This window comes from Miniopterus natalensis, chromosome 5 (assembly GCF_054644295.1).
Source record: "Miniopterus natalensis isolate mMinNat1 chromosome 5, mMinNat1.hap1, whole genome shotgun sequence".
Classification (NCBI taxonomy): Eukaryota; Metazoa; Chordata; class Mammalia; order Chiroptera; family Miniopteridae; genus Miniopterus; species Miniopterus natalensis.
In genome coordinates this window covers 87,536,794-87,680,972 of record NC_142085.1, presented here as the reverse complement: position 1 = coordinate 87,680,972, position 144,179 = coordinate 87,536,794, and the positions used below count along the sequence as shown (strand labels likewise).

The 144,179-nt window shown below is 49.0% G+C and overlaps 1 protein-coding gene across 1 annotated transcript; it reads right to left on the bottom strand.

The window, feature by feature from the left end:
• Nucleotides 1-61,987: 61,987 nt before the first annotated feature.
• Nucleotides 61,988-134,447, bottom strand: FNDC1 (fibronectin type III domain containing 1). The gene is given in 27 exon segments (XM_087817786.1): nt 61,988-62,726; nt 63,999-64,121; nt 65,705-65,866; nt 66,600-66,629; nt 68,490-68,569; nt 72,923-73,031; nt 74,264-74,494; nt 76,496-76,639; nt 77,927-78,001; nt 82,281-82,715; nt 83,623-83,734; nt 85,655-85,755; nt 87,484-89,823; nt 91,147-91,335; nt 93,953-94,060; nt 94,772-94,959; nt 97,014-97,131; nt 98,673-98,771; nt 100,771-100,977; nt 105,010-105,078; nt 105,511-105,597; nt 107,863-108,057; nt 129,762-129,876; nt 129,878-129,939; nt 129,942-129,982; nt 129,984-130,171; nt 134,349-134,447. Coding segments are annotated over 27 exon segments (5,823 nt in total). The 3' UTR covers nt 61,988-62,610.
• Between the last annotated feature and the right edge of the window lie 9,732 nt (nt 134,448-144,179).

The following is a 144,179-nucleotide window of genomic DNA, read 5'->3' as shown; positions in this document are numbered from 1 at the left end:
GACAGCACGCAGGAGAGCCCTGGGCCCGCGCTCAGGCCTGTGCGTTTCCCCATCCTTTGCAGGCAGGGCACAAGCTGGTCAAGTACTGCTCATAGGCAAAGAAATTACACGTTAAAGAATCCAGCAAGAAATTAAAAACGGCGAGTAGGTTTTTGTGATCCAAAATATTCTAATAATGTTAATAGGCCAATTTAGTCAATATAATATGGTTTAAAAAAAGAGAAGGAATGAGGCAAGCCTCCGTTGGAATTCATACAGACCAAACAATGGGCCATTGTTTGAACACTGAACTTTCGAGCTGGTTCCTTTATCGGGTTGTTGGCACAACTTGCATCTGAGTGAAGAAAGCTGCTCAGAAATCTCACAGAGCCATCGCCAGGGAGTGGAGCCGGGGAGCAGATTCTTCAGATGGTTGAGCATGGTGGTGAAAAGTGGCTGTGGGGTTTGGGGGTGGAGGCTGGGACGTGTGCTGAGCATCCTTTGGGTACTTAGCCCCCACTGCCAGTCCTGCCCCCCTCTCCGGCCTGGCAGGCTGCAGATTTACAGGAGAAACACAGATTCACAATCTGTAGCCATCAGCAGGTGATTGTCTGAAGTTGGCTTTCCCTGGGGGTGAGAGGGTGGAGGGCTTCTTATTTCAATAAGCTTTCCATTTATTTAGAAAGAGAAGAAAGGTTCACAGCAGGACTGCTCTAATTAAGCTCGCAGTCAACCTGGGTGGAAGGAAGGGAAATCTTTATAACAACAACCTTGCATGCACACAGTAGATTTTTGCCTCTCAATGGGGAATTTATGATAATGAATTTCCTATTTCTTTTGGTAGACATTTCCCCCAATTAGAAAACAGCATAACGCCTGACCCTAACTAGGAGAGGGGCAATGTCATTACGGCAAAAGCATGAGACCACGGAGTTACTGATGATTTTTAAAGAAATAAAGCTTTTTCTCTACACATTTTGCCTGTAGTTGCTAAATTCTTACTTGAGTTTAAGAATGTTATAATAGGATGAGCATAGGAAAGAACTGTCGTGACCTCAAAAGTGCTTAATGATAAAATTCTCAGAAATATTTGTAATTAGCACCTTGTTTTTCAACATTAGTGCTGTTTGTCCATGTCCCTAAAAATAGTTTATTCACTTTTGCCTTTGTTTATGTCGTTAATGTATTTATAACCAGCACAAAGAAAACTCAGACTAATGTGTTAGATTTTTTTCTCCCTTGGTAAATCCAAGTTAATGGGATGTAACTTAATAACGTCTTCTTTTTAAAATTAAACTTTTGTGTTTAGTTTTGGCTAAAAATGTAAGTTTTCTACAAAGTTAAATCCTATGATAAAGTCATTAAAGAAACATATATTAAAAAATCAAAGAAGGCCCGGGCGGGCGTGGCTCAGCGGTTGAGCATCCACCTAGGATCCAGGCAGTCGGGGTTTGATTCCCGGTCAGGGCACATGCCCGGGTTGCGGGCTCGATCAATGACTCTCTCATCATCGATGTTTCTACCTCTCTCTCTCTCTCTCCCTCTCCTTTCCTTTCTCCGAAATCAATAAAGATATATTTAAAAACAAACAAACAAACAAAAGATAGAGTTTAGCCCTGCAGGGCGTGGCTCAGCGGTTGAGCGTCGACCCAGGATCCAGGAGTATGCCCTCCTCTGAATCTGGGTGGGTTTTTGTATTTGTGTTAACCAAGAGCATAGAGCAAAGTGAAACTATGCAATTTCTGAGTGTAGGCCATAAAAATACCAAACACTCATGTCTCCTGCCATGCAAACAATCTGACAGCCATGAGACCTCCATGCTGTGGGGGAGGCCCAAATGGAAAGACCACGTGGAGACGCTCCAAGACTGCATGAGAGAGGTGTGCCAGTCAGCTCCCAGCACCATGACCCCTCCCCAGTTTCAGCTCCCAGCACCACCTGACTGCAGATCCATGAGGGGCCCCAAGCCAGAGTCACCCACTTGAGTTTACCCAAATTCCAAACCCACAGAAACCATGAGAGATAATGAGATGATTGTTGTTTCAGTTCCTAAGTTCTGGAGGGATTTGCTATTCAGCAACAGATAACCAGAACAGCGTGTCTCATCTCTTTGGCCACAGCGATTGCTGCAGGATGGACACATGACCCACTTAGTCTAATCAGTTCAAGTTTTCAGCTGTTTGCTCTGAGTGCTGGAGCACAGATATTCTCTTCTCTGGACTTGTTGGCATGAGTCCACAGGCTCAGTAAGATGCTGTAACCGTCAGACTGCAGCACGAAGGGGAGACAGGCTGGGGGCAAAGTCAACACAAAAGGAAGCAGAGCAGAGATAGAGCGTGATGACGTCATTGAGCTCTGAGTCAAGCCCCACCTGAAGCTACCATTAGACTTATTCATTACCCACTAAGCCATCTACATTCAAAAAGTTTTGGAATTGCAAATCACCATATAGACAGCAGAATTTAATTTCTTGTATGATACCTGGAGTTCTCCCATTTTACTCCTGATCCATGACCAGCCAGATATTAGAAAACCTGCAGACAGGGAGCTCACTACCATCTGGAGCATCTGTTCCATTCCCAAGCAGCTTTAATTGTTGAGCCAAAATCTATCTTTCTGCAATAGTTTTCATAAGGCAAACTAAAATGTCTAAGAATTCCATATGTAAGAGGAGTGACTAAGTTTTAGCAAGTTCCCTAAGAAAGAATTTTATGATATTCGAATTGCCAAGATGGAGAAATGTGAGCTGGATGCTGTAATAGTCAGCTAGATTGACAACTGTTTGATCACTTTCTGCCTAAAGAGCACTGATTCATCTATTGACTGGAATCAGCATCAGACAGGAGGAGCTGCTTGTCCTTGGTCTCCTTGGCCTTGTCAGTATTGAAACTAGTGGCTTGGACAGGCTGTTGGGGTTATGATGGAGTGGCATGAAGCTGTGAGGAACATCTGTTACACTGGGTGAGAAATCAGGATCCTGAAATATATTGATCTGCGAAAGAGCTACTGAATCCAACAAGATAAAATTTGAAAGAGAAACACGTAACATTCTGCCCTCTAGTCTTCTCAAAATCACTGTGTGGTATGAGATAAATGAAAAGTGACTGAGTTCAGAGGTAACGTATATGGATTTAGATATATACTTGTCAAAAGGACTTGATGTAAGACAAAGGGGTTATGTAGCTATCAAAAAAACCCATGTGATCTTAGGTTATATCAGCAGAAGCACAGTATCTAGAATTAGGCAGACAGTCCTTTTTCCTCTATGCTGGTGAGACTTATGCTGGAATACAGCGCTCACTTTGTGGATGCCATGTGTTAGAGAAATCGACAGGCCAGTACAGACATGGGAGCTTCTGAGCTATGGTGAGAAAATTTGAAACCTTGTCTTAAGGGAAATGCTTAAAGAATATGGATGTTCGCTTGGAAAGGACTCTACAAAATCTGAGCTTCTGGAAAGTCTGATAAAGTCACTGTTTTATCCTTTTGGGGAAATTATCCTGGGGAAAATTCACAAATGCCTGCCAAGTGAGAACTTGACAAGTAGAGCTGCTAAAATATCTCAGTCTACACTGCAGATTGGGAAAGCTCTTGAGAAACTGACGGGTGCTCCAGAACCATTTCCCAGAAAAATCACAGAAATATAATCATTCACACTTTTTCTTTAGGTTTGTGGGTCCCTACATGATCTGTACATTCCATCTCGAGAATTCCTGTTGGTAATAATAGGAGACTACATTAATTAATTTTGCAAATCACCCTATCATCAGAAAGCACACAAGCCCTCATTATATCATGACTTTCTATAACATTCCTTGTAATATCCATTTGTTTCCTTCTGCCTGTTCCCTCTTCTTCATAGAAGTGAATATTATAAAGCCATTGCTCCACATTGCTAAGAGGGAAGGAGTTTCTTCTAGTGATTTTCCCTTTCTCACCTTCAGAGTGAAGCAAAGACCACTTAGAGCTTTCTCTTTTCCTGGCAGTTTTCTTTTGCCCCTTCCTTAACACTCTTCATTTCCTTCTGTCTTCCTAGTCTCTTCTCTTCCACCTCTCCCTCCTCAACAAAGAAAACAAGCAGGGATGTGGTGGCCGTGGCCTTCAAGGGCCGGCAGCATGACTGACTGGAGGGAAGCTGGGACAGGCCAGGGCTCTTCATGCTTCTTCCCTGACCCTCGACCCCTCCTTCCCGTCTCATGTCCTCTGTTCACCTTCACTCCAGAACTCTGAAGATCCTGCGACTCTCAGCAGCTTCTGGGCAATAGCCACGCCGACTTCCTCACGTGGGGGGTTTGGGGGTTGCAAGGTAGTGGTTACTCATGTTTTTTTATGACAACATTCTGAGCTTTGATAAAATATGCTATGATTTCAATGAAGGTTATACATTAACTTGAACTGTAACTCAATTTAATTCATTGCTAGTCTTCTCTTTACAAATGGATTATAAATTCCTGACAGACAGAGGCCTCATGCTACCTTTGTGTCTTTCCCAGGAAATTGTAGCATGGCTGATTTTACTGCCTCTGCTCGGTGTAAACCGTTGGTGTGTGGTCCTCATATAATGAAGGATAATATCAGGTATATGTCCAAAGGAAGTGAAAACAAGACCTTGAATAGACATCTACCCCCGCTCACTGCAGCATTACTCACAATAACCAAGATATGACCTAACACAACCTCGGTGTCCATTAGCAGACGAATGGGCGAAGAGGACACTTCTTGTGCGTATGCAGTGAGTGTTACTCAGCCGTGCACACGGCAACAACAGGGATGGGCCTTGAGGCCATTGTGCTCCGAGAAATCAGACAGAGAAAGACAAATCCTGCATGATCTTACCTACAAGTGGGGTCTAAAAATGCTGAACTCTTAGAAACAGAGAGTAGAGTGGTGGTTACCGGGAGCTGGGGAATGGGGGACATGGGGGTGTCGGTCAAAGGGCATAAACTCCCAATTACAAGATGAATAAGTTCTGCGGATCTAATGTACAGCATGGCGATTATAGTTAGTAGTCTGTATTATATACAGGTGGGGTAACAGCAGGTTTACAGTTGCTTGTATGGAAAATAATACAATAATAACATAAGAGTAAATTTGGTGTTTTACATACTCACAACTGTAAACCTACTTTTGCCGCCCGACCCTGTACTTGAAAGTTAAGGGAGTAGATCTTAAGCATTCTCACCACACAGTGTGACATGATGGAGATGCTAGCTAATGCTGTGGTGATAATCATTTTGCAACATGTAAGTGTACCAAACCAGCACGTTGTACCCCTTAAACTTACATGATGTTATGTGTCAGATATATCTCAAGACAGCTGGAACAACAACATAGCGCCACACTGTCAGCTCCTGGATAACTGAGTGTTAGATGCTAATCTTAGGAAAAAAGAGCCATGGAGTCAGCTGCCAGGCTGGAGCTGAAGTCCTATGTCACCAACGTGGATAGCCTTGGGCAAGTTCCTGGGCCTCTCTGGGTCTGCTTCCCCACATATAGAGTGGAAATCATAATATAAAGTGAGGTTAGGTGAGTGTTAAATGAGACAATTTATGTAAAGTACTTCGCCCATACTAAAAAAATCCTAGTCATTGTTATTTTAACAAATGTGGTCTTTACATACATTTTTGAGACTCTTCAGAACTTTTTAGCAGGAAGCGAAATTTGCATTAGAGCAGGTTGTGTCTGACAGGCCAGTCCCTTCTTGTGATCCATGCTCCAAGGGAACTTTCTGTTAAAATGCACAGGGAACACAAGTTTAACACAAGAACTAAAACCCGTGGAGAGCTTCCAAAAATCCGATTCCCATGGATATCTTACAAAAAGATAACAGAAATGACCAACTGAGTTCATTCAGTTTATTTGCTGACTTCTGGATTTTCTTCATGTTTTATTGACTAGATGAGCATGTTTCCATTTGTGTGATTGCTTTAAATACTGTTCAGCCTTCATTTCATTTATTAATATCAGGTGCAGCTAAACTGCCTGAAGCAAAGAAAGTGCTTATTCCTTCAAGTCTCCCATTTTCAGCTTAATACATTCCACATTCCCAGTTTGCTCTCTTGCCAACACGAGCATGCCCAGTTCTCTGGGCAAGAACGTAGGGTGAGAGGAGTCAGTGGACAGCGTCCGGTATGTGGCGGCTGTGCCCACAGGGTCGAGGGCTGTGTCTGATGATAATGCATGGTGTGCACAGAGGCTTCCAGATGTTCAGCAGAGAATCCAAGGCAGACTTTCTCATGAGGGGGAACCTGCAAAAACATCATTTGTCTAAAAGAGGAGGGCGCTCTGGCAAGGGGTCAGGTGGGAACGTGCTTTCTCTCTGTGTGTGTAACCTGCAGAAACAGCCCTGGCCTCTCGGGTGGGCTCAGAAAGGGCCCCGTCTGGCCTGTGGCAACACTGGCTCCGCTTGGGATAAAACCCACATGGAGAAACGTACAGAGGAAACTATTCAAGAGGGAACTGGGTGTGCTTCAGACGTTAAGTCTGCAGAGAAAAATCTGTAGACTTTTTTTTTTTAAAGAAAAACAAGCCCCTGGAAATGAACTTTGAGAGAGATCATTTATGCAGGAAATCTTCCCAGAAGGGGAAAAAGAAACGGTTTAAAAGCAATTGAAATTTTAATACCCTCTCCCCCCATACTAGGAACAAAAACTAAGACAGAGGTTGGAAAACGGAACAGTTCCCCAGAGCCCAGAGAGAGGCCACGGGTGTGCTGAGCAGAAGCCGGACGGCAGTGTTCTCGCGCTGATGCGTGATTTCAGTTTTTCTCTCTCTGTGTTAATAGCTGCTCTGCATCTTCGTATCTCCTGGTGACTGAGGAAACGACATAAGTAACAACAGTGACCACTGTCCTGTTTACAATCCTGCTCTCGGCTCTCTCTTCTTTCCTTTCACTTTTCCCCAGTGCATAGACACTCTCATCCTCTAAGTGGAGGGGTGGAGGACAGGAGGCAGAACAGGAGGGTGAGCTGTGGGAACATTCCAGAACCTCAGTCCTGGAGGGGCACTCGAGCGTTACCACTGTCTGCTGGCCCCTGCACGCTGGCCCCCACGGCCACCGGGAGCAGAGGCCCAGAGGCTGAGCACCCGGGCCAGCTGGTCAGAGCTGGTGTTCGCTCACCAGACCCCGGACCTTGGGTGAGTTTTTTAACTCCTTTGTGCTGATGTTTTCCCAGTTATCAAATGAAAGTTCAAGTGGTACTGTCTTTACCGTGATGGTATGAGAATCAACTAAATTCATAGAATCAGAATTTTCAACCTGATTTTTATTCTCACCCCTGTTTCTCACCCAAGGAAATATTTTAGGTCTGTTTTTTCTGCTCACTCCCCACATGGAAGTTGGGTCCCACAGATGTGCTGTGCAGGGCAGGCCCTGTTTATATACCTGCTACTGCTCCTCCCACCCCACCCATCCCCCCCAAAATTCACTCACATTCAGGGTTTACTGCAGAGAGGAGAGAAGGCTCTTGAATACTTTTTTACCCCAGGTGACACATGCCATGCAGAGCTCACTGAGCAGAGCCAGTCCTGAGGCCTGGTTGTGGGAGGAAACTAGGGAATGAGGGAACATGTGGGTCTTCAATGCCATTCACATGGCCTGTGGTAGGAATTGTGCCTCCTGTAGTAGTGGGCGTGGCGAGCCAGCGGATCCTGCCGGGTGACGGTGCTGCATTGTGTGCTCCTCTTGATCCAGCTCTGGGTATAGGGCAAACACACCCGGTGGTGTCCCCATGTCCCCACCTGTCTCCAGACTCCATGTATAGGAGGCTGGGCTCTCCCTAGGGACATATCCCCAGGTGGTCATCCTCCCAGCTCTATTTCCTCTGTGTCCTGGTGTAATCTCCTTGCTGCCTTGGGCAAAACTAACTGAAGAGGGGTGTGTGTGTGTGTGCGTGGTGTATGTGTATGTAGCATTTGTATATGTGTGTGTATATGTGTGATTGTGTATGTGTGTGCTTGGTGTGTGTAAGTATGTGGTATATTGTGGTGTGTATAAGGATGTGTGTATGTGTGTGCGTGGTGTGTGTGTGTGTGGTTGGTGTGTGTGTGTAAAGTCATAGATTCAAAATACACTCGCTCTCACCTGAGGCTATGCTGACATCACTGCCTCTCAGAGCATCTGGGAGACCCCACATCAGGGGAAGGACTTGTTGAAAGGCAATTTCCTGGGCTCCCTCTCCCTGCTGCACCAGAATCTTTGAAGTGGGACCCAGAAATCTGAAGTTTAATGAACATCCTGAGGGAATCCTTTTGCAAATTGAAGTTTAGAACTATTGGCTCTAAAATACTCAAATAGTTGGGTCAATTTAGTGACAGCATCAAATCAAAGTATTGATATTTCACAGAGAACAATTCATTTGTCTATATAAATACTTCAGAATCTACATATATCCTTGTGCACCTTTTGCAAGTTTACAAAACATCAAAGCATTTTGTACCCTTAATGTACTTAAAGTTTCAGAGGCAAGATAAGAGACAAAATTGCTGAGCCAGTGACAGCTCTTTTCATTTCCAGGGGAGGAGTCCCCTCCACCAAGAGCAGCTGTTCCAAGTGTCAGCACCCTCCATAGGGTCACCAAGAAAGACACATAGGCACTGGGTGGACAGCACTTTGCGCACAGAGAGATGACAGAGCAAGATTAGCCTTAGTGGCAGCCTGGGTCCCCATGGCCTACAGATCTTGTTCTGCAGCTGATGCAGCCCTGAGAGTTCCAGAATCCTTCCTGGGGAAGGTGGAAACTTAGAGGGGCCTTGAAGGCTGCTAGATAGAGCCTGGAATGGATCGATGCTCACAAGAAAGAGCCTGTGACCATGGGCACTAACTGGCTAAGCCCAGAGTGTGCAGGGAGCTAGGAAAACCACACCCTGAAGGTTAATGAGGCTAGAACAGGAGGGCACTGGGCTCCCACTAAGAGTTGGGGGGCAAGGCATGGAGAAGATGAGGGCTGTTTGGACATTGTTATGAGTTGAATTCTGTCCCCCCAAAAGATATACCAAAGTCCTAATTCCCTGTGCCTGTGAAGTGACCTGATTTCAAAATAGGGTCTTTGTAGGTTAAATCAAGTTGCGATGAGGGCGAGTGGGCTCTTATCCAATGAGATTGATGTCCTTATAGAAGAGGAGAGACATAGGCAGGCATGCATGGAGGGAAGACACACAGGTGACGACACGGGGGACAGCATGTGACTTTGGAGGCTGGAGCAACGTGTCTACAACAAGCCAACGACACAAGGATTTCCAGGAACACTGGGAGCTAAGAGGAGGGCATGGAATAGATCTTCCTCTGAGCCTTTAAGAGAGTGGGGTGCGGCTCTGCCGACACCTTGATTCTAGACTCTGGCCTCCAGAACTGAGAAGACGTTTCTGTTGTTTCCAGCACCCAGCGCTTTGTAAAGGCAGCCGTGGGAGACTACAGAGATGGTGGTTGAGTTCATCCCTTTGAAATGGGACTACTGTCCTGCCACTGTGTGCGTGCCAAGTGCCTTGGGGGACACTGTGTTCTGCACCTGCGCGGGCAGATGTTGTCATTCACATTGGCACCTTTCATAGCGCCAGCAAATGTGTTCCTGAGGCCATTATGGTCATGACACCCACTGCTCTTTTCTCTAAATATGTGTGAGGAATCACAGGTGTGCGCACATGCAGTGAAACCTGTTGAGCAAACTTCCTGCAGGAGCACGTGGCCTTCTAAAGGCCTGGCTGACCCTCAGCACGCAGGGTTTCTCTTCCCCAGTGTTTTCCTGTTTCGGGTCTCGTCCTCAATGCTAGGAGGTGTAATTAACAGCTCACCTCCACCTGAAAACAACAGGACTCACAGCAACGGGTCGAACATAACCTGAAATGCCTTTAGAGTGCATCGCAGATGGTTGCCCTGCTCTCAAGGAGCTCAGCATAGCGGCGGGGGTGGGGCTAAGCCCCAAACCCACTGTAAATCCAGATCCACTGAGCAACCCTGCGAAGTTCAGGACGAGGCAGCCACCAATACGGGCTCCTCAAGTGAAAAGGGGAATTCATTATAAATACGTAGACAAGCAGTGCTAGGCTGCCCAAAGGGTGGACTGAGAGGGTGCTTATGTCATTGGTGGGGAGCTGTGTCCCCACTGGTTGCTGCAGGAAGTGTGCTTCTTGCGATATCATGACAAAAAGAATTTTCTGAGACTGGCACAGGAGGATGATGTATTGTAGAAAGCTGTATTTTGGTGGAATCAAACCCCTGAGTTTCCAAGGTCCCATTTCCCTTCGTCTGGCCAAGAAAAACGTCCCATTTTGCTTCCAGCAGAGCCAGGATTAAAACTGTTGCCTAGAGTTTCTGCTCCATATTTACACAGTCCAGGCCAGCATCAGGCTGGCCTAATTGTGTCCCCGCTGGAGTCCATGGCCACACTGCTCTGGACGGAACAGGGACCAAAGCAAGGAAGCAGGAGGGAAACAGAAACAAAAGAAAAGCTGCGTAAATTCCTTTGTCTCGGCATTTTAACCTTTCAAGATTTTCTGTGCTTGCAGTGCCCCCTTGTTCCCCTGGCCAATGACCTCTATTCCAGGTTAGAATGACAGACACCTTCCCTGTCACCCAGATGGCACTGCGCATATGCCCATCCCTGCTTTGTTCAGTCCCTTCCCACCCACCCCCACCCCCCCCACCCCACCCCTAACCTGCAGAGAATGGGCAGGTGGTTCCCTGGGGAGCGTGAAGTTGCAGCTTCCTGGGAAAGCTGCCCGCCCCATGACCATGCTTATAATGTCTGGCCTCCCTTTTGTTCCTTCCTATTATTAATAACTAGCTAGTTACAACGGTATCACTTACAGCACCTGCAAAGAATTTTTTAAAAGAAAGAATCTGATACGTGGTGTTTAAAGAGTAAAGTAGTCAGCAGGTGCAAACCATAACTGTGACTGTGCAGGACTTACTTCCTCATACCTGAGCAGGGTTTTTACTTTTAATGACTTATGTGGGGTAGGGAAGGCTCAGTCTTCTCTGGTTTGGGCCTCTCAGGGTGTTAATGTGGCCCAGATTCCGGGATGTCCCCTGGGATCCAGGCTGGCAGTGCAGCTGGGCCCAGCTGGCAGCTGGCACAAAGGCCCTCTGAGGAGGGCTCTCAGCCCTTGGGTGTGGTGTCTGCACAGCTGTCCTGGTAGCTGGCTACCTGGCTGCTCCAGGCAGGGGTGAGGGAGATGGTCACCCCATTCACACAGCACAGCTCTACCACGTGCCTCTCCCCCCCTCTCACACACACTTTCAGTCTTAGTTCTAAATATGCACAAGGGACTCTGTCTCTGCTGGGCCAGGACCCGCTAGTTACCGAAGCTCAGCTAGGGGCAGGTGGGGCTGTGCGGTCCTGTCTGGAGAGGGAAAGACAACGTGGCCGAGAAGGGTACAGATTCAGGAGTTGGATTAATCTCTTGCCATCCCGAGTCCACCTCGTCCTGATGACATGTGAGCCACATTTAAAAACCCCTCCTGCCTCAGTTTCTTCATCTGCCAGACGGGGCAAGGAACAGTACCTGCCTCTTAGAGTTTCTGTGAGGAGTGAATGAGCCCCTAAACTCTGTGCTTGGTGCATAGGAAGTACTCAAGAAATGTTAGCTAAAATTGTTATTAAAACTCCTAGGAGACCCTGTTACCATCTGGATCAAGGAGGGAGGGCAGTTTCCAGAAAAAGGGTGTTAATGGCTTAAGAGCCAGACAGCTGGCCAAGGACTGGGCAATAGTGTGAACCATATGGGGGGATTGGAGCCATGGTCAAGAGGGAGGGCAACGTGCAGGACGTGGCTGAGAAATATTCCGTGTGGATGAGGGCCGCCTCCTGCCCATAGGCAGCTGCTCCGTCCCAGAGAATTGAGACGAAGGTTGTGAGAAGGTTGCTGTAATCGGGGCTGCCGGTCACTGGGAGATAAGACTGAGTCGATCGATCGTGTGGGAAATGGTTGAGGAAACATTTACATCAAAAACAAACAAGTCCAGAGAGTTGCAGAAACCCTCCTCGCTGTTGACATCTGCTGCTGCTCTGTTTTTGAGAAAGTGACTCATGAGCAAGAGGCAGCCCTGGTGACCTACAGCTGTGTCACTGTGACCCTCGGTGTGACCTCCTTCCTTTGCCAGCTGCTTCAAAGCCTCCTGACAGGAGCAGAAAGCAGAGCTTCCCCGTCTCGGAGGTGGAGGGACTGGGCTTGGGCGGATGGGAGGAGAAAGGAAACTGGAGGTTCAGGCTCATTCTAAGCACTAAGTGCATTTTCTCATTAACATTTAAATCCATTTGCAGATAAGGAAATGCCACTGATTGAAAAATTCACAGCTGGAGCTATCAATTCTCCCCCTAGAATTCCTGACTTTCCTCTCCAACCTCTATGCTCTGCCTCCACCTGAGTGTCAAAGGCATCTCCAAATCGACCCTTCCCAGTCTGATTTCACCACCTCCCCCCCCCCCACTTCTGCTGCTCTGCCCACCAGGATGTCCAGACCAGAAACCAGGGCATCACCTCTGACTCCTCCCCCCACCTCACCTCACCCCTCACATGCAAGCCATTCATCACTCGGTTTGCCCTTCCTCCTACCAGGGCACCATCTCCACAGTTTCCATTCTCCACAGTGCACCAGGACCTTTGTATAACATTCAAATAGGCCATCTGTATTTGTTGTCTATTGATATGTAAGAAAGTATCCCCCAAATCTAGCCACTGAAAACAACAAGCATTCATTATCTGACAGCTTCTGAGGGTCAGAAATCCAGGAGCGGTGTGCCGGGTGGTTCTGGGTCTGGTCTCTCTTGGGCTGCAGTCATCAGAGAGCTTGTTCACTCACATGGCTGTGGGCTGAAGACATCAGTCCCTTGCCAGGTGGGTCTCTCCATAGTTGCTTAGGGCATGGCAGCTCTCTTCCCCTAGTACCAAGATGGAAGACAGCCTTTTTATAACCTAACCTCATAAATGACATCCTATATCTCCTGCTGTGTTCTGTTCATCAGAAGTAACTCACTAAATCCAGCCCACACTTTGAGGGGATCACACCAGGGTGTAAGTACCATGGAAGGTGGAGCCACTGGGGGCCACCTTGGAGCCTGCCTGCTACATCACACGTTTGCTCAAAACACTTCAGGGAGCACACATTGATTTTAAGACAGAGTCCAATATGGGTTACAAGGCCCTGAGATGGGAACCTTGCTCACTCTTCCAGCCTCACATGCCATCGCCTGTCCACACGCACTCTGCCCTTTCCTGCGTATGCACCGGCCATGCAGACTCACCGAGCTCTGTACAGGGATGCTCCCCTGGACTCAGTGCCATGCAAACCACCAAAACATCAGCCAAACAAGAGCATCCTTCCCCCTCCTTAGAGTCAAGTGACCATTTATGTGACTATCAACTTTTTTCCTTACAAAAATAAATGTAATGAATTTTAATATACTAAGAAATGTATGAAATTTCATTTGTAACATCTTTTACACTAAATGTTGCTAAAGAGCCATGTTTAGAAAAAAACCATTGATAGAAACTTTATGAGTTGTTCTTTACAGCATTATTTACAATAGGCAAGCTATGGTGGCAACCGAAGTGCCCATCAGTATACAAGTGGATAAAGAAGCTGTGGTACATGTATACAATGGAATATTACTCGGCCATAAAAAAGAATGAAATTTTACCATTTGCCAAAGCATGGGTGGACCTAGAGGGTTTTATTCGAAGTGAAATAAGTCAGTTAGAGAAAGACAGGTATCGTATGATTTCACTTGTATGTGGAATCTAAAGAACAGTATAAACAAACAAACAAAACTGAAACAGACTCATAGACACAGAGAACAGACTGATGGTTGCCAGAGGGGAGGGCGTTTGGGGGACTTGGTAAAAAAGGTGAAGGGATTGAGAAATACAGATTGATAGTCACAGGGGTGTAAAGTATAGCATAGGGAATATAGTCAATAATATTGTAATAACTATGTATGGTGGCAGATGGGTACTGGAAATATCAGGGGGGATACTCTGTGGAGTATATGATTGTCTAACCATGATGCTATGTATCTGAAACTAATACAAAATAATAGTGAGTGTAAACTGTAATTGAAAGAAAAAGAAAATGTGTGTTTATATGTATAGAATCAACATTGGAATGGTAGTTATTTTCTCAGTGTCTAAAATGCTTGACCAAAGATCCAGGGAGTATTAACTTACGTCTCTGTCCTTTATGACTTTTTTTGGTCACAAAGGTAAAGAGCCTCACAGGAGTTCAGTGTCTTGTTCCAGGGACCCTGCACTGCCCTCCTGCCACAGATGGGAAAGCAGGGCGAGTGGGCAATATCAAACAAAGTGAGTACAAAATAAAGTGAGGGAAGGAGCAGAAATGGTCTTTTTTTCTTGTTGGAATCTACCTAAGTTGCCCAGGCAACAAGACTCAGACACTCTGAATGCAAAGGTGACAGCGAGGTGGGAGCTAAGGGACAACCTGTGTCCAGGGCGTTTGCTGGCCCCTAAACGACACACATAGGCTCTCAAGTGCAATCTCCAAGGCCATCTCTTCCCCCATCTTAAAGCTCTAGAGCTTCCATTGCTTCTCCAACCCTCAGTGAGTCCTTAAAACGGTGGCTTGTGGCTTCTGCCATTCCTTCCATCCCCAGCTTCCAAAACCTCAGAGCCAGCCTATCAGGGTGCGTCTGCTTTGGCTTAAACAGAGCATTACAAATCTTTCCCCTAATCTCTCTTGGCTTCTTGCCTTCTTTCCCTGGTATACTGTTTGTTCCAGCATTCAGAAAACGGCTTTCCCCTTTATCAAATATCATGGTTGTAATTTCCCAGGTCTTCATTTCTAGAGCAGTCGGATGCCTTGGTCTCTTGAACAAGCCTCTTAGAATAATCGAGCCCTCACAGCACATGCTCTGTTTTGTGGGGTCCCTCCAGGGCTTTTTTGTTTTGTTTTTTGGCTCTTGGAACAGAGTCCTAAAATTGATTGTTCCTGATCTGAAGCAAAACTGGGCACCTCTTTCACACTCCCCCAACCCTGCCCAGTTCAGTCTTAGGTTAACATAGATCTAAGTGCAGCTCAATGGGGGGGAAAAGGCTTTATAGTGAAATCACCGCTAGGAGACCCGGGGGGACTCAGATACGGAAGGCATCACCTCCACCTGCCCCAGACCTGGCTGCGAGCTAAACTGAAACAGGTGGTTCCCGTGAGCTTGGCTGGAGACCCCTACCCAGCAGGTTAGTGCAGCCGCTGAGACTTAGCTTTGGCGTCATAAGGACCTGGGTTTAGATTCTGCCTCTGCCACTTGTAAGCTGAGAGGCCCTGAGTGAGCTGTTCGTTTCGGACGCGTTGTCTTCGTCTGTAATGGGAGTGCTGGGTCTGGCCGTGAGCCGTGGGGGTTAATCGAGGAAACGCAGAGCCTTGGACCAGCGCCCGCTCCTGAGTGCTCAGGAGGGGTGGGGCGCACTTTGGGCCTCCGTCTTTCCTGGCTCTCATCAGGATGCTTGTTTCCTCAGCGTCCAGCTCAACGGACTGGCAAGGAGACGAAGCTCATCAAAACCAAAGGTGTGAATTGCAAGGAGCTGGACTCAGCGACGGCTCCCCAAGGACATTGTATGCTGCAGAGCACGCTCTGAACGAAAGCGGGAAGGTCTCTCAGTGGAAACTCGAGCGATGAGGCAAGGACAGGTGGGGACCCAGTGTCTTCTCTGTAGATACCAGCTGTTGACTGAGGGCAAGTTGCTGAGCTGGGCTCTCCTCTTTGGGAACGTGTCCTTTGTCGGGTTCTGGTGAGAATTAATGCAGATAAGAGGGCCTGACGGCTAGGAGGTGCCGTCAAGTTCTTATGGCGTAAATGGGGGGTGTGCTGCGGTGCTGGGGCAGCGGGCGGGTGTGTGCAGTTTACTTTGAAATGCATCAGAAAGTCAGGTGGATAGGTGGGTAAAGGGCTCAACAGCTCGCTGTATCTTGATAAAACAAGTACAATAAAATGCTAATGGTAGACTCTAGAAGGTGAGTCACGTGTTCACCATAAAATTCTGTCAACTTTGCCATGTTTGGAAATTTTCATAGTAAAAAAAAAAAAAGACAATTCCACAAAAAACAGAGTGTGACTGTCTTTCCCTAAAAGAATGACTAAAAGAGGTAATTCAGGAAGAAAGGAAGTGACCACAGAAGGAACAATGATAACTGAAATACAGGAAAATAGTCTAGAATTTGGGGGAATGATCAGAGTTAGTGTTTTAGGTCCTGATTATTATTTAGAGGGAACTGAGATATTAACCGTAACCTTTATCAGTACCTCCTGTCTCATAGGCTGGCTGTGGGGATTAAAAACATGGAAGGAGGTAGAATACAGTCTGCCACATGGCATGTGTTTGCCATATATGCAAGGGTTGGCAAAAGTAGGTTTATAGTTGTAATACAATTAAATAATACAATAACTAATAAATAATAATACAAGAATAAACTGTGTTTCATATACTCACAACTGTAAACCTACTTTCCCCACCTCTGTGCAGTAAAGTTGGAAGGGGTGGAGACTTCCTTAATGATTGACAAATTGAGAGCCAATGGTGAAATCCTAGAGGAATTAATTTTAAATTCAGGAACAAGGAAGATACCACAACAGCCATTTCTATGATAATAGAAATCTTAGCTCATTAAGAAAATAAAAGTACAAGTAACAAGGACAGGAAAGGAAAAGAAACACTATCATTATGGTCAGGTGATGCAGTTCAATCTACATTCAACACCTCAAAAATTAAGTGCTTTAGCAAGGTGACTGCATTTAAGGTCAATATAAAAATCAGTAGCATTTATATTATAAAAATGTTATGAAGGAACAAAGTGTAGCAACTGGGTGAATCTTGGGGAAAAAATTGAGTGCAAAGGCAAGTCGAAGAAGGCTGGATGTTCATCATGGAGCCACCATTTTTAAGAAGCTCAAAATCAAGGACAGCCAGCCAACGTGTTGCTTAAAGACACACACGTGAACCATTTTAAAAAGTAGCAACAAGAAACCCAAGCTTTGAGAGTTTGCTCTCATAGGCCAGCCAGTCAGGAGGAGACATCTAGGCCGTTTTAAAGGTACTGATCTGGTTCTTAAGTGGAGCAATGATCCTCAGACATTCCTTTCATAATTATGTCTCACAGCTGGTGAAGGCACAGAGTATTCTGCGTTAATGAAGTATTACATTCAATATTTCTGGCACAAGCTAAAGCATCAAGTGACTTGTTGGTCATACTGCAAGTTTTGGACTTTGTTTTTCCACTGGATTCTTATTTCCTGTGGGACTTTCAGCCTCCCGAGCCAGGCCATCATGACATTGTGAACATTTCTGCCCCCCAAATAGCCCCTTCTTCCTTGTAGTCACACACCCTTCTCTCTGCCCAGCTCCCTACGAATCGAAGACCTAAAGCTGCCGTTGACTGGAGAACTTTCTCCCAGCAGACCTCTTGTTAAGACGTGTCACCCCTCCCCTGTCAGCAGATTGACTGACTGTCCAAGGCTCAGGGCATGGAGCTGTCCTTGAAGCCCTTTTATGGGAGAATGGGCTTCTCAAGGCTTGACTGAGTTTGTGGGACCAATGGATTATGAACATGATTCAGTTAAAAGCGTCCTCTGTCCAGAGAGCCATGGAAAAACTTGAACCGGGAAAGTTGAGTTTGAGGCCCTGGCCAAGCAGGTTTGTGGGGCCTGCCTGTCCCCTTGCCTCTGCCCTGGTCAGCTTTGTGGACTTGCTTTCTCTCTGCCTTCGTTTTTCTTTCCTTAAATGAGTTGTGACCAGATTAGCAGACTCTGTGGAGCCATCGGGATTCCTAGTTAATAAAACCAGCTGGAAATGTAAACAAACGTGCACCGAAGCATGTGGAAGATTTCGCTGTCAGCGCCGCCCGACCCCCACCTGGGACTAGGTCAGTTTTGCACCTGATGCCCAGAGCGCTGGGGCCATGACCCGCCCGTCACCTGCAGAGCTGGGATGGGCATCGCGCCGAGCTGCTGGCCGGGCAGAGTGAAGACTGGTGTGCGCACCTCACCGACAAAGCGAGGGGGACCCGCGCTCCCTCCAGGGCTGCCGTTGTGCGTGTGTGCAGCCAACTTTCAGCTGAGTAACTCCACAATTGGCAAGTGCCGAAACCATGACTGAGTTCATGGGCCGAGGAGTTAGGAACATGATTTAATTAAAAGCACCCTCTCCGTCCAAAGAGGCATAAAAAAGCTTGAATCGGGAAACTTGAGTTCAATGCACTAAGAGGCCAGTGTGGGTTCAATGATACAGGTGGAGCAAGGGGGCCGGCAAGGGGCCATGGCCAAGTCCAGGCCAGAGGTGGGACGGAGCAGGGCAGCCGGGGCATGGTGGTGGGAGCGCCCTCGCCAGGGCTGGCACTGGGTCTTCCTCTCTGCTTCTCACGCTAAAGTCTGGGTCCGCCCCTCGTCTCACTCCGATTAGTGGCCTTTGTGTATTGGGTGATGTGGTTGGGAGCATGAGCAGGGCAGTCAGCACATCACTCTGGGTTCCCAGCAGAAGCTGACTTTGGTAGAATTCCTTAACCTTTCTCAACAATAGACTGCTGCTTATCAGTTTTTTATGATGTTTACTTTATAAATATTTATTATCATTAAATTCCAGCCTTCCGGATCTTCATGGGTGTTGGGGTGATGCTGTGATGCTCTTTGACTTTACTCCCTAAAACTAAAACTACTCTTCAGTCACCAGGTGTCCACTGAGTCACTCTCACTGTCCTCCATGTTCCTCACTCAGCTCGAGGTCCTCTATCCGTCACCATTTCCACTCTGAACTTTCCCCACAAGGTGAGAAAATCGTACACCATCAGGTGGGGTCATATGTACAAAACCATACTTTTCATAGAGCCCTTTAGAAACTAGAAAAAAGGAAATTTCAAGACTGCTTTTTTCTTCCTCCCCATGCACCTGGGGATTGGGGCAAGGGGAGCTTAGAGGCAGCAACACCTACAACTCCGGAGGTAAACTACAGCTCCATGTGTGACAGGTTCAGAATGATTGATTGTTTCACTTCTTAGAGTGAAAGGTACTTGAGCAATCAAGCTATGATGAGAGGCTGTCCGCTTGTTGAAGAAAAACTTGAAGTTGAGATCAGAGGGAAAGCAGTGCCGACCCCGACGTCCCCTCCCTGCTCACCTCCACGGCTTATGTATCTGAGTCCCTGAACCAGGGCAGCTTAGTGCAAATACCCCGGCGCATTTTAATTGTTTTTAAGAGGACCCGCCATAAATGTCTTTGTGATGGCTCAAATTCCCAAAGTGAAGGAGCTCTCTGAAGTGTCTTGACCAGAAGGTGTTTGTGTTGGGGCCAGAAAAACAAAGGAGAAAGCACACCCATCCCCACCCAGGCTGTGTGCAGGGCTCATGGCCAGCCCTGGTCCACACGCAGGAGCCAGAGGCCAACAGTGACCTCAGCTCCACTCCCCCACTTCCAGGGCCAGGCACGGGGCCTCAGGGCCTTGACCTGGACAAGACTCTGAGCCCTGCAAACCAGGCCGCAAACCACAAGGCTCTCCTGCTCCAGCCTCTGAGGAGAGCCGAGGTGGGCAGTTTACTGACTGACCCACTGTGGGACTTTCCACCCTGGAAGCCAGGCTCCTCTTCCTGTTACAACAATAAAAATAAGTACTGCCGCTGTTGCAGTTTTGCACTAACCACCAGGTCCAGACATCCGCATCACACTAAGCTGCAGGCCCTTTAGTGGAGATTTCCCCACAGCTGCAAAGCTCTGCAAAACGAGAACAGCTGCTGCCGCCTCTGCAAAAGCACGGCAGGAACGAGGACGGTCCAGTAAGAGAACTGGCCAACGGTGCGTGTCCTCACGGCCGACGTGGACAGTGGTTGCTTTCGGCTAAAGCTACGGAAATGAGAAACGAGCCATCAGTCAGAACCATGAAGATAGGACCTTCATTCATCGTACAGGAAATTGGTGGAAAGGGGAGAAAGGGTGGTCTTGAGTTGGATTTAGATTATATTCAAATTGAGAGGCAGCCTGAAAAGCCTGGGACAGATTAGCAACCTTGTTTTGGTCAAAGAGGAAGAATCAGCTGCAGGAATTTTGGAAGGGACCTATTTCCATGCTGTTCTTGAGTATCCAGTTTAGTATTATGCAAGCTAAGCTTTATCATTACCTAATACTTGTTGCAGTAAATAGACGAGGTGGTCATAGCTTAGAGGAGAATAGTTAATTCAATAGGAAATCAGTGACCCTTTTTAAGAAGAGCACAGATCTGTAGTGTTTGTAGCAGTGTCTCTGCCTGTCTTGCTCTGTGCACTGAGACATCACCAGGCCTGCGTGGCCTGAGCAGGAGAGGTCCCTTAGCTGACTTGGCCGCTCTTCCCCGATCTTAGACTTTTTCATCTTTCCAGTTGTCCTTTTCCTTGGTCCTGTGAGATTACTTAGGGGGCCAAAGCCAGGGTTCTCTGGAGAAACAGAACCAAGAGAACAGCTGTATATATATATATATGAGAGAGAAATGTTGAGGAATGGACTCACACGATTATGGGGCTGGCAAGTCCAGCATATGCAGGGTAGACCGGCAGGCTGGAAATCCAGGTGGAGTGTTTATGCTGCAGTCTTTAGGGAGAATTCTGTCATTTTAAGGAAACCTCAGTTTTGGCCCCTAAGGCCTTCAGCTGATTAAATGAATCCCACCTACATTATGCAGGGCAATCTTTACTTAAATAAAGTCAACCAATCAAAACTGTCCACCACATCCACAAAGTACCTTCACAGCAACATCTAGACTAGTGTTTGACCAAACAGCAGGACACCACAGACCAGCCAAGTTGGCACGTAAAAGTAGCCATCACACCTCATGTCTGCTTCACACATCCCAGAACTGTTGAATTCCCAAAGGAACCAGGTCCCTAATGCTGAGCTTTGAGGAGAGCAGGTGGGGCCCAGGAAAGTGTGAATGTGAGGGGGAATGTTCTGAGCACTCTCTCCCGGGGGTGGGATAAATGTCATCTTCCCGTGCTCAGTGTTAACATTTCCAAATTCTAGGGCACTGAAAGGATGCAATAAAGGTGACTGAGGGCTAGAAGGAGAATACCTCTTAAAATCCCGCCGCGGGTGGCTGCCACTGTGAGGCCAGACTGTGGAAGCGTGAAGGTCGGCCTCCCGTTTGCTCCCTCCCTCTCCAGGGGTGGCCCAGGAGCTGGTGGAAATCGCAGGGCTCTCCTGCTGGCGCCCTTGAAACAGTCCCAACCCATTCCTAAGAGACACACATTTTTAACTAGAATGGATTCAAAATTTGATTGTGTAATTTCTCAGATGAAATTATGAGCCTAAAGGTTTTCTGAAGTTGCTCTTTTTAGTCTTAAAAATCTTCTATTGTTTACATCCTTTGATATTTGTAAACTAAATTCCCAGAAAGTCAGAGGAGCATTTTTTTTTAAATGGGGGTGAGGCCTCAGTGGTTATGTCTGTCCAGCTAAAACCCATGTTTCCTAAACCTCACATGGTATTTCTCAAATCACTCACTCCGCCCTGTGCTCCTAAGATCTCACAGCTGAGGCTGTCACGGAAGAAGGCGGGACTCTGAGCTCTGCCCTCTCCCCTCTTCTCTGTGCGAAATCTAGATGTTCATGGCACTAAGGACAAGAACGTGTCCACCGCCCAGTTTCATTGCGGTTCAGCTGCTGGTGGGCATGTTTCTGCACCGTTTCTCCAGTTCACAGAGAAAGGGAAGAGGAACGGGGTGCCCAGGTGAAGGCCGAGGCGGCCAGGACAGGTCAGGGGGCCTGACTCTGGCCTTCAGCCCGTCAAGGCAGACTCGGCACGGAGCAGCCGGGGGCCGCGAGTGACGAGTCCGGCCCTGCGGACGGGCAGTTTCCCGAGCGCCCCGCACGAGGCGGCCGTGGGGAGTGCGGGCTGACCGCCGCTCGGTATTATTCTGCTTTGGATGCTCCTCTAATTTGCTCTTGATGAAAATGAGTCCTCTCCATAAGTGACAGTTGCAGAGTCAAACAATTCACAGCTTCACTTTGCCAGGGTGAGGTTAAATCCATCAAGTGGCGAGTGTCTGCCTGGAATATAATCACCTAGTCCCTGGAGCTGAGTGGGAGAGAGGGTTTCCCTTACCTGTGAGATTGGACCCGCTCTGTCTTTGTCATCAAGCTTCTTTGACCTCAGTCATGTTTTCTTCTCTGTTTGTGTTGTATCTGTGTGTGTGTATGTGTATCTGATATATACATGTGTATACATAAATTACATTAAAATATATTTTGGGGACAGGAGAGGTCTCAAAGTTTGCTGGATTCGAATTTATATTTTGATTAATCAGAAATGCATGTCTGCATTAACACTGTTCTTTGAAAAGTCCAGAGAAGAACTTAGCCACCTGTGTCCTGGTTTCCCAATCTGACCTTGCCTTTTGTGGGTCCACTGAACTGGTACCAGTCTCGTCCCTTGGCAGTGGTTTTGTGGAATTACATTTTCTGAGTAGTGGGGAAAGGCTTTTGGCTCTAAAACCAGTGATCAGATTAAACTGAGGTGAAATGCAATTTTAGGATATCAGAATTATGTTTTCTACTTTGCTGTCTATAATACCCATTTTTAGCTAAATCACAAGGATTCTTACAATAAAGGCTATTCCTCTAACCAAATAGAGATAGAGTGATTTTTAAAAAAATACAAAACCTACAACTTCCTCATAGAGAAAGGAGTCTAGTGCGCACATCTCAGTAAGTTAGTCATTTAAATAAACAACAGGCTCTCCAGCCCTAAACTTAGCCCCATTCCCTTTTTACAGCTCTGAACCAACCTGTCCTCTTCATCCTCAGGCCTTGAGAGCGGGTCACAGATTTTCAGGAACAATGGCAAGTTTTCAAACACTCCCTAGAAAGGGTGTGGCCACGCATTTCTCATTACTCTCCTCCCTGTACGTCAGTGACACACACAAGCCCAGGTTTTTTTTTTTTTCTTTTTTCCCCCCTTTACCTCAGTTCATTCAAGGGTGAACCAGAGATAACAGCCCTTCTGGGCGATGGAGGGGGAGCTGTGAGAACCAAGGAAGAGGCACAGTGTCCTCAGGGAAGAAGGCTTGGCTATATTTCTGTCCCTTCTCCAAAGCTGTTAAGTTTCTAATCCGTTTTCTTATACATTTTGATTCCTTTGAAAACGTCTTGCTACTTTCCTAAGAGAAGCCTCCAGGGGAGCAAGCTTTCCAGGCCCCCTGCTGAGTGTGTGCCAGCCCAGCACTGGAAGGCCGCTGGCCTGCAGAAACGGGTCAGCTCACCGATTGATCTTCACCGGCCCTGTACCCCCGCTGATACTTAACCAGCACTGAGACTTGCAGGCGTCTAAGGAACATTCTTTTTGGAAGCCATTTCTTCTCTGGGCTTCTTGACTGCTATTATGATGTCATTCACGCTCCCCTGGTTTTATTCCAGATGCATAACATTAACACAAAGCGCTGGAAGTCACGATAGTGTTGGGCTCCAAAACCTCATTGCTTGTCTTTTCATAGCCAGTTCCTCAAATGGCTTGGATTTCTAAACCTGAAGCTGGCACCTCTTAGCGTTTATACAGTTGGAAGTCCAGTGTGTGGGGGAGGGAGTGGGGATGGGGTAGGTCCACTTCTATTCATTGGGGACCCCAATAATATTATAGACCCAAGATTATGTCGTTCTCAAGGCAGTAGCTTACTGTTATTATAGATAAATCTAAAGAGCTTTCGATTGCCTTCACCAAGTTATGGAAGGGCTAGTAAATACACTGGTAGGATTATTTACCTGCAGGCATGTCTGCATAGGCACAGTGACACCGAGTTCCACCTCCAGCCCCCCAAGTGAAAATAGTGTGCCTGGAATGAACGCATAGCTCCAGTGCAAAGCTCCCACACCCTTCTTCAAACCAGATGGCCAACCCCTGGCCCCATGATTTCTTATATTGAGAATCCTATATCCTGGGAGTGAAATCAGGGTAGTCTCCAGAAGTCTGTGTGTTAGTTACCTGTTGCTGCATAACAAACGACCCCAAAGTTCAGTGGCTGAAACAACCATCCTCCTTTATCGTTTCTCACAGTTTCTGTGCATCAGGATTTCAGCTGGGGCATAGCAGGGATGGTCTGTCTCTGTAGGGTGACCTCTGGGGCCTCAGAGGAGAGACTAACAGGCTGGGGGTTAAAGTCATCTGAAGGCTCATCACTGTCATATCTGGCAGCTGATGGTTGCTGTTAGCTGGGGGCTCAGCTGTGACTGGGGGCCAGACACCCTCATGTAGCCTGGGCTCTTTACCACATGGTGACTGGCTTCTAAGTGTGGCCGTCTTGGGACAGAGAGGGCCAGGCAGAGCTGTGCCTTCTGTGACCTTTGGCATGCAGTCACTTCCACTGTGCTCTACTGTTTGAGGGGGTCACAGAGGCCTTGGTTCAAGGGAGGGAGCACAGACCCCACCTCTCCTTGCAGATGTGTCGAATCACACTGTGAGAGCACGGGGGATGGGAAGTACATTGGTTCAACCACCTCTGAACAGTACAGTCTGCTGTGGGTACCCCTCCGTGTACATTGGATGTCCTGTGGAAGTGGTGGATTCCTTGACATTACATGGCAAAGGCACATCCTGAGTAAACACTAAAGGAGTTCTGGGAGACCTGCAGGGACTCCAGTCTCCTGTGGGGTCCAACAGTGGTTTAGCAGTTCGGTGAGAGCCCAGAAGAACTTGCCGACTGGACAAAGAAGCCAGCTAATTGCTGGGCTCTTCTCCCCACTAGGCTTTGGATAAACGTCTGGAGAGCACAGGGTTCAGCAAGTCAAGCGCCAGCTAAAGCAGCACCACCCTACACTTTGCTGAGCTCGATGTTTTTATAAGCCTGCTCCCGTCTGACTCACCAGACTGCAAGTGATGGAGGTGTGGATGGCCTTTCACAGGGATTCAGTGGTAAACAAGAAAGACACTCCTCTGTCCAAGGATTTTACATTCTAGTTGGAGGAGATGCACAATAAACAGAACAGAATAGACAAAGTGACCAATGAATAAGAAAATATGAGCTGGTTGGGCATTTTGGAAACACGCACAGCATCATCCCTAGCACAGCCGTGCATTCAGAGTATTCACTAATCGCCTCTCTGGACTCCTGGGATATGTGTCAGACACGGGACCATCTTGTGGATGGAGGAACTAAAGTCACTGGGCCTTCATGACACCAATGCCCAGCAGAAACCCCACAGGGTGGCTTAGCAGCACAGCCAAGGTGAGAACTCCGGATTCGGGGCTGAAGCCCCCCCCCCCCCCCCAGGCTGCATGGCCCTGGGCTGTGGTGGCCCGTCCAGTGCCTCAGGTCACTGCGCAGAGGGATTGAGGCTGCCATGTGCTCTCTCCATCTGGGTCCTCAGGGGCCCTTTGAGAACTGGAGAATCATTGAGTAGCCCACTGAGAAGTACAGTCTTCCCCATCCATTCTGATCAGAAAGTGAGCTAACACTTATATTTCTTTACATAGCACATTTGCTCATGAAAAGTTGGATGTAAATATAATTTTTGTGGATTAAATTGCATTTTAAAAGCTCTCTGACATCAGGATTGACAAAATGTTGATAATCATTGGAGGTGAGTGAGGGGTGCATGGGGGCTCATTATACTATTCTCTGTATTTTGTTGAATGCTTGAAAATTCCTTAAATAAAAACTAAGTACTGTACATAAGTAAATAAATAGCTGTCCTTCTGGCAGTGGCTCTCATTCCCCCCCTTCATATGAGAACAATTAATTCTACTCTTTTATGCACAATCAAATTTTGCAAAATAAATTTATAGCTGTCCCTGCACCCTGGGTTTTTCTGAAGCCAACATTAGAATATTGAAATGATTTGCAGGATTAGCTCCACCTTTCATTTCTTTGATAGTTAAATAATGTGAATAGTTTTTGCCTATTGGGAATTTGTTTATGAAGCATCACAAGGAGACACAAAGTTGTTAGATAAGAGACGAACCTGGAAGTTACCAGAAGGGTCGGCCCCGTCTCTCCCCAGCCAGGTCTGTGGTCCTGGGCATGTGTCCCTATAGCTCGGGCTTTCAGTTTTCTCATAAGCAGAGGAAGAGCCTGCTCTGGGCCATTTCAGACAGCTCTTTCCCACAATGGAGAGTTCTGGGCGTCAAAGCCTGTCGTAACCAAGGTCACTTGACACAGAAGACAAGGAAGAGAGATTAGAATTCCCACTTCTTTGGACTAGAAACCAGCACAGCCCCTCGAGGCCTGTAAGAATTTCTGCATCACCCATAGGCTTCTCGCCTCCGCCTCCGTGGAGTCTCCTCTCCCTCCCTGAGGCTGAGCTTTAGTCTTCACGAAAAGGAAGCCAGTAACAAGGCGAGGAACAGCTTCTGGCTGTTGATAATATTTTCACAATAGTTTCGAATTTCTCAGACAACACTGCACACAATGTCATTTGCTTCACATGGGAGAGGTAAACGAGCCTTCAGCCACTCCCGCACCCCCACTCCTGGCACCCGCACCCAACTCTTGCACCCCACCCCTGGCACCCTCACACCACTCCCTGTATCTTCACCCCACTCCCATCACCCTCACCTCACTCCCTGTACCCTCACCCCACTCCCGCACCCCACTCCCTGCACCCTTACCACTCCGACACCCACACCCGCACCCCACTCCCTGCATCTTTTCATGCTTGTGGAGGGAGTGAGTCCCACACTCGGGTAGTCCACGTGCCATGAATGGGGGGTGAAATGATGGAAGCAGAGGGGCCGCGCAGAGTTTTGAGTTTATTTCCTGCACTGGGCACCTCACAGGGTAAGTGGGCTTCACACCCACGCCAGCTCCTCCAGCCCCATGGCTCGTGCCCCGTACCTCGTGCCCTGTGCCCCGTGCCCCATGCCTTGTGCCCTGTGTCTCGTGCTCTGTGCCCCGTACCCCGTGCCCGGTACCTCGTGTCCCTTGCCTTGTGCCCCTTGCCTCATGCCCCATGCCCCATGCCCCTTGCCTCGTGTCCAGTGCCCCGTGCCCCGTGCCTCGTGCCTTGTGCCCCGTGCCTCATGACCCGCGCCCCTTGCCTCGTGCCCCTTGCCCCTTGCCCCTTGCCCCTTGCCTCGTGATCCGTGCCTCGTGCCCCCGTGCCTCGTGCCCCGTGCCTCGTGCCCCCGTGCCTCGTGACCCGTGCCTCGTGCCTCGTGACCCACGCCCCTTGCCCCGTGCCCAGTGCCCCGTGCCCCGTGCCTCGTGCCCCGTGCCTCGTGCCCCGTGCCTCATGCCCCGTGCCTCGTGCCCCCGTGCCTCGTGCCCCGTGCCTCGTGCCCCCGTGCCTCGTGCCCCCGTGCCCCGTGCCCCCGTGCCCCCGTGCCTCGTGCCCCGTGCCTCGTGCCCCCGTGCCTCGTGCCCCGTGCCTCGTGCCCCCGTGCCTCGTGCCTCGTGCCCCGTGCCTCGTGCCCCCGTGCCTCGTGCCCCGTGCCTCGTGCCTCGTGCCCCCGTGCCTCATGCCCCGTGCCTCGTGACCCACGCCCCTTGCCTCGTGCCCAGTGCCCCGTGCCCTGTGCCTCGTGCCCCGTGCCTCGTGCCCCGTGCCCTGTGCCTCATGCCGGGCTGCGCCTGGAGCCAGGGGCGGGGGGATTCCCTCCGCCGCCTCGGGGGCTAACGGACAGGCGAGTGGTTAACGGGGCCGCCAGTCTCCCCACCGAGCTCGATTCCCCTGGGTCCCGAATCCTCTGCCCTTTCTCCAGGGTTTGGCCAGCCCTGGCCCTGGGCACAGTGTCACCCCTCAGGAATGCAAGATGGTCTTGTCCCCACGCAGCTTCGCCTAATCATACGCTGCAAATTCAGGGAGCCCGTCTGGGTGAAGCACAGCTTTTCTTCCCACGAGCTTGCTGCTTTCTCCAAACGTTCGAGGAAAGCGCAGTGTCAGCCGTTTGGCCACTTGGGGCTGGAGCTCGAGCCCAGCGTCTGGAATTTCACGTCTCCTCTGGTTGGGAAAATGAAAGCCTCTGAGGCGTTGGATCTGAGCTCGGCAGGGCTTTCGTGGGGCATCGGCTCAGTTTTCACGGACCAGCTGACGCGGGGACATCAACCCCCCACCCTTCACCGCCGAGACTGCCCGCTAACCCTTCACACCCCACAAGGGTCCTCCTGAGGAGGGGGTGCTGCCCTTCCACCTGGCCAATGACAGACAGGAGCCCCCCTACTGTCCCCTCCATCTTCCCAGCCGTCCTCTCCCCACCCAAAGTGACACACACAAACTCGAGGGCCAACGCCAGGCAGCGGGTGAAATGCCTTCTGCAGTAGCGGAGGCTGGAGAATGGGGCAGCACCCATCAGGCAGTGTCCCCTCTCTTCCCCCGTGGCGCAGGCACGGAGCCGCAGGCGTTTGCCGGGCGACAGTACAGGAGTTTCAGGTGCGTGGCATGGCGATTAGACATTTATAGAACCTAGGCGGCGGCCACCCCGATCTGACACTGTACATAGTTATTACAACGTTATTGACCAAGTTCCCTGCGCTGCGCTTTACATCCCCGTGATCGTTCTTATAACTGGCAGTTTGTACTTAATCCCTTCTCGTTTCCACCCGTCCCCTCACCGCCTCCCACCTGGCAACTGTCAGTTTGTTTATTCGCCTATTTTGGTTTTTAGATTCTACATACAAGTGAAATAATCTGGCATTTGTCTTTCTCTGCCTGCCTATTTCACTCAGTATAATACCCCCCAGGTCCATCCATCTTGTTGCAAATGGGAAGATTTCATCTTGCTTATGACGGAGTCGTAGTCCATCGATGCACCGTGTCTTCTTTATCCACTCATCTGTTGACGGACACTTAGGTTGCTTCCATATCTTCCTTATTGTAATAATGCTGCAGTGAACATATGAATGTTACGTGTCTTTTCAGTTTAGTGCTTTGGGTTTCTTAGGATAAATACCTAGAAGTGGAATTTCTGATTCCTTCTTGTCTCTTATTATAGCCTTTGTTTTAAAGTATTTTGTGAGATATTAGTATTGCTACCCCAGGTGTTTTTTTTTATTTCTATTCTCATGAAATATCTTTTTTTGTCCCTTCACTTTCAGTCTGTGTGTATCTTTGGATCTGAAGTGAGCCTCATGTAGGCAGCATATGTAAGGGCCCTGTTTTGTTATCCATTCAGCCACCAAATGTCTTTTGATTGGAGCATGTAATCCACTTCTATTTAAAGTAATTATTGATAGGTATGTAGTTATTGCCATTTTATTGTTCCTATTTTTGGACTTTTTTCCTTCTTCTTAAATCCCTTTAACAGTTCTTGTAATACTGGCTTGGTGGTAAGGAACTCTAGCTTTTTCTTGTCTGGGATCTATTGCTTTCTTAACTAGCCCCCAAGAAGCCATGTTGGAGAAGCCCATGCGGCAAGGAGCTGAGGGTGGCTTGGCCCACAGCCAGTAGGGAACTGAATCCTGCCTGCAGCTACTTGAACTTGGGTAGGGCTCTTTCCCCAGGGGAGCCTTCAAATGAGACCTCAGCCCTGGCTGACAATTTCATTGCAGCCTAAGGCAGAGTACTCAGCTGAGCCACGGCTGGGGTCCTGGCTCACAGAAACTGTGAAAGATAAATGTTGTTTTAAATCTTTAATTTGCAATTATTTGTTACGCAATAACTGATATAAGTAGTACCTTAAAAACATGTTAAAAATATCTGGGGATACATGATTGGGAGGTGCTGTTACTGATAATTAGGGCACCAGGGAACTATTACTGTAAAAATATGATATTTAAAACAAGAGCAATTAATTATGTAGTCACAGGTTGGTGAGGTTAGAAGAGCCTGGTTACTTGAGAGTTGCTTGTGAATTCTTTATTTCTCAGAATGATTTCTTACCCTTTGCTCAGTGCCCCCCCTTCTCTAGTCATTCTACTACTGCCCTCCTGGATGCTCCTTTCCTGCCTTCCTGTGGACCAGTGACTCAGTTGGACCCTGTGCCTGTCTTTGATTTTAGTTTATTCAAAAGGACTTGGTCCCATTGGCTCCTTTCATGGCATCTAATGATCAAGGGCAGCGTCCCCGCCCCCCACCAGCCCACGCTCAGGCCTGGGTCTGGGGACTTCACATCCCAAGGGGAACCAGACCCTCCGAGCCCTCGTCTGTGCAGAGAGGGGGTAGGCGCGGTACGCATCTGTTCAAGAAAGACTTGGAGCAGTAAGTGCACAGCCAATCAAAGTGGGTTCGCACAGGAGGCATTTAAGGGGATAGCATCCAACTTTAAAATCTGCAGCCTCTGGAGGCCAGCCAGCCCCCCACAGCCTGCTGTTGGGGTCAGTGCTGCAAACGGAATTCGGATGGAACACAGGCCAGCCCACTTCAGCCTGTGGTCCTCTCACCACATGTGATCTTTGGTATCCGTTCCCGACAATTCCAAGCGGCAATTCCAAGCAGGGCCCCTCACCGCAAGAGTCTGGAGCAAGTCCCGGGGACCTTTGTTGTCCAGGAAGTTGCTACCTCCCCCCACTCCATACGCCCCAGCGTTACTCTGATCAAGACCAAGACCTGCTTCCTCAGTGTTTTCTCTCGGTTGAGATGCAGTTGGGGTGGAGAATCTGCGTATTTCAAAGTCTGCAGTGGGATTTCAAGCATTCTTAATTCCTCCTTGGCCTTTCAGCTTTATCTCTCAGATGTGGTGCCTGATGGGCACCCTTTCTAGGTGCCTTCATGATGCTGTAAGTTCTGCTGACACTTCAGGGTTTGATGAAACACTAGAAAGATGTCCACAGTGAACAAAATGCAGTGTTAGGAAATTACCCACACTGTGTTGTCAAAAATAGGCTGTTCTTCTTAATTTCTTTATATAAAAGTATTTGGATTAACATTATTTTAAACATAAACTTTTGGGGAGGTTTTCTTTAATACATCGGCCACTTGTATCTCCTTATTATGAAGCCCCCTCCCCAATACATCTCCACCTAGACATGAAGAAAGATAAAAGGATCCATGTGCGTGACCAGTTTCTCATGCCTGACCTCCACACAGAGCTGGGTGCCACAGGGTGCTGGGGATGCTGCCGCCTCAGGCTGGGTGCTGGGCTAGGTAACTCTCAACTCTTCTATCCTGATAAACTTATTTGCCAAACGCTGTCCTCACACCACCACGGGAGCAGGTGGGCTGGGGGGTTCTGTAGAGTGGAGGGTAGAGTGGCTGTGCTCAGCTGGGCAACGTGAACTCTCAGACCAAGGGGAACAGCAAAACCGAACCGTGTATCCAGATTTCTTTCTTCCCTTGCAGTGGGTCTCCAGGGGCCTGGCCTTGCACGGAGCTGTCCTTGCATGGAGGAGGGTTGGGGCTGCAGACCCGGAGGAGAAAATCAGCGTTCAGAATGGAACAGGCAGAGCAGGAAGAACAGGAAGGGACGGCAGAAAGGAGGAAAAGTCCCGCAGTAACGGCTGCACGCGGGGACAGCAGCATGAGTGGGGACCGGGCGGGAAGGTGGAGACTCGGGAGCTCTGGGAGGTGCAGGCCCTCAGCAGGGCCCACTGGCCTTGCCTCTGGCGGAGAGGGAGCGGGAGGCCAACTCAGCACAACAAATCCAGGGTTCCCGCGCCAGGCACGGAGCTTAGAGAGCTGCCAAGACAGAAGGGCAGCCAGAAGCTGGTGTCGGGGTCATGATCTAGAGTGAGCAAGACGAGACCACGCTCAGATGAGGCCCAGTAGCGAGTGCAAGTGCAGGGTGGAGGGAGAGCCTTGCCTGCGTGGTCTCGGCTTGCGTTACTAAGTCAGCCGGCGCAAGACCAGTGGGTGGGTCAGGTGGGTGACCGAGAGGGCCGGGGCTGCAAGCGGTGCTGTTAGCTCAGTGTGGAGTCATGGCCAGAGAGCGGCAGAGGCTCCGGAGAATCTCATCCCCCTCGTGGGAAGAAGAAACACAAACCACGGGGCCTGCAGCCCTCGCATCTGTTGCTCCCCAGTGGTTCATGGGGTGCAGTATCTGCCTGTGGGGAATGAGCCATCTTTAAGGACCACAAGGCAAAGGCAGGATTTCATTCTCTTGCCTGGAGCTCTAGGGGCCAGACTGAGGTCCTGCAGGGGGAGAATTCGGACGTTTAGTTGACATTTTCTGGAAGCCTGTTTAGTCCCTGTGATCCAGGCTAAGCCCTGGGGATGCTACTGATGCTGTAAGAAAAATGGCTGAGGACTGAGGATGCAAGCCTGGCGGCTAGAGCATTCGTTTCCGTAGCTGAATTGAGCATTTTCAGATTTTCCTGCTTCGGTTATTTTGCTGTTAGGATTTTTTTTAACCTTATTTTTTCTCCTTTGTCAGTAGGAAAATGTGTGTTTCACATTTTTCTTGAATGTCTTCTTCTCTTTCCCCCAAGGGCAGGGGTGGATCTGGTTTTGTGGGGCCCAAAGCTTAACAAGTTGGGAGGGTCCTCTTTACAAAAAAGAATATAAAAATTTGAACATAAAATTAGCTACAGAAGTGATGATATTCATTTGGAGAAAAGAAGCCGCAATATATTACAAATTTTTAAAAGCTGTCAAATGTAAAACATCACAAGACCTAGAGAAACATCATATTGTTTTTATTAATTAGCCGTCTGACTCTAATAGCTATTTTCCTACATGTTTGACTGCATGCTCTGATCACCTCTTCCTATAGCAACAATTTTTAAATTTTATTTTTAGAGGGAGGGGGAGGGCGAGAGAGAAACATTGATCGGTTGCGCCCCAACCGGGACTGAGGATCAAACCCACAACCTAGGTATGTGCCCTGATGGGCATCGAGCCCGCAGCCTTTGGGCGGACAGGCTGCGCTCCCGCCAGCTGAGCCACGCAGGCGGGGCGGGCGGGCTGCTTTTAACTTGCAGCACAAGCACAGAAGAGAAGCCTCCGAGGCTCCTTTGCCAGCAGGAAACGAACATTTTGCAGAAACGTTTGTTCCAGTGAGAATGAACTAAAGCAGCTGGCTCCTCATTCCTGTTCCGCAGGACCCCAGCTCGGACCCTGAAAGGGGGAAAGCATTTTCCATTTAAGAACCTCCAGACGGAAGAATCCAGAACCCCTTCAGTCAGTCAGTCAGTCGCGCAGGGACTGTCTGTTTAGCACTGACAGGTGCCCTGGTGCGGGGCTGGGCTGGGCAGATAGGAGGCAGCCTGTCTGGGCGAAAGCACGGAAACAGTCCCAGCTGGTGGCGAGAACCGAGGGGTCACACGCGCTGGTGTCCTCGGCCAGCTCTGGCTCCCCACACGTTTTGTTTGGCTTGAACAGTGTTGTGCTCCATTCATTTTTAAAATTGTGAAATAGTTGCCAACATATAAAGATTTGGAAAATGTATGCACACCCACGAACACTCCCTCCCTACACATTTACAACCCAGTTTCCAAAGTCTCTAAAAACTCAGGCGAGCTAGGGACACTGGGCCCTTGGTCCCCCCGAGCTGTGGGCACATGCCTAGGCGTTCTGTGGTCCCCACCACTGACGGGGGAAGTCTCAGGGCAGTCACGGTCGCCTGGTCACCAGCCAGCCCATGTGCTCCTTTGACTTGACGACTATGGTAACTTTATAGCCACGTTAATAGAAATACAGTGCCGGCCTCAGATGCGAGCAACACATGCAACATAGTTTCCAGCAGCCATTTTTACAAAGGAGAAATAAACAGATAAATTTAATGTATTTTATTTAACCCAATATGTCAAAAATATGATGCAACCAATATAAACATTATTAGTGAGCTATTTACATCATCCATACTAAGTCTTCAGGGCCCAGTTTTATTCTGACAGCACGTGTCAAGTCAGATTTCCCGTTTCAGGTGGGCGCAGGCCCCAACGGCGCAGGGTTATGCCTGGTACATGGTGGAGGGATGCATGGTGGGAGGTGAGGTTGGAGGCGAGGGGACGGATCTTGGGTGACCCTATAAAGCAGGTGCTTCTGGTACCTCCTTCTGTTGACAGCTGGAAGGCACTGGAATCCTGTTTGGGAGCTTCAGCCCAGAGTTATACAACTCCTCCATCCTATCTCACCCTCCTCCTGCCGCATTTTAAATCCATTTACTCTTGGACTGTCTCAAATGTATACGAGCAGGAGCTTCTAGAGGTTTCCGAACTGTTTCCTTTTGAGTGTGGGGCTCCAAGCAGGGAGCTCAGAGGAATGGTGGGTGGGAGCTGGACCTGGGCTCCGTCCCAGCAGCAGCAGGGGCAGCTCCACCAGCTTTCCATGTGAGGTGTGTGCGAGACTATATTTATAGAAAGAGCTCTACTGTTATGTTAGCTTTTTACTGTTCAAAAAACACTCTTTTATGGTATAATTCTCCAAAATATATAAAATAGTCTCTTCCATGTTGGCTGTTTAAATACTTGGTGTGTTTCCATCGCCTTCATACATCTTTTATGGACCCTTTATTCCCTTTAATGCCTTTATTCTGGGTGGCCCAATATAAATTGGGTACCAAGTGTGGTCATATTATGCTAAGAGAGGCCTTTAAAGTCCTGTCACATGTAATGCTTCAGACCTAGAAGGCTATTTGTTACCAAGTATCTTCACAAAGCTGACATCAATGAGGAACTATGGATCCGATTGTATAAATATAAGCTTTTAAAATAACTGTTAAGCCCCATTTTTTATTAAATAAATGTGAACAGTAGTCTTTTGTAGAAACAGATTTTCTACGAGGAGGAAATGGACTGTGAAGAAAGAATTGGCTCTAAACCTTCTAACCAAACTGACCAAGTTTACCCACTCCCTCCCCAAAACCACAGTAAGCTGATCCCCTAGCAAAAGGAAAGAAGGCTCTCCATTTTTGTGGCTTGTATGGAATAAGAACGTCCCCGCCTCTAGACTGACCATCTCTGCCTTTACTGGGCTCTGTGGCGAGAGGGGGGCTGCAGAGGAATCGCCCCTGCACTGCCGCAGGTGGGCTTTGGGAGAATTGATCTGCCTACGATGCTGAGTTGTCTGGTCTCCTTTCTTCCTCTGCTCCTCACAGCCTTTCTTTTTATTTTAGTTGGTAATTGATTATTACTTACCTGTCAATCAACTGGAACATTTTATGATGTTTGTAAACATAGCTTTATAGCACCAGGTGGCTTAACAGATTCTTTCAATATGAACCTGATGTGTCCAGGCAGAGCCGGGGCAGAAACCCAGCCGAACCCAGAAGTACTTGCAAAGGAATTCCCAGGGCATGTTCTGTCCACTTTCTCAGTATCCCTCACACTCTTCTAAAGGGCCAAAGGGAAGCCAGATGTGTCCATGAAGTAGCAATGGCTAATGTAACAAGGCTGGGGTGGGAGAGCATGCTTGGGGACTCTGGGTGGGACAGCGCTGTGCCCCCACACGGTATTGGGTCATGCATTCCCTGCAGTGTACTGAGTGAGGAGCTCATTCATTCAGGGGCGGGCACACAGGGCATCCTCCAGAAAGGGGAGCTGAGGCCAGGAAATCTATTCTAGGGAGAAACATGGGAGACCACAGGGTGGTGTCACACCCCATCACACCCACGGGCAAGTCCAACTCTGACTCCACCCCTCGCTCTTGTACAAGGACGTGCAGAGGGATGCAGGGAAGGATGATGCTGTTATAGACATGTATTTACATCAGTTCTGACAGAATTAAAAAAGTAAATCATTTGCAAACTTTGGTACCCGAATATCAACCTATCACATTCCTCAGAAATGATCCCAGCAAGGAATAAATACAAGGGCCAAACCGACTCCAAGCATCCCAGCAGGAAAAGATGGCACATTAACTGGGGACAGTTAAGGAAAGTTTAATACTGTGAAGTACAGTTTCTACGAAATGCCTATCACTTGCCCAAGTCATAAAATTGTTAAGTCAAACCATGGTAAGTCGGTGACTGCCTGTATTACAAATTACAGAGGAACCAATATCTTATGGTACTGGCATAAAAATGGACATACAGACCAATAGAACAGAACTGAAAACCCAGGGATAAACCCATGCATATATGGTCAAGTGGTATTTTATAAGGGAGCCAATGGGAAAGGGTAGTCTTGTCAATGAATGTTAGGAAAACTGGATATGTTCATGCAAAAGAATGAAGTTGGATCCCTATTTTACACCATGCACAAAAATTAACTTGCAGTGGATTAAGGACTTGAACATAAGACGCAGATGGTGAAACTCCTAGAAGACAACACAGAAAAAGCTCCCTCACATAAGTCTTGGCAATGATTTTTTAGATATGGCACCGAAAGCACAGGCAGCAAGAGCAAAAATCAACAAGTGGGACCACAGCAAACGAAGAAGCTCGACACAGCAAAACAGTCAACAAAATGAAAAGGCCACGTACGGAAGGAGAAAGCATTTGCAAGCCCCGTGTCTGATAAGGGATTAACATCCAAACATACCGGAAACTCATACACTCAATAGCAAAAACCAAATAATCTAATTAAAAAATGAGCAAAGAACCTGAATAGACATGTTTCCAAAGCAGACATGCCAGTGGTCAGCAAGTACATGAAAAGCTGTTCAGCATCACTAGTCATAGGGAAATGCCAATGAAAACCATAGTGAGACGTCCCCTCACATCTGCTAGAATGGCTGTCATAAAAACACAAGATGACAAATGCTAGCGAGGGTGTGGAGAAAGGGGACCCTCGTGCACCGTTGGTGGGAATGGAAATTGGTACAGTCATTACTGAAAACAGCATGGAGTTTCTTAAAAAAACCCAATAAACCAATTAACAGAACTACCACGGGATCCAGCAATCCCACTCTGGGCATTATATATGAAGAAAACAAAATCCGTCTCTGGAGGGGATACCTGCACCCACATACTCCTGGCAGCACTGTTCACATCAGCCCAGGTACAGAAGCAAGCTAAGTGTCCACTGACAGGTGACTGGGTGAAGAAGGTGTGAGACACATGCACGCTGCACACGTGGAATATTATTCAGCCACGGGAAGGAAGAAAACCCTGCCGTGTGTGACAAGGTGGATGGACAGAGAAAGGAAAATACTGTATGATCTCACATGTGAAATATTAAAAAACCAAAACGTAGAAACAGTAGAAAGACAGTTGCCAGGCGCTAGGTGGTGGCAACTAACTGTCTGGGATGTTGGTGAAAGGGCACAAACTTCCAGTTAGGTAAGGTAAATAAGCCCTGGGGATGCCATGCACAACACGATGGCTGTGGCTAACAATATTATATTGTGTGCTTGAAAGTTGCTAAGAGACTAAATCTTAAATGTTCTTCCACTGTCACCACAATAAAAAAATGGTAATTATGTGAGGTGATAGATTATAACAACCTTATAGTGGTAACCACTTTGTAATATAGACGAGTGTCAAAGCATCACACTGTGCACCTTAAACTTACACAGTGTAATCTGTCAGTTACACCCCAATAAATCGGGGGGGAAAGAATGGTGTGGCGCCGACTTGTGGATTAGTTATCAGGGCGAGAGGCATTTAAGTGGGGTTAAGACGATTATTGCTACGGCTGAAATTGGGGCAGTATTTAAGATCCCAAGGCTTCAGGGACCCAGAGGTGTGTTTAGAAGGTTGAGCAACCCAAATGCTAGCAGGTGGGGATCTCAGTGGGGCCTTGAGGGTTCACATCACAGCCAGCGGGAGCATGAACAGGCCTCTCTGTGGGCTGAACTACAAGCTTTACATCTCAGCGGAGGGCGAGTTGAAAGCCTGTTGATAAAATCCTGACACCAATGTGGACCATAATAGATGGGGCAGGCCGAGTAACGAAGGCAAAGACTCCTGTGCCTGAACTTGAAAAGCATATTCTGGGTATATAAACATACAAAATACACATGTTTATAGGGCTGCAAAAATGACAATAATTTATCCATTTTTCCTGAGGACTTAAGAAAATAAATGGGCCATCTCTCAGACTCATTGTTTTTGGTAAAGTAACATAGATGTGCACAGATAAATATACAAGTGTTTGCAGCAATCTGAGGTTTGCCAAGATAGTTTAACTCTGTAAAAACTCTATAAAACTCTGTAAAACTGGTGGTTCTGCCTCAAGGGCACCATATTTACCCTGGGATGGGGTCTCTACAGAAATGCACTGGGTGGGGAGGCGTATTGTTCAATAGGAGGACCGCCACCCATCCGGCCTGGCTGAGGCGTGTCAGTCCTTCCCGAAGCCGGGACCTGGACCCGCGAAGCCCTCCCACGCGTGATTTTCTTAACAGCTCCCGGGTTTGGAGATGCCGCTTAGGCAGCGTGAGAGAGCTGGTTTGACCCGATTTTCCCACAGTGAGGGAAGAGTTCCTTGGGACTCGTGTGGCCCTGCAGGGAATGTCTGTTTCTCTGCTCGTTCACTTTCTGTGGGTGTATCCAGCATCACCTTCTCCTCCGAACCCGTGAGGAACTTGCCTCTGGTCGTTTTCCTCCGTCGGCATCGGCATCGGCATCGGCATCCCCAGCTCGGGCAGATAGACAGGACGGGGAGTTTGAGGCCAGCCTCATTCTGGAGTCTGGGATCCCACTGTACCAGGAGGCAGAAAGGACCGGGCCCCAGAGGAGGTTTGGCTTAACTGCCTGATGCTGCCGCTAGAAGCATCGGCCACACCAGGCCTTGCCTCCCGACGGGGCGGGCCCGGGACTCCCGCTGCTGTCCTCGGAGACCGTCAGGATGAGGACTCCCGCACGCAGGGGTGAGGACAACTTGGGACGCCCCTGGCTTCTCCCGGCCTGGGGCCCGAGTCTCCAGGAAGGAGGGAGCCCAGGCATCTGGGGGGGCTCTGGGTGGGCTCGGGCTGTATTCTCTCTTTGTGCACAGAAATCGGAGGTCTGATAGAGTGTTCGCTTCTCCTGAGGGACCCAGAATTGCCTTGTCTGGCTTCAGCCCTTTAAAAGAGCCACCGCTACAGGGACGATTGAACAGTCTGATCTGAACCTTGGATAAAAGGCTCTGGAATAAAGCTGATGCCCATTAGGGGTCTCTCTTAAGGCAGCTCTTCTCCCTGGTCCACTTATTTTTGGAAGATTTGCTGTCCTCCCTGATTCTGTCCCTGCTGGTCGGCCAGGCTGCCGTCTCTGTCCCTGGGCGACAGCCTCTCGTGGACACAGTGCCCTCCATGTAGCAGCTCACCCAGGGTGGCCTCACTGGTCTGTTCAGCTCTTTTGGATACTTTCAACCTAACAGCTTCCGAGTAGGGCTGAGTCCACCCTTGACTGGCAGGGTGTCATTGAACCAACCACAATGAAGAACGAAAAATCCATTGCCCTTTCCTACAGGATCCCTCTCAAGAATGTGAACACTGGTTTCTCTGTCAGTTAACTTAAAATACATATCTTTTCACATTACAAAGAAATTGTTGTTTATTTTCCCATAAGGGAGAAACTAGATAGTTCATACTCCTGAACGTTACTGGGTAAAGGTGTGCCAAAGCGGAGGGCACTCAGTACGTCCCTCTCAGTGACTTCTCTGGGCATCTTCCGAGTCATCCTGCTGAAACTCCGAGAGCTCATTCCCGAGGAAGCTTGTGCAGGGATGGTACTGCCTTTAAACTTCCCTTGAGGCTGTTCTACGTTAATACAGCCATCCATGGAGCAAAGCGCTTTCTTCTAAGAAGTTTCCATTTAGTGAGTGAGGGGGGAAAAGACATTTGATAACTGCTAGTCTGATTCCCATGAGGTCTAAACCCATGACCTCAAATGTCCTTCTTATCTCACATGGTCTCTTTGTTCTGTTTTGTTAAAAAATGAAGGTTTGTGTTAATGAGCTTCCAATCGTGGCAAAGTTGCGTGAACAGTAGGGATATAGAAATGGCTTTGGTTCACAGGTTCTTAAGTAACTCATAAGAGTAACTCATGGGAGTTCGCAGTTATAAAGCCCCAACCTGGTGCCGAAGACCACAGCCCTCCCTCAACCTGCCCTCCCCCAACCCTGTCTCCCCACCACCCTGGGAGGAGGTATTGTTTCTTTTGCTCTACAGATGAGGTATCTGAGAGGCTCAGAGCAGATAAATAAAGCCTCGGGTTGGACAGCTGGTGAGTGGCAGCCACCAGGTGTGTTTCCTTCTTGGTGCCAGACCCCAAAGCTTGTGTCCTTACCCCTCTCCTTGTAGGTTTAAGCCACAAGTAAGCAAGAAGCAGCCCCCAGCCTCACACCACAGCGTCTTTGTGCCATATGAAGGGATTAACGTGACAACCTGGAGTTGGCCAGTCCCAAGGGCGCTACTCACAAAAATAACCCCAAACGAGGGAGCAAAAGTGTTAAAGGGAAGTACATCTGCCTAACTCCCAGCAGAGCCGCGCTGCTCCGAGAGGGTTTTCATAGTGACTATTAAGATTCCTGTTTGAAACCCAATACGCTTGACAAATGGTACTGGCTTCAGGCCTCTCCCGAGTTTCCACATGGCTGGGTACTTACGCTGCAGTGACAATTTAGGGATTTTGTCTTGTTCCAAGTGCACTGTAACGTGGAAAGTTTGCTGGGCCCTCCCTCTCACCCCCCACCCCCACTACCTCCCTTGTGTTTTCAGTCCCTGGCCCAGGACACAGCTGCAGGAGTTCACTGGCACCAAAGCAAGGCGGGCGTCTCGTTTGTGTTCAGCCGTGGGGAGAACCCCGGGACTGGGGACACGTGGCCGAGCGCAGTGGCTCTGCTGGCCTTCTGCACACTGTTTCAGGCCTTCGCTCTCTTTCCTGGGGAGTTCAGTTCACACGCACAAGGACTGCCCATTGCTAAGCTTGGATTCGAAGGAAGGTAAAAACAAGCTTGCATGCCAGCCAGTCCACTCTCTAGCACTCGGTGAGGGGAAAATCTATTCCCTGAGGCTTCAGGCAAGAATGTGCCTTCGGGCTAAAGTGCAGATGCCCCAGGAGGGGTTACGAGGATTTGCTTTTAATAAAAATTGCTGAAACTTGCCCGGCTGGGCGTGGCCCAGCGGTTGAGCGTCGACCTAGGGTACAGGTGATCGGGGTTGGATTCCCGGTCAGGGCACATGCCCAGGTTGTGGGCTCGATCAACGACTCTCTCATCATTGATGTTTCTGTCTCTCTCTCTCCCTCTCCTTTCCTCTCTCGGAAATCAATAAAGATATATTTAAAAAAAAAAAAAAATTGCTGAAACTTTGTTCTAAAACTCAGGTACGTTTGTGAGGCTTCGCTTTTAACCTGCCTGTTTACAATAAGCCCACCTCGCCTTTCTCAGGGTGAGCAGCCGGCTTCTCAAGCCCGAGCCCCAGTCTCCAGCCAAGAAAGAAAGCAAGCAAGCTGACATTTTCACAGACTTTAGGCTTTGAGTGGCTTTTTCGAACATGGACATTTTGTTCCTGTTATTGTCGTCAAGTTAAGATAAAAGCTGAGCTTCTGCGTCTCCTTAGTCACGAATTTCCTCAGCAGGTCCCCAGCGCGCAGCCTGTGCTCTGCCCCGGGGACACATGGACACCTGCCACCCTCGCCATGGCGCTGGCGCGGAGAAGGGAACAGGCGCTCGCAGGAGAGAAAGGCGGGTACAGCAGGGGAGCCCCAAGGAGCACGGTCTGCAGGGTGCGCACTGAGCTGCCAGCTGCCAGCCGCGCCCATCCCCTGTCCACGTGCAGCCCCTGCCACCAGGAGGCGGGGTCCGCTTCCCTCCCCGACTCGGCTGCCGGACACCGGCTTGGGCTTGACCACAGGGTGAGGCAGAAGTGACGACGCGCTGCCCCAGCCTGGCCTCGGGCTCCCAGCTCTCCTTTGCACCCTCTTTGAAGCCAGCTGCCAGCTTGGAAACCCGGGCAGGACCGTGAGCGGTGGGAGGTCACAGGTCACAGGGAAGGAGGGAGGCCACGTGGATGAGAACCGAGGCACCCAGCTGACGCCCTGGGAGGGAAGTGAAGCCGCCTCTCCTAAGTCCCGCCCAGGCCCCCGACGCCCCAGAGCGCGGGCAGCGGGACCGCTGTGGTTCGGGGGCCGAGCTCTGGGCGGTCTGTCGTAGAGCAAAGATAACCGAAGCGACACAGGTGGTGACCTCTGCAACACGGAGTGAAGAGAAAAGTCAGTTCTACTGCATCCCCGGGAGCGTGTCAGCGGCTGTGTGTATTGGGACAGGGAACCGCAGTTACTATCCCCGAGCTCCCAGCTCGAGACAGATGCACGTGCAGCCAAATGAACACCTGCGTGACGCTCTCCCACGCCAGGCGCTGGGCCCACACGCAACTCATTCAGGCCCCATGAAGAGCTTCTGAGGCCGGGGTGCTGTTACCAATGGGAAGACAGGCTCAGAGGCTTAAGGAGCTTGTCCCAGGTCCCACAGCCAGTAAGCGGCCACCATCCTTGGCCTCCAGGCCTCCAGCGCCAGCTTAGGCTTTCAGCCTCCACAGGTCTCTCTGCCTAAAGCTGGAGGGCAGGAGGAGCCCGGCTTTGGCCCCTAACTGTTAGAATCCTGTTGAGGGAAAGATTTTGCCTAATGAAGACACATTTGAAAACCATGGCCTGCCGAGATGATCAGCCAGGTGCTGGGCTTCTGCAATTGATTGGCTGTCCCCTCGGACCCCAGACCACTGGCTGCTGGACGTCCCTGAGCACACGGCCTCCTTTCCTCTCCCCCTTTCCTGCACCCATCCGGCCATTTCTAAAAGGCACAGGCCCAGGGATGCAGTCTGATCACCCGGTTGGTGTGGGACCCGCATGGAGGCAGGAGGCAGGGGACGAGGGTCTCTTCCAGTGATTTGATCTTTACATTTTGCACCAAACCAGAAAACAGCCGTGGCCAGAGTACAGCCCTGTTAGTATTTTGAAGTTTTATTCAGATTTTTCCAGGTAAAGGATTTTTAAAAATTTAAAACATCATTTAAAAGTTGTATTACATGCTTAGAAGTTTAATGTTTATTATTCGGGGACCCTATCCATAATGGTCTGTAAAGTTTAATAAAGTTTACTTCTGAGGATCATGCTGATTCCACGGAGTGAGGCACCCCACCCACATGCGCGTTCTCTGTATTTTATACCCAGTAGAGCCCCTGACTTGGCTGAGTGCAGTAGGCTTCTAAAGCTCTCATTTCTTCTTGTCGGTGATTGGGAGCAATTTCTGCGCCCTAGAGGAGGGTCCGGCGGGGGAACTGCGGTCCTGCCTCACGTGACCCAGGGTTGAGCAGCTCATCTTTTCTGAAGCTGGTCAGGAATCACACAGCGTCTGGGGAGCTGGGATCAGCTCTCACAGTCGCCCTGGCTCAGTCAGGCCTCCTTGAAAAACACACGAGAACCACCCCCTTCTCTTTTGGGCCCCTGCCTCCTTCCCTTTCTGTCCCTTCCCCACGGAGTTCCTGCTGCAGTGTGGTGTTGGTCCTGTTCTCCATGGGCTAAGGACCACTGGCTTTAGATCTTCACCACCATCTCTGTAGGGAACTGAGAAAAACAGACCTCGGATCGCCATGGGCCACACCCAGGCTGTGGAACGCTAGTCTTGGTCATCTGACCCTTTACCATATGAAATTACCCTCTGCACTCTCATATTTTTCTTCTAAAATGTACTTTAATACTAATATAGCTGCCTTAGTGTTTTTTTTCTGATTAATGTATGCCTGGTATGTCTTCTTCTAGATTTTTGCATGTAATTTAGTTGTGTCTTTACTACTTAAAGTGTTTCTTGTAGGCAGCATGTAGTTTGCCCTTGCCTTATCAGTCCCGGCAGCCCTGCCTTCGCATTGAGGCAACACCCCTCTGAACACTCAACCCGACGCCCCGGAGGGATGACCTGTCCCGCCTGGCTGCTGAAGCAGTGTCCTTACACACCCCCATCAATTCCAGCTACTCTTTCCTCCCGTCTTTTTGGAAGCTGCTTCTCCTTGCATCCTGTGTCCTTGCACGTGCACAAGCTGATCAGTTCTCCGCTGATGCTCTAGTGGACTCTGCAGATTACGAGGTTTCTCTCGCTGTGGAGTCCTCTTCTCACTAGTGTTTTCACCGTGAGCTCTCACTACCTTGGTCGCCCTGGACTTCAGTCCCCACATCTTTACTCAGGCTGGCTCCAAGCTCCACTGAGGTCCCCCTCCCTGTCCTACATCCTGAAGACTGTCAGGCAGTAAGTTGGGGCAATTATAGGCCTTACTTCATTTGTTTCCCATTTCTCAGGGATTGCTGTCTTTCATTTCCTGATTCCCAGAGTCTTGAAAAAAACAGTTTCCTATATTGTTTCTGTTTTATTAGTGGTTTGAGGTGGGTGGGTAAATCTGTCCCTGCTACTTGGTTGGAAGTGGACGTCCCAAGACAGGGAGAGCCCTTCCCTCTGGAGTGAGCAGAGCTGAGCCCAGAGGGCAGAGGTGAACCCAGGGGGTCTGATGAGTCTCCCACTATTCAGCTATGAAGAACAGTGTGCTCTTATTTTTTAAACAAGTCCAAAGTATTTACAAATTGAATTAGGCCACTTAGTAATTAGCTATTTCCATCTTTTCTTAGACTTTGTATGCTCTGTGATTTCCTTTTTCTGTGGAATTTAGAGATATAAAATCATGGGGAAATAAGTTATTATCATTTTAAATGTTTTTATTGATTTCAGAAAGAAGAAGGGGAGGGAGAGAGAGAGAGAAACATCAATGATGAGAGTCATTGATCGGCTGCCTTCTGCACACCCCCTATTGGGGGTCGAGCCGGAGACCTGGGTATGTGCCCTGATGGGGAATCAAACCGTGACCTCCTGGTTCATAGGTTGACAGCTCAATCACTGAGCCATGCCGGCCGGGTAATTTGTTTTTATACAATTCCCAACAAACTAACTAATAAATAAAACCTCAAGGGTATGTGGCAAACATTTGGGCCAGTTATGGGTGTATATTTTCACCTTATAATCAGGAGTCAAAACCACTACTTGTAGAACTGTGGTCACACCTCACACCAAAACACGTTCCATCATATAATTCTGAAGTGAGGGGACATAGCTCTGTGGTCAATTTTCTTTATAATAAGGACTACCCTCAAGTAGAAAAATATAGAAAGTTAAATCTTTCTGCAGGAATCATAAAAACTAGATTTGCTGCAGTTTCTCTCCCCGTTGAAGATGAGTGAAAATGTTTCATGATTTTGTAAGGACCCCGGCCACCAGCTGTGCTACAGGATCTCTCTCTTACCAGGGACGTGTCTGGTTACAGATGCTCAACAACCTTCTTGGAGAGGCCAGATGGATATTCCAGTGAGAGAATTCAGAAGATCAAGGAAGGAGGAGTCCAGGAAGTTGGAAATGAGGAGAATCTGTATTGCAAGAAGTGACAGGAAACTCGAAAAGCAATGACTGAACTGTCAGAGGACGCCCGAGCGTGTTGATGACAATGAGGCCCAGACCTCAATCTAACTCACTCCAGTTTCCTTTGTTGTTAGAAGTTAGATATGTAAACACACTGTCTCTAAGGGTGTTTTAACTGCTCAGAACATTTGTTTGATTTAATGAGGCACCGGAACCCAGACATCTTCCAACTCAGCCTTCTGCAGAGCACGCTCACTGATCTGGATCCCTCATTTCAGATCCAGATGGAAGAAAAAATCAGAGAGTGGGTGGGACCTCAGGGAGGTCTTTATCTGAGAGGGAAGGGACATCATTCCAGCAGGAAAACACTTCCTGTTGCCTAGCTGTTGATCAGTATCCAAGACAACCTTCCTTCCCTGCCCCACAAAATGCACCTAGAACTCTGCATTTGTAGAGGTCAGCTCTAGAGAGATATGGAACAGAGTTTTGGAAGGATGCTTTACCTTTAAATCTAAAAAACCCCACAAAAACATGAGTGGCTGAACATTAAAATAATCACAGGGAATTAAAAAGAATCTGTTTTGGGGTAGATTTTTGACTGCATTAGACCCTAGAAAAGCCTCTCTTCCTATCCCCTAGGGGGTGTTGGCAATGGCAGTGTGGGTTTTTCACCCTTCTGCACTAGCAGCTGGCTACCTTGAGCTGCTCTATGCTGGTAGTGGGGAATTGTGACCCATCTACCATTCTTTTGACATTGTTTCTGTAAATGCTGACCCTGACTAATATGTAGCTTGTAGATAAACAGCATGCTTGTATACGAATCCTAGGAACTAATTTCAGAAGATGCAGACTCCAACCTTCAGCCCTCCCAGTTCTGCAGATTTGCTGACCTTCAACCATAGGACCAGGATACGTAGAACCAGGCTGAGGAAGACCAGGGTGACACACTCGACCATCTCCCCCCACCCTCCGATATAATCTTGTATCCATGGAGTCAGAAATGGGGCAATGTCAAAAAGTAACACTTTTAAAGTAACTTATATTTTAATCATCTTAACAGCATCTATATACATGTGGAAAATAGTGCATGCAGTATTTGTTGTCCATATGAATTTATGGACCCCTTTGCCCTCTCCCCACCAAGGAGCCATTGCCCACACTTTGAGGACCACTGGTCTATTTAGCGCAATATTGATGGTACTACAAGGTGAAGTCTGGGAGGTCCTGAAGCCTTTGATGTTGACCTGATAGGCCTAATAAAGTCCTCTTGAATCAAAGATAACAAGGGAATTATATATCCTTTGAGCTGTTAATAAATAACAACTTGGTTTCCGGACAAAATATGAATGGAGATTACATTTCTAGAAGCGGAGTAGGCAGTCAGGCATGAGCAGAGCAGGAACGACGGGCCAGGGGCGGGCATCACAGCCGGGAGAGCCCAGGTGCCCAGCAGTGGGCAAAACTAAAGCCCCTGCGCGACCGCTCCCTGAAGCATTAACCCGGAGATGACACCTAGGCCTCGGCTGTGCTTCAGCCCCAGGCCCAGAGAGGCAGCAAAGTCAGACCGAGTGACGCCAGGCCGCCAGCAGGACCAGCTGCGCTGACTGAGGACCCCAGGCGCGGCCAGTCAGTGGAGACGTGACCCCGAGGAGACACACGAGGAAAGCCGGTGGATATTCCATAAAAGCCCTCAGGAGGGAGGCGCAGGGGGCTTTCCGGTGGGGTACGCCAGCACTGTTCCCCGGGGAGGCTCCCCAACCTCTCTTCCCCCCCCCCAAGGCGCGTATCTCTCTCTCCCCCCAAGCAACTAGGGACCTTTCTTTTGCTATAGCTTCTCTCCGGAGTCCATTTCTTCCACCTCTGTGACTTTCTAAATAAGCTTTCCCTTGTAATTGGAGTCTTGGCCCCGAGTTCTCTCTCAGCCGGGACTCCAGGGCTGCTGTGCTGAGCCCGGCTCGCGCCTGGTGCCGTTTCCCTGCTGACAGGATTCCGCTCAGTCCAAACCTGAGCCGGTCCAAGTTTACATCTGTCTAGACGGCGTTGGGCCCTTCTGCTAGTGCTGCCATCAGTATTTTTGCGTGGGAATTGCTCTGATGAAATAGGCTTTCCCAATTAAGTGTTTTTTAAAAGTCAAGGCATTTATTTTACTTTGTAAGCTTTGATAGCTCATACTTCAACAAGGAAAACATCAAGCACCATTATTCAAATGCCTGCACATCTCCATGAAAAAGTCACAGCACCCTTTTGTGTTGGTTGGTTTTATGGGTCGTAATAAGGGAATTTAAATGACTGGTATTTGCAATAAGCTGTCCTAGGCACTGTGGACAGACAAACCTTCCTGTCCCACAGAGCCCGAGCCAGGCCTACCTGTCCACACTTGTCATAAAGCCACCCACACTGCCAAGCCACTTCCAGCCACTTCCTCTGAGGTCAAAGAGGCCACCAGAGATCCTGACCTGGCTTCCAGGGAGGCAGGTCTGCCTCCCACAGCTTCGTTGGAAGGAAGTAGGGACTCTCGGTGGCTGTTAAGTGGCCTCAGGTGGACATGATCTTGGAAACACAATGAAGAGGCCCACTGGGGGAGGAAAACGCATCACTCTGTTCTCTCAGCCATTGTTTGGGAGGAGTAGGGAAGTAGATGACTGAAGTGGAAGGACAGGCATTTAGAATGGAAGGAGCTGAGAGGACTCAAAGCTAGGCAGAGAGGAGGGACGCTGGCGAGGAGAGGGGAGACCACCCCCACTCGTGATTGCCACGTGCGCACGGCCTCCCGTGGGAAGAGACCACCTGAGTCCACCGGAGGTGGGAACCTGGGCTTGATGGGATGGCACGTGGACCCCGGCCTGAGGCAGGGCCCGAGCAGACAGGATGGGGCGCGGGGCGCCTGTGCTCACCAGGATGTGGGGCTGGAGAAGACAAGTTAATGGGTTAAGGAAGAATCCAGTAAAACGAGAGGGATGCAGAGGCAATGACCCAAGTTAAAAAATAACCCAAGTTTTCCAAATCACGGACACACTTTCCACCTGTCTTAAATAAGCGAACTCTAATCTGGTGGTTACGACAGGCACCTGGAGTCCCTGGCATGGTCAGCCCACAGGTGTGGACAGAAAGCACAGGGCGGTGCTCTCTGCAGAGGGGACCCGTGCGGTGCTGCTTCACAGGGCCCTGAGGCTCCCGCCATCGCAGACTGTCCCTCTTGCACACAAGGGAGCCATCGGGCGCATCTGTCTTCCCTACAGTCCAGCCAGGCTCCTGCTCACAAAGCCCCCGTAGCCTCTGCCGCTGGGAAGGGCACCCAGTGATCAGGCCCCACCCTTCCTGCCGCAGCGCACACGTGTCTTCGCCCTCTCTGGCCGGCCCGGGGTCCTCTGGCCCAGGTGCCGCCTCCTGCGTCTGAGCAGGAGCCCCGGGCTGCCCTGCGCCGTGGCGCCTGCAGCCGGCAGCGGCTGGGCCGCGCAGTGAGCCGGCGACGGAAATTCAGCTGCCGAGCGAGGGACTCCAACACATGTTCCTCCTCGCCACAGTCTTGCGGAACTTCGCAGAGATGCACATCGCCCTTCTGCAGGCCGAGCCTTCTGACAGGACGCAGCCTGTCGCAGCTCTCGGCGTTCACGCTGCTCTTAATGGTTTGATCAGTTACCCAGCGCAGGATGTCCCTGTAACCCTCTCGTGGGCCACAGGCAGAGGGCCGGAGCAGGCCAGGGTTTCAGAAAAGGCCGTTGGCCACATCAGCCGGGGTTTCATGTAACTCGCCTCCTGTTCAGGGCCCCACTTAGCACATTTTCTCCTGTGTTCAGATTCTGATTTTTTTTTTTTTTTAAACCCTCACCCAAAGATATGTTTCCATTGATTCTTGAGAGGACAGGAGCGGAGGGGGAGCGGGGGAGAAACATTGATCAGTCGCCTTCTCTACACGTCCCAGTTGGGGACTGAATCCCTAACTGGGCCTGTTCCCTGACCAGGAATTGAACCCAAGACCCTTTGGTGCGTGGGATGACGCCCCAGCCAATTGAGTCACACTGGCTGGGGCAAGACCTTTCTTTATCCTGACACCTCATTGCTGTTTCCTACTGTATTGGGGTACATTTAAGTTCTGGCTTCACAAGGCAGCATTTCCATAAACCACCTTTCTAGCCTCTGTTCGTAAGTGGATCTCCAGCAGAGAGGGCTGCCCGCTTAGGCTGACGCCAATCCTGCAGGACAGGACGGAAGTGAGAGCGAGCAGAGTGACAGCCCCGGGTAACTGCACGAAGTTCTAGCAAATTCCAGAAATATTTTATAGGCTGCTGATCTCATGTTGTCTTTGGCCAAGGAGGCTGACTGTGCAATTACTTTTCTGTATTTCTCAGACTAAAACTCGGAGCTCTCGAGTGGTAAAGTCAATTTCTTTGTCTTGACCTTAACCCTTCAAAGTGAATCAAAAATAGAGAATAGGTCCAACATGCTTCAGAATCGATGGTGGGATTTCCCTGAAATTATAATTTTCTCACTTCTGTGCCCAAACAAAAACTTGACGGGGAATTTTGCTTTGGAGATGTAATGGGTCATATACAGTACGGGCTCTTCGAGGGCAAACTGACACACAATTATCCTTCTCTCTGGACACCTCAGAAAGTAGTTTTGGACTCTTCTCCTTTTAAAGATAGTTCTTGTAAAATAACTTCTAATGCTCATCAGCTCAAGTGAGGACTCCTGACGTTGGTTTCCAGTCCTGCTGGATGTTGGCTAAACTGCTTTCTCCTCATGTTCTTTTCTGCTACTTACTAGTGTCTGCGAGGCCCTGGGTCCCCTATGAACCGATCCAGTTTCTTCAGAAACCTAGAGTTTGCAAAATTAGTTGTGAAAGTTTATCCCAGAAGGGATGTTCAGAGGTCTCCTTAGCTGTTTATGAGGGAGCGATCAAAAAGCAGGATTCTGTTAATTGATTTAATTTGCCTTTTTACCTTGGGTGAATTCAATTTCAAATTGGCAGGACTGAGTCTTTAAGTGGGATGTAAGGCTCTCCAGCAGCCCCTAGCCAGGTCAAGGCCTAAGCAACTCGAGACCCTGAATGAAAGAACCAAATCACCAGGCACCTCTGACGCTACCCTAGAGCGCAAACTTTTATACATTTTTACTCATCAGATTTAAAGAAGGTAGACACACAGTAAGTTTCAGAGGCCCTGACTCTGATCTTGACAGCCCAGTGACGTGCGGGATCCAGTGAGTCTGTTTGTGGCTTCGTAAATACAGCCCTTGGAAGGTCTTTTGTTATTGAACTGGTGTCAAGAAGGAAATGTCAAAATACCCAAAACAGACTGAAGTTAAAAATCTGGCCTCCAGTTCATTAGAAGTTGATTCATTCCTCTGATTTTAAACACAGAGGTGACCTCACCCTGTCACATGCAATGGGAGCAGAGGCATATGAAAACAATCAGATGGGCTGCACAGAAGTTCCAAGGCCAGGACCCGTGAGTAAGCGGGTGCGGAGGTGAAGGGGCCTCGCTGAAGTAGAGGCCTGGCCCTCTGCTCCTCTGTTCACATTTCCCCCAGACCCAGGAGGTCCAGGGTTCGTCGTTGCCACCCATGCCCAGCATACTGCATCACATCAGATCGGGCTGATTTACATTCGTTAACATGTATAGAGTTGGAACAGTATTTAAAGAATCTCTTGTTTAGTTTTCAAAGGTTGTTCTTTAATTGCAAACGTTCTTGCAGAAATTCCAGAGGATTCCATAAGATTGGGGCGGAGGCTGAGGGGAAGACAGCGGGGGTCAGGGCCAGGCTCCAAGCCTCATCTCCAGCCAGACACCCAGACACATTGCATCTTATCTGTTATTTATATCAGGGTGTCAAATTCAGATCACTTTAAAAAATGCTTTAAAACACTCCCTAACCCATGGCGAAGCTCAAATGTACAGAAGGGTTGATAATTGCCCAAGATCACATAATTAATCACTGGAAAAGTACAATGGAATCTTGCTCCTCTCAGTCTCAATACGCTTTGCAGATTTTGAAATTTCAATCTCAATTTCAGGTTTCAAAACTCTCATTAATCTCTCAAATGCTTTTCTGTAGTCGTGTATAAATTCATGCTGTGAGTCGACTGGAAAAAATTCAGGAAAGATTCATTTTGTTCTAATTCATTCTCCACCAACAAATCCTTGTAATTACCAAGCTACTCTGTTTTCTTAAGCACAGAGCCTGTAGGCACAGACACAGGTGAAATTCTCTAATTTGGAATCCATCTGACTTTTTATGTAACTTATTCCAGGCTTGGGTAAGCGGCTTACGTAACATACCAATGCTGATCGATTGCTAGTGACTGGCTGAGAAAATTCCTGGGACACCACTGGCCAGAGCCAATGCAGCAGTGGTCAGCAATGTCTGCCGTGGATGTGGAATGAGAGTGTGGTGTGATTGCTCATCTGTCAGTCCTGGCCTCTCCTAAGGACACGCTTTGGCTTATAAATTATCTTAGAATTTCCCCTTCCCAATTAGACTAGGAGTTCTCAAATTCAGGGGCTGCAACTGAAGTGCCTAGCAAGTCGCTCGATATAAATGTAGGTCTTAATAAATATCAATAAGCCTGATGGAATTGAGCTGAGTTGAACTAAATCAAATTGACTTAAATAGTTTATCTTCAACAGAACAAACACTCAACGGGGAACACACATCGACTCAGAGGCCAAAAATATTTGTAGCAATACTTAAAAATCATTCTAGATTTTATTTGAGACTATGTCCCAGCAAGTTACTTTAAATCGGCACAGAGTTTCCAAAAAATTTTTGTCTGTAGGGTATCAAAGCACAGGGTCTTGGAACAAAATGAAATCTAAACAAATGAAATGTATTTTGTGGTGGTGCTGTCCTTGGCTGCTGAGTTATCAGAAGTCATGAGAAACTGGGAGTGTGGATGTTGAGAGACTAATTCTCAGACACTTTTAAAAGGATGGCTAGAAACAGGATGGTTGAAAGGATGGAATGAATTGGATCAGAGAAAGGAGCGGACACCACAGATTTGCAGGCATCACGAGGATGGGATTTCTCTTCCCAAGATGTTATTTTTGAGCTGCCTTCCCAGAGGCCTTTGCCTCTCAGCTCTCCTCAGGAGCTTCCTACTCTGCACAAAGCAGAGAGTAGACTGAGTCAGCTCTGGCTGCTCGAACAGAATACCACAGGCCGGGGCCCTTAAACAGACCTTCATTTCCCACAGTTCTGGAGTCTGGAAGTCGGAGACAAGGGTGCCAGTGTGTCGGGTCCTGGTGAGACCCTTCTCCTGGTTTGCGGCCAGCCACCTTCTGGCTGTGTCCCCACATGGCAGGGGAGGGAGAGAGCAAGCCCTCTGGTGTCTGTTCTCAGAAGGGCTCCACCTTTACAACCTAATCACCTTCCGAAGGCCCCATCGCCTGACACACTCACATTGGGATTAGGGTTTCAACATGTAAATTCTGGGGGCACACACATTCAGTCCATTGCAGTGTGAGAAGAGGGCTGGGTCTAGGCTGGCCTTGGGGCAGTCTAGCCTTGCTTGACTCCTGAAGAGCAGAAGTGGTGAGGTTGCAGAGGTGGGAGGAACCTGGGAGGGTGCAGTGTCCCCTCCTCCTTTTGTGGGGCTGACACCCTAAAGCACCCCCCTGGGCCGACCCCTGCCTGGTGAGTGACAGGCCGAGGCCTGCTGGCCTGCTCTGACGTGCAGATCTGTTAAGTTTGCTTTGCTGGATTTTAGCATGGGTTTCGAGTATACAATGTCTCTAGGAAGTCTTATCTGATCCCCATAGATATAAATCTCAGTCCACCATGTGAGAAAAATGTAACTTGATTTTCAGCCTCATTGCCCTGACTCCACTTGGTGGCATCAACTGAGTGTTCCTTTCTCTGGGGTTGTGGCTGAATTCTGTGGGGCGTACATTAAACCAAGACATCGTGCACTTGGGAGGGGGACAGGGACACAGTAGCCTCAATGCTGTCTGTCCAAGCAGGCGTCCACTGAGATCTCTCCTCCCATCGGGTCTGTGGTTATCAGTCCATGTAGGTCCTGTCCACCTGGCCCCTTGCACACCCAGGGACTCAGCTGCTACTTCCATCCCTCCCTGGGTTCAGGACAGTTTTGCTCCTGGCTTGGGAACCTTGCTGAGACTTAACTGTCTGCCCGGACTTGCTGGTCCCTCCCCAAGATCTGGCCATTTGGACAGGGTTCTAGAGGGGCCACTACATAGAACCCCCATCTCTGTAACAGAAGAGCCTTGGACCCTATGGACACCTTTCTGCAATGGTCATGCCAACCTTACACCATCCCACTGACAGGCCCAGGTCGACACCTAGAGCCATAGACCCAACTCAGAATGAGCGCATCGACGCCAGCACCTCCTCTCTGCTGCCCTTTTCATCTGCAGCCTCCCCCATCTCTACAGAGATCCCTGGCGCTTTATTACATCTGAATTTTCTCCTGCCTCCAAAAGAGACGAGACTTCGGAGTCGATGAGGCTTAAGATTTTCCTCACTGCGCCTCCGTTCGTAAGGCCCTGTGTCCCACTTAGCTCTGTGGCCGACGGGCCCTGGCATCTGGGCAGCAAGGAGACGAGCGGTCGGAGGCTCTGGGCATGTGAGGTGCTTGGTACCTTTAACAAGCAAAGGGCTTTGTGTCTTGTAGAAGTGAAAGTTAGCAGTCCGTTTTTATTTCAAGTCTGGCAACAGACTTTGATTTTTTTGAAATGAGAAAACAAAAAGCAGAGACTGTTTTTAAAAATCCTCTTTTTAAATAGGTCTTTCCACATTCCTGCTCCATGTGCAGCCTGCATACAATTACATGCACAGTTACAGCGCTCAGTCCACAACAGTTCCCACACGTCCGTAAGCAGCCACCATTAAATACAGTGCCTAGAAAATTCTCCCGGTGCCCAGGCCCTGCTGCGCGCGGGTTTACAATGTCGAAAAACGTTACACAAGCAGCGTTCACTCAGGGTTTTCTCCAAAGACACTGATTAATGAAGTTGACTTTCCTATAGAAACAGGCATATATAACTTTATAATTCCTGTTTTACATACATAGACCTTATTTCCACATTTAAGAAATCATTTTATGATGGTATCAAGATTCAGGTGGCTTTCTTTAAGGGGGTTCCATCTGCAGAATTCGATGACATTTGGAAATGTCTAGGAGCATCTTGGTGGCTTTTGAAGGGAATGAATCTAGAGATGTTGACTTGCACCGGTTATCATAGCAAACACCGAGGAAGTATGAATCTTTCATAAGCTGAGGGCCACCCGTATCGGCCTGGATCAGAAGCCACAGAAAATTAGTGAGTTTAGGATTTCAGACTGAATTCAGATGTTATTCCTCGATTTAAAAATGTGGCTTTTGCTTTCTCCACAAGGAAGTCTTCTTGGCTCCACCTGAATGGGATTTTAGTCGATGAGACGTAGATGGATCATCCATGTAGAGATCAAGTTTCTAATAATAGGTGGATGGCATTCAAATTACAGAAAAGGAGCTGTGTAAATGCACTTGAATTTTAATCTGACTCAAAGCACATGAACAACAGTCCTGAGTGATTAATGAGCCCATAACAATCTAAGGGGTTCACCCACCATAACGTGGCAAGTGACACGGGAACCCGCACGTACTTATGAACACGTGGTTGGCTGTCCGAGACCAGAGACCTGCGGGTAGACTATTGCTCACCAGGCGGTGGCTGCAAGTTATCGAATATTGACTACACGCAAGGCCCTGTCTCAGCCCTTGAACAAATTCGCTTGCTTGCTCAGTGCTCGCAGTGGTCTCCTGAGTGATTCCTCGCTCGCACCCCTTCCTGCTGAGCAGCTCCGGGGGTTACTCGGCCCCCCTGCCTCGGGCTTGGCGCAGGCACAGGGCCCGGCGCAGCCCTGGAGCTCCCTCAGCAGGTGCCGACACCGTCGGGGCCCTCGGCGCGCACGCCCGGACCTCCCCGAGCCCCTTTCCTGATGGGTAAGTTTACATGTCAGCGCGACTGGGCTCTTGGCTGACGTCATATTTGGTGGTGAAAGGCCAAACGCTTTCCTCCTAGAATCAGGAACAGGGTGAAGCGCCTCTTTCATCACTGCAGAGGGGCCTACCCAGAGAGAGGCCAGAGAGGAGGCAGGCAGGCCGAAGGGAGGATCGGCACTGTCCTTCTCCACGGGCTACTGGAATCCTGCAGTATTTGTCCTGTGACTGGCTGGACAAGGACAGTCGGGACAAGGCGAAACCAGAGACAGAAAACAGATCAGTGGGTGACAGGCTGGGGTGGGGAAAGAGGAACTTGGGGGGCGGTGGAACTGTTTAATTAGAGTGATGCTTACATGATAAATTTGTCAAAATTTAGAAGTCGACACTAAATTTTTAAAATAAAAACATGTATGTACACATGCAATGGAATATTATCCCGCCCTTAAAAAGAAAAATCCTGCCAATTATGACAGCATGGATGAACCCAGAGGACACTGTGCTAAGTAATAAGCCGGTCACAGGACAAATGTTGCGGGACTCCACTTCTCTGGAATCTGGAACAAACTCTTGGAGCAGCGAGGAGGATGGAGGCTGCCGGGGTGCGGAGGGGCAATGCAGAGGTGTTGGTCTGTTATGCGAGATGAGACCGTCCCAGAGGTCCGCTCTGCACAGACCTGCAGCTAATCCTGGGGTGTGGGCAGACTTGCTGAGGGCAGATCCTGTGGTGTTCTTATCACACGCATGCAGAATGGTAAAGGCTGGGAAGAGACTGTTGAAGGTGATGGGTGTGTTCCTGGTGCAGACTGTGGTGATGGTTTCACAGGTGTAGACTCATCTCTGAACTCGCCACATAGTATAATTAATTATAGCCTTTTGTATGCCAGTCATGCCTCAATAAAGTGGTTTTTTAAAAATCAAATAAGGAAACCCCCCCACAAAGAATGAAGCTGTCCTGGCACCTGGGCAGGACTTACTAAGGTTGCCGGCTATGAATGTGTAAACGTGGGCGCATTAATAATACCTACGTTGTATTTGAACTGTGACCCAGGACACAGCCATTTTCCACTCAATTACAAACGACTGCAGAAATAGCCCGATTACAGAGAAAGCCCTGAATTTACACCGAGGATCAACTGACTGGTCAACAAGTTGCATACCTCTCAGACCACCATCTGTTTCTCGTTAACTAGAACATTCCCAGAGGACAAACAGCGTTTTCTGATTCAGCATCAAACACAGAGCGGAGTTGTGGTCACCAAGCAAATATTTCCAATACAACAGGCAACCAGATATGTGAGAGGCGGTTAGACAGCCCCAGAGGAGCTGCACGTCAGTGGGACTAGAAAAAGGGAGATGACAGCCACAAATACACATGCCGGGCCTGTCACTTAGGTAGTACTTCCCCAAGCTTTAGGCAGGTCCAGCTTTTCCTGTGCTGTTCAGGGTAGACTGTGGGCTCTGAGGTGGACACTCCCTGGCACGTGTGGCCACTGAAAGTTTGTGGGAGTAAAGAAAGGATGGATAAGTGCCCAGCCACGAAGAGAGCCTGACGTTGCTTCTGAACATCCCCACGCGCTGAGGGCCGGAGCTGGCTGCACCCACTCTCCCCATGTCCCCTGAGTCTAAGTCGGAGCCCACAGGTGCTGAGCCAGGCCGGGCACGTGGCGCGGGGAGCTCCGCACACGCACCTTCATCCCAGAATCTCGAGTGTTTTCCAGAGCAGGACTAGTTCCCACTCCCAACTTTCAGACCCATCTTTGACACCAGCACCGCGTCCCCCGAATTCCCCAACTTTTTCATCCAGAGGCACATCCACAAATTTCCAAACCTTCCAGGAGGTGGGAGCAGGGTGGGGTTGTTAGGGGCTGGGGGTGGGCGATAGCTGTCAGCCATGCCTGAGGGCCAAGTGGAAGGGCTGAGAAGGGGGGTGCCTGGCCCCCCTGAGGCAGGCACGAGGGGGGATGCAGTCAGAGGTCACAGGAGGCGGCTGCAGGAGGCCACTGGGAAGCGTAGCCCTGCGGCCAGTCTAGGCTCAGAGGAGTGGCGTCCATGCTCTCCCCCTAAACCTGACTAAACTTCTGAGGGTGACAAACACACCCTCTGTCCCTTTGGCCTCAGCAGCAGCTAGCACAGTGCTGAGTACACAAGGGCTTAAGAAATCCTTGATCAACTGAACAAAAAGAGAATTTGGAACCCAAATTTGTCAACCAAACCAAAACTGGATCCCCTTGGGTGGAAAAGTCTGACATTTCAAACTATCACCCCTCCTCTATTCTGACCACATATCGAGGTGCCCTGGAAGTGTTAGTTCTTATTAGGAATAAAATCAATGGGCTAAAGGTGAAGGGATCAGCTACAGAACAGGTGAGCAGAGCCCACGGCCGGCAATTAGTGTGTGTGGGGGGGGCGAGGGCCGGGTGGAGGTGGGCGGGGGAGACAGGGGCACCTGTAACGGTGTCAACAATAAAAAACCTAGACAACAAAACTAAGATGTTTACAAGGATGAGGCCGCGGAGGGCCGAGTAGGTTTGAACTTGACCGCTGGCGATTCATGGGGGAGAAGTCCTGGGGGTCTGGCCCAACGCAGATTCCCTAGGAAACCGCCTTCGCTGATCAGCAGTGCCTGTTGGGAAGAGGAGCGGTGGCCCGGTGCTCACCCGTCACCCCTGCTGGGGGACAGCAGGGCTTGGAAGCAGGTGCATGACTTCGGCAGGTGATTCCAGGTCCCAGGGCCTCGGCTTCCTCAACTGGTGGTTTAAGCTGAGCACCTTGAAGGCCTCCACCTGCTCCAGGAGGAGAGGGCGCGGGGAGGCCCTTTCCACCCAGCCGAGCGCCCCGCCAGTGGTCCCTACTCATGGTGCCTGCCGCCAGCGACATCACCGCTGCTGGAGGGAGCCGGGGCCTGGGCGAAGGCGCCGTCACTTCCGAAGCCAGCATCTCTCGGGCTCCGTCTCCTTCCCTCGCCCTGCTCTCCGCCAAAGGGCTGGCCCCTGTCGCCCTCCTCACTGGGCTTCCAGGTGGGTTTGGGTGACCAGGACGCTGGCAGGGGGGAGGGGGGGGAGGAGGCCTGCTCCCGCCTGCAGGGTCCTCTTGGTCCCCTGAGTGGGCTCATCGCTTCTCTAACATGGCTCCGCTGAGGCTCTCCTGGGTCCTGCTCACCGCTCCTTCCTCTGGCCTCCAGGCCCGGTTCGTACAGACTGTGAGGGTGGGGTGGGTAGGGGCTGGTGAGTGATTCGGGGGTTACTGGGGAGCTTCCCAAAGACATCTGAGGAGCAAGGAGACCTTTTCCTCAAGACAGGCGAGTGCTACTTGGGGTTCCATGAGCAGGGCCCTGCAGCCCCCAGGGATGTGTGGAGTGAGGATGACTGTGGTGAGCCAGTGAGGCTGGATCTTGGGCCTGAGGAGGTTTTCAGCTCACCCCAATCTGAGCACCCCCCACATGTCCTGCAGCAAGGGGGCGCTTCCATTGGGGACCCCAGAGGCCTGGGCAGTGGACACAGCAGGAGTGACAGTCACTCCTCTCATTCACTCGGCAAATGTCAACTGATTCCAAGATAGGTGCCCCACACCATTCTGGATACTGTGGTTTCGGGTGACCAAAGTGCCCGCTCCTGCCCTCGTGGAGGAAGCTGCCTTCAGGTCCAAATCCCCTTGATCGAGAACAAGGCCTGGCTGCTGTCTGGGAGCTGGAGGGAGAATCCAGGTGGGCAAGGGTTCAAGCACAAGCTGGGGCACACTGTCAAATGCTGCCCAAAGTCAGGCAGACACAGACTGATTTCAAGCGAGAGATGGAGCATTTGCTGGAAATGACTCTGAGTTGTGTGGTAGCCGGGCACCGCGGTCACCTCCAGGATCCAGCAGCCCCTCCCCCACGTCATTTCCTGTCCCAAGAGTGTGTGGCCAACCCTACTAACTCCTGTGCTCAACATGTGGGGCATTTCTATTGCTGGCCAACAGTTTCTGCTTGGGAGAGTATTACTTTCCCAATTTGGACCAAGAAATTTTTTGTGTGTGTTAAATTTACTGGCTTCCATTTCTATACTAACTTTATTTCACTTTTTATCATAAATCTTTATGTGCTTAGCTCTCATTGTGACTTAAAAATTTTGTATATTAATAACCTTAGAGCTGAGATTTAAAACCACACCTCCATTCATAACAGGAGCACTCTGGGTTTTCATACAATTTCACCGAGCTCAGCCTAACCTGAGAATTGGGGTATGGGATGTTTGGGAGGATGTTTTGCCTTTTAAACTCACATTTTACCTCCAATTGCAAAGTAGTTCCATCTCGAGGAGATGCGTTAGGGCATCTACAGCGTGTAGGATGCTACAGAAGCTGTGCTGGTTCTATCAGTAGAGTCGTTTCATATTTATGTGTTGTGACTAAGACCTGTGCCCGGTGCCCAGAGAGGCAAACCCATTCTAATTCCATTCATTGTCACACTCTCAACCCCCCACCCTCATGGACTACCAAGATTTGTGGCTCGAATAGGTTAAAGAGAAAAAAATAAGTAAAAAACTCACCTGGTCAAACGTTGGGATTATGTTTCCACCAAATACTAACATTAAATATGCATGAAGCCTCCTAAGAGCATAATACCCCCGAGACCACAGCACAAACACAGGGCTTGCCAGATGGGAAACGGGACTCCAGGGTCCAACCACTCAACAGAGGCCAAGTTTACGAGTCAGAAAATAAATGCGGCTCAAGTACGAGAAAGGCAAACAAACACCTGTGAAGTAGGATGTGACGGTTTTAAGTTAGGACTTTGCTTACACTGTCTTTAAATCTCAGGAAAACTAACCCTCAGCTAAGCAAACTTTCTCTTTAGGGTGAGATAGTAAACATTCCAGGCTTGTGAACCACATGTGGTTTCTGTCGAATATTACTAGGTTTTTTGTTTTTGCTTGTCTGTTTGTTTGGTTTACAACCCTTTAAATTCAAAGAAATCATTCAGAGCTCCCCGGCCACGTGAAAGCAGACCGGGGCCCCCACGTGCCAGCTCAGACATTTCCCGTCGTGTGTCAGGCTGTTCGGGAGGGCCGTCTCCCCGTTTGCCAAGGAGGCTCGCTCTGCGTTGTGTTGAGTCGCAGGTTCTTTCCCTTTCATTCCCACCATGTCCACTTCTGACCTCCAGAGCCGGTGAACTCTCCTCTTCTCCGGAGCCTTGGGAATGAAGGCTCCTGTAAGGAAACGGCCCCATTCATGGCCTGACTTGACATGGAATGGTTTTCAGGCCCTCGGCATTCCTGAACCGTGGCCCCCAGAGTTTACACACAGCTGGAAGCTGGATGTGACCGTGAGGACTCATGTGAACTGTGACGTAACCTCGTTTGGACGGAATATTGGTACTGATACCCCCTTGGCTTAGATTCAGTGTTTTTGTTTTGGCTGCTCTATCATCTGGGGTTTGTAGTAATTTCCATCAAAACTTGCACTTATTTTTAATAAAAGTTCAGATTTCTATAATCAAATACAGCCTAAGGTACCAGGCAGGGCTCAGCAGTCATCGCATGAGTGAGCGCCAGTGAATTCTTTGTATTTCTGGAAGGGAGTGAGCGTGAAATCCTTTAGTGTGAAATGAGCGCAGAGCCGGCCGTTCGGTTATGAAAGTGCGACCGTGAGGGACAGAGAGGTCCTGCCCCTCTGCCGTTGCCTCTGTCTCCCAGAGGCGGCCCGGAACCAGGCCCCGTGCGAGCGCCTCCGGGAGGCTGCGACCTGCGGGCCGTCCCCGGGGCCTCAGCTCGGCACCTGCCTCTTCTCGCCCGTGGCCGGCCAGCGGAGGCCGAAACCAGACAGATTTGGAGAAGCAGGTAGGAGAAATAAAGGAAGCAAGTTCCGTCCTTAGTAGGAAAATTCACTTATAAAGATGTTATCTTTGGTGTGGCATTGTGGAGTGTGTTTGAGCATTAGTAAGAGTGAGAAATAAGGGGCGTTTTAGACATCCTTTTAAAAAAAAATCCCCCTTTCATGTATAAGAGCCCCAAAGCTACTTAAAGATTCCTATCCTAGTTTGCAAATGAAAATGGAGTGACACGAGCTGGGTGTCTGATCTGTCCCCTAAGGGCTTCTCCTGCTCCGGCCCTGCAGCTGGAGTTTTCACTGCTGTTTACTGTCGGAGGGGGATGGCGGCGGAGGGAAGCGCCGGCTATCTCAGCCCCAGCACAGACCCGCCCAGGCACTTGTTCGCTCGTAAATGGCCTTCACCCTACGAGACACACCGGTTTCACCTCAGCGTGGTGGCTCCAGGAGCGGGCTGCATCCTGCTGTGACACCCTGCATGGGAGCGGCCAGCCAGGGCCCCAGCAAGGCGTCTGCCTCTCGGTCCCAGCCCTGCTTCCCTTACGGGGAACCTTTATGCGAGACGACAAACCTTTCACTCCGCAGGGCTGCCGGAGGACACGGAGGAGCCAGGCACGTGAAACGGACACGGTGCTTTAAACAGGGTCCCGTGTCTGTAAACACCCCCTCGTGCTGCAGCCAAGAGGGGCAAGGTGCTTACAGTTCAAGGAGTAGACACGGAGATGGGCAGGGGTGGGAAAAGGAGCTCGTTTGTTTGTGATCCTCACCTGAGGATATTTTTTTGCTGTTGCTTTTCAGAGAGTGGAAGGGAGAGAAAGTTGATGTGAGAGACATGCTGGTTGGTTGCCTACTGCACACGCCCCAAACGAGGTACATGCCCTTGGCTGGAATCGAACCTGGGACCCTGCAGTCCATGGCTGACGCTCTATCAACAGCCAACCCAGCTAGGGTGGAAAGGGAGTTTTTTTAAGACTGGATTTTCAAATCACTCAGGATCTAAACTCTCAATCTGAAACACCCTGGATATAGAGACGAGCAGTATGTTTTTCACATGGGCATGGAAAGATAGAAGACGCTCGGTCTGCAACAAGCTTCTCACCCGTCACCCAGTTTGGGAGCACTCCCGGGAACAAGGTGTGACTTTCCCTTGTCATATCACCCAGAGTACACATCCTCTGGACACTTCAAAGAGATGTTAATAAACAGCACCTTTGCTCCAAAAAGTCCCACACACACTTATCTAGTGAACAGGTACAAATTCAGAGACTTTAATCAACATTCGTGCAGACAAGTATGGATATGTATATGCATATATACATATATATACCAAATGGGAATTTACAAAGATTTGATACATTTGGTCTAGCAGTGGGTGGGTCCATGGGGTAAATCTTAAGCAGGATATTTCCTTCAGTGGTGACTTGAGTAATCCAGTTCTGCATATAGACCCGAAGTTTAAAGTCGGCTAGTTTGGGAGGAGTCCAACGAGAAAAGTGTGTAGCATCTGCTGCTGTTCCCTGGGGGGGTCGGACTTTGTGCCTAAGAAGCGTGAAAGGAGCCTGAATCAGTGGGCATCCCCTGCAGGCAGGTGCTTTGCTGTCTCTGGGATGAGCTATTACAAGCAAAACGTGTGGAGAAGCAAAGTTAACAGCAACGTTGAATCCTGTGTGAGGCCCAGGCCAGGAAGTGGGGCCAAGTCCAGACTGAAGATGCCCCAAATATCCAGTGTCCGTCTCATGGCCTCGCTGGCACCGGGGCAGGAGGCTGGGGACACTGTCCTCCTTTTCCTGCTCACGGCCCTGAGTGCAAGTTAGTCAAGGGGGCTGGGCAGGGCGAGCTTTCCTCGTGCTGTCCCGTGGTTACCACTTCCCTGGGATGGAGACCCCACACTCGTACCAGCCCACGTAGTAATAGGGGGTCCCAAAGCCAATGCTGCCAAAGCTGACGGGCTCCTGGCGATACTGGCGGTAGTAGCCTGGAAGGGGAAGAGGAGGGGGAGAGAAAATGCACCTGTGATACCGCAGTTTCTAAGAAGTACGTTCATCCCTGTCCCTGGCACGGAGCTCCTAAAATCCCTGGGACTTCCTAGGTGATAAGAGCAGTGTAGGTGTCTTGATACTGGTAACAAACCCCTGTCAACCACACCTGAGTTGATGTTCATAAGGTGACTTTTGAAAAGCACCTATATATTTAGTATGTTTGTTTTGACGGTTAATTTTCTGTATCACTTTGGTCACGTATTATTCTAGGTGTTCCTGTGAATGTGTGTTTCACATGAGATTAACATTTGAATCTGCAGACTTTTGAATAAAACAGATTACTCTCCATAATATGGGTGGGCCTCATCCAATCAGTTGAAGGCCCTAATAGAAAAAGACTGACTTCCCCAAACAGAACAGTGTTCTGCCAGGGGACTCAAACTGCAACACTGACTCCTCCCTGGGTCTCTAGCCTGCTGGCCCACCCTGCAGACTCGGCTCACCAGCCTCTACAATCATATGAGCCAATGGCTTGACATAAGTACCCCTCTCTTTCTCCCCCTTCCCTGAACTGTTTTTAGGGTTTTGGGGTTTTTTCTGGAGTTGCGTGCATAGGGGAAAAGTTCTGGACTTCATTCAGTTGTTCTGTCCACCTACTTGTTTGTTGGGGGTTAGTAACATACTGCAAGTTGTTCACATTTGAGGTGAGTATACTTGCTCTCACCTTGTAACTCCATCATCAAATTGTTTCAACTATCTCCTGAAGCATATCGTGATTGGTCTGCATTTATTTTTTCTCTCTGTACTTTTGATCTTGCCATTCTCCACCTGTGCATGTCTAGGGATCTACTTAGCCCAGACTGTCTCTTCTGAAAAACCTTCCCTCGCAGTCTCTGATGGCTTGCGTCCCTTGAACTGAGATAGTGACTGTGATCTGCACAATTACCTGACGATAGGACAACTGTGTGACATAACTCTTGTCATTCCCTAAGCTTTAAGTTGTACACTGTTAGTTCATATATTTATCTTCTCTTTCTAGTCATGGACCATGTTCCTGAGAGTAGGGATAAGGCCCTATATTCCATTGTATCCCTTCCTTCCCTAGGCTCACCCCAATTCTAGCACATGGTAGGAGTATTTTGATTTTTTTATGATTTGGAATGCTGCCAACACCTGTCTTCCAACGGTAAACCAAAGGCAGGGCCACAGTGAATCTCGTATTAGCCCTGCTCTCTCCGTGTAATACGTCAGGCCTTTGCTCCCGTTACCTTGGATGGGAGGGAGGGCCTCTATGTAGGACTGAGGCCCGGTTCTTCCGTCCAGGTGGGAGTCCACAAACTGGCAGTGGTCTTCCCCTCTTCCCCAGCTGTCTCCGATGCTGTAGAACGTATCTTCACGGAGGAAGAAAAAGTCAGTGACTGTTCAGAAAATGCCGCAGCCGGTTTAGGAGTCGGCACAGGCTTTGGAGCCTGTTTGAATTGGGTACATTACTTAAACTCTGTGTGTCATACTTTCCATCTGTGAAAAATGGTGACAATGGCACCAACCTGTAAGTGTTGTAAGGTGCAGAGAGATCACGTGTGCTAAACACTTAACATGTGTTCATTAAGCAGAGACTTGTTACAGGCAGTTTCGGACTATAAACGGTAGACCCTTTTACTCCTTGGTTTAAAACAAGAACAGGTGAAACTAGTCAGAGAATGTATTGTGAAATAATTATGAAAGGTACGAAGATTTATTAAATAGAACCCAGCTGGGCCAATGTGGCTCAGTGGTTGAGCGGTGGTGACCTATGAACCAGGAGGTGACCGTTCAATTCCAGATCAGGGCACAGGCCTGGGTTTTGGGCTCAGTCCCAGTAGAGGACGTGCGGGAGGCAGCCGATCACTGACTCATCGTTGATGTTTCTCTCCCTGTCGCTCTCCCTCCCTCTCTCTGAAATCAGTAATAAAACAGAACCGATCTTCTTACATGACTAGCAGAGCAGAGTGTGTCTGTGGCATGAGACACTGTCCGTGGTGCTGACCCCAGCTGCACAGTAGGGCAAAGTTGTTTCTCTCAACCCTGGGGTGCGGGAGACGGCTGTGCCACCTCTTAGGGACCCGGGTCACAGGAGGAAAGGGCAGTGGTGGAAGAGAAGAGAAACGAAAGGCAGACAGACAGATGGACGGTGGGTGCTGGGAGAGGCACACATATTGAGGGACTGCCAGGGAGACTTTGACATTATCTTGAAATGATACCACTAGCAAGAAACCAACAACAAGAGCCACAACAAAATACAGCCCAGCTGAAGAAAAGCTGGAAAAAAACGTATTTACTAAAAAATTAAAGGTTGTGTAAATTTTGAAATAAAAACAAATTGGGGGTTAGGTAGAGGTGGGCAAAAGGGGAGGGAAAAGACATTAGCAATAAAAATAAAGGAAACTCCAAAACAAACCAAAAGAATAAATAAGAACAAATCTGCGTAGTTGGGTGAGGCAGTCGGCTGGGCCAAAGGGCACGTTGAAACGTTAGCAGCTCAAAGTGTGTATGTTGTTCGTTGTTTTAATCTCCACCCATGATGACAACAATGCAACTTCTACTTGGACACAGAACAGAGAGTACATAGCACTGCCGACGTCCGTCTCACTACCTACATTTTCCTCTCTGTAAAGCTGTGCCAAGAGCGGGGAATGAAGGGGGTGTTTTCCTCAATACGTCCAGCTCATACTCATACCTACTACTCAGTTAATGGCAAGAATCGGCCTTCAAGTTTATGATAGAATTTTGGACCTCATTCCTAAAATGTAGTCGATTAAAAAAAAAAAAAAATGTTTCTGGGTGCCAATGTAAAAACTTCACCCTAAAACAGGGCCTGTGAAGCTGGTTTGTACTTGAACTAGACCTAACTGTATCCTTATACACCTGTGTCGAGTCAGTGTCTCGTCAAATCCGAACTTTCCGTAACCCGCGCAGCCAGCCGGCCTGGACCTACCTTTCAGGCTGTCGCTGAGGTAGATCTTGTACCGCAGCGAGTTGCAGAGGACGACCCCCACAAACTTCCTGTACCACGTGCGCTTCACGTACTGCCGGCCGTGGCACTCGGCGTAGCCGGGGTCGTGTTTGAAAGCGAACGGGATCCAGATGGGCTCACCGCCTCGACAGAACACACCGGGTCAGGGCGTTCGCAGCGCTCGCTCGCACGAGGCGCCGGGCCCTGGCTTTCTGCTGGGCCTCCCCTCTTCTCGGGCTCTTCTGAGCAAAGTCCCCCCCCCCCCCCCATGGCTCCCTCTCTTTCCTCTTTCTTAGACTGAAACACAACTGGGGAGTTCCTTTTACTTGAACGTAGTTAAGGGATTCTCAGAGAAAGAAAAAGGCATTAAGCCTCGAGGAAAATAAGCTATAATGGCAAAAAGTTGATTCTGCAGGGCATCATCCTACCCGCCCCCCCGCCACCAACCAAGTCCCTCAGCATAGGATCCTACTGTTCCTATCACTCCTGAGCTGCCCGGGACTTCAGCAATAGACCTTTCTCAGGTTATTTAAAAAACAAAGTAAATTTTTGTTATACACTTAATACATTTTGCTCTCTTTTCAGCAATTTAAAATATTCGAAGGAGGCTGAATGCAAATAGACTATCTACTCTCATAGATAGTGGCCACCCGTAATGATTTTTTTATAGATATTGGCTGCTGTGGCCCTACTGAAAAATTCCCAGATCGTTTTCCCCCTGGATTAGGATGAAGGGTGCAAAGAAACCACCGACACTGTCATAATATTATAAGAATGCAAAAATGGTCCAGTGTTTCTACTTGTAATTGTAATGATCTCATAGTTAACAATCAACTTGATTACTAAAGTATCAAGTTTATCGAGAAGAGAGACTTACCTGGTGGCCTCACTACAAGCAGAGGGTTGTCTGTAGAATGGAAAGAAAACAATTGACTTCATTGTCATATTTCACAACCATGCAATTGTTGACATGTTTATCACAACTAAGAGGCCTACCCCAACTGGAATAGGTAAATATAGTTTATCTGACAGATGCCAAGGTTTTCCTTATTTTTACTTTCTAAGCATTTCCTTTTGAGAAAGACGTCATTATTTATATAGATGCTGTGGGTCTCTGAAGATAATATTTTGACATTGGGTACTACAAAATAATTAAATACTCGTTATGTTTTAAAATGTGTCCATCTTGGGAAAACCGTTTGGCAGTTTCTTAAAAATGTAAACATGCATCTACTATACAATCTGTCCATTGTACTCTCGAGTATTTATCCAGGAGAAATTAAACATGTCCATACAAGCACTTATACATGAATGCTCACAGCAGTTTTATTTTTCCATAGTTAAAAGGCAGAATCAACCCAATGTCTATCAACAGGTGAATGAACAAACTAACTGTGGCCCGTGTGCAATGGAAAACTTCTAAGTAATAAGAGAACAAACTAATTTGTATCAAACCACTCTGATTTCAGACCTCCGTTTCTTAATAGGGGCTTAAATTTGAATAATTTGGTTTTCTTCCTATAGATTTTTTATCATGTTAATTCTGATGGCTGCCAAAAGTCTATTTTATTTTTAGGAAATACAGCTATAAACATAGACACATTCCCTACTTTAGCCCATTAACCACTGATAATGGTTTTCTCTTCTTAATTACTGAGAAATATGCTTCTTAGATGAAAAGGGTAAAAACACTTTTGAGGTCCTTTGCCTACATTTCCAGTATAGAGCATATTCTCTCAAATTTTCATTTTCTTCCACATATTCTGATGCAGCTGATTTCAGGTCATTGCATTTAACAATATCTTCCAATGACAAATGTTCTGGGATCAAGCTACATGTGGGAAATGATATAACCACACAGAAGCCAAGTTCCTGTTTCAGTGTGGAGCTGGCTCGGCCGGGCTTCTGAGGGGCCCTGGCTGAGAGCCTCCGGTCCCGGGTCTCCAGCCGGGCCTCCCGCGCGGAGGGGCTGCTGCCCAGGGACTGTCTCCATGGCCGGCTCTGTGCTGCTGCGGACCCTGAGCACAGGCACATTTCAGAGAAGGGCTCAGAGCCCACACACCAGCATCCCAGATACGGGCATCTCTGAGCGGGAATGCTTGTGAGACTGAATAGTATTTTACTTATTTTTAAATTTTTACTCAATTTGAGAGAGGAAGGGAGGGAAAGAAAGAGATCTATTTGCTGTTCCACTTATTTATGCATCATTGGTTGATTCTTGTATGTGACCTCACTGGGGATCAAACCCACAACCTTGGTGTGTTGGGATGGTGCTCCAACGGAGCTACCTGGCCAGGGTCTGAATAGAATTTTAATTAAAGTCTCCACATTAAGTAAAGGCATCTTCATCGCCTAGTAAAAAAAAAAAAAGCATCTTGGAGACCTAACTGTTGGAAGTAACTGCCTCCCAAGGCTCATGACATTTATGCTCTTCAGCTGCTTGCAATAAAATAATTATCTCTGCAACTAAATATTTTGCAGATAGATTCAAACTTATCTTTCCCACATGGCTGAAAACTAGATTTTCCCCCTTTCATTGGAATTTGACCTTTCCATGTTCCAGGCAATTCCAAAAAAGACTACTTTTAATATTATACACGTTTTAACCTAGCAGAATGTTTATTTTATAAAGTGACATCCAACATGAATCCATTAGACAAGGAAGTTAGGATTCTACTGCTTCAGTTTTGAGTCTATTGTAGTCATTTTCCTAATTATTTGTTTTTGAGAGAAGGGAAAACTGAGAAATGAAGTCGTCCAGCCATACCTGATTCTGTGACAAACGATACCGAGGGGCTGATGGGGCCATAGCCGTGAGGGTTTTTGGCTTGAACTTTAAAATAATACCTGAAAGGGAAGAAATACTTCCTGAGAGAGAAGCTTAAGTTCTGTGTAATAAGACAGACTCCCAAACTACTTGCTCTGTGGCAGAGTTTGAATCCTATATATATATACTTATATATTTTACTAATGCATACATCCCTGCTACTCCTATCTCTTCTGAATTTTCTCATTCTCTAATAACTTTTCAAAATAATACAATTAACAGCATAGACACGTGGCTGATGGGAACAGAAGGGGCGCCACTCAGAGCGTGTCCGTAGGGCGTCCAGGTAGTTCTGCCTGAGACACGGCCCTCGGTGGGGTGCTCCCCTGTCCTGCTCTGTCCCAGCTGGAGGGCCACGGCCTGAGGGGGAAGCCGGAGCAGCAAAACACACCGCAGAATTCACACTTGAACTCATTCTTATCGCTGGACTCCGTGTGAAATCGCGACTGCTGGACCCAGTAATGCCTGTTGGCAGGGAGCGGGCGAGCCAGGCCAGAGGCCAGGTCCCCGAGGGAACCAACACGACAGCAAGATTTTGGGGGCATGCCAAGCTCTGTGTTTGGCTCCGAAGCTTTAGGAGTTTCGAGCTTCTGAGCCTCCAGGGAAGAGCAGGTCCAGCATGGGGATGTGGGACAGGCCTGGAGAAATTCTCCAGGATCCACCTTTGCCTTGGACCAGGAGGGGCGAGCGCGCTGGCTGAGCTCGTGCACCCCGAGGGAGGCCGGTCGGCGGGGCTGGGAGTCAGCACCCCTTGCTCTGCACGGGAGCTGCAGGACAAAGCGGGGGTCGCAAACACGGGGGCCCAGCCCCGCAGCTGTGACCCGCTCTGTCCCTGAAGCTTTGTGTTCCCTCCCTCTGCTCTCCTGGTCCTCAGCTACGCACAGGTGAAGGGGTAAAGTCCCGTGAGTGTGGCTCTCCGCCGCGTGGGAGAGTTCGTGACGAGCCTTCCCCGTGACTCTGGCCACCAGGAGTCACACTTCAAGGTTACAGAATTCTGTCAGGCACACATTAAAATACACTGGGCTTTTCAGAGGCGAGTTACTGACATTCAGAGAGCAAAGGCTCATGTCTGCTGCACCACCAGCCTGGTGCCAGGCCTCTGAGCTGCTGCGGTCACCAGGGAGCTGCGGCCTCAGTTACACAGGGACAGTAGCAATTTTGTGTCTGATGAAACAGTGGGCTGAAATGGTTGAGATAATTAAGCATTCGGTAAAATTAGTCTTTTAAGCCTTTCAAGAAAGTCATTCACATTTCATTAAGGAGAGAATCCTTTTTAAAATTTCATTTAAAAAGTATGCACAATTAAGAACACATGAGTTTCCCAATCTCAATGTGCTCAGCCGTTTGTGTTCCCAGTGGTGCAAACTTTTATTCAGTAGTTGCGGATAGTTGTGGATTACTGAAAGCAAAGCTGCAGGCTGTTCAAGCGGTGGGTTTGGCATAGGTTACGATACTGGTTAAACTGCAGATACTTTCTTTTTTTTCCCTTAAAAAGGAAATCAAAACCTAAGGAATGACACATATTCTGAGGCTGCAGGGGACATTTCTACTGAATGCTGCTCAAGCCACTGCTGGAGCCGTCCGGGTACCACTTCCCGCAGCTCCGAGCTCAACCGCGCAACTGAGGAGATGGTGAAGGGCTGACCAGTCCACTGAAAGGAGCTACTCCACTGAAAGGAGCTACTCCACGGAAACCCATGTGTTCTCCAAACCCACCTTCCCTGTCCGCACAATTACTCCACCCTCCACCCTCCACAAAGCCCATGTGGCCCAATTCCAAAGACACATTTCCACTTGAACTTCACCTAACGTGTCAGAGTTAATTTAAATATGCTGAGCTGGAAAGTAACATGGAATTATGAAAAAAGTACAGTTCCTATTTTCAAAAACCACATTAAGCTTTTGCTATGAACTAAAATATATGTTTCATACTCTGAATAGTGTTTGCCTCATCCAAGTAGCAGAAGCGACCCATGCCTGCCTCCTTGTATAAGCTTTTGGCCCTTCTTTTGAACAGACTCCACAGTGACAAATCGTTGCACTTTAAGTGTGGATTAAAATATGCACACTCCCTGTGGGTGAACAGTGCCCATGTAAAGTCAAAAGCAAGATTCAGCTACAAAGAACCACAGATGGTTTTTACGCTCTGGCTCTTGCGTCCATGGACTTCCTGTGTCTCCGATGCACGGGGCTCTGAAGTCGGTGCCTGGGAAGCCCCGGGACAGTGATGAGATGGGAAAATGGACTCTGTGGAGGAAGCATGTGGATTCCGAAAGGGAGTCCACCAGAGACCCTGTGTTGGGGTCATGCAGGGACAATGAGCACCCTTCCATCACAGCGACACTTCCCTGGCTGGAAACGTTGCGCAGCTGTTCAGAGGGGGTTTGAGGAAATCTGTGTGGGAGGAGGCACTGTGCTTGCATCCTTGCCAGCAGTGATGGGGAGCATCGGAACCTGGGGAGGCCACAACTGCAGCTGCTGTTCCAGGTCTATCCACCAGGGAGCTGAATGTGGGTGGAGGGTAGGACAGGGGACCTGCCTGTCCAGCCTCCAGCCTTCTCACCCCCTCCTGCTGTATCAGCCTCCCTTCCTACCTAGAATACACCATCTTTTTGAACATCCCTTCTGCCTGGAACGACCTGGCCCTGCCCCCCTCCTTCTCCAGGTTAACGGCTGTTTATTCTGCCTCCCCTGTGAAGCTGATCTGATTGCTCCCCAGTCCCCAAGCTCAGAAAAGAGTCCCCGTTCTACACTCACAGCACCGCGTGCTTCTCCCTCAGGACACTGACCAGTGAAAGTTTATGTTCTTGTTGCAAAACAACCTGCTTCCTCTGTCCGACTGAGCAACATGAGGACAGGCCATGGTGTGGTTTACCCCTCTTCCCCCACCCCACCCTCAGTGCACATGATGGTGCCTGGAGCAGGGCAAACAGTACGTACTGACTCAATGAATCCCGGCTTTCATACCTGTTGAAAGGGAATAAACCTGCATCCTGTTACCATCTCCTGACATTCAGAACTCAACACCAGTCTGGCAGCAAAAGTTGTGGACAGACACTGGACTTGGGGGTGGGGCACAGAACACAGGGTTCGAGGCTACTGCAAGGGCTCTGGGCAAAGCATCGCTAAGGCCCCTTTCAGCCTGTCACACAGGCTGTGCTGAAAAGGCCTTGTCACTCTGCACACCGCAAACTGGGTGCTGACCCTTTTAATTTTTCTTCCTTTCATTAATTTTTCATCTCTATTGGGGAAAAATAAAGTGTTTTATCAACTTGCTGTTTTCCTACTTGCTTTTTATCTGCCAAGTCCTGAAATTCACAATAGTTTATAAACGCTCAGTTCAAGTGAGCCCAAGGGGCACATTAATATCCGCTGACGAAAGTTCTTAGCTGGTTCAGTCTCTCGGTGCCCATGGCTGTTGTTTGGTTTCTATCCCTTTTAGCACATTTCTGTTTGAGGACAGAATTGTGTTTCAACCTTTTCAGTCTTCCTTTGACTATACAGAATATGAGAGACCTCGGGCCCACAGTCACATCCCTTAGCACTCTTTACTATGTAAAAGTGGTGGCTTGACATGACTGTGTGCTGGAGCCATTTGCACAGGCTTAGGAGTTCTGAATGCACTCTGGTAGCTTGGAATTGGCTATGGTGGGAGCATTTACACTACAGAAATTGGCAATCACTAAAAACCAAGGAATTTTGTTTCCTAGAGAGCTGGTTTACAAGCACACCACTGCTCGGCCATCCTGTGCTTGGTGCTTCGCCCACGTGTGCCCACCAGGGAAGCTTTCCTGATGGTCATTACCATCGAAACTGGATAGCACGAAAGCAGAAATGCACACTCCCCCACTCTGTGCCTCTGGCTCCCAGATAGACTTCTGGCCAGCCAGCCACTTGCCCAGTATAGGAAGTCATGGTTGTAACCTAAACCAATGTGTAAAATGCATCTTCCTTGAATGATCTAAACCTCTATATCATAGTTTGAGTGCCATTTAATTGAAATGTTCAGCAATTGTGGCTCCATTAATGTCACATGTGGAGTCCGTGCTCTCCGTACGGGTGACTACAAATGGATCAATTCCCTTTCAACACACAGAACTTTTCTTACCCCAGTGGTAGGTAGTGTTCAGTCTCTGGAAACTAGGGAATAAAATATCAACACAATAGACTAACAATTATAGTATATATAGTAATTTCTCCCAAGAGAACTATATGTCCTATGGTAAGTGTGCACTGACATTCTATACGAACTGAACAGAGAATGCAAAAGAAATCATAAAACATTCTGACAGCTTTTCATTTCAGCCCAAGGATATCTGTAACCACATACACAGGCCTTGTTTTGTGGTTTTTCAATAACTGACATATCATACCTTGTGTTTGGCTTCAGGTTCTCAATGGGCAAATGAGTGACTGTTGAAGCTTGTGTGGACCACTTGTTCCTGATGAAGTCTTCATAGGATGCGCTGTAAACCAAGTAACCTGCATGTGGAAAGAAGAAGAATCCAGTGAGCATCAAGGAACCACGTCACGCAAGAGGTGTAACCCATGGAGGATGGTGGGGGTGAGGCAACGGCACAGGTGGCTCCATGGGAGAGGTTCCAGAAAGAGCAAACGGCGTGGTGGGAGAGGAGGGGCTCTAATGTTGGGATCTGATGTAGGTAACAAAATTAGAGACACTTCCTGAGACTTGCTAGATCCCCACTTTGCCCTTCTCATTGTCCACATTCCCTGGCCTCCCCCATCTCCTCAGAACTAATCACACGGCATCTTGACTGCACAGAGGAAAAAGCAGAAGGGAAGAGCAGTGACAGCCACACAAGTATTTAAGGATTTCCGGGTTAGAGACATAATAGTGCCAGGTAACGTCAAACTCTGACTTATACCACCATCGCCCACCCAGCCCGAAAGACACACACACACACACACATACATATTCCTTCCTCTTATACAACTTGCAGGCACAGAAGAAATCATTCACAAAGGAAGGGTCTATTCACAGAAAATATCAATTCTCTTCTGTAAAATCGTATTACAGTAGATTTCTCTGAAATGTATCCTTGGCAGAGTCAGATGAACTCATGACCATCTCACAGGCCAAGAACTTAGGAGGCTCAAGACATTTTTCCATCGCATCCAATTCCCACATAAGGAATTCAGAAGCAATAAGACTGATCTGAAAGCACCCAGCAGGCATGGAAAGAAGGGAAGACACAGAGTCAGGAGGTAGCACACAGTAGAAACTCTTTCACCATCCATGCTGCAGGATCTAATCTTATAAGTGGCTACGTGGACTCCCTGGCCATTTTGCAGGATTACAGAATGAAACGGATGTAATAATATTTTGCATAAGAGGAAACCAAGGCCCAGGAAGATGAAGTAGGTAGTTCAAGGTCATACAAACCCATCTTGGACTTGGATTCTGGACTTCTGACTTCCATCCAGTGCTCTTCATACTGTTCCACAAGACTTCCCTTTTACCTTATGTCATCCTTTTGAAGGAAGACACCTGCATCCATCCATCCAATCCACCTATGCATCCAATTCACCCATTCATCTGTCCATCCATTCATCCATCCTCCACCCATCCATCCATCCATCTATCCATCCTTCATCCAATCCATTCACCCATCCACTCATCCCTCATCTGTCCATCTATTACTGTTTCCCACCTACATGTTGATGGTAACTCTGAGCACCTGCCTTGGACACACCTGTTACCACATCTCCCGGGGTGGCTTTGTTCCAGTCCACAATGACAAATGAATGGCAGCCTTCCATAGCAACAATGGTGATATTGCGGGGGGCATGCTGAGGAGGCAGGTCACTCTTTCTCATGTCAGTTGGAATGATTTCATCCAGGCTGTCCACTTGGAAGTGATCCAGAGCATCGGTCAGAGAGCAAGGGGCTGATGGATCTTTACTTAGGTACGTCACATAAGGAGCTATAAAAGAAGAGATACCCAATCAGATTGCTGAAGGCTTTCTCTGGAGGCAGAAACAATGTCTGCTCCATGGAGTAGACCAACCATTCAGTCTCTCCCTGCTAGACAGAATTTCTAAGGCCTGGTACCAAACCCAGAAGCATATCCCTAGCTCTCCTTAATGGATCCCCCCATTTACATGTTAATCCAGTGGTTTCAAAAGATCCAATTGCCCATTAACATTGATGACTATGGCCTCAAAGTGACTAAAAGATCACCAAACTGCAATTCATTTAACGTGTTAGGTCTGCAGTAATTTACCATGCCCGAACATTTGGAAAAACGTGAATCAGGCCCAGCTGGGGTTCTCTCAACACGGTTCTTTCCCTAGACAGTCTTGGGACCAGAAAGAAATATACACTGATCAAGACACACAAACTCTGACCTCAGTCCTGGAAGGCCTTCCCTAGGGCTTCGGGGACCCCCATAACCATCTGGAACGTCTGCAAAGGCCAGGCCTGAACAGCTTTCTACAACACCTCTGCTCAGTACGTAATAGCAGCCCACACTTAGGAACAGCTTTGAGCTTTTCTGACACATCAGCTCAGTGGGCACAAGGGCACCGGAACTAAGGCAGGACTTAGACTGGTCCCAGCCCCAGCTGGGTCTATTGACACTGAGGGGGCCCATGAAGCAAGGGCCCAACATGAGACTCCAGCTACGGCTCACAGGCCTTTTTGTTATACACACTCTGTAAGAAGTTAGAAACACCAGGGAATCTGGGTTGGGCTCTAAATGCAAGGCTCCTGTGCACTCCCATGTAACACATTTCTAGTACTTCCTTAAATGTCCCATCACATCTTTTGGTGCAGGTTCTCATTCTCAGTGGCCATTACAACTAAGAGCAGTTTTTAGCTCCTCTATTTTCTGATAATTTGTATAAAATTAGGCCTTTAGGGCTTGTCCGTGGGTCTTATTGGGAAGTTTGGGGGAGTAACCTATGCTTTATAGAGTTACAGACACATAAAAGTAGCCAGACAAGGGTGGCAAGCCTCTCAGTCTTCAGCAGAGTGCTCTGGCGCAGCAGGTAACAGCACTGAGGGGCTCTCAGAGTCTGCCGTGGAGCCAGGGAGAGGAGCAGGTTTGGTGGGCTCGGCCCGGCCGTTGAACGCCGCAGCCAGCACTGGCATGTGCCGCAGGAATGCGACCTCACGTTAATTACTCTGGTTCTTCAAGTGCTACGTGTAGCCGAGACACTCAATGCTAATCTTGGCTGGCAAGAGCTGTTCTCTGCTTACGGCAGAACATTTGTTTTGGATACGAAAAAGTGCGATATTAGTTTAAGCTGTTGTCAGTCTCTACTTAGTCACATATTACCTTTTTCCACTTAGTATTACATTAATCTAAGTGCCTCGTTAGTGGAGTTCATTGAGGACGTGGGAAAAGAAGACTCCCAAAGGGAATGAAACATGGTTTAGCAAAACAGAATTTCCTCTCAAAACCATTTTCATGACTGCCAAAAAGGAGTAAAATAAACGTGGAGGCCCCAAGTCCTTGAGGTGAATGAAAAAGACAGGAAATAAGTGAGAACAGCCTCAGCTCTGTGATACCTTCGGAAGCGCGAGGCTCAGTTCAGGCCACTGCCCATCTCGGAGGAAGGGCCCTGATGTGCCGGCCAAGCCCCGAGGACGTCTCGTCTCGGGAAGTTGGCTCCGGCAGACGTGCTGGAGTTCCCTGGACCTACGACTTCTATGTGTCCCTCTCTCAGGCCACACAAGGCAGCCTCTCTAACCCCTCCTCTGTCGCATCCCGGTGCCCCCGCCTGCTCCCCTCCCCTGGCGTCTGCAGAGGGCTCGTTCACGGCATCTAGGCGGGCGTGGCTCGCCCAGTCGCCCAAATGGAAGCTTCGCCCTGGGAAAACTGCTCCACTGGGCCTCCTCGGCCAGGCCGGGGTTAGCTACGCTCTCCAAACCACACGTGGTTAAAAACCCACGTTCCTCTGACTAAGAAAGTTGAGTTTACCAACAAATCGTTTCTTTCCAGCCAGGTCGAATTCTTCTTCGGGAAAGGAGCTAATGGTGCCTTCTGGTGAGATGATGGCGGGCGTGGTGGCCGTGGTGGAGGGCGCGGTGGTGGCCGGTGGCCTCGAGGTCTCGGGGTCGTAATCTGAAAGGACACGGAGGCTTTGTAACGGGGCACTTCCGGAGGAGGACTGTGTGCAGCCAGAAGGTGCCGTCCTGAGACCCAACCCAAGAAAAACCCCTGCTGAAACATCCCCTCCGGGCAGCAGCTGCGGGGAAGGGGGGGGGGGATAAAGCAGCAGACACGTCCAGAAAAGGGAGGCTCCGAATCGGAGCTGGAGAGTGCCTCGGGGTGCGTACAGTTTAGCATGTCCCTGTTCCCGGGCCAAGGCCATCCTCCACCTAAGTAACTTTCCCTCTTAGAGCACAAAAGGTTCACATCAGAAAATAAGCTTGATTTCTTTTCATTTATCATCTTCAGGCTTGCTTTCTGGGAAGGAGATGGGATTAGTTCTACTAAGAGAAACAATCCTTTCACATTTAAAATAAAACTGCTCTCTTTCACCTGCTCAGAGGTCATAAGAACAGTGCACACTGTTTTCAACGGTGCTAAGAAACCCTCCCTTGCTAGCTGACATCTGGTGCTTTTCTTGTAAGTTGGTTTTTGTTTGCAGGATTACACCACTACATCGAACTTTATTATGACTGCATCGAAGGAGACCTGCTCCCACATTTGCGATTCAAGACCACTGGAGCTGTGGATGACAGCCGGAGAGGTGGAGTGCAAAAGTGAGGACCCTCTGATGTCAGGCTGGCACCGGGGTGGGGACAGGATGCCTACATGAATTTCTCCCACTGCACAGGCAACTCATAGAACACACAGAAGAGATGCAGGGCCGCAAGTATAACAACTCCACCAGTGACCGCCCAGCTGCTACCCAAGGCGTTTTGTAGTCTTCTCTTGTAAACTTACCCTTACTTGAAAAGATTCTATGATTTTTTAAAAATCAACCCATCCATAGCATTGTATTTTTTAATGGAGTTAGAAAAAGAGAGAAAAGGGAAGACTGAGAAGAGCCGAGAGGAAGCCGAGACGATGGTCAGTTTTACAAAGAGCGGAGGACGGGAGGCTCAGCCCTGGCAGCTCCAGAGTTTCTGGCGGAAGGAGGGGCTGGAAGGGAGAGGCGGGGAGCACAGGGCACTGGATTGGAAGCTGCGTTTCCTATCAAACACACTTTTTCTTTGGATCAAATATGTATCGGAGGTAACTCAGAAGCATGGGATACAACCAGCCTTCCCTAACCAACCTTGGGCCACCCAGCCCAGGGTTCTGAAGGAAACCGCAATTCAGAGCACCCACTGAGCGATGAAAACAAGATCCTCCCACTGGGAAAGAACTTATCCAAATAATGTGCTTACAACCAGTCAATACCTTCATCATAGACAACGTAGGCCTCCTCCGTGGGCGTGGGTGCGGCCGTGCCGGGCTCCAGTCCTGAGAGATCATCTAGTGGAGGGAGAAAGTGTCATCGGTGCCAGGCTTCCTTCCCATGGGTCGTCCAGGGCACAGCGGCTCATCCCCCGCGGCCGGTTCATGGGAACAAGTCCTCAGAGCCAGGGCCGCCTGCACCCCCTGAGGCACAACCCGGCTCCTCTCCTTCGAGCTCAGTGCAGGGCACTCAGATGCCCTCCCGCCAAAGGCAAGACCCTGCCCACCCAGCATCCGGCCCCCAGCACAGCTCTTTCTGCCCTGCCTCTCACCACCTCAGGGCCCCTCACCCCCTGCTCAGGTGGCTCTCAGCACATGGGGGGGAGATCCCCGGGCTCATCCTGCCACAGGCCTGAGAACAGGCCTTCTCAGGGATCAGCAAGGAGACTAGGAAGGAGGGGGCGGCCGGTGCTCGGGATGGGGAGGGAAATCCTCCACCTGCTTCACTCTCTCCACACACCCCCCCCCCCCCGTCTCCTGCATGTTCTAGAAGCAGAATGATTTCCCGCCTCCCCGACATTCTAACTTTGCAAACCACACCGACGTGAGTTCCCTCTGCTTTGAGAGTCCCACTAACCTCTCACCCTCTCTCCCCAGCTCAGGAGATAAATTTGTACTAATCAGACTTCTTAACTTGCTTATGAAGTTTGCAAATAATATTCCGATGATCACAAATTTCTCTTTACAAGCAGGTTGGGCTTTACTTACAAGACCACCAGATCTATTATTACTGCAGAATTACCCTTTAAGTGCACTTGATAGAATTTCATGTGACTTCTGTCTTCCAGGAAGCCCTAACTATAAGAACCTTTACTAAAATGTATTAATGGTGGAGCTGATATTTTGAGCATGGATAACAACATGGTTAAGAAGCTGAGTGATTTAAGCATAAAACCCACATTTTTGCAACCATTATCTGGGTATTTTGAGCAGAAGTCTTTTTGAGAAAATGCAAGGAAATCAACGTATTATTTCTCTACTTGGCGGAACGTAGAAGCAGCTGTAAAAGGAGAACATCTCTCTGCAGTCGACAAAATCTCGAGGCAAAAAGTTTGCTAACTGGAAAAAATTCAGAGGCATTTCTTCCCTCCCTCCGATGAAGTCTACAGCAGTTACACAGAACTCTAGAGGCCTGGGGGAGGGGGAGGGCAGGCAGGGAGAAAGAGCCACAACTCGCCCACCGCCGCGTTTGTTAACTGTCCCATCCGACTAGTAGGTACACGCGAGGGCTCGTGCTCGCGTCGTGGCCACGGATGCCAAGGATTCACACTGCGCCGGGAGTCACGCAGCAGGTGGGGGGCAGAGCGAGAACTGACTGCACTTCAAACCCTCTGGCTCCAAACCGTGTACTTTACCCTCATAAAACGGCCTCCACTTTTTAAACGTTACACTGGCCAATGAAATTGCCTGTAAACCCTAAGCTGCTCTGTGAGAACCATCACTCCTCAGCAGAATGAAGGGGAGACTGAGGTAGGAAGTGTATGAACCCCCTTCCCTAAAAAATCACAGGCACCAGTTTGAAATTTTCATCATTAAAGGCCACTGATCATTCCCCAGAAATATTGCAATAGAACCATTCTACTGGCCCACTCTGAGCCTAGTTTGGATAACATCACGCATGTGGTGGAGCCAAAACCAACCCCGCCAGCAAAGGACACTGGCGACAGCGCTGCCAGGGAATACAGTGCCCAGCACCCACTTCATCGCGGCGCAAACACGGCACGTTCTGCTGGGGCCCATGAATGGCCACAAGAGAGAAGTGGTGCATCACCCATCCTCAGGGCTCACCACGGTCATGTCACCAGAAACCATTATAGACAGGTTTTCCTCTGCTCATTCCAATGTCAATATGCCTGGGGCCAAGAGGAACTACTTCTGGGCTGGTTTAAATCAGGCAGTTTCAAGTTCACAGCGCCTAGCGTTGGAGGTCATCCTGCCGTTGTTTCCTGGAACCCTGCTTTCTCTCCCTTGTCGACTGTGAAGAGCATAGTCTTGTTTTTCCTCATTATCGGTTCAGATCCATTTCTTTTCCGTTATTTTTGGCCAGGTCAGAAATGAATAGGTTGTACAATTTTTGCATCTCAGAGTGAACAAAGAAAGGGGAAAGCACAGGGTTTCCTTCGTGGGTTCCCGGGGTTAAGTGCAATTCCTGGAGGTGCTGACATGCTCCAGGGCGGCAGCAGGTCACAGAAAAGGTGCCTGTACCTGCAAACTGGTATGACTTCTTGAGGTGACAGTTACACCATCTGGCAAAAGTAAACATTGTACTGAATGATTATAGTGCTCCTTTTTTAAAAAAACAGTCAGGCCTATTTGTCTAAAATAGCACCATCTTGGTTCCAAATGAGTTACTTCCGAGATGTAATGAAGTGTATTTACTTTTAAAAAAAAAAAAAAAAGCTGACCATCAGAATTTGCCCCACCTGAATGTCTCTTCAACCACTTGGAACTATGTAAAACTGGATGTTTTATGAGTCAACCCGCATCAATGTCAAAAGCTTCCACTTCATAAAAAGTGACTGCCAGCCACCAACCATGTGGAATGGTTTCTCTCGAGTGGTTTATTCAAATGGCCATAAACAAAATGAGTGCAAAATATCACCAAACAATTAGGGCCTTAGCTCCAGAGATATTTATGAAAACTATAAAAAATATTCTCAGTAGTAGTTCAAGGAGGTGAGTGACAGCCACCTGAAACACAAGGATATTTGCAAAGTGCAGGGTTGGTCCAGTTCCAGTAAACTTTTAATTATTTTCTTTGTCTTCTCTGTCTTGAGAGTGAGCAGTGGCAAGGTGGAACCTTCCATAATGACTGATGTTTTTCTGAGACAGGCCCCATGGTCATGTCACAAAGGGCTGAAGATGCTCCGTGGGTGCCTCACATTTCCAAAAACATAACCTCATCAGATCTGCTGTAGAAACGGAACCTGAAAGACGGCCTGGCTCACTCTTCTCAGGTAGAAACAGAGAATGCCTATCGCTTAAGGTATTATTTAGATACTCGAAGATGAAGGATCTATTCTAATTACAGTTCAATTTTTAAAAAGAAACACGTTAATGTGTGTAGAAGAGATCAAGGAAAGTCTTCGTATGTTCATACCAGAAATCCAAAGGTGAAATCTACTTTGCATTCCCTGGGTAAACTGAGAATGGTCTTCCCAGCGCTCCTCCTCAGCATGTTTCCTTGGTCTTTGGTGTGGATTTTAAGATGTGTGAAATATTCCTGTTCATTTGGAACTTTTTTGTGCAAAGACTGACTTCAAACAGAATTCCCATCTCGGGTACGGCATTCAGGTTCACGCTGATCGGGGCTGATCACAGTCAATGGTTCTGTGTGAGAATTCTGGGCGTGCAAATGATGGCTGGAACGAAGGGCCTTCACTCTACAGTAGCTTAAAAAGACAAGCTTTACAGCGACACTGCAACTTGCTTCACCCTGAGGGAAAGAAGGCCAATTTGCCTCCTCCAAGCCCGGGCCCGAGAACAAGCCTGATGCAAATGCTGGGTGGCCTCTTCCAAGGAAGAGGGAGACAGACTCAGCAGCAAAGGTGACAGCATCTCAGCTCCACCACAACCTAACAGAGCATCCCGGCTCCGTTCTCTAGGGGGAGCAGGCTGATCTCAGGAGGAAGACATGCAGGGGCAGAGGACAGCCCTGATGGGTGTCCCAAAGCAGGGAGATGGTGCAGGCTCCCTCCCCCAGTGGAGAGCCCCTCCTGCAGATCAAAAAAGTGTTCTGCTAGGGAAGCACTTTTCCTGGAAATTCACAATAAGACTTATACAATGATCCAACAGTAAGAAATCCATTTAACCTGTTTAAATCACATAGCTAACCAAAGAACCATATACATATATATACATAGATTCTATCTCTATCTCTATCTATCTATCTATCTATCTATCTATCTATCTATCTATCTATCATCATCAATTAATCAATCAGACAAGTACTAATATCCAGGGGGAACCCTTTGGAAACGCTAGTCCAAACTAATAATGTCCCATGTTTTAGCTACTTGGGTTGTGGGAACGGTTGCCAGATAAAACTCAGGATGTCCAGTTACACTTGAATTTTAGGTAAATAGCAAATCATTTATCATGTAAGCATGTCCCATGCAATATTTTTGTTTGCTAAATCTGATAGTCCTAGCACTGTTGAACAAACCTTGTAGGATTAGAAACGCCCGTAGTTTCATTCCCACCGCACACCCTACTTCCCCGCTCTGCGGCCTTTGGGACCCTCCCCTGAAACGCAGCGCGCCAGGCGAGTGGGCTGCCGTTAGGTGAAGCCAGTTACCTTCTTCAGGGTAGCACTCTGGGGCCCCACTTGAGCCCATTATCAGGTTGCCATCTTCGTCATGCCGCTCCAGGGTCCCAGGGGGACAGGTGGGGATGGGGGTGGTGGGCTCGGGGGTGGTGGTGGTGGTGGTCTGTGTAGTGGTTCGGATGGTGGTCATTGGGCGCCTGGTGGTGGTGGTTCGGCGGGTGGTAGTCCTGGGTCTCAGGGTCGTCGTGGTGGGCCGAGGGGTGGTGGTGGGCCGAGGGGTGGTGGTGGGTCTCGCAGTGGTGGTGGGGGCACGGGTAGTTGTTTTGATGACCTCTAGGCCCACTAAGGGCTTCCCTCCAAGACTCAAAATGGGCTTATCCTGGGCACTGGCCAGAGGTTTGCCATGTCGCCCCTGCCCGAAGAGGGGGAGCCCGTCGGGACTCACCACAGGGGTCCCTCTCAGATCTGAAACAAAATCAAATACAATCTGTACAGTGAGGGGCACAATCAGAGGAAATAAAAAGCGAGTGGATAGTGTTGTCTCAGAGCTTATTATTCTTATATTTTAATTGTAAAAAGGCAAAGAAATAATTGAAAGGATATCAGCTGAGGTAGAAACATCTGCTGCTACCCAGAAACTTCTGGACTTACTATATTGTCCATTACTCTGTACTGCCTTATCTAAATTAATAAGTATTTCATCAGGATGCCCCATCACCCTGAAATAACTCTCAGTCTTTAGTAAGGAAAGTAATTCTTTCCTCTTTCTCATTCCTACACCCAGGAAGAAAAAGGTTACTTTGGACGAGGGGTGGCAAATGTTTTCTGTAAAAAAACAGAGTAAACGCTTTAAGTTTTATGGGCCAGAGAGTGCCCGATGCAGCCATTCAACTCTGCCACTGTAGGGCACAAAAGCCACAGACAGCACACAAATGAGTGTTTCTGTGTCTCAACAAGCCTCTGCGTGTGAACACTGAAATGTGAATTTCATGTAATTTCACATATCACAAATATTTTTAGTCTTTGATTTTTTTTTGGCAATCATTTAATAATGTAAAAACTCTTTGAGCTCACAGGCCACACAAAAACAGGCAGCAGAAAAAAACAACCAACCACGGCCCAGGCAGGGTTTGGCCAGCAGGCTGCAGTTTGCTGACTCTTGCTCAAGGCTGCCAATTTCCAGAACAAAACTGAGCGCCACCTTTTCTAAGAGGGAGGGTTCTGGTAGAAGAATTACTGACAGTCGTATCAGGGAAAAAGCACATGACCGAAAGTAACCAGACCAAGGCACCCATTAAAAATTGGGGAGAGGAAGAAAAGAAGCTATTCGACAGCTAAGTCTGGACACCTCTGTTCCTTAAAAGCGACTCACCCACAATGGTTCGACCATCTCCTCCTAGTTTAACTCGAAGAGGGTTGCCATGGGAATCCTGGAGGTACCTTCCTTCTGCATTCAACACCAGCCCACGATCAAGATCCACGACCTAAATTCATGACACAGATTAAAGACTATATTGGACATTTCACAATGTTCACATTCATCCAACTACATGAATACATGTATGACGCTTCCACAGAAGGAAACCCTGAAGTGAGTAGGAAACATTTTTGTCAGCATCCTTCATAAGGTTTAATAAGAATCAAGTGTAAAACAGTATTTCTTATTATAACTGCTTACCCATACAGTATGTAAATTGTTTTAAGTTTCTAAAATATGCAAAAGGTGATCAAAATACTTTTACCATTTAGTATGTTGTGTGTAATGCTGAAAAGTAGGAAATAACCTAAGTGTCCATGTATGGGGGGCAGAGATTAAATACATTATGGCATATCCATACAGTGGAATATTATGCAGCCAGTGAAAAAGTTTGAGAAATTCTACATATATTGGCACATACTGATATGAACTCAGGTTACAGAGCTGATTATTTTTCAAAAATAAAAATACATTCACCTGTGTCTATAAGCTTAAAACTGCAGAGAGAAAAATCTAGACGGCTGTATCCCAAACCGTTAACAGGATTATCTTTGAAAAGCAGTTTGGAATGCTTGTCATCTTTTTCATATATTTCTGAATTGTTTTAACCTCTTGCAATGAACATGTATTCCTAAAGTATTAACAACATGAAATGCTTCCATTTTACTGTCAATGTCAAAAGTCAAGGTTGCTATTACAAAGACAACTTATTTTGTAATTAAATTGCCCAATATAGTATATATGCAAAAACTTTATATTCTAAAGAATTATAAAACTTGAAAAAAAAAGGTATTGTCATCTCTATTAAGGAACAAACTAAGCTCACGCTCCACAGTGGTGGTTCTCAAAATACGGTCCCAGCCCAGCAGACTCAGAGCCACCTGGGAACTTGTGAGATATGCAAATTACCCGGCCCTACCCCAGACCGTGCTTGACAAACCCCCAGGGACTCTGATGCTCACTAATGTCCCAGAACCATGACTCTGCACAATCAGGCCAGTGAAGGAACCCCACTTTGTTGGGTCCTGTCTCAGTAATTAAAATAAGGCTCATTAATATAAGCCCTACTTCTGAAATCTACCCATACACTTCAGTTCAAAATTGTTTACATGACATTTGCTTTACTATGCGTTCTTCCTAGAATAAATTTCTGTTCCTTTGAAAAAATGAGAAGATGTGTCTTTAGATAACCTGTGACTGAACATTGCACAAAGTCCTTCAATATGTTTTCCTAAAACTTATTGTTATAGACAGGAAGTGTTGACGGGGAATTTCACCATGAATGATTTTTTGATTCTTATAAAAATATATTTTAAATCTCCAGACATTGTAAAGTGTTCTGCCCATTACCCTAGACCCACCCAAAACCCCTAAACATTTATCTTAAATTGAGGAAGTTAGTCATTTAGCTTAAGGGTACATAAAATATGTACTTATTTTTTATTTTTTAATTATTGAAAGATTCAAAATGTAATATGATAAAAAATTGCCTATTTATTCAGGGTTTTCTTATTCATTTATTTTTACCCTGCTACCTTTTACAAAGGATTTAAGGCAACTTACAGAAAATACCTGTACTAGTTAACTACACCATAAAAATAAACTGGGGAAATAGAAGCTTATTCGAGAGGCCATGCCTCAAGTTCTATGTCACCGCTGTGGTCAGGCCACACCTTTGAGCTCCCAAACGAGAAACAAAGGCCCAGGCCTCATCGTATCAGCTATGAGAAGAACACTAGTTACTCAGGAGAATCAATGATCTTTCTGATCGCTGGAAGAAATGTATATAGTACAGCATATTGACAGACGAGTGGTTAAAACTAGAGAAAAAGAGAAAAAAGACCACTTCATTATTGTCACACAGTGTCCACCATTTCTCTCTTCCCAACAGCATGAGAACTGAGATGTGTAAAGAAGTTTACCCTACCCACTTTGTTCCTTGAGGGCCATTGATAATTCTTTGTCCGCTCGGGTTTCCATTACTACCAGGCAGTACTCTCCCTTCTACACTTGGCCTGCCATTATAACCTACACAGTACAAAAAAAATAAGAGAGCCTGGTCAATTCCACACCCCCGCGAAGTGGGCTTCATGCCAATCTATAAGCAGTAACACATCATTTCAAACAGAAACACTGAACAGAATTTTAAACCAACAGCTCATATCTATGAGATGACAGTCTAAACTGTGACTTCTATGTGACAAATGTGAATGTCCATCAAGAGTACACTGAAGTCACAGTTTTCTGACAGTATTGGGGGAATGGGAGTGTTCAGCGTAATTATCCAGATGAAGATTAAAGGCCTTAGTAGCTGTAGCTTTATTTTAACCAGTTGGAAGTTGGAGGGAGGGAGGGTAGGAAGGATGAGAACTGTCTCTAAAACGTTCCAGCTGCTGTCCTGCTCTCAGCAGATTGACTAAGCACGACAACCATTCCTAGCAGACTCCGGTCCCCGTCATCAGCCCCCAAGTACGAAAGCACAGTGCTGAGCTTGCTGAGCTTGCTGAGCTCCGTGGGCCGCGTGGGCAGTACCTGCTCAGAGAGGAAGAGCAAGGCCCAGTTAGCGGCCCTTCTGGCTGTTGTTTCCGTCTGTTCCTCTCTGCTGCCTTCCTCTCCATCTCATGCCATTTCTCAGCTACAGTTCATGTGAGGCTCTGCTGGGAGCATTATGTGGTCCAGCCCCTCCGTGGGATAAAGTGCTTGGGATTTCTGACGATGATTTGCCCGTCAGAGACTTCTCTTGCTCAAATAGTCAATGAAAATTAAATATTTACTGAGTACTGTGTACAAGGGCATGTGAGTTTCAAGTTTATTATCAGGGTCTTAAGCTTGCTTAAAATAGTCCATTTTAATGGAAACTGATCTTGATGTGAGGCATGTGTTCTATGTGTTAGTTTGATTTTGTTAGTTTAGCCCAATGTAAAGACATTATAAAAACTAACAATACGTTGTACAGGTGAACAAATACTAATATATTCATTTGGAAATGTTCTATTAAGCCCTGATTACACACAAGGAGAGTGCAAGGTACCACTTAACCAAATGCAGATGTAGGGGAAATACCTTGGGCCCTGCCCTGAGGTCTACGTAGACTCCAGTTCACTGTTCATAGCTGTCTACCTTCCATCCTCAGAGTAACTCACACATCTGCCTGTTACAACTCTGTGTGACAATCATCTCGAACACATGTTTTTCACTGGTTTTAAACAGCATTCATTGAGTGCAGTGTCTGAGCAGTTCACAGCCAAGACATCTGAGCTTGGCCCCCTGGTTTGTTCAGTTGCGAGTTTTGTGTGCAGAATCAACAAGAACACAGTATCCCAAAGTGTCTAATTTCTTACTGATTCCTTAAATGTACCCTGGCTGGGGAACAGCTAAAAACCACCCCAGTGCAGGAACCTGGGTTTGGCATCCTGGCTGTGACACACTTGGGGGCGAAGAGCATGTGCTCAGGAGTGCTCAGGATGGAGGGCTGTGGGACTCGGCCCTGGGAGTAGGACCGCAGCTCGGCCACGTCCCAGCTGTCCGACCTGGGCCAAGCTGCTCAGACCCCTCGGCTCCAGCTCCTCATCTAAAAACCGGGAGGCACACGCTCAGACCCCACGAGGCGGTCAACAGGATGCCATCGGGTCACATCTGCAAGGCCGCTAACGCAGAGTCTGGGCACAGCAGATGCTGATAAAACAGAAGCTTCTGGGGGCCGGCTGTGAACACGACTGAAGCCTGCAGAGAAAATGTGAGTTAAAAACTAGGTACCTTGTCTGAACGAGGGCCTGGCGGGCTGGCGCGAGAAAGGGTTCCGGAACCTCGAGTTCATCATGCGCTGCCGGAGGGACAGCATCGGGGTGGTGGCGGCGTGGACGGCAGGGGCGCGGGTTGTGAACCGCGGCCGGGCCGGGGTGCCCGCGGGCGCGCTGGGGGTGCCGGGGCTGCGAGGCGGCGGCCTGGGCGGGAGGTGCGAGGCTCTCGGGGCGCCGCCTGGAGCAGGGGGACGCTGCATCGGAGTGGGGTTCTCATCCTGGGGCGAGCTCCCTTTGCGGGGCGCAGGCGCGATGGCAGAGTCGGTCTCGGCGCTGTTCGCATCCGCGTATTTGCCGCCCCTGGGGATGGAGGAGGCCGGCGGGGTCTCGCCCTTCCCTCCTTTATGAAAAATCCAGGGGTCCTCGGGGTCGTCCTCGGCCGAGACGGACTGGGGCGACTTCGCGGTCAGGGGCTCCTTCAAGGGCGCGGCCTGGGAGCCCCCGTCCCTCCCCGCCGCCGGGGGCGCTGCGCGGCCGGGGACCCTGCTGCGGGCGTGGGCGTGGGGCCTGCCGGGCCTCGCGGCGGAGCTGGGGGGCCGGCGGAGGTGGCCCCCCGCAGCCTCCACCTGGCGGTGCTTGGGCAGGGCCGGGGTGGCGTCCTTGCCCTGCGCCCGGGCACCCTGGGTCTCCGCGGCTGTGCTGTCGCCGTGGCCTCCACCGTATCTGCCCTCGGAGTCCTCGTTCGGATTCTGGGGAGACGTGGGAGGCACCCCTCGGGAGCTCGCCGGGTGGGGAGGCCCAGCCGGGGCGGACGCGTGCTTCCTTTTGGGCGCGCTAGACCCGGGGTGGTGCGGCCGAGCGGGGGACAGCTGCGTTTTGGGGGAGTCGCCCTCCTCGCCCGAATCCGTGCTCTGCTGCGCATCCTGCGCCTTCGAGGTCAGAGATTTGTCCCGAAGGTGCCCAGCTGCCCACGTCCCCGCGTGCCCGCGCTTCTCCGCGGGGGGCGCCCTCTGCGGAGGGCTCGTCCCTCTCTGGGGGCCCCTCAGGGGGTCCGCGGCCCCGGAGGCGGGCTGCCTGGAGGAGGAAGGCGCGTGGTCGCGCACCTCCGTGGCCGGAAGTGGCTCTTCGTCTTCCGCTTCGCCCTGCCCCCGGGCGCCCGCGCGCAGCCTCGGGTCGGACGCGGGGTGGGAACTGCCCGCCGCGTGCGCGCGGGGGGCCGCGGCCGACGGGGAGCTGGAGGGCTGCAGCCGGGGTCCTCGGCCGTGGCCGAACCTGCTCGGGTACCTGCCGTGGGCTGCGAAGGGCCTGCTTCTGTGCAGGCCGAAGTGTCCAGGGCCCGCGGGCAGCCGCGCCCGGAGCGTCTGGGCGGTGACCTCGGCCTGCCGCCCCGCCGCCCCGTCGCCACCGCCCGCAGAGGCGTCCGCCCTCCGGGGGGCCTGTGTCCTCGAGGTGAGCCGCGCAGAGGCCGGGGAAGGCTTGGTGGGGCGCGAGGGCTCGCTGGGCTTGGGGGCTGGGGCCTCGTGACCGCCCGCCCAGCCGCCGGAGGGCGGAGGCCCGGCGTGGGGTTCGGCGGGCAGCAGCCCCGATGCTCCCCCGTGGGGTGGAGAAGGTCTCGAGGGCGGGGCCGAAGCGCTTGAGCTGTCCCCCCCAGCCTCGGAGTGGGGGGCCCTCCGAGCCGGCAGGGCTGGCTTTGCGCCGGGGCGCACGGGGCTCCTGCTGCGCGGGGCGCTGCGCCCCGGGGCCGGCCGGGCGGGGCCCGCGCCCTTGGACCGCGGAGGCTCGGCGGAGGCGTCTTTGAGGTGCGGGGAGCCTGCGGCCCGCACCGCGGCCTCGTGGTCCAGCGAGTCGTTGTCGGCGGGGCTGGGGGGCCGGCGGGCCGGGCGGCGGGGGCTGCCGTCCGCGGGCGAGTGGGGGCCGGAGGCGGCCGTGGCCCACGGGGATGCCCTCGGGCGGGGCGGGGCGGGCAGCGAGGAGCCGGGCTCGTCCACGCCGTCCTTCCGGGGCAGCGCCGGCGCGCGGGCTCTCACCGGAGCCCTTCCGGGAGCGAGGGCGGGGTGGGCAGGCCGGCTGGGCGGCCTCTGCTGCGGCTTCTGGCCCGGGGTCCCCGAGGGCGCCGTCGGGGGGTCCCCCCGGGACTGCAGCTCCTCCGAGTCCGAGAGCGCCGTCGACTGGGGCGTTCTGGGCGCCGCGCCCTCGGCCGGTATTCGGTTCAGGTGGAGAAGCGGGTCCTCGCCGTGCCCGCCGTGGGGAGAGGCGGGCGCGCGGGCGCGCGGGGCGGCGGCCTGGCGAGAGGGCGCGGCTTTCCAGGCGTCCTCGGCGTCTGCCTTCTGCCGGGCATCAGGCTCGCTGGTCCTGGCTGGGACAGGTTGGAAAGAGTCTGCCGTCAGAGAAGAAATTCAAAAGCTGGGCAGCACAAAGGGAGATTGAGAGGCAGCGGAGGGGTCTCGGACGGGCCGACAGCTGACAGCTGCTCATCCTCAGGCAGGACACCTGTCGATGGGCCGCCTCCTGGGGTCCCCTCTTGCTTTGCCTCATCCACACAGTTCTAGAAAACGTGTGTGAGCTGGGTTTCTACAAATCGAGTTAGGCTACGTCGCCGCGTATTGTTTGAAGGAATCCTCAAATGAGTACTTTGAAGGAACCCATTGATTTTGCAAAAGCAAAATCTGACGTAGGATTTTCTTAAACTAATATTCAGCACGTTACAAATGTGTTACAGCCGTTGACAGTTTAGGCAAGAAATTCACAGACACCTGGTATAAGGTCTCTACTCGTGTCTCATGGGGATGGGGTGTTTGTGGCTGGCAGGTGACTTGGGTGAGCCACAGGTTTGTAAGTTTTGAGGCGTTACCGCGAGTTCCCTATTCCTCTCAGGTGTCCTTCCTTGCTTTCTCTTTCTCTATTAAAAACCTCTGATAATGGGTACATTTGTAATTACAAAATAGGGCCAAAAGTAAAAAGACTCCTGAGGTGGACAGAACATTCAGTGTACCCTACAGTTTACCCTTTCTTGAGAGCAGACTGAATGCAGAAAGGGGTGCTGTCAGGGAGGGGAATTTATAGAGCAAGGGGGAACCCAGAGGGAGCAAACCGCATCTATTTCAGTTTCTTCCAGGACAGTGCTGTGTGACACTGCGGTGCCCTGGGGATCCTCACAGTACACAATGAAGGAGAGAGCGACCAACATCTGGTGTGAGTGTGAGTGTGAGAGGCAGGAAGGAAATCCCCCTCCAGAAACCACCCCGCTCCATTTCTGGATTTTATTAACTTGCTCAGTTTTGATCCTGATCAGATAAGCAAGGTCCCTGAAATTCTTCTGAGCAAAGCTGCCCTCCAAAGTAATGGGGTGTAAACTAAACACTTCAAATGCTGTTTAGAAATTGAAGAGAGCTAACAATTAAAAATGCCATACAAGTCTTGTAAAGATGTTCTTTCCTGTCACCATAAATTCCAAATTACACACTGATATAAGATTAATCACATAATTAAAACTTTCATGTTTGTGTACTATGTAATTAATGTTATTAGCGATCGATAACAATTTAGTCTTTGGGGAGACTGCTTCTAAAAGGACTATGATCACTGTGCAAACTTAGCTCCCAAATCATGAAAACCCAAGCAAGAGCCATGATTCATAGCGACACACGACACAAAGACGGGAGAAAGAGACAATGCTTACTTGTTGGCATGGCGACAACGAAGGCTTTGGAGTGAGGCCCCATTCCTCTCCTGTTTGCGGCCCGGATTTTGAAAAGATAGCGTTCCCCAGGCTGCAGGCCGTCCACTAGGGCAGAAGTGGTCTCTCCAGGGTAGGTGAGGGACTTTGCTCCGAATGGTTTGAGAGCCGGGGCGTATGAGAGAATGTATTCTGAAATGATTTGGCAGACGGTTGGAAGGAGGAAACTGAAAACAGTCCTGTGTCCAGCAGACAGACTGTATGGGCAGGATGAATTAGAACGTGCATTACTAGGGTGAATGCTCCGGGAGTGCACCCCAAGGCAGGTGGGAGCACAGGGGGAGGGGAGCCGGCATCAGTTGGGCTGTGGGACAGGGCTAATCAGCTGGCATTGTCCGTTCTCAGCAAGTTCAACATAGGGAACCCAAGAGGCCAGTCTTCATACAGTTCACCAAAGATATTTAGACTGTGTTTAGGCTTTTTATCCATTGTAGTTATATGCTAATTTACTATGACAGAATTAATAAGTCCTGAATGGAAGAAGCTGTGGAAAAAGAAATGAGAGCTGCTAGGAACTGATTCTGAATAGCTGCTGACATCTCCAAGAGTTCCAGTTAATTCACCTGGGCTACTTTGATTTAATTTAAGCCAATTAAATGTCATATTTGGAATATAATTTCATTTTTGTAGGAATTATAAAAGTTCTTAATATATGCAGATAAGGATATTTCATAGTATTTAAAACTGTGAGGAAAAGTTGCTAAGTAATAGATTTATGCAGTATCTAATGTTTCTATCTGTAATTGGCTACATCTATAAACATCTCATGCCCTTGATTGGAAATCATAGCAAAGTCAGTTCAAGGCTCTAATATATCTCTGCTTCTATGAAATACTGTCACAAAAGGAAGCCATGTTTTAAGGCACAGTTTTCACCCTCAACTAAAAACTGTCACGCATATTTTCCTCCCACTGAGCTCAAGATTTACAAAACTTATCAAATTAATATGACTAGGAGCTAACCAAAAAAAATTGCAGAAAAACTAAGCAATTATCATACTTCCTATTGGAGCATGGAAGACATTTTCTTTTACCTAAGATCTAATCTTTAAAAAGTATACTACTGTAAAACTTTTCAACCAAAAATGCTTTCGCAGCATTTGTAGGAAAAAAGGAAGTGTTCTTTTCGTGTTGAAAATGAACAAACTAGTCATTTGTGGTGGTCAAAAGTCAGAATTAAAAGTGCACTGTCTATGAAATTTGGTAATTCAGATTTTTTTATGGATTCCGTTTCATTTGGAAAAAATTTAACTACGTCAAAGTATTCTTCCATTATGTTTTGTATTTCTCATACATAAAAATTGTCCCAGGATAATTATGAATTTTCAATCCCACCACCACACCCTTATGAAAACTACTGAAAGCAGGTTAAGAGCTGTGAGTTCCTTTGGACATAAAAACTCAGTGGCTGTTATTTTTTCGGGTGATATTGAAGCTACCAGGGAGCTTCTTTCACCAAAGAGAGATAAATGGAAACTAATGTGTGCGAGAGGGAAAGAAAATAAAAGTAGCACAGTAATAATGTCACTAAAGGAGCAATGATTGATTTTTTTTATAACTAAAAAGAGTAGTCAGCCAAAAACTGTCCTTACTCATTTCCCAGAAGCCCTTGCAGCATTATAACAACACTTGATTCAGAAGGAGCCAGTGTTCAAATTTTTAGAAAAAGTTATTTAAAAGGGCCAACTAAATATTTCTTGTCTTCATTTCTAATTTATCCCATGGGAAAGAATGAGCAAGAATAGTACAATATATTCTTTAAAAACTGGAACGTGAGGAAGCCTTAAGGTTAGAGAAGACTATCTCATGTCTACCTTCCTTCTGTTGTTCCACGAAAAGGTCCTTACAGGTCAACAAATAACTTAGAGTTGAATACAAAAGGGAACCATTCATTTATTTCAATTAAGAAATTCTCAGAGGAGATCAGTGGCAATTTTCTGGATTTCTTTTAGCTGACACAAACTTTTCATAGTTTCCAGACACTAAGTTTCACAGTTTCTGAAGACTTAAAGTTGTCTTCCAAGATTGTGTAACAATAAAAGGTGCCCTTGGGGTACATTTGTATAAACTGATGTCAAGGAAAAAGCTCACTACGCCCTTTACAATAGCTCAACAGACTTCTGAGAGCTGCTTGGATATTTTTACATTAAAAAGAAAAGACTGTAATTTAGTATTCTCAACAGACTTTTTTGAATTTAACTATTTGGGAATATTTTCTTTTAAATCTACAGTATTGTTTTAAGGTCATATTTTCCTCAACTCCCCCAAAGTAAGTAATTTAAAAGGCTGACAAATAGGGGGGGGAAACATTCTCCATTTGATCTTACTGAGTTTTCAACCCCATTGAAAATATCTTTGGTCCCATTCAAGACACTTATGGACCCATGGGGCTCCTGCTTACTCCTACTTTCCATGATCTTACTGGCACCATAGAAAGACCCATATACCCTGAAAAACAAGGGTTATTAGGATGTCACACCCATACAATTGAAAACACAAAACTCCCCTTCTGATAGCAGCACCCAAATCCTTGCGGATACAGAAGGTGAAAGTCATCCTCATGACCACCTGGTCCTTAGTGACCACGGGAAAAACAGCCCTGCATGAAATCCCCTCGTCTGTGACTTCCCTGTTTCCTGTGCAGTCAGCCTGTGATTAGACGTGGTGTTTATCAGAGGCGACGTGCATGTGTCTGTCTGGGGGGTTTCAGTCCCGTGCGCACCATATACTGGGAGTAATGAGGCTCCTACCTTTCACTTTGCCCTCAGTCTCAGGCAGTGCGTCCCAAGCTACAGTGACAGCTGTAGTTTTGCCATTGACTGGCCAGACTTTTAAGTTCTCAGGAGCTGTAGTAGGAGCTACAAAAGGAAAGACAAGGATCCAAGGTTTAAAAATGCCCTCCTGCATCTTCTAAAGGTAAATGGCATGCGGTCCTTACGTGTACAGTTTTATTGAAGAGCTGTTGTGTTAACTTGCATTGTCATGAGAGAAAATTTTACATTTGCTCTTGTGTAACATGGTGATTTATATGAGTTCCACCAACTCATACAGTAAGTTTAGACATATCTAGAGAAATGCTTTTAGGAATTCCGAATTCCTCCCACCAAAATAGACCAAGAAGATTAAAAGCCAGGCTTTTAAAAATAAAGGCATCATTTAAAAGAAAATAATCGTAACTTTGGATACAGAGCAAAATTCTCCCCCAGAATCAAGTACAACCTCAGCCTAAGGAAAGACATCTCCCCTACACTGCGGAACCATGGGCTGCTCCAGGGGTATTCACGCATACAGTGGCAATTCATGGATGCTCCACGCTGGCATTTAAGGTATGCACATGTCAGTAACAAGCTGATGAAAACAGCCAGTGAAAGATATGACATGGACCCAAGGAGATCGTTCCTTACCTTCTTGGTGTTCATACATAGACACACTACCAAGATTTAGGGTTAATGTTACTTTAAAAAACACCTACACTGGCCTTTATCACTACTGGCTTCTTAAACCGTCTTTACATCTTATTTTAGGGGTATTCCCAAACTGACAACCCCAAGGCCACTTTCAGTACTGACCAGATTCTGGAGTTCTTTGGAAGACAGAGGTGCTCCATTTGCCATCTCTTTCACCCTGTGAAATGCGGACTGCAAATTCGTACATGGTGTCTGGGAGCAGGTTTTCGATCAGCACCCGCCTATTGGAGACCTGCTTGTAATCCCACCTGGCCAGTTCCCCCTTTTCTCGGTAGCGCACCGTGTACTGTCTGCAAGGAAACAACAGGCAGCAATGCACCCAGGGGCCAGTTCTCGCCACTGATGTTCTTCCTCCCAGAAGTGATGGCTTTGGGAAGTCAATAGGGAAATCAGAGAAGAGAAAAATCCACACTTTGTCTGTAACTCAAGTAGATTCTTTGAGCCAATAACATAGTCAAAGTGTCTAGAGCAGACCAGGAGAGATGACTTTTCAAGACTGTAAAGTCTTACTGCTCAAAAGCTGGAACAGAAATTCAGAAGGGGGTGGGGGTAGAAGAGGGACGGCTTTGATGAGGCAAGTGCCTTATCAGGGCTGTGTGTGTGTGTTTGTGCATATGTGTGGTGTGGAAAGGGCGAGGTAAGAATCAGAACTGGCCCAAGGTATCTTGGCTTTCCAGAAAAGAAAGACAAAAGGACTCATTTCATGCCAAACCAGGCATGTTTCCTAGAGGTTCGAGGAGGAAGGCAGCATGTGGTTTTGAGTAGACTAATTACAATGAGAAGGAGCAAAAGTGTGTAATAAACCGAGCAGGATGGAGGAGCTGATAGAAAGAACCTGAATGTGAGATTGTCAAGGAGAGAAACAGTGTGAGCAGGCGTGGCAGCAGTCCCCAGTCCCAGGCAGAAGACAGTGCAACGCTGAGTGCTGCCAATGACATCTACTGGGCTCCTCTGCCAAGAAATTGTCTTTGTGGACACTGTGCAGTAGAAAGCATTTGATGCATTGAAAATGTGCTGTTCGTTATGACAGTTACTGAGTCAGGGTAAGACTTCAGTTGCTGACACGGCATACCAATGAACACCAGAGCTCTGTTCGGAAAACTCAGGCCCTCTTTTGTTTTCATCAAGATGCTGGAAATCAAAGCCCACGGGTTTTAGAAACACTTCATGTTGAGGAGACATATGGCTGGGGAGAGAGTGTCTATGAACTTCTGAGGTCTTTCAAAGGAAGCAGATGTCTTTTTTTACTAGCAGGCAGTGACAGAAACTATATCTAAATCAAATAACAGTATATATATTATATATATTTCTCAGCACTGTATCTCATTCATTTTTTAAAGTGCTTTTCCTGGTTGCAGATAGGTTCAAAAATTAATATGTAATGACTAGGCCACCAGATCTGTGGCTGTCTCTTGGCTGTATAAATTAAGTCACTTAACATAAACTTTTGATGACTGTTTTAATCTAGCACTAGCTAGAAATAGTGTTCATTTCTAGCCTTTTTAACACAAAAATTATTTTAACCTTATTTTTTTTAAATATATTTTTATTGATTTGAGAGAGAGGAAGGGAGAGGGAGAGATAGAAACATCAATGATGAGAGAGAGTCATTGATTGGCTGCCTCCTGCACACACACACACCCCCATGGGGATCGAGCCCACAACCTAGGCACGTGCCCTGACCAGGAATCAAACTGTGACCTCCTGGGTCATAGGTCAATGCTCAACCACTGAACCACACCGGCTGGGCTAGTTTAACCTTAGGATTGGCTTTTCTTCTGCCTATTGCAAAGCAATATAAATGCCAGAATAGCACCACATCATGGCTTAAGAAAAAATATGATTCATTTGTTATGCGCAATTGAGCTGCACGTGAAGCAGTCTGGTGCTTGACAGCTGTCTGAAGGGGAACTGCCAAGTGCTAGGGTTAGACGAATGCCCACCACTCTGCCTAAGACCCTTCCTGCTGCCACTCTGCATGGGTAACAGAAAGAAGGGCAAGACTCCTCCTCGGATGGGCCTGTATCCTCTGCACGTGAACAGAGCATTAATGAGGCAAAGCAGATGCAAATAGGGGCGAAGAAAGAAAGGGGATCATGGACGTTTGCAGACACAGGATAAAGCTGAGCAAGGGAGATGTGAGGGTCCACTGTGTGCATCACACACGGCGCCCTGGAAGCACCTGATCTGTGGGACACGTGTAACCACATCCAGGGTTAGCTGGATCACCACTGCACAGTCTAGTGTTCAGCTATAAAATATGTCAGAAAATAAAATCATTCGAGTAAATACACATCTCTCAAGGCCAGAAAACCCACATCTCTCATGCATATGAAAGAGGTACCTGGAAGCGACAACTTTCTTCTGTTTTTCCACAACAGGATCCACCCAGGCCACCAGCACAGACTGGGAAGACATAACCCGGACGTTGATGTCCTCAGGCACGTCCAGCTCTCCCTCTTCTGAAATGACATGGGGCGCGTGGGAGGCTGTCCCTGACAATAGGTTCCTCCCTAGCTCTTCGGGCCTTCAGAGTTTATTATTCACCCAGGACAGTTTTTACATTGCTTATGCTTAATGCAGATGAAATGAAATAAGTACCAAGTTAAGCAATTATTTGATTATGTAGGAAAACCCAAATCTCCACTCACCCTTCTCCAACATAGCCTAGGAAATAGGCAGTTTGCTTGCAAAGCTGCCCAACCCAATGGGCATGGAACACAGTACAAAAGGGAGGCTGAGCCTTGGTCAGAGACACCCCAATAACTCAGTGTTTTCTCAGTATGCAATGTGAGTTTATGGAAAATGATAAGAGTTTTTACAGGAAGCAAAACTTTAAGGGAAGAAAAGCTCAGGTCGGCATTTCCTCGGTGATCATGGCAGGAAGTGAAAATCCTGGTGCAAACAGCACGGACCACGTGAGCTCAGTGTCCTCACATTCGGAAGCGTGAGATTCCAAGACAAATTATAGGAGAGTTCAGGCTGCGATTTCCAACAGAAGACGTCACAGACACAAAGCTTACAGGTTCTGTTCAGTCTCTACCATAAACTGAAACGCACAAGACGACTTTAGTTTTGCTTTTGAGTTTCTTGGGCTCTTTTGGGTGTTTTTGTTTTGTTTGATTTGTTTTTTTCTTTTCAACTTTCAGGGACCCTGTCTGTGGCTGTAACTACCAGTAGGGGAAGGTGGAAATATTCAGCCTGTTAGAAGAGTGATATAGGGACTTCTAGAGCAGCAATTAATGACTAATAAAGGTGAAGTATCATGTGCATGGGCCTTGTTATACAATGTAAACAATTATAGTGATAAATATAATGTTATATAATATAATAATGGATAATATGCAATATAAAATTATAATTAACAAATAAATTATAACTTCATGAAGATAATTATACTATAGATTGTCTCTTTCAGTAAGGCACATGATCCAGGAAAGGTATATGTAATTTGTCAGTATACGAGTAATATAAAAAATATCTGTAAATAGATGTGGGAAAAGTATCCCTTGGCATGGGACCAGTGATCTGGCGATCAGCCTGCCACTGCTGCATCTTTTCTTACTCTGCTCAATGCCACTGTTACTCAAGCTTAACTGAAATAGTTTGACTGCAGTCCTGCATGTCACCCTGTCCACTCTCCTCTCTCCCTCTCTTTCCCTCTCTCTCCCCCTCTCCCTCTTTTTCTCTTCATACCCTATCACCGGGGCAAGTTTCTGCATCGATCAAACTGTGCCCTTAAATGGAATAAATGTTTGGCTGCTCTTATTATGACAAATCTATTGCACAGTGAAGACATTAAAAATACACAGAGAAATATATTTAGTCACAAGAATACTCTGTCCTCTGAGTATAAAAGAAACACACTTGTAACCAAGTCCACCCCACTGTTTCCTTTACACTCAAGAAAATCCATGGATGCGTCACCCAGCCGGCATCACTTGGAAGCAGCACTGAATTCACCCTAGACCGTGGTGGACCAGGTGCACCCTTAGAAACCTACCTGAAACCTTCCGTTTCGTGAGGGCGGCCCTGTAGACTGGCTGACTCTGCCCCCGGGAGTTCAGGGACTGCAGGGAGACCACATACACCGACTCGGAGGCTGTGGACCAACGGGCGGGCGGTGAGGCTTTGCGGTGGTTTTCCCTGAACACATCCCTCTGTCTTCCCAGCTCATCCCTCCCTCCTTCCCAGCCCATCATCCTGGGGCATTCCCTCTTCTTCCAGACAACTAAAGATGAGACCAAGCATGGGGACTAAACAGAAGAAAGCACTATTGTGTTAGGATATGTGGAGGTGATTTTACCTGTCATTACTGAAAAACGGGTTTCTCTCTCATCGGCATCAAAGAAAGATGAGCAGGGTTTTAAAAGAATGGAATCGCATATTGACCACATAGGGTCCCCAATTTCCTTTTGTTTCTAAAATAGAGACGAGGGGTGACTCTGTTTTTATCTGTCATCAAAAAGAAGGGAGAGGAGACAAGAACAGCCACTGTGCCAGATCAGCGGCCCCGGGGGGATACGTGCCCTTTGAAACCAAAACCCAAGGAGAACCCTCCAAGCGAAGGCTCTGAGGATTTGCTAGGAGCACATGACACTCTTAAATGTACCCTTCACTTCCGATTGTTCTTTCCCTTAGTTCCCTGCCTCCCCATCTCCCAAATTGTACGTTGGCCCCACGAGTATCTAACTTAACCTAAACTTGAATACTTTATTTGGAAAAAGTAACAATGATGAAATAAAACGAATAACTCTCAAGTACTCTGCCATCATAGATTCTGAGACCCGTGAAACCTGGGTTATCTTCCAATTCAACCTTCTTAGTTTACAAATAAGGGCATGAAGCCGTGAAAATGGATTGCCGCGTGATCTTCCCTGACGCCTGACTCCGGGCTCTGCTGCCCGAGCTTCCTGCAGCAGCCTGAATCCACGCAGGAGACAGCCTGAGGAATCTAGTGCGGGGAAAACCTAAGGCAACTAGCGGAGGGCACGCTAAGGTCCTAAACTAAACTCCCAACCGGGAGCTCTTGCTCCAGGAGCCCCCGGTGTTCACGGGCAGTGGGAAAGAAGTCTCCCGTCTGTGCAGCAGCTTGTCCAAACAGGAAAGGAGCCCATGTTCACAGCCCTCACACGGAGCCCTGTGTGGGTAAAGCAAACGTCTGCAGGCTCATCATTCGGGGGAAGGGGGCGCGCCTGTCCACCTGCCCTCTCCAGGCCCCGCAGGGGCGCCTCCCACCCGGGCGGGAGAAAGGCGCTCAGGCTAAGGCTCTCGCATCTCACTCTGCAGGCGCTTCTGAATGTGTTTTATGAAAGGGACGAATCAGGCTGCAACACTGCACTCAGAGCATCAAACTCAACTGAACAGGAGACCCCCTTCAGACCCGTTCCTTCCTTGCTGCCACTGACACGAGACGCGCCCGGAGTCATCACAGGAAGAAGGCTGCCACTTATCCTCACGGCCCAGGGACAGGCATAAATAGCTAAACCTGAAGGGCAGCGGCCAACATTTACCAGGAACCACCAAGAGCCCGGCCCGAGTGGCTCACTTGGCTGAGCATTGTCCCAGGCACCGAGAGGTTGCCGGATCGCTGCCCGGTCAGGGCACATGCCCGGGTTGCAGGTTCGATCCCTTGTCAGGGCACATCCGGAAGGCAACCGATTGACATTTCTCTCTCACATCACTGTCCAGGCCTGTCCAACAAGGCAGCAAAGCTGAGGCCTTGACCCAAGCTGCCTGGTTTGCAGGCTTCCTCCTTGGCCCCACATTTCATCTCTTGGGGACCTAAGACAAAGCTTAAAGAGCAAAACGGTGAAAGCAGAGGCAAGATGCAAAAAGCATTAGCTCCTGTCCCACGTCCAGAAAAGTGGCGCGACTCAAGGGACCCGTCGGTGCTGTAGATCCAGGGAGCAGCTGACAGGCGCTGGAAGGTGGCCTTGTCCTGCTGCTGACTGAAGGGTGGAGGCACAGGGACAGGGCAGAGAAATAACAGCGGATGATTATAATACCTGGGAGATAAACACTGTCAGGAACCAGCTTCTAAATACTGAAATGACGGGAAAGATCACCAACTGCCGAGCTCCAGCACGCGTGACACTCACCCAGCTTCTGAATCTCGTGCGTGCGCTCATCTCTCGTCAGTGGGACGTAGTTCATCTTCCGGCCGCTCTCCCCGTAGCCCAGAAGGAAACCCCGTGATCTGCGTGGACTCTTGGCTCCAGATAGGCGCGGCGCCTTCCACGCAACGGACAGCCGGTCGTCTGAGGAGCGGACCCGGACGCGCAAGGGCTTGTTGGGGACGTCCTTTTCTTAAAGAGGACACGACACAGACAGTTAATCAGGACCCCGGGCCCCGCAGCCGCTGCGTCACGTCTGTCCAGAGACCGAGCCGCAGCAGTGCGCAGTTGGAGAGGGGTGAAGGTGGACTGTCCCAGCCAGAACACAGGCAGGCCGTGTGCCCTGCTGTCCCCACTCTGAGCCTGAGTTCCCTGTCCCCGGCACGGGCCAGGCCCAGCGCCGACGGGCCAGCGGCCGAGGCGGGGTAGCGAGCGCCGCCCGCCTGTCCGCCAAGGGCGCCTCGGGGCAGCTCAGACGCACAGTCCCCGCGCCATGAGCGAGTGAGCCACACTCCTTTCTTCCCCATGCCAGCGTCGGCGACGCTTATTCTAACGCCGCGCCTTCCTCTCAGCACCACCCCAGCACTTTAACTGGTGACTGAGTTTCTGTGTGACATTGGGGCAGGCCCGGCTCCTTAACAGTGAGGAGGGAGGGAGGCTCATTTCTTTATCTGGGCACAGTGTCTCTCAGAATGTCACCAACCTTCATCATCTGTTGGATCCCTACCAGCTCTAAGGCACGTGACTAACATCCTCACTGTAACACAACGCCCCGTGTACAGACAGAGAAAGGGAGGCTCAGAGAGGCTAAGGGAGAACTTGGCAGCTGGACAGGTGGGCACGGGCTGGTGTTGGAGCCACGTCTGTAGCCCTGCAGCCCCGGGTCCCTCTGTGTTGCTCTTTTGCAGAGTTGGTGTCACCAGCCGCCACACTGGCATAGCATGTGCCTGCTCTGGACCAAGGTCCCCCTGGTGCCTCAGACACCTCTGGCAAAGGATCTGGTCTGTGGCACCTGGGATCACAGTCCAAATTCATGCCATGGGCCACCACTTACAGGAAATGCCGACTAAGTTCCCCAGGGCCTGGAGCTCCTCGGGGGACGTCAGTTCACGTGTCCTGTCAGACCCACATGGCACTCGTCACCTGACTTGTGTTCATGTTCCAGTGCCCCAACATAGGACCATCTGAGGAAGAACCTGACCTCTGACAGGTCGGCATCACTCAGCACCCAGCTCAGCTCCATACACACTGCCCTTGCCAGGGCCTGGTCCATACACACTGCCCCTGCCAGGGTGCAAGTGAAGGAAGGAGCCTCCAAATGCATTTCCGCTAAACAAACTTTTATTGAGCACGTGCTGTGTGCTTGTCCCAGGCTCCGAGAGGCAGACATGAGTACATCTAATGACCTGTCCTTGAGGGGCTCACTGTCCAGGCCATGAACCAGAACCAGTTTTGCTCTGCAAATTGCACACTTAATAAAACTTAAAATTGCACAAGAAAATAATGCTGGAGACGTTAATTCCCCACTGGCCACGGACTTGAATTAAACTACTCTGTGAAGAGAGGACAGTCTTTGATTCATAATTTGGCACACAGCAGCCCCCAAATCTGGCTCTAAGGCAGTGTTATTAAAACTACATATGCTTTGGGCTGAATTTTGCACACACACCCAAAACTCATGTGTTGAAGTCCTAACTCTATTAGCTCAGCATGTGACTGTATTTAGAGATTGGGCATTTTAAGGGGTGATTAAGTGAAATGGGGCCATTAGGAGGGGGGCCTTAATCCAGTCTGACAGGTGTTCTTATAAGAGGAAACTTGGACACATAAAGAGGCACCAAGGATGTGTGCTCACAGGACAGGCCATCTGAGGACATAGAATGAAGGTGGGCATCTGTGAGGCTAATGGAGAGGCCCCAGGAGAAGTCACACCAGCTGACACCTTGATCTTGGACTTTCGGCTTCCAAACCGAGAAGATAAATTTCTATTATTGAAGTCGCCCAGTCCACAGTCTTTTGTCATGGCAGCCCAGCAAACTAACACAGGGCACACGCATTGCCTTGGCTTGCGTGCTCACTGCCTGTCTTTCACGCTAGAGTACAGTCTTCGTCAAGGTGACCCCCGTGCACTTGAGTCGTCATGTGCCTCCAGCACCTGGACCTGTGCCCGGAAAGCTGCAGGTGCTGAGCGAGTGAACAATTAAAGTCCTGTCTTTAAAGACAGTGAGGTCAAGGTGGTCTCCGCCAGCAAAAGGCGGCCTTCTGGGACTTGAACGGAAGCCACTGTTTTGGAATGGATTTTCCTCTGGTTTCAAATAAAACGCGGGAGGAACATGCGGTGTTAAGTCAAAGCATTAAAGCAAACGCTTGGGGCCTTACACCAGGTGCTGATACCAACGTCTATGTTTTGGGACAAATCCATGAAGATACCACTCCTCACAACAATAGCAAAGTATATTTTCCCAGCTTCTTAAAAAATATAGATGCATGTTGGTCCCTAACTGATCGCTTCTCACACATTATTTAACAATAAAATGTAATTTTCTTCTGGAGCACTGTAACCAAGTCTATGCATTCTTTTTTCTTTTTTTTTTTTTTAATTGGCTTTATATCATATGCTGCAAATGGTTTCAGCCAGCAATTTCCTCCAGTATCTTTTTTATCATAACGTACAACAAGTGCAGTGTCGTGTATCATGGCAGAGTGATCTTTAGCAGCCAGGGCCTATGAAGGCTTCTGCAGAGAGAGATTAAGTTGCTTTCACAGTGCACAAAACCAATTCCAAGTCAGAGCATGACTTTCTGATCCCCGACACCCAGGGTTCCTGCAACACGTGTTTACTCAGGAAGGTCACACACACGCACGTTTCTGTTAAGGAAGGCACACAAAATTAATTCCTGTTCTAAAACTACTGCCATTCAAAAAAAACTTACCAGGAAGATTAAAAAAATGAAATAGTCATTTAAAATACAAAACGTAAGATTCAGATGCAAGGCACAGTCCATCTGTCAGTAAAAGGCTTGTGCGTCTTTGTGAATGTTTACATGTGTCTTCAGGGGTAGACAGCGTCTGAAATAAGCCTCCTCTCCTGCTTTGCACACTGCCTAGGTGTGCTCCCTGCTCGACTGTTTTGCCATCAGTGTCGTCCAAGGTTTGCTCCTAGCCTCCTGCTCGTCTCTCCAAATTCTTGTGCTCTCATGTGCTCTCTACTTCAACTCTCACTCTACAGCATGACTCCCAAAGTCCATGTCTACCCCTGAGCTCTCTTCCGACTTTCATCCCCTCATCTCCCGTCACCTACAGGCATCTCCATCACAACGCCCCACGCTCACCCTAAGTCCAATGTACTTGAAGAATAGACCACCTTTCCTCCAAAGTCAGTTTCCTTTTCTGTTTTGTTCCCCCCCCACCTCCTTTTTCATATAAAAGGACTTTGAACGCTGCCTACACCCATTAAATCTGATCTGAGAAGCAGGTTAGAGTCATTGGTTTCAACGTACTCACCTTCCTCTCAACAGTAACACAAGATCGATGTACATTAAAAACATGGCTCATGAAAATAAAACACAGCTCCTCTCCCTACTGCCTTGGGATAGTAGCCAACACACTCTAAAATAACTGCATTTGTTTTTGCATTATTTTTTCACCATTAATTAAATATATTCAAGGAATACACAGAAATGTCAACACGTCTCTCAACAAGTAAAACAACATGATTAGACAACATCAACATCCAAATGATAAAAGATACATATATACAAATACGGAGCAGAGATGGAAGGCAGGTCATCTAATGTATCACCCAACAGCCCACGGTTTTAAGAAAATAAAGACTTGAGGCAACTTATTAGCCAATAAAAGCCACCGTTTGGTGGGTCCCATTTGTTCATGTCATCCACAGGTAACAGAGCTGCAAAATCGTCATCAGGCCAGGACTGCCATCTCGGCCACCATATTTGCCTGTTAACAGCACACAGAATCCCCAGATGAAGACACAGACACGTCCCCACACCAGAACATGAGAGAAATGGTGAGAAATGACCGACACTGGCTGCAGGCTGGTCTGTCAGGTGCACGGCAGATTGACCAACACTGTGTGGCGTGTGCGTTAGTTTAGCGATGGGGACTGGATGAAGGTTTGTGAGCACATGTGTGTGACAGAAACACAACCCCCTTGCGGGATGGTGCTTCAGTGAGGACATGAACCAAATGAGCACATAGTACCTGTTACTGTTTCATTAAATGATCCTGGACCCTTAATGGGGAAACCACCAATCTCGATCCATTCACCTCCTGAATTAGGAAAATGCAACCTGATAGTTAGAAACGAGGGCTGGAGGATGCTCCACATTTCAGAGCACCCCAACTTATCTCTAAGTGGTCTTTTCAACAAGCTTGAAAGGGATTGACTGCCTCGGGCCATTTTGGTGACTCAGCCCCTAAGCTTTATGGATAGTACAACTTTTTTAGTCTTTTGTACATGGCTTACTCTAGTGAACATTCAAAAATTTAGGACAAAACACTAATAACCCGCATTAAATGACTAAAAGAAGGGATACATCTCTCCTACTTTGCAGTCTTTCGGCTTTCTCTACAATTCTAATTTTTTTTTTATCGGGAACTCTTCAGTGATTATAAACTTGTATTGACCTGTAGAAATAAGGAGGGATGTTTCTCCTAAACTAAGTACCTAAGATACAGCCTCCGACTCCAGGTGAGACTTACCAGGCAGGCTTTCAGCTCTGTAAACGGGACGGCTCACTCCACTGTGGTTTTCTGCAGTAACCAGCACAAAGTACACTACCCCCGGCTCTGAAACACACGGTTCATATCAAGCCACTGTTTCAAATCTCCAAGAACGACAGTTTGATTCACTAGCTGTCTTCCTTATGCCAGTTACAACCAAATATAAACATTTCAATTGAGTGATTAATCTAACTTCAGCTTTCTCTTTCTTTTTTAAAATCAAAATACTAACATTTCTCATGCAACTGGAATACACCTGACCAAGAACACAACATTTATTTAGTAGAAAGTACATGGGATGTGAAATCAACCTGGGTTTGTGAGTAGTCAACAAAAAGACCTCTAAGCTTTTTAATGTGAAATCAACGTAGGGAATAGGAACGCATTGTCCACTAAATGGATGTTTTAACCTACAGTGTCCGTCACTACAAACAATATTTCCCCATGAAGGCTCCCAATAGAAGTCTTCAAAAAGTAACTAGAAAATGTCAACATCACTCATAAAAGTTAGCACATGGGGAACCTTCACTGCAATCAATAAAACATCATGAAATTTTCTCATTTTCACAAGAAAACATTCCCCTTACTATGTCTGCATGTTGCCTTCTCCTATTTCAACAAATATCTGGAAAAGTATTTCCTGGAATCTTGGAAATGCTAATCTTGAAAGAATCGGGCTTCAATTTATGACTCGAATATAGGGCTCAAGGTCAAATAGTGGTGTCCTTGGCTGAGCTCCTGATGTCGTTGGGATGGGAAAGGAAACCAAGAGGCCCAGTTATGGCGTGCGTGTGCCCTGAATTTGCTGCTGTGAAAAGCTAAACTCTAGTGGGCCGGTTTTCCTCAGAATGAGTTATTATCTTAAGAAATGTAAGTGCAGATGCCAGAGATGAGAGTTGGCAGGCATTTGAGGGGACAAACGTTGGAGAGGTTAGAGTTGGTTCTATCAAAGGCAATGATGCTGAGTGCATTCCTCAAAGTGAGGCGCGGTCCCCTAACAAACTTCAGTTCTCAAGCCAGAGGCGCAGAGACGCAGCCACAGGCCAATATCATCTGCGACACCTGCGGTGCTCAAGACTGGTCTGACTTCTGCCTGACCACAGCTGGGCCTGGTGGCATCTAGGGTTTGGCATGACCTGCAATGCTAACTGGGAAATGCTTCAGGTTCAGACAGAATGTAAAATTATGCTTCACCAGGCACCTTCCCTCTTCGTTCCGAGCTCATTTGTGTTTCAGAGAAATTTAATCCATGTCTCTGCCTCCCGCTGAGCTAACTCATCAGAGCGGCTTGGGAGACGAGCTGTTCGGTGAGCCCTCAGTCTCTCCTGCATGTGTTTCTTCTCTGTGGCAGTCGTAGCCGCCCAAGCTTTGAGCAAGCAAATGTGACCCTGCGCATGCCTTTGTCCATAGAGCCTCCATCTAACCCCATAGTTGGACTCTGTGGGGCTGTAGGGGTGGAGATTCGGGAAAATGTATGTTTAGCTGGAACCATGAGGAAGGGACTCTGACCCCCTTATCTCCCTTCTGTGCACTTTCTGCCCTGATACCCAGAAAGCCTAATATTGCAGCTCAGAGACGGAGAAGGAACATGTGGCAGACTGTGGCAGGAAACTGAGGAGCACTGTCGATTCTGATCCACTGAAGGCAGGCAGCAAAACCCTAACGTGGCTTGGGGAGGCCTGGATGTCACACATGCTGACGTCTGTCACTTCCTTATGATCCTCTTAGGGTTGGACCATGAGATGACTGGAGAGTAAACGGGAGTTGCAGGCTCCTGGGATCAAAGGAGCAGAAGACAGAGGACCCGCAAGAGGCAACCCAAAGCCCAAGTTCAAAGCCACCTACACCTGCACTTACACAACAGTGAACTTAGGCAAAATTTAAAATGCTCCAAACTTCCAGAATGAAACTGCATGAGGAGAAATGTTACATCTTGGAACCAGAGGTGGGTGAGCATACACACCCCACACGCCTTTACAGGGACCTACTTACTACCTGAGTAATCCCTAATTATTAAATGGTTCATAAATGAGAAATCTCCAGATTAGACTTCAAAGTTGTCCGGTGGTCAAGTGTCTATGTCTCATAAAAATTGTTTCTGACATCAGTTTGGAGAGAGGTCCAGGAACACTGGAGTTCCGGTGCAGGACAGGAAAGCCCCCTGGCAGGATGAAGGCTGTTACATAACAGATTCCTGACCTTGGCTTCCCGCTGCCCAGGAACCACGTGAGCCTGGCCACGCTCTGTCTCACATAGTCACCCTGAGAATGGAACCGAGAGCGTAGGTGCACAGTGAGTTCTGAGTGGGAAAAAGACCAGGGCGTCACTTACCCACATCCTCAATAAGGAAGGACTGTGTCTCCGCAGTCACCTTGATGTACTTAAGACTTTTCAGTGACTTCCCATAGGCAATGTTGTAATGCTCCACGGGCCTACTGGTAGCATCTTTGGGTGGGTCCCACGTGACTTTCAGGCCCGTTTTAGTGGACAGCAGTTTCACGTGCCTTGGCTTCAGTGGGTGGTCAGCTATGCAAACAGTGCAACTATCAACTTAAGGGAACGGCAGATGGGAAAGCGAATTCTTTCCAGTGTTCTCTGACATGGTTAGCAAAAGAGCAAATGGCGTTTAATCGGATCCTGAAGACTCTAAGCGCAGGCACGTTTGGACATCGTTACAGAATGACAGCAGAGCAAACACCGGAAACCCACAGCCTTTCAGTGTTCTGGGTGACTGTGGGTGGTAAGTTTAAACCCAAAGTGAAACAAATCGCAATAAACTCTGGGGCTGCTCGGGCTTGATTATGGAGCCTTGCTGGGCAAGAATAACGAATCGGTAATTTGACATCTCCAGAGGCATTTTATGTATTAAATAAGTTTTTTGCATGGCACAGTTATATAATTTTTACATCACCTCTGAATAGAACACAAAACTCTCATGATCAGGAAGAATCTCCATTGATCCGAAACAAGAGGCAGAAGCGTTCGCTTCCACAGAGAGAACAAGCCAGAATCATCAACGCGTTAGGTAACCTCTGGTTTATCTGCAGGTAGCTAATTAAAATGTCTCCCCGTTTTGTCACAGATGAAGAAAAGTTATTAAGAAGCACACTTACATTTTTATCTTCAGTTATGAGGTTCTAAAAAAGTATTCTTGATTTTCAAAAATAACCACAATGAAACATAACATGTAACTGGTGTTGCAAAGTCACACAACATAAATATATAGGAAACGGTCACACAACAGTCACATTTGGGGCAAAGTGGGACCTGAAACCTGTTATTCAACCATGCAAGGCATTCTCGGGGGTAGGAGGGAGTAAAGAAACCCAGAGCCCTTTAAACTTAGAAACATTGAAAAAAATGAATTTGGACGCTCGTGGAAGGAGAAAGGGAAGAGCGAGTGTTTCGTGATGGCACATAGATGGTTAGTATGTGATTTCAATACTGGATGAGATTCTGCACAGAGTAAGTACGGCTGATTCGAATACCCATCACTTTTCCCCCAACAGCCCAGCTGCCTCTAGAGGAAAACACTAGAAAAGGAAAGAATGCCTGTGACCCTCCCTGCCAGGGAAACGCAAGGAAAAAAATTTTAAAAGCATGGAAATGATGATTTCCAAGCATCAGGGAAAGGAAGTCCACTGTGGAGACAAAAGTGCAATGTCAGGCCATGGGCATGGGTAGAAATCCATGAGTTCCCTCCCCAGCTTCAGAGGCAAGGCTCCTGTAGACGGCGACGGGAGAGGTCGCAGTCCAGGAAACCCACTGCCGGCCAGGCATGTGGTTGAGGAGACCGTGACGACAGCACGCCAGTGAACTTCTGGGCAAGGCGGCCATCGTGGCTACTCCCCAGGCGCTCGCATTGACCCTTCCTGGCCCGGGCGGAACTTCAGGATTTTCTTTACCAGAGGACGGGGGTTCCCCTTCCTTGGTTCCCTTGGTTTCTCCCAAGGCTTCACTACAAGAAACTCTCCTCCTCAGCCATCTGTCCACTACCTTCCGGTTGAATCCCTATTTCCCGAAACAGCAGAAATCGGTCCAGGAATCCGATGTTTCACACCGACCCACGGACAGCGGAGACAAAGCAAGTGTCGGAAACCGCAGAGGGAGCCTCACGGCCGGGGGATTCTCCCAAGGACGACAGCAAGTGAATGGACACGAGAGTCACGCTTTTCTCTAGGGTTCAGTCCCAAACCTCCCTAAGAGAAGTTCGAACCTGGACACAGTCCGCAGTGTGAGACCCGTGAAACCCCAGCACCCCGTTTTCCACTGGGCCCTTGTGATTCAGGCAGTGCTCGGCCTGGGCCGGAAGGCCGTTTACTCTCATTACCGACATCTGAACGGAGGAACGTGTTCTCCCTGCAAAGCTTTGCGTCTCTCCTTGCACATGACAGAATAAATTCTAACTCACACCGGTTCTAACTCACGTTCAAATAGTTGCATCGGCCCAGCGTAAGGAAAGACACGCAGAGTCTTCCCGGGCTGCAGTACGATGAACGCAGAAGCACGGCTGGGTTGCCGAGTCCTAACGGCCGCCCGTTCATTCTGCCACCCGTCAGCTGCCCGTGTGTGCCCACAAATGAGTTTGTTTGTTCTCCTGCCAGGGATCACGTGCCATCAAGCAATATCTCAATGCAATACATGCCTCCACCAGCGTTTGTGCATTTAAAGAAAAAAAAAAAAAGCCAGATGGTATAAAATTACTCAGTATATAAAAATGGGTGAGTGAGATGGACGGAAAAAGGGTCTTACTGAGCGTCTACCACCTGCCACCCACTTAACCTTACTCTGCAGGAGGTGCTCACAGCACATGCAACCTGGGAGGTGGTGTTGACGCCCCCCGTATGCAGGAGAGGAAAGCAGGGCCTGGAGCAGAGAGGTCAGGAGAACCGCCCAGAGTCACAGCTGGAGCCAAAGGCCAGCGCAGCTTTTGCCCAGCTCTAAAGCCAGGCTTCCCACAGCTCACAGCCCTGATACTGCCCCTGCTCATAGAGGACCAATGGCCACATTCACAGAAAGTTAACTAATGTAGGAAGCCACTGCTCTCCTAGAGCCAACTGTGAAACTCCATGGCTGTGTGAACTGTTTCCTCCACGGTGTACCCCGCCTTCCCACGCCACTGTCCTCTTTGGGGGGGCACTTTTCAAGGCTCTGTGTCCCATGAACTGCCTCTCTAGAGAGAAAGGACAAACCCAAAGCCAGTACAGGAGCAATGAAATGGCCTAACGGGGCACCGGGAGGCTCCTTCCAGAGCGCGCAGGACGGGTTAGGGCCGCGGCAGCTGGGTTTCCACCAGCACGGGACGAAAAGTGAGGCAATGAGCTTCAGCTGCAGCCTAGGGGATTTTAGGAAAGTAGGAAGAATTTCCTGTCCGTGTCCTTCCCCATTGCTCCCCATCCAAGGCTGTCTCTGAGTGGAGACAGGTGCAAGGTGCTCCCGACAGGAGGAGAAAACCGCCGATCTGCTGTGACTCGGGCCATTTCATTCCATGGCAGAGCCATTGCAATACTTCATACAAGTGACCTTTATCCAGGTGCAAGAATATGTTGCCAGGTGCCAAGTGGCAAAACGATATTCTGGTGACCTTTCAGATACCTGGCAACTGCCAGGCTAGACAGGTCCACACCATGGCTCCCCTGAGACCCCTACTGGTCTGTTCAGGAATGGGACATGAGGGTGCAGCCAGCACCTGGAGTTTTCACTGTGACCTAGCTCCCGACTCCAGGTCTTACCCGAGCAGGCCACTTTGGTTCAGGGTCAAAGTATGGGTCTACGTCTACTCGAGGTTTGGAAACCAAGATTCCAATGGCTCTGCAATGTCTGTCCTCAGAGGGCCTTCCTATTCTGCAGAGTGGCCTCAGGGATCCTCCAGGGCTGACAGTCACCCTCAGAAGCCTGAGTCCAGAGCTAGGTCCCAGCCTGGCCTGACCAATGTCTTCATGGCCCACGCATCATGGTAGACAGGTACATACCTCATCTGTCCTTCCCTCGTCTTCCCACTCTGGCATCTCTCTTGGCAGCCAATGTGCCCATGTATCTGGTACTCACTTAAAATGCTCATAGGTTCAAGAAAAAAATGTTAGGAGAATTTAGGCTAATGAGGTCAGCCAAAGGTCTCCAACCCAAACACTTCCCAGGATCAGAAAGATCAAGCAGATGAGTGAAGACACATTAAGGCGTGCACACTCCATCGAAAGGCACAATTTCATTTTTAGGCATCCGTTGACAGGGGATTCAGGCCCCATATTGTCCAATATTCTGGGGTTTCTAAGAAGCTAGAAATCCTGATATTTTTGTATGAAATCTGCCAATTTTATACTAGTTGGTGATTAATTCAACTTTTTAAAAACACTATGTGAGAAAACACACACCTCCGGCTGGCCAGACTCAGTCCCTTGATCTATCTTAGCTCCAGGAGGAGCCCTATGGTTGCTGACCCGGACACCTTCCCCATATCCTATTCAATCCTGAGAACCCTGGGAACCCGGGCCCACGAGGAAGGTCTGCAGGTCAAGATGAAGGCTACATTTTGAAGAACCGAAGCTAAAGCTCTCCCTGCCCCTGAAGGCTTTAGGTACAGACCCGCTCGAAGAGTCATACCCCACCTCCAGACTCCATCAACCCCCTCAGGGACCCAAAGGCTGAAAAAACTGGTCTGGGCTCCAAGGAATTAGGAAGACCCAACCCAGGATAGCTTTGGGGAGGGAAGTGTGGGATGCTCTGTATAAGCTTCAACTACCAGCACAACCAACAACCTCCACATGCCTAGCTCTGGCCTAACCAGTCCCTGCTGTCTCTCCTACAGAGGGGACCACCCCAGGATCACCGCCTCGCAGGTGGGGCAAGAGCAGCAGCACTCTCCCCATGGAGGAGTGGAGGCAAACAGGAAGACAGACCTAGGGGAAGAAGAGACTCATTAGCCTGTGTCTCCTGATCCCCTTAGTGCCACCGGGTGGGAAAGTGGACCCAGGGACACTGGACTCTTAGCACTCACCTCTCCTGCCTCAGGGAGGGGGGGACCGTGGGATGAGGGCAGAGGGCAGAAGTGAAACGTGAGGAGAAGATGGAAGTTTCCTAACATCCCCGCAGGCTGTGTCCTGAAACCACTGGGCATGACTGTCAACCTGAGGTCGTGCGGTAGCTCCCTTCAGAGTGAGGACCAGGGCCACCTGCCCCACCTTCTGGAGCCTTCCTGGCACCAACCACTGGCCCACCATGTATCCTCTTGGGGTTATGGGTGAGGATTCCTTTCCCCGCCCCCCATTTCCCAAAGGCTCTGAAGTGAGGAAGACTCATTCTGTAGCCAACTCCAAAGCCAAGTTGCCCTGTAGGCTGAAAACCCATTCCCGCCTGTGCTATTCCAGTCCCAAGTCTTACCCAGCTCACGCCGGCCCGGACAGCCCACCAGCGTTTCAGCAGTGAGGTGAGAGGACAGCGCAGAGAGGCCTGATCACACAAAACTAGCCATGTAGCAGTGTTCTCATTTCAGCAGAGCCCTTCCCGTTACAAAATTCCCGGGGGACATTGAAGGCCGGGAGTGAAGCCTACTTGGTCTTATGGCTTAATTTCAATCTAAAGAAGTTCAAGTCCACATTTCTTTCCTCTCAAACTGAGTTTCACTTCAGCCGGAGAAGATCTGTTGAACTACCCAGGTGGGGTCAGGGTTCCCTCAGCAAACTCGGTCACCACCACCTTTTGCTGGAATCCACGTAGAATCTGCAGGATCCCCTGGGGTAAAAATAACTGAATCCAAAGTCTCCCACTTGCCTGAATTCTTACAGCCCCAAGATGCTATGATCTCCACGAGGCAGCGGATCCAAACTGCTGTGTACAGGACACATACTAGTTTCATCTACCAGTGAAGCCTGGGTTCGGGGCATCCCTGGGGCCTGCTCAACTCCTGCACTTCCCAACGTGAGCCCCCACAAGCCAAGAAATTCTGGGATTTAGATTAGTTCAACCTGGGTGTCTGCCACTTGCAGTCAGACCCTGTCGGCCGAAGAGACTATTAATCAAGATCTTCTATGAACCTTGAAAATAACTTTTTGAAGCAACCCCAGCAGCCAACACATTTGGTCACAAAGGGCAGCCAGTGCAGACACACCCAAAGAAACTAAGGCAAGCGCCAGCCAGGGGTGGCTGCCCTTCCAGCCCAGTGCCCCTGCAGCCCACCCAGTCTGGCAGTGGCTCAGGAGCAGGATAAGACAGCCTCAGGCAAGAAGAAAACCCCCGAAGGAATGTTGAGGGCTTTTGAAATAAGCTAGACCATTAAAACCCCAAAAATTCCAAAATCATTTAAGTATACCAAGGATTGCTCTGTAGTGCAGCAAACCCTGGTGTTTATGTAAGTCTCCTTGCCTTGTCTTTGTTTGAAATTCAAGCTTTACTTTCCACTGGAAACCGCCAAAGACTTCCCAGACTCTGAAATGAAGAAAACACAGATCTCTGAAACCGTGAGCGTTTGACCAAAAATCCAATCAATCAGCCACAGAAGGCTGGATGTACTAAAACTGCAGGACAGCCCAGGGATAGGAATCAACGTGGAATTCAACCCTGAGACTGCAATTCCGAGGAAAGGTGGGAAAATTCAGCTGTTGTCCATAAGACACAGAGGAATTCTCCAAAATATAGAAACAGCCAGAAGGTTGGCAGCCTATGGGCAAAACACGGAAATGGCTGAGTTTTAAATACTTTTTCAAATGGGTATTGGGATCATATTTGTCAAATAATTATTACTCTTCCCTCAAAAAAAAAAAAAAGAACAGAGACAGTAAGCAGAGGTTCTTTTGCAACCCTGTGAAATAAAACTGATCCTCGTGGAATTTACAGTGTTTTCCACCTGGAAGGCTCGGCTGGGTAGACAGTCTGAGTATTAAAATAATGGCCTGGCTCCTCTCCTGACCTTTCAAGTGTGCACTGGGCTCGATGAAAGTTTTCCACACTTGGCGTGCTTCTCTAGGGACAACAGTATAAAAAATGAAACCCAGATCTAGGTCTTTGGAGTCTCTAAACTTAAAAAACACTCCAGGGAGCTGAACTGGCTTTGCAAAACAGAACCTGTGACCCTGCCACAGGGAGGCCTCACAGCAGAGAGAAACACCAAGGCAGGCAGGTGGCCTGGTCCCTCGGGCGATCGGGGCAGCCAGGGCTCTCCAGACTTTGTCCCTGGTCCACATTCCTCAAAACCCAGTCAACTGCCCCATGCCTTGGTGACTGACTGGAGTCTACCACCGTCCCAGAGCATCCTGTTTTATTTACCTGGTGAGGGGGGAGCCAGAGTGAGAAGCCAGAAGACTACAAATGCCCTGGGTTGCTGTGGGTGGCTGGGCACCCGTCCCTCCCTGCCCTCAGCATTTCCTAATGAACAGAGGTGCCAGCTGGGCCGCTGGGTTCAATGTGGCCTCCTGCTCACCTCTGCTGTGGCCTCCGTGAAACCTCAGTTCCCCTGGTTGTCCCTGACCCCTCAGGTATTTTCCACTGTTTTGATAACAACAAATCATCATTTATTCTCACTAAAAGGCCAAATTCGCATGCATATATGCCAATGTGCTTATAACGGCACTAGATGGCCACCAAACACAATTGTGAATCATGTTTTTTTCTCCATCAGCTCAAAGAAGCCAGGTGGTAGAGCCATCCAAACCTCCAAATCTTTAGGCACAGCTTATCTGAAGCCATTTCTGTTCTCTCCAGACTGTCAGCACCACCACCACCCTCATCCATCTCTGTGCGAGCGCCTCCACCTTGGAGAGTCTCAGGTGGCCACGTCACGGAAAGGGGGGATCCTCACTGGCTTCAGTAAACTGCTCCCCCTGGTGCTGCTCACAAGCTAGTCATGCCCAAGGTCACCACGCACTCCTGCGGGCACATGGGAACTTCCCAAGGAAAGAGCCCCAATGCCACTTGTCCTCCAACTTCCCATCCAGGTCACCCTCAATGCAGCCACAAAGGCTGTCGTTCAAATGCTATCTCGTTGCCTAAAGGGTAATGGCTCCTTATGGGCAAAGTTGGCCTAGAATGTTCTAGATTCTAGGTGGTTTACTTGTATTTGGTGGAAACAGGTGTAAAGAGAAAGACCAGATACTTGTTAGTATAGTTTATTTCACATTATCCCCCTTCATTCTCTTCTCACCCCCCCCCAACTGGAAAAGACCTACAAAGCAGAAAACACAAAAATGGACAATGAAACGAAGCAGCAAGGAATTCTGTTTCAAAACAACAAGTAGCAACACTAAAGTTAAATTCTCAGGCCCTAAGGATACTCTTAAAAATGAATCTGCCTTCTTCCTCAAGATGTTTTCTGAGACAATTAAAGTTAAATCTTTATTAGTGCCATTCAAGTCAAGTTTCTCCACTAATTCGTAACAGTTTAGCAGCTGCATTGAATTCAGACACTGCCATGGTAGACACGCCTTTTTTCAGCTGCTTCCTCCCTTGCCTTCTACAATAGAAGCTGGGAAGTGAATATTCAGGACCCTAAGCCTCCCTTGCAGCTATGGGTGGTCATGTGATAAGTTCCAGCCAATGACACATGAGGAAGTTACTGCTGCTGCCCCTGCCAGGAAAGCATGATTTAGGCGTCAGGATCAACTGCCATGTGCTTTAGGCCTTTTAGATCTTCCTCCTCTCCCCTCCTCTGGGATGGGATGATACCTGGAGATACAGCAGCCATCTCGGAACATGGAGTCACAAGCCTGAGATGATGACCTGGCCTGGGATGCAGGAGTGGGAAAATGGAAAGGTCCTGGGTCTCTGAGAGCCTTTCTGCTCCCGGGTTTATCAATTCCCTTACCTGTTTAGCCACTGTTAGTAAGAGCTTGTGTTGTCAGCAGCTCAATCCATTGCTCCCTGGTGTCATCATTTTTGAATCCATAAAATCAAGTCACTTTTTTCTTGATTTCTAAGTGAGAGCTGCTTTGTTTTAACTTGAATCTCTTTCTGTGGCTGCTTCTACGGGATTCAGTTTTGACAGTGTCAGTGCTTTCTTTGTCATTATGCCATGGACTTGAGTAAGTACATCTGTCCAGAGAAGGATGCAGCCAGAAATTAGAGTGAATTTCACCAGCAGAGCTGGCAGAATGTGATCATTAGGATTTAAAGTTTTTAAGCTCTTAGCCATTTTATTCAGGAACCAATGTAAGCAAAAGCTACTGTTCCAGAGGAAAAACAAGAATGTTTCCCATCTGAGCCATGGACTTCCCAGAATGGTTTAGGGAAGTGAGGTTGGAGGAACTCCATAGGTATATTTATTTATAACAATAAGAAAACAAGGGACCCTAAAGAGAAAATGCCTACGGATGGGAAGGGAACGCAGGACTCACGCCCTCTGTTGACCAGCATCAGAGACCCTTCAAGAAACCAGTGCTTTCCAGGTTTTTGTGGGATTTCTGCACATTCTTTGAATTCAATTCGCAGCTGAGAAATAGTTACGTAAAGAATTGCCATTGTTTGCTGGTCCAGCTTAAGCTCGGCCTACTTATAAACTGCTTGACATGCCCGCCAAAAAAAACTCCCTAAAAATTCATTCCTTTTCCCAAAATGTGAAAGTCATTGTCTAACTATGTTAAACACTTGGGTATTACTGTCGTTAAAATCACCACTCATCTTGCTCAGAAACTCCCTGAAAAATATCCTCAGAAGACAGGCCAAGCAAGTGTTGTGGTGAAGTAGGTATGAAAGAGTAAATGAAACAGACACGACCAGAAGCCAGACCACATGGACCCAATGACAGCTCAGACTCCTAACAAAAACTATTGTTAATATTAAAAATATTGTTAATATTATAAATTTTTTAAATATTTCAGGTGATCATTTCATGGTTATGAATGAACACAGACAAATAATCTTTTAATGAAGAGGAAAAATGCATGACAGCAAAGAGTTTAAGTGTTACAGTAGGGCCATTTGTGATCAATCGAAAATAGAGAAAGAAGCAAAGAAGGCTGGACATTCGTTGTATACCTACTAAATGCCAGCCATTTCCTTTACTCCTACAACAGCTACTTATTGAGTACCTACTATGTGTCCGGTTCTGAGCTGGGCACTGGGGATGCAGAAGTGATAGGAAGAGTTCCACAGTCTCATAACACTCAGCTCTTGAATCCCCAGCGCTGCGCGCTGTGCTCTGGCGTTCCATAAACGCGGAGCCCGAGTCTTAGAGAGTTGGGTGGCTTGCCGAGGGCACGCAGCTAGTTAGTGACAGCAGTCAAACCCAGACCTATCCGAAACCGTAGACCATGCTCTTCCTACTATACTTTGTTCTCAGCTGTAATTGTAACTAAAAGGGATAAATGTAGGCCTGGAGAGAATCGAAAGTATAAAAGTGAGAGTCAACAGTTGAAGCTGCACTAATTCACAGGGATACATGAACTCACTGCCCTGAGCCAGCTCATATGAATGTCAAGAAGACTACGTGTTGCCAACCTCATCTCTTGGTCCTTGATGAGCTCTACATCTACAGGAGCCGAGTGCTTCTCCTCCTGGACGCTCTCTTCTCCTGCCCCCCCCCCCCCCGTCTCCTGCCTTCCAGGTCACCCTGCTCCCCACTTGCTCTTCCAGATCATCTGTCTCCCAGGCCAGAACTCAGAGCATTCGAGTGCTTCCGAGCCCAGCCCCCGGCCCCCCTCTTCTCCGCATGCCCTCTCTCCCTAACTCTGCACATCTGCTCCTAGGATTGCAAACGTCATCTGTCTGCTGACAACGCCAGCCCTGGTTGTTCCTCTGAGCTCCAGTGTGTCCAACTCTCTACTTGACATCTCCAGTGGGGCCCAAAGAACAAAGGTGCCTGAGGCATGACTGAGGAGAAGACATTTTAAATCTGAAATATGAGTGATAAAGAGGAGACACATTGCATCGTGGAAGACCAGAGTAGAGAGCTTCTCAGGAAGAAGGGAACTTCCATCACTGTCGAATCAAATGAAGGCCAAGAAGAACCTTATCATCAGGACAGTGTCCACCCCCACTCACAGCCCCAAACAAAGCAAGTATGCCGCTGAAGTTTCTCTCTGCAAATCGCATTTAATCAGGTTCTTTTCTACAGCTGTCCTCAAAGGATTAATGTAAGAATAAAATGTGAAAGAAAATCATAAATCACTCAACAAATACAAGATACAGTAGGAGGAAGAAGGGCCACAGAAGAGGGAGGGTGGTGGGTAGAGGTGGAAGAGGGTATGGGGGCAGGGAATGGTGATGGAAAATAGAAGAAAAGAAGGAAAAATAAATAAAAAATGACCAACACGATTCCCAGGACCTGGGCTCTCGGCCAATCTCCCTCCTCACTCAGCCAGAGTGGGCTTTGGGTCATTTTCCTCAATCTTGGGCAAGGTACTTTGAATTAGAATTTAAGAATCTTCAGAGTTGAAAGGAAACAGATCATCGAATCCGCCTGCCCCCTTCAATCAGCCTCTCAACTGTGGTCTTCAGCACTTCCCATGACTAGACCTTTCCACCCAGGTCCAACACGTTCTCCCCGCCTTCAAAGGTGAACATCTATGAACGTGTGCTCAGGTGGTGACACAGAGTTACAGACAAATCAGATACATAAGAAAAGCAATGGCCATCAGTCTTCCAAGGGAAGCAGTATGTTGGCAAAGAAGAGTAAGGGCATCAGACGTTTACTGTCAGCTGAGTGTCACTAACAAACGTTATCAGGGACTGAAGGTGGGGAAGGGAAGTCCTCCTCCAGCTAAGGTGACCAGAAAGTACAGCATCAGTGGGATTCAAGGAAGAACACTGGCCACTGCTTCCCATGGCTTGCATTCGAAGAGGACATGGACTCAGGCCCACTCTGTGACTCTGCCCCAGCCTCCGCTCCCCCTCAGGATGCTCTGACGTGCTTCCTGCAATGACAATTCATTAGCAGCTCAGAGCATCAGTGGACTCTGTGGAACTCATCCCAGAAACCCCACGTCAAAAACCCCTCATGTTCACCCTGGCCAGTGTGGCTGAATGATTAGAGCGTAGGCCCATGGACCAAAGGGTCTTGGGTTCAATTCCTGGTCAAGGGCACATACCTGGGTTGCAGGTTCGATCCCCAGTCCTGGTCATGGTGAGTGCAGGAGGCAACTAATTGATGTGTCTCTCTCACATCGATGTTTCTCTCCCCCCCCATCTGCTCCCCTCCACTCTCTCTTAAAAAAAAAAAACAATCAATGGAAAAAATACTCTCTGGTGAGAATTAACAACAACAAAAACCCCTCATGTTCTATAAGAGACACACACAACCTGCTCACACAGCAGCCTGTGTCTCCTCTCCCCGACCCTGTCCTCCCAGGTGTCAGAGTCAAAATGCAGTCATGACGCAGCTGTGAAATGATCAGCTCAGGTCTCAGAGAGTCAGGAGCTCGGTGCTGTCCACCCCTCATTTCATTTCTCTTTGGCTGTGGTTTGCTTGGACTCTGAGAGTTAATAACCACAAGAGGATGCTTCAGTTCTCCCAATCAATCAGAAAATAACAGAAGGAAATTGCTGGGTGGGGTAGAAAATGGTATTTAAAACAGAGCAGGGCCAGGGCATCTGTTAGCACAGAAGAGAACACGGCGGCTTCCCACACGTAAGAATGTCATCGAGCCAAACATTCTGTGGGAGAACCAGGCCGCCTCATCTCAGCAGCTACAAGTCTCAACTAGGAATAAAATCTGTAAAAGAAAGACAGAAATTCTACTGAAAAGGGAAAAAAAACAACAACATAGATTGAGTCAACATCAAAGCGTGCCCTCCAGGCGAAGTCCTCAGACACTTTTTGTCATTTCTCTGGCTGATCTTATAATTCTATGTATGTCAATGTGAAAACATTCAGAACTAAACGCTTGCTACACTCATCACATCAATGCCATTATTTTTCACCACATCGATCCCAACTTCTTTATTATCAAGTGTTGCGGCCTGTGCCTCAGAGCCTAGCATGGTCAGTTGCCCATAGAAGCTCGGAGTTAATGACTTAATTACTTTATGAATGAAGGCTCTAGCCAGGCTCCAGATCAGGCCCGCTGAGTGCGCGTGGGACTTTGGAACTCCAGTGGACAGCTTAGCACACACAATAGCAACAGTGACTCACGGCTTCCCACGTCTCCACTGTGGCCCAGCATTGGAAGCCATGTGAATTCTTTCACCTACTCAGCAGGAATCACATTGGTCAGCATACCATATGTCATGGGTTGAACTGTGTCCCCCAAAACGATATGCTGCCCAGTACCTGCGAATGGGATTTGGAAATGGGATTTTTGAAGGTGTAATTGAGTTAAGATGACGTCATGCTTGATTAGGGTTGGCCTTAATCCAGTATGACTTGTCCCTTTAAAGAAGACACAGGGAGCCCTGGCCGGTTTGGCTCAGTAGTTAGAGCATCAGCTTACAGACCGAAGGGTCTCCTGTTTGATTCCTGGTAAAGGGCACGTACCTGGGTTGCAGGTTCAATCCCGGGCCCTGGTCGGGGCCCATGTGGGAGGCAACCAATTGATGTGATTCTCTCACATCGATGTTTCTCTCTCTCTCCCCCTCTTCCCTCCCTCCCACTTTCTCTAAAAATCAATGGAAAAAATGTAAGGATTTTTTAAGAAGAAGACGAGACAGGGAGAATACCAAGTGATAATGGAGACCGACTAGAGTGACGTATCTACAGACCGAGGAACGTGGAGGACCGCTGGAGACCACCAGAAGCTAAGAAGACACAGGGAAGGTGTCCTCTCCAGCGCCTTCAGAGACAGCATGACCCAGCTCCACCGATTTCAGATGCCCAACCTCCAGAATTCTGCGAGATTACATTTCTGTTGTTTAAACCACCCAGTCTGCCGTCGTTTGTTGCGGCAGCCCCAGGAAACTAGTACCCTGTGGAAATAGAATTGTCCACCCAGCTGTGGACGGGACTTCCAACACGAGCCAACACCCTTCAAAATTCATGTGCTGGCCCCACAGGGTTAGGGTGAGAGGGTGCAGGGGACTATCCCACACTCGTCACCCCCCATAGCCTGCTGGTGTCATGTCAACCTACATAAATATGTTCAATGCCTATTTTAAGTAATTAATACCAAAGAAAGCGCATCCAGTCACCCATCAAATATTTACTCAGCATGTGCTATTGCAGGAAGCTTTGTAGGCAATGAGGAGACTTCAGTGAACAAAACTCACAAAATGTCCTGTCCTCGTGGAGCTTCCATTCCAGCGAAGAAAGGAAGGTGGTTATCAAATGCAGTTGAACTATCCGGTGGTGAAAAACAGCTAGAATAAGAAGCGCCAGAGGCAGGGATAGGAGAATGCTGTTAAATGAGAAGATGATGTTGCGTAAAGAACCTGAAGACAGGGACAGGTCAACCCACAGACGTTTAAGGAAAGTTGTTCAGAGTGAGTGCAAAGGCCCTGGGGCTGGAAGGCACCTAGCATAGTAGAGAACTGGCAAGGAGGCCGAGGGGCTGGAGCTGAGAGGGAGGGAGGGTGTGGTGCAAACAGCCAAATGCAGTCCTGACAATGTGTTAGGACTTTGGTTTTCATCTGAGGGAGATGGGGAGCATCCGGAAGGTCTGTGACTTCATGCTGCGTGAGAATCACTGTGGCTGCTGTTTTGAGAACAGAGTGTAGGGGAGAGGGCAGAAGCAGGGAGCGGTGAGGGGGTCGCTGCGTAACCCGGGAAAGTGCCACGCCCTCCTAGAGCAACATTACAACGTGCAAGCTACCTGCTGTGACCTCAAGCAGAGGCGGTAAAAATAAGACTTTCTGAAAATAGGCTTTTACCAATCTCAAAAGGTTGCATATTGTATGATTACGTTTACATGACATCCTTGAAATGACAGAATCATAGAGACGGAGAACAGGTTCGAAGCTGCCCAGGGCTGAGGGAGAGGAAGCAGGAGGGGAGTGTGGCTGTAACAGGAGCACGAGGGATCCTCTGCCCGAACCTTCTGTGTTTGACTGTGGTGGTCACACAATCTGCACACAGGATAAAGTTACACAGAACCACACACACACACACATGCATGCACACACGCACACACGCACACACGCACAGGGTGGCACCAATGCCCGTTTCCTGGCTGGGATATTTATCGCACTGTTGTCATGAACGATGTGAGCTTTGGGAGAGACCAGTGGAAGGCACAGGGCTGGCTGCATTATTTCTTACAATTGCATGTGAATCTTCAACTATCTCAGAAACTTTTAAAACCATTTAAAAATAGTCTTTAACGCCTACGGTGACGTTAAAGGCGCTGGCCCTTAAGCCAGGGAGAAAAGAGCGCACCACAGGGGACGCGTGATGAAGCGACCACTTCAGGCTTCTTGGAAACTGAGCCACAGCAAACAATACGCCGGCGGCTTCTGTGGAAGACCCTCCTTCCACCTTGTGTGGAAGCCTCGGGGTGACGACCACACGGCTGCACCGTCGCCGACCTGAGAGGCTGAATCGCATTTCATAATACACTCGAGGACGAGGCCTTGCTGCCCTCATGAACCAGTGCCATGAGGCAGCTTCCCCTCTATCACCCCAGGTGACCCAGTCGTCACAAGCAGCCCTGGACCTGGCCCTTCAGATGCAGTTTACAGGGCCCTGCCTGCCCAGCTGCCCATGGCTGACCTGGAGGAGGTCACTTCTCTCGAGCTCCTGCGAGGCCACACCTGACCATTTGGGGTCTCTGGCCTCTTTCACCCTTCCCAGCCCTGGGGGATCTGGCCACAGGTGACAGTGGGTTTTCATCTCCAGCCCAACTTGGTGTCATCTCAGACCAGGAGCCATGGATACATACCCTGGTCACACTGTTTGCTACGATGCTTACTAGTTCCAGCCGCAGCGCTGGCGCTCGGGGGACCCACTGCCACCCTTCTTCTGAGAGCTGCACAGGCTCACCCCCAGTTCAGGTCTGCAGGCTCTAACCAGCCATCAGTCTGCAACGAAATGGCTTCTGGGCCCTGAAAGGAGTTGACTTTTAGGTGACCTTCACAGGGGTGTGTCACTCTCTAGACTGTAAAAATCTACATAAATTATATCCACTGATTTCCTCTTTAATGCAGTGGCTCACCGGGTGGAGTTTCAGTAACTCCTCAAATGACGCGCACCATCTTCCCCTGGGAAACCGCGCTGAACTCTCCGCAGGCCCCACCGCCAGTCTGCCCACCGGTGAGTGCCTGAGACTCCCGGTACCCTGGAACTCCTTCCAAAAGGGGACTTTTCTAGAACATGCGAGCCGTTTCAGGTAGGACTGAAGGGAAAGACAGTCAGCTTGGTCTGTATTGTAATGAAGAACCACCCCTCAACCGCAAATAAATAAGCAGATATAAGAGACGGCCCCCCCAAGCGCAATGAACGGAGGCACCATCTGCGCCCCGCCTGCCTCCAGCGAGGTCCGCCCCTCAGCGGCCCGTGCAGCCTTCCACCCACCCCGCCATGTGCCACACCGAGGACACTCCTTCAGTGGCCACTGTTGCTTTGGATTATGGTCAAACTCTAGGACCTTCGTGAGCTGGCTGCTGCTGACCCCTTGACCCTGAATGTCCCTGTGACCCCAGGGGCTGAGTCTTTCCTCAAACGCGTCACGGCGCCTTCTTGTTCCCATGCCTCACACATGCAGCATGGTCTGTTCCTCCGCTGAAATGCCCTTCCTTGCCTTCCTTCTCTAACAAATGGCCGGCCGCTGTCAAAACCCAGCTCCGTACCGGAGACCACAGCAGGGGACTGTGAGCATGAGCAGCTCTCCGGGGGTTTTGCTACGGTTATAAACCTGCCTTCGGATTTGCATCCACTGAGGGTTGCGCGGGGATACTTAATGAGACTGATTAATCGAAACTCACTCAAAGCTGACATTCGGTGCCCTGGAGGCAACTACACCCCTCGGGTGTCCTTTGTCCCTCCACAGTCCTCCAGCTGCTGCAGCTTTGCCTGGAACCTGCTAAAGGGCTGCTGACCCAGCTTTAGGTTTAGGCTTTGAATTCTTTCTCACCAACGGTCAGTTAAAAATTAATAAGTAGCAGAATTGGAAAAACAGACAAACGCTAAGGGAAAACCAAAGCAGGTAACTGAACGTTTGACCTAATTCTCTTAACTCTCAAAACCACAGCTCCCAGGGTCAGCAGGCAGTGGGAAAGCTGCCCGAAGGCCAGGGGCGCCCTCTAAGGGCCCCGGGGCGCAAGCGCTGCCACCCACAGGGGTCTGAGCTGAAAAGAAAGGAACTGGGAGAAAATCTGGGAGGAAAATCTGCCTTCCGCATGACATCACCTAATACTAGTAGCACAAAAATTCCATATTCAAAATTTCTAAATTTTAACCATCTGTTCCATACTGGAGAAATTTCTTAATTAGTAGTAACACAATTCCCAAAAATTGAATTAATTCATATTCTTTGTAACTAAGACAAGGATAAGTTCTAGAAGGAAGGAAAGAAGGGTGTTCATTCATACGTATAACCAGTACCTCCCTGATCCCAAATGCTCTAGCATGTGTCTACTAAACTGGTAACAGAAATACTGAAACAATATGCCTCCCCACCCCCAGCCACCCAGCTCTCCTCAAAGGTACCCGAGGTTTCAGTTTCTAATGTAACCTAACATAAATATTCTATTAACAAGTAAATGCATATACATATATATTCTTTTATATCCTTTATTTTTATACCTTTAAATACCCACCTCTGTATTTTCTAACTAAAATAAAAGCTCCTGATAAGAGGTTTAATTGTAACTCAAGAAATCTCCAATTTCCATAAGGAACAGTGAAAAGAAGTCTTCTCCTCAGCCAGCAAAACATGATGGAGCTCCCCCCTGAAACCCACCCTCACCCTGCAGCAGCAGAATAGTGGCCCCCAAAGATGTGCATGGCCTGATCTCTCTAACCTGTAAACATGTGACCTCACATGGCAAAAGGGACTTAGCAGGTGTGATTAAGGGTCTGGAGATGGGGAGATTGTCCTGTGGGTCAAATGTTATCACAAGGGTCCTTGTAAGTGGAAGAGCAGACAGGAAATTCAGAGACCTGTGGATAGAAGTGGAGCGACTGCTGATAGGGGTTGTGACTGGAGAAACACGGGCACCTCTAGAAGCTGGGAGAGGTGAGGCTGGATTCTGCCCTAGAGCCTGCAGAAGGAACACAGCCCGTGATGTTAGCCCACTGAGACCCATTTTGAACTTTTGACCTCCAGAACAACAAGATAATAAATTTGTTTGGTTTTAAGCCACTAAGTTTATGATAATTTGTTACAACAGCAATAGGAAACTAATACAAACCTGCCAGTCCTCACCTCCTCCCCTGCCTGTTTTCAGGGAATAGGCCTTTATGACTTAGAGATATGATGGTCTTGGTAAGACACACTGATAATGCTCTGGGACTGGCTGGTGATATCTTTCCAGGGACATGAACTGTCTCTCTGCAACCCTATTACAACCTCTAATTCCACAGTAATGAACTGTGTACTCAGATGATGAATAAAAGTTCTTTCATCTGGGTGGGCGCCAAGGCGCAAGGTACAAGGAAAGGGTATATTCACCTTCTCCTCTCAAAGAGAACAGAAGTAGCAGGGAGACACTACAGAGCTGGTGGCAGGCTGGGCCACAGGAAAGCCCTTGAGAGCTTCTACAGGTGAAAGGAATTTACCCATTCACTTCATCTAGTGGAGACCGACTGGCCCAAGGCCATACAGCGGGTGAATGACAGCACCAAGGCTCCAATCCAGACATCTTGATGTTGAACCTACTTCCCATCAATAAACCTGGTTATCAATCTTTCTGTTCTCCAGATTCCTTTCTACTCTTAAACTAATGATCTTACAGAGGTGGTTCATGGGGGTTTTATCTACCAATAACTACTGACCAGAAATTAAAACCCAGAAGAGGTTAAACTCTGTGTTAATTAATTTATTTTTAAAATAGCAATAGTAAACAATTACATATTGACATAAAAAACAAACAAACCTGTATTTTATGGGGGGAGAAAACTTTTCTAAAACAGAAATAGTGAGAAGAGTGGCCCTGTTTTGCATTTTGGCAAATCTCTTTAATAGAAGATAGCAGGATCTCCTATCCACTATCCCCTCAGTCTACTGCAGTATGTTGTTTTGGTGGAAATATATGAAGAAAACCCAGCCTCCAGTTGGAATAGTACTGTAACAGCCTTACGGGTAATTTTGGAAAATCTTTGATACTACACCAAAACTCATCAAGTAATAGATTCTTCAAGGTTAGTTGTAATGTAGAATCTGAAACCATATAAAAAAAAATTTTCACACTTTGTTACATTAAAAGTCCACTGGGCTCTCTTGAACTTTGAGTGGATCGTTTAGCCAGGCACGATTTTGTAACACTCTGCATCAGTCACTTGGATTTACTGATTCACTTGGTTATATAAGTTGACATGCTTTATAACACACTATTTAAAAATCACATTCATTTATATCACCACTGATCTTGTTAGAAACGGTTTTAAGTATTTAAAAGCTTTCAAATTTATGATGTTGGAGATGGCAAAATTCTAATTTTCACTTGAAAGCTCAAATTTTATCACTGGTAAGACATGCCAGCGGTTATTTTACTAGTAGTGGCAGGCCCCCTTTGTTGATTTTTGAGAAGTTGTCTGCCAAATACCAAGTCAGAATAACTGGTTTGTCTGCAGTCATTCTTTCTGGTAAATATGGTGTTCTTGGGGGGGAAAGCAGCTACCAAAATTCAGTTCATAACTCAAACCATCACACAAGTGCTTTTCCTTGGGATTACCATTGAACTTGGGTAGTCAGAGGAAGTGCTTTGTGTGCCTCCCCTGTTTCTCCACACAGAATATTAAAAAGACATGCATTCAAGAGTAGAGACTTGGAAAAATTAATTTTTGCTGTTGCACCAAGGACATTCTTAATGGAAACTGGCATCTCTTTTCTTAACATCAAAGGCTGAAAGTGCAGTGACTATGAGTTCACTATGGTGCCAGTACCTAGACTCACACTAAAGCACCAGCGGTTTTCCCAAGCTGTGCACCTTCCCTGCAAATGTCGAGGCGGCAGAAAAGGCAGACAGCCTCTTAGTATTACTTTGAAAACAGTTTTAACCTTGCAGATTCCCTGAAAGGGTCTTTAAGCTTTAAAGAAAAAATAGAAATCACCCATAACTACCCTAAGATAACCACTATAAATACGTGAGAGTGTATATTTCCACATGTTTTCAGAAAAATGTCTCCTGGCAAGCACCATTGTGGTGTGGCGGGGGGGGGGGGGGGTCGGTCAGGAATCACTTGCTTATTTTATATTTTAATTGACCACCAAGTTGAAGGGCTTATCTAGATCTTCAGTGTGCCCTGCAGATCACCTCTATTTTAAGGAAAGTCCCTCGGAGCTGTGGTGGTCTGCCACTGGTAATGTGGCTCCTCGTGATTCCGTTACAGGGACTCTGGCCCCAAAGGTTTGGTGGCCAGGGGAGGGCCTGACTCTAGCAGCTGGCTGGGCACACGCATTAATTCAGCCAGAGAGGGAGCACTGTGGCCATGGCCATGCCGTCAGACCCGGAATACAGGCAGGAAGCCTTCCAGAGGAGCAGATGAAATAAATTATGTGCCCCATGATCTCTTTCCCAGCATGGGGAGCTCGCCGCAGGTCTGTTTCTCCCTTCTATTATTTCATCTGAACACAGTAAATATCTATTTCAAAATGTACTTGTCCTCCTTTGTCCATTTCTAGTCTAGTCATCACTTTACTGCATATTCCACGTCAACACACTAGACAGAAGTGCCAGCAAGAGCCCCAGCTCCACCATCTCCCTGCTTAGTAATGAAGAGAGCAGAAGGCCAGAGACGGAGGGAGGTGCCACAAGCGAGGGGCGACCTCAGACACGCTCAGTGGGACCACAGGCGGGTGGCAGTGCTATCTAACAGCAATGAAGCTGTAATCATCATGAAGGCAGTTTGCCATTCGTTCCATTTCATTCCTTTTTCTGAAACAAAAACTCTTTCAGCATTCAGAAAATTTTAATTTAGAGGGGGGAAAAAAAAAAAAAAAAGCCATGGGTTGTAGGTGGGGAAGTCGAAAGACTCTAAAGTACTTCTATTCTTGTTCAGTACTGTAGGAAATATTCCGTGACTGCTTTCCTGGAGATCTCTAACGGAGAGGAAAACAAAACCTACCACTGGTAGAGTCTTTTATGGGGGGGAAGAAAAAAAAAGTGACATTTGGCATCCCAGCACTTGGCACAAACCTGAAGCAAGCATTGTGCCTGAGCACCCACCAGTGACCCCGGCACTCGCCCTTTCCCGTGCGGTAAGAGGGCCACGGAGACACGGAAGAGCGTCATTTAAAAAGCGGCCCTCGCTGGCATGGCCTCTGGAATCTTACAGCCCAGCCGGGAGGGAACAGTATTGGGCAAGGTCGCCTTCTTGGACTCCTGCAAACCGATGACGTGAGTCAAGCCCCACGGCTTCGGGTTTGAAGATGCCAGCCCAGGACGTGGGAACGAGGGCCACCAAAGGCGCTGGAATCAAACACCCAAAACCCCAAAACCCCGCCGCAACCCTGTCTCTCCGCGGGGACGCGCGAGCAGTCCGACCGCGGCACGCTGGCACTTTCCGAAAAGCGTGGCTCACATGCCACCCGGAGAAAGCGCCCCTCCCGTCGGTGCCCAGCCTCCGCCTTGGGGGGCAGGGTGCGCGTCTCCCCAACCGACTCCCCGCTCCCCTCTCGCTGCGCGCAAGACGAGCGCCCCTCGCAGCCCCGAGTTCCCACCGGGATGCGCGGCCTCCCCCGGGCGCCAGAGTGCCCACAGCCCGCGGCCACCCGCGGGGCTCTGGACAGGTCTCCCCGCCCCTGTGCCACCTACAGGGACCCCAGCCGCGGGGCAGGTGAGACGCCGGGGAGGGGGGGGCTGGGCGAAGGAAAGCAGCACCCACCCCCACGGCAACGCCAAGAAGGCGCTTTTCTGCCCCCGCCCCACTTGCGCCTGAATCTCCCGGGGGAGGTCAGACGGCTCAAGTCTCCCGAGTCCTGGGCGTCCGCTGTCAAGGCTGGAACTGAGGGCCCTGAGGTCCCCGGGCGCCCACGGCGTCCCCACTCCCTCCTCCCGCTGGCGGGACTGCGGGTGCCCGGACTCCGCGTCCCCGGCCGCACCTCCGAGCCCTGACCCGTGAGCGACGAAGACGCACAGGTTAGTGACAGGACACGCAGCCGACAGAGCGCAGGGCGGTGGCCCCAGAGCGACAGGCGGGGTGGGTGGTGCGCGGAGGTGGACAGAGCAGCGGTCAGCAGGCGCGGGGAGCCCGGCGGCCCTGCCCGGGCTGCGCGTACCTGGAGCCCCCGCCGAGGCGACGACGGGCAGCAGCGCCGCCAGGAGCAGCAGCGCCGCCCAGGGCAGCAGGCGCCGAGCGCCCCGGGGCGCCCCGGCCGCGGGCGCCATCGGGAGCCCGGGGTGCGCGGCGGGCTGGGTGGGGTGGCCGGTCGGTGGGCGCTGGGCCGGAGTCGGGGATGCGGAGGCGCCGCCGTCGGGTCCCCGCCGTCCGCGCAGGTTTGCGCTCCGCGCTGTGCCCGCCGCGCCCCCGCCCCGCGCTGCTCTCTCCGCGCCCGCGCCCCGGCCGCCCAGCTCCGCACTGAGGCCGCCCGCCACCGACCGCGCCTTTTAGCCACGCGCGGGCGCCCCCTGCCGGCGGCGGGGCGGGGGGACGGCGGGGCGGGGGCCCGGGCTCAAGGCTCCGGATCGCCTAGGAGTCCCGCTCGGCGTTTCCGAAAATTCAGGATTGCAGTGTGGGACGAAGTGGCCGGGGAAGTCCCTCCCACTGTCTAACCTCTCTGGTTTTCTGGCTCGGGAAAGGCCCATCGCGTCCAGGCGCTGCCAAGCCCACGAACGCCCCGTCCCCTTAAACAAATCCCTCTGGTTTCATCGTTGGGGACGGGGAACAAGCGCCTTCGCCTCCACCTGCACGTTGTGGTCTTTCCTTCGGCTCCCCGCCGCCTTCCGCGCCCCCCGCGCCCCCCGCGCCCCCCGCAGCGGGTGCCCGTCCGTGGACGCCGCGCCCCGGGCGCACCAGCTCCTTAGGGAGGCCGCCGCCTGTCCGCGCGCAGCCCCGCGCAGGGCTGCCCGCCCTGCCTCCCCCGCCCCCCGCGCGCGGCCGGGGTCTCCCTGCCGGACCCTGGCGGCGCGCGGTCAGCCCCGGCCTGGGACCCTCGGGCGCCTCCGCGTGGCTCGGGGCGCCCCTGGAGGCCACGGGGGCGCCGCGCGCTGCGGTCCCGGCCTCTGCGCGCGGACTTGCGGTGGCTGAAGCTGACAGCCTGGAGGTGAGCCCCCTCCGTAGGGACCCCCCAACACTCGCGCGGATTCGGGTCATTCTGCAGAGAGGGAACAACGGTAGGGGAGTTGCAGGCTGGCACAGGAAACACGGCGCCCCTCTTCTGAAGCGAAACAGCAGCACCCTGGCCGCTCAGCCCTGGCTGGTGCCTCTGGCCCAGCGGGCACCCGCAAAGAGCAGGGCCCCACAGCCCTCGCTCCGGACATCTTTCTCCTGGTTCCCAGCGAGGGTTCCTTCTTCATTCGTCTGGTAAGAAACGTCAAAGGTATCACTACTTTGAGGTTTAAAAGACTCCAAACACCGAACCTAAAGGTCATTGTCATCTGCCCTGAGCATGACCATCTCAAAAACATAAATTCTCGCCCTGGTCAGTTTGGCTCAGGGATTAGAGAGTCTGCCGGGAGGACCAGAACCAATCGATCTCTCTCTGTCTTTCTCTCCCCCCTCCCCTCTAAAAAAAAATCAATGGAAAAAATATCCTCAGGTGAGGATTGAAAAAACAAAAACATAAGCTCTCTGAAGTTTTCTTCCTTCTAGTCAATGTTTAGTCCACTCGGTTGTCATTACTGTCCTGATAGACTTCATTATTTTCACATAATTTCTTAAGCTCCTGGTCGTTGCTTCTATTTTGTTTCTCAAAACCAAACAGAGTGGATGCCATCAGCTGTTTAACTGTGGTCCTTTACTAGCCTGCCCCCAGGTGCTCCTGTGGTTTATTTCCAGCTTCACGTGTAGTCTGTGATCACACGCAGTATCTCTGGTTCTAGTTATTTTAAATAACCACACACTCAGAGAGTCCAGCGCTCTCCATACGTGTCGGCATGACATTTCCATGTGGTAGGGTAGAATCTGAATGCTAGTCTCATGTTTCGTGTGGATAAATGAAAACCAAGTGCAAACGACCGTCCAGGAGAAACTCCAGTGGAGTTTTGACAGCGCATGTCTCACACCATCGTCTGAGGTCAAATCTTGTTCCAGCTTCAGCTGGGCTCTCGTGACTCTTTAAGTCCTTTGTAAGCACCGCGTTTGAACAGATCTGTGTGCCGTGACAACTTACCCAAGACTCACACACAATAGTGACATGCACTCAACTTTTAAAAGATGGTGTAGGAGTGGAATGAGGGGGGGGGAGGGAGTACCCGCGATACTTGAGTGGCTGGGGAAATCTTTAGTTCAGACAGGACAGATCTGGAGGAAAACTGTCTCTAGGATTCCATAAACAGAGGGAAGGTGGAAAGAAAGAAAATAGTGGTAGGCATGTAGACTTCACCTTGCCGTGGGGGAAAGAAGACAGGGATTGCTTCTCACCAGCAATAAAATAATGTTCACCAAACTTTCCTTGAGCACAATCCATTTTATTCTGGCTCCTACAACACCCTTAGCGGCTCTAATCGGATTTTACAGAGAGAAAACCAAGGCTCTGAGAGGTTGTGTGGCTCGTCCACCCCACAGTAGGGACTGGTGAGGGTGAGAGCCCAGTGCAAACCATCTGACTCCAAATGCACATCCATTTCCGTGGCACCGTGGCACCTCTGAACACCCCCTCTGTCAGATTTTCAATGACAGCCCCAGGGTGGAGGTGGAGAGCACGCGTCTGTTTCACAGGCCCCGTGTCCAACATGGATTTAGCAGCGGCACCTCCTTTCCATCCACATGGTGAGCGATCCTTCCTAGCCAACAATTACACAAGACCTCAGTATCACACCACCCATCTTCTCAGGGTTTGGAAGGGGTGGGAAAGAAACGATGCTTCTCAAAAAAAAAAAAAAAAGCCATAAATCCATCATTGCCTGCAACAGGCTTCCTCTGCACAGAAGTTCTAACTTGTCTCACTGGGAGGCGGTGCCAAGGCAAGTTCCCCTGTGCAAATAGACTGGGAATTAGTGAAACCTGAGGGATTAAGATGTCAGAATCGCAACCCAGCATAGGAATTGTTAAGGGCTCGAGTTGAGAAGGTTTCGATTGCCCTGATGTAAAAGCCCACAGGCCTGCGTCCTAGCTTTCTGTCTCGTGGCCCAAATCCTGAGACATGCGCACCGCAGTGGGAGCAGCTAGATGTTCCATTTCCACCCTGCACCGCTTGTCCTTGGGCATAGGGCTTGAGCCACTGCGATGGAAATCATTCACTATCTATTCCTTTACGTGACCTTACAGAACACCTGTTTTTGTGCCAAGTAATGTGTTAGGATCTGGGGATATAAATGTGACTGAGACTCAGGCAGCTCTTGCCTCAAAGAGCTCACAGTCAAAGTAAGAGAGAAACAAACCAAAAAAAATAAATTATGTGCATTCTAGATCACCATCATAGTTGGGCCATAAAGCTGATGGGAACTGCGCTAAATGTTGCCTCTCTCTTATTTTCTTTTCCCCTGGGGGTTTTTAACCGTGTGTGTACTTCTATAGGCAGGCCTGGGGGCGTGCTCTCTCTAACGCCGTGGAAGTGAAGAGCCTGGTTTGGGGAGGAGGCATTAACAAATCAGGGTGGGACGAGATCTCCAACTGTACATTCTTCAAGTTGCAGTTGGCAGGTTTAGAAGTTGGCCCAGGCGTTAGGCTAGGAAAATACATGCCTGGCTGCCTTCCAGCCCTTCTTTGCCTGGCCGCCCACCCTCCTAAGGAGAACGGAGCCCTGCGGCTGGTTGGTGGGTACTCCAGAGGCACAGGGCACAGAGCTGCTGTGCGGGGAACATGTCACGCCAGCCACACGGGCCCCAGACCTTGCACATTGGCAGCTTTGCCATCCGCACTCAGCGGGCTGCTCCCAGGAAAGCCACAGAGAGACCCAGCGAAGTCCCGGTGCCCAGCAGGACCCTTCTCTCCCAGAGAACACCCACCTCCGGCTATAGCACCGTGCTGCTCAGCATCCCCAGCCCTGGAGAAGGTGGTGAAGACAGTTTGTCAGTGGCGACCCCCTGCCCCTTTCCACCCCCCCCAGGCAGTGTCCTCTCATACCACTCACCCAGGCATGGTACCCTTTGGCATCCTGCCTCCCCCACCCATCAAACATTCCTCCCCGGAAGATCTGATGCCTCCTCCTAGCTGAGATGTGAGTGGCTGATAAGGCCCAGCCCCTGATTACACAGTGAGGAAGCGGCAGAGCTGGGGGCAGCCCTGATATTCCCTTTGCAGACTCAGTGCCCTTTGCATCACAGGCCTTTGGCAGAGCAGCTCTCCAGGGCAGAGTTAACAGCAAACACATATCCGCAGGGAGGCATTTCGGAGCAGGTCTCTTTATTTACACTTGGATTTTCCTGACTTTAGAAAATGCACCATTTTCCACATTCTCATTAATACCAACTCTCGGGCTGCATGTGAGAGGCAGAGTCAGTCCGTTTTCCTCGCATCCTTTGCAATCTACACAGAAGCCGACACCCAGGAAGAAACGGTCTATGATTTCGTACCAGTCAATCCTGTGTGCGTCTCCAGCAGAACCCGTGAATTCGATATAGTCATTATCTGTGTGATACTCTCGGAAAGAAAAAGTATCCTCGAGCTATTCCATAGGTCACCTCCCTTCTGGGAAGGGACCTTGTCTCTCTGTCCCCGCTCCAGCCATGCTTCTGTGCCAGCTCAGCAGCGTTCAGCCCTGCACTTCTCCCTCCTTCTGGAGGCGCCCTTTCCTTTGCTCCTGACACTCGTACTGTCCTGGCTTCTCCGGCTTCTCCGGCTTCTCCCACCACGCCTCCTCCATCTCCTTTGGAGTTAGAGCCTTTGCCCTCCACAGAACTCACCAGCACCTCTGGCTGCAATAACCACGTGCTCCCACCCCTGCCCTCTTTCAGTCCTGAGTCCCCCACTGCCTCCTCCCACAGGGCTTTGCACCAGCTGATCCTTCCCCCTGTTCCCTCTGCCTTGCCCTCTATCCTTCACAGTTCTGCTCAGAACAAAGTCTCCCATGACCTCTGTGAGCTGCAAGACCAATGTGTCTCTCTTACAGCAATTCCTCTCTCCCTCTCCCCCTCTCCCTTTCCCTCTCTTTTCTTCTCTCTCTAAAATCCATGAAAACATATCCTCAGGTGAGGATTTTTTTTCAAAAGGTAACAAGTGATATAAACCTAAGGGATTTACACTATAAATATCAGAATTGTGCTCTAGAAAGATTAATTAGACAACTGGCTGCAGAACTGATTGGATGGGGGAGGAAGTGAGGCAGCAAGGCAGTTAGGAGGCTGCGGAAATAATTTAGAAGAGAAGCCTGAGGTCCTGAATGGAGGCTCTGGCAGAGACAAGAATTCACAGACAGGATACTGTGAGGTAGAATTAGCAGAATGTGGTATATGTGTGATGGCAAAGTGGCTTTTAATGGGCCCTATCATTAATCTTTGGGCTTCCCACATGACAGAGACTGAATCTGAGCACCCCCAGCCCCTACATCAGCCTGGAGTCCTGAGTGAGCTAGGTCAGAGACCTCTTCTGTCCTTAGCAGAACAAACAAAACCTCTCTGGATGAAAGAATCCCCAGTTTAGGCCCTCAGGTTCTCCACAGTTTAAGATCAATTAAATGTGAGCTCATAAACTCCTAAAGAAACAAACACCATAAAGAGAGTCAGAAAAAACAAGATTTGGGCTCCTAAGTGCTTTAGATATTAGAATTATTAGATTCAAAATATATGTGATATGTTTAAAGAAATAAAAATAGAATAAAAATAAATAATGGTTTGAACACTAGCTAGCCAACATAACATAAGAAGGGAAGATATCACCATATGATAAAAGCTGAGTAGATGGCTAAGTAGTAGATTAGATATGGCAGAAGGGAAAATTAGAGAAATGGAAGACTAGCCCAAAGAAATTATCAAGATTACAGCACAGAGATACGAGGAAATGGAAAATATAAAGAAAGAAAAAGATATGAAAAAAAAGAGTCCCAGAAGAAAAGGACAGAACAGGTAAGAAGCAATGTTCAAAGAAATAATGGCTGAGAATAGATGAAATATACATTAACAAACCAAATCCAGCCAAGCATAAAAAAGAAAATATATCTTGCCCAAATTTGCTCTTTCCCAGGAATTCAGGGGAGGTTTAACTTTAGAATAAGTGTAATTTACCACATGAATAGATAACAGAAGAAAAGCCTTCTCATTTGACTCAGAAAAGTATTAGATAAAATTCATCATCCTCTCATGTTAAAAAAATTTTTTTTAAGAAACTCAAAACACAAGGGAGATTGCATAAATTGATGAATTGTATCTATCAGAAACCTACACAGGGCAAACACCATTCTTAACTGTGAACCGTGAGAAGCATGGGACGTCCCCTCTCATCAGCCCACCATTCTGGAGGCCTTGGCGACCAGCCTTTTCTATTTCAGGTTCTTGGCAATTTCTCTGGCTCTTGGCTGGGCTATAAGTTGGCACACGGAAGGCAATCTTTCCCCGTATCTTAGTAACAAAACAACACAACTTTATTTACTTAAGTAATCTTCCTTCCTAAGATCCTATAAAACAGGTGGTGGTAATTAATTTAATTCTGCTTTACATGATAATTTACATTACAATACAGGCTGTTACATATTTTGAATAGCATTCCCGCTCTTACATAAAACCTTTTATGTAATGCTAATGTTCCAGCATTAGCATTCTCTCTCCTCTGGCTGGTTTCCACTCTTCTTTACTCTTCAACAGAAGGAGGTGGAGTGAGGAGAGGAGGTAAAAGTAAAAAACACACTTGTTTCCTTTATTCACATTGCAGGAGATGTGTCAGGAAGTTGGTGGTGGGCATAATTTCATTTCCCCACACGCTCCCTGGTCCACACAATTATTGGCGATTGACCGATCACTGTCGTTATCTTTATTTATGGTTCCCGTTGTCCATACATCACCTGGACGTTTTTCTTCATTGGGGCAATAAACCCCAGGTGATTCCTTTTAATGATGGTATTTGCCCAGTGGAGAAACTGAATTATTTTTCGTATGCCTTCGACTCAAATCACATTGTTCTACTTCTACAGCTGGTTTTTCCAATATATATTTAAAGTAAGAATAAAGGCAAACATGATGTTAAGGGAACTTTCTGTGGCACCTTCACCTTTCTTTTTGCTGGCATTTCACGATCACATCATTATTTTCCATTGCCAAGGTGATCACGTGAGGATACTCAGTTGTGGGATACTTGGAGCCCAAGTTTGTGGCTCATATCCTTGTGAATCACTCCGTTTACAAATAAAATTAATTTGACACAAGCCATTTCATCAACTACCTCTGGTGAGTTAATACAAACCAGTTATATTCTAACAGTATTAAGTGAGTTATTTATTGGCAAACCCACTGTAGGAAATGACATTTCAGTTTTTATAAGTAGATGGAATCACTCTATAGATAGATGAGAGATAGGCAGGGAGATCTGTCTCTCCTAGTGGCTTCTGCTTCTCTGATCAGACCCTGACTGATACAAGGAACTGGTCAATGTTACTACTTTCCATATCATTTTCAACATTACCACCGTCAACATCATTGCTCACACTCTCTACCACAAATGCAGGGGTTTCCTCAGGTCATACTTTATGCCAGCCAAAGTCTTTAAAAGGATTAATTTTCTATGGCCTGGATAATTAGTAATGCAAATATCACCCTCCCCATGTTACAGATAGGAAATGAAATTGGTGACAGAAGTTCCTTAAGAGCAAGGGTCTGATACACCCATCTTTCATGTCAAGAGCTACCATGAAGAAAAGGGTGGGGGAGTCACTAGCCAGGCAAACAGGTCCCCCCGCTTGTTTGTCTCAAAAAGGTCAAGGGATCACCTGGGCTCTGGATCAGACTAGGGATTCCATAAACATGAGGCATTTGTGTGCATAAAAATTAAATCCCTCCAATGTCTTGCTTTGAAAAGGCTGACCTGCCTCTGCTTTGTTAAAACTCCTCGGCTGAGTTCTAACCAGCCTTGAATTGGGGATTACTTGGCCTTGGGCAAACGTAAAAGTAAAGCAAGTCAAAGCAAAGCATAGAATATGGGTGTGATTTTGCATAGGTTTTTCTTATTTATTGGTTTAACCAACTATTTTACTTCCCTGAAGATCTAAGGCATTAGACACTTTATACAAGAAGACACACGCGTGGCAGGGCCTCTCTGACCCCATGAAGGTTTCACGTGCCTGTGAAACAGCATGGGGCTGCCTCCCGCACCGCTGGTCAGCATTTGCCCTGCGTGTGTAGTGGTGCGGGTCTCAGCTCTTGTTTTCTGTCCCTCGGCTGGATTTCTCTGTGACTCTCCATCCCGCCGAGGTGAGGAGAACTGTAACCTCAGCCCATCGGGGTCTCCCTCTCCTTTCCCTGGAGCTGCATCTGCATTCAGGAGGCTTGGAGGGCGCAGAGCCCCTGGGAAGGTGCCGTCTGGGCCCCGTTACCTGTTCCCACAAGTCCCCACTGAGGCATCTCAGGTTCCTGACCAGGTCATCCTCCATCCTGGTGGGTGTTCCTGGGACTTCTTCCACGTCACTCTTAGGACAGGGGGACAGTGTGGCTGCTCCGGCCCCACGGGGAGGAATGCAAAGAGCGGCCTGAAGGTGAAAACACAGGCTAATGTCTGAAATGACCTCCTGCCCAGGGTGTTATTAAAATTTCTGCTGCAAGTTTTACATCTTCCAAACAGGCTGTGGTTCCCTCCAGGACATCAGCTGTGCCTCGTGTCTGTATGCGTCCTTACCGGTAGGCGCAGTGCCCACCCCACATTTTATTGTCGATGATAATCCTGTCAGGGACGCATATTCGGGTACATCTGATGGCTGTCGCCTCACGTGGACCCACGCTTTCGGTCGGAACTCCCCGACAACGCCGGGAGATGAAGATCCAGGCCCCATATGAAGATCCAGGCGCTGTGCTGATGACAAGGCAATGCCCCCAGGGCCGCCCGGGAGGGAGGGAGGCGAGCCAGGGTCCCAGCAGAGGCTCAGTCCCAAGCCCCAGCCCCACAGAGGCAGCGCAGCTGAGCCCGCACGGGGACCTTGGGGGGTAAATTACACCTCAAGGTCATCCCCCCCCCCCCCCCGGAGCCGAGGACCCTGTAGGTGTTGGGACCGAGCTGCCACAGCCCAAGGGCAGGCCTTTAAAAGGGTCAGGGGCAGCCCTGGCTGGTTTGGCTCAGTGGTTGGAGTGTCGGCCTTCGGACCGAAGGTAGCGGGCTCCATTCCTGGCCCTGGTCAGGGCATGTGTGGAAGGCAACCAATCGATGTGTCCCTCTCACAGAGACGTTTCCCCCTCTCTCCCCCCCCCCTTCATCCCTCCCTTCCACCCTAAAAATCAATGGGGGGAAAATATCCTCAGGTGAGGGTTAACGAACAAAAAAAGGGTCTGGAGCACACAGACGTGGTGAGAAAGGGCCGAGGGACCCGGGCAGAGCCTGGCACTGACCAGTAGCACAGCACCCCCGCTGACCAGACGGGCGAGGCACTACCTCCTGAAGGCAGGTCCCAGGGGAACGGCACCGTGCCCCCGCTGGCTGCCTGTGTAAGACAGACAGAGCAGAGAGATGAAATGTTTAGGAAAACTCCAGCCGGGGTGTGCACCCCTCTGGTTCACTGAGATCCTTTAACATACAATGTCAGCAATAGTGTGACTTTCTGAGCAGCGGCTTCGGGCCAAGAATTTGTCAAATAGACAGAACTGCAAAAATATCTTGCAATGCAAACAGTAGTTGTCAACATAATATACACAAAATGTCAGCTGGCGTGTCCCAGGACACACAGGGGAGACCTGGTTTTATCTGAAATCCAGTTTACAGGCGTTTGGAGGCCCGCTATATTTAGAATATTGATTTATACAGATGTGCTGCATAGTTTAAGAAAAAAATGTTCTCATAAAAATTCAGGAAACTTTGTATGCCATATTTTTAAAGGAGCACTTATTCTAGAAATTTTGGGAAAGTTGGGAAGGGGATCGTGACTTCTAATTTGGACGCACTTTTTCCTTCATTTGACTGATGATTGTCAAAGTGGGACCAGCAGCATCAGTCCCCCCAGGAGCTTGTCAGAAATGCGAGTTCTCGGGCCCCACCGGGACAAGCTGAGTCAGAAACCCTGGACCTCGGCCCAGCGAGCTGCATTCTCACGGCCTCCAGGGGATGGGTGCACACTAAGTGTGAGGACCATCGATTTAGAGGAAACCAAGGCCGTGAGAGTGATATTATGTTCCTGAAAGGGAAGCGAGTACACAGGAGAGTCCTGATTACTAATCTAGAATTATTCGTTTCTCAAAAAACACAACCTTACTGAGGCTGTGCACAAAGTGGATTTTATTTTCAAAATAACAATACTTTTAATGATTTTCTGATTCCAAAAATGTTCACGTTATTTTCAGATGTCAGGCAATGCAGAAAGAAACCTACTAAGAAGGCCATAGGGTGCGCACGAATCCCACCACTTAGGGGGAAAATCGCAGCTAACATGTCAGTGTTCATCATTCCAGGTTTCTCCATGCATAGATACAGAGAGTGATACTTTTGGGTGTTTGTTGTTTTTTTTAACCAAAAAACAACCCCTCATGCTCAACATTTTTATAACATTTTGCGAAGTGTTTTTTAATTTAAAAATACATAGTGAATATGTTTTAATTTCAGTAAGTAGAGGCCCACATTTTTAAAGTCTTATGTTTTAATGTCTGCACAGTATTCCATTGGAAGAAATACCAGAATTCTAAACCGCTGGCTTATTGGTGAACAGGTCAGTGTTGCCAGCAGTTCATTGTCCTAAACAGCACTGCGTTGAACATCCTGCGCGAACACCTTCGGGTGCTTGGTTGAGTAGATACAGCGCAGGTCTCCCCCACTGTTCAGTCCTAGTTCCCCACGCAGTCCAGGTGATGCACCAGGCCGGCCGGGCTGAAGGCTCGGAGGCACCGACTGCGCCAGCATCCCCCCCCCCATGCAGAAGCTTTGAGGATGAGGGCACTGCCCTGTCCCCACATTCGTTCTCCCCCGGCACTCTGTGCTAAACCCGGGCGCGAGGGCAGAGGCCAGGAGCTCGGGCGGAGGGGACTGCAAATATGAAAAAGATGATATTAAAAACTCCACTTTCTGAGCCACCGGCTGTCCTTTCTCTTGTCTCCTGAGGGAAGCTCCTGCCTGTCCCTCTGGAAGAGTAGCCCATCGTTCCCATCCTGCGGAACCGCATGGCAGGTCTTGCCCCTGTTCTGTTCAGAGTTTAGGGACGGGACCTACGAGGGTGGGGGGCAGCTACTTCCTCGGGTGAAGGAAGGGAAGGGGGAGAGGGATAGAGGGGGGACTGAGAAGGTGGCTGGGGAGGGAGTGAAAGGGGTGGACGAGGGGTTGCAGGCCCTCTCACAGAGGCTGGTGTCACTCAGGACCAGAGAGCAAAGCAAGCCCGTGGCCTGGCGCCCCGGTGGCCTGGAGCACCCGGTCGGCACACTTCACGCCCTTCGTGGAGCTGCCGCGTGGCCCGCGCCTCACACGAGCCCCGCTCTTGCTGCCGCGGCCGCGGGCCACGGGAACCTCTCGGCGATTCCAGCTCTGCAGGTTGCAGGACTCTTGTGCCGGACTCAATCCAAAACGCTGAAGTCGAAACCGCCTCAGCTACACATTTTAAGTGTGTTTTCCTTTGATCATATAATTGGGATAAGAAAGGCGACTCCCACAGAAATAGCAACATGCACCTGAAACTGAAAAAGAGTTAAATAAATCATCCTTAGACTAGGGCTATAAATTCACCCACATATTTTTCATTCTACGGTGTCACTTACTCCAACAAATGCCAGGGGAGGAAAGAGTTGTACAACCTTTTAAGTAAAATTTCAAGAGTCACCTGAGCAAGAATGGGAGCGACTAAAAATAATATTGTGGCCACACCCTTTCTGTTATGTCAAATGAGCTGTAGTTGGTGCCTCTTCGGCCTCCGCTCCTTGCAACCCACCAGGCTCCACCTCAGCCGCTCCCCCATCCCAGACACCCCGTCCTTGTCCCAGTGCAGCTTTTTCAGGGTTGCCCACCTGCCCCCCCCCTCAGGTCATTGGCTAGGGCTTGCAGAGTCACCCTCCTGGGCAGCCTGCTGGTGGCCTCTGCCCACCACAGGGGCCCACTGTGGCACTCTTGGGTTTACTCAGCTCTGACACTGGGTCATGGGCCCCCAGACTCTGAATCCTAAGAGTGTAGGGATAGTGACTTCATCTTTGCTCTTTAGATGTGGGGAGATGCCCAAAAAATCCCCAGTCCCTCAACCCATGTGACTGTGGCTCGTTTGTCTCCTGCGCCCCCAGGCGTCTACCCCCCACCCCCCTTGAAGCTGGGTCTGGCATGTGATGTGTCTTGGCCCGGGGGACATCAGCAAAGGTGACAGGTACCTTGTAAAGGAGCCCAGGCCAACCTGTGAGGAGTGATGACATTGTCCCACTGTCGGCCATGCCCAGCTGGCCTAGCCCACCCAGGGTGGTAAGAAACAACAAAAGGCCCCTGTTTGGAGACCAATGGGTCATTTACATTTGAAATGAATGGTCCTGGTTCTCACAAACTTACACACTTCCTTCTGTTATAGATAAAGGACATATATACTTTCAAAGGACACTCACTGGATTATAGCTAATTAGCCCAGAATTAGGGAACATCTGTGTTTGGGGATTTGAGTTGGAGTCACAACATCTCTGAGAGTCCAAACTGAGTCAGGGATACACCACCCTAGTCACAGCTCTCGGGGTCCCCAATGGAGCATCACTCACTGCCCGAAAAACCCAAACTCTACCCGGAGCTGCTCCGCTCCCTACAATGGGCTGGAAACCACCAGGCAGCCTGTGAACATGCATATGTGTGTGCCCATGTGCACGCAAACACACACGCACATGTACATGTAAGCACACACGTACCCACACATGTACACAAACACTCTCGTGGCAGCAGTGCTTTTGGCATGTGCAGCCCCACTGGTGACAAGGGCCACTGGCCAACCACAGGGAGCTTGCTGCTCTTAGCCGGTCGCCCCCGTGGGCTGATGGCAGAGTAACTGTTGACGGAAGGAGACCTCGGCCTGCAGGGCCCTGGATTCTGCCCCAAGAGCTTCACTCACGATAACATCTCATGCGGTGTGCTGAGCAGAGGCTGAGCTCCTCCTGGAGGCCAGTCTGCCACATCCCTGCGGGGACCTGAGGTGCACTCCAGGCCACTTCTGGAGGACCGGAGGGGAGGCCCCAGAGTCCACGGCAGAAGCGCCTGAGGTGCCAGGGGGTGGGATTCCGGTCTCAACTTCCTAGGAGAGTCTGCAGATTAGGAAGATTGCTGCTGGGGTGCAGAGAAGGAGCGCAGTGTTAGGAGACACTTGGCGGGGGCACGAAAGGTGACAGTGTACCACCCCTCTGCAGCGTTACCTTGCTGCACCTAATTAATAGTTTAAAACTCCATACGTGTCTTTCTGAAAAATTTAATCATAAAGTGTTCTTGGGCAAGAGTCCCATGTTATGTTTTACGGTGCTAAGAAAAGTGCAGGGAGCAATGGGAAATACATTCTGACTTGAATCAACATGAAAGTGAGTAACATACCCACTGTCTGTTATTTTTAAATGATTGCAGATCAGATCCCCACTACAAAGTGCCGCAAAGAGCAGGGTTTATCTGTAACAAAGTAGATTTTTTAATCCGTATAATTCGGGTTGGCACCGTGGAGGGAACACAGGACTGCGAGTCTGAAAGCTCATCTCTTCCGTGCATTTCTGTTCTGACCCAAGGCCTCCGGGAGGCTGGGAGGACGACGTCACTCGCCGAGGCCTGGCGGCATCATCTCGGCGTGGGTAACGCCTGGGCCACTCTTACAGGGGAAGTTTGCAGACCTGCCCCGTTGGATTCCTTCGTTTTTACTGTAATACGTACATATGCAGTTATAAGAGAAGGTGTAAACCACTTAGGCTTATAGCTCTTTTGTATCACCAAAGCACATTTTTAAAACATTTAAAAAATAAATAATAGCTCGGCTGGCGCGGTTCAGCGGTTGAGCGTCGGCCTATAAACCAGATCACAGTTGGGTTCCCCGTCAGGGCACATGCCAGTAGGGGGCGTGCAGGTGGCAGCCGATCAATGACTCATCACTGATGTTTCTCTCTCGCGCTCTCTCCCTTCCTCTTTCTGAAATCCATAAAAACATATTTTTTAAAATAAATAAATAATAACAGCACTACAAGTCAATAGAACTCAATTGGAAAAAACTGATGTGAGAAAGGATGTCACCTTTCTGAACAACACTGCCCCTCCCCGCAGTGAGGTGCTAACTGGCAGGCCTTTGGCACTGGGGTTGCTTACGCTGCGGGGTGCTGCGTGGGGTTCTCAACCTGCACAACCTTTCTCGTACGGGGACCCCGAGCCTCACTGGGCCTCCTTTGGCAGTTGAATTAGTAATAGTTGGCACAAGCACAAACACAAATGAGCAGAGTTTCAGAGCAGCCTGTCTTAGAAAGTGGCCATCCATGGAACCCAGAGCACACTTATATTTTAGATC